This window comes from Drosophila mojavensis, unplaced genomic scaffold, assembly GCF_018153725.1.
Source record: "Drosophila mojavensis isolate 15081-1352.22 unplaced genomic scaffold, ASM1815372v1 contig_80, whole genome shotgun sequence".
In the NCBI taxonomy this organism is placed as follows: domain Eukaryota; kingdom Metazoa; phylum Arthropoda; class Insecta; order Diptera; family Drosophilidae; genus Drosophila; species Drosophila mojavensis.
Window position 1 is genome coordinate 12639711 of NW_025318906.1, and position 124277 is coordinate 12763987.

General features: G+C 39.5%; 5 protein-coding genes across 6 annotated transcripts; 3 read left to right on the plus strand and 2 right to left on the minus strand.

The window, feature by feature from the left end:
• Nucleotides 1-32098: 32098 nt before the first annotated feature.
• LOC6579664 lies at nucleotides 32099-33090 on the minus strand. Its single transcript, XM_032730806.2, has 2 exons — nucleotides 32561-33090; nucleotides 32099-32494 (listed from the first exon to the last, which is right to left on the minus strand). Exons 1-2 carry the CDS (start codon nucleotides 33080-33082, stop codon nucleotides 32366-32368), a joined length of 651 nt encoding a protein of 216 aa, XP_032586697.1. The 5' UTR covers nucleotides 33083-33090; the 3' UTR covers nucleotides 32099-32365.
• A 5708-nt stretch (nucleotides 33091-38798) lies between these two features.
• LOC6579665 (cytosol aminopeptidase) lies at nucleotides 38799-40806 on the plus strand. Its single transcript, XM_002005511.4, has one exon. It carries the CDS (start codon nucleotides 39001-39003, stop codon nucleotides 40576-40578), a length of 1578 nt encoding a protein of 525 aa, XP_002005547.1. The 5' UTR covers nucleotides 38799-39000; the 3' UTR covers nucleotides 40579-40806.
• Nucleotides 40807-46319: 5513 nt separating this feature from the next.
• LOC6579666 (neurofilament heavy polypeptide) lies at nucleotides 46320-48701 on the minus strand. The gene is made up of 2 exons (XM_002005512.4): nucleotides 48423-48701; nucleotides 46320-48351 (listed from the first exon to the last, which is right to left on the minus strand). The coding sequence occupies exons 1-2, from the start codon at nucleotides 48572-48574 to the stop codon at nucleotides 46413-46415; spliced, it is 2091 nt and encodes a 696-aa protein (XP_002005548.1). The 5' UTR covers nucleotides 48575-48701; the 3' UTR covers nucleotides 46320-46412.
• A 936-nt stretch (nucleotides 48702-49637) lies between these two features.
• LOC6579670 (semaphorin-2A) lies at nucleotides 49638-104873 on the plus strand. Of its 2 annotated transcripts, none has more exons than XM_032729807.2 (15): nucleotides 49638-50003; nucleotides 53507-53752; nucleotides 90951-91038; nucleotides 91116-91167; nucleotides 95191-95259; nucleotides 96331-96438; nucleotides 97954-98091; nucleotides 98191-98323; nucleotides 98649-99005; nucleotides 99952-100180; nucleotides 101918-102254; nucleotides 102337-102500; nucleotides 102566-102718; nucleotides 102821-102929; nucleotides 103538-104873. In XM_032729807.2, the coding sequence occupies exons 2-15, from the start codon at nucleotides 53569-53571 to the stop codon at nucleotides 103607-103609; spliced, it is 2193 nt and encodes a 730-aa protein (XP_032585698.1). In that variant the 5' UTR covers nucleotides 49638-50003; nucleotides 53507-53568; the 3' UTR covers nucleotides 103610-104873. The 2 variants fall into 2 exon arrangements, with proteins under 2 accessions (XP_032585698.1, XP_002005552.1); XM_002005516.4 differs by lacking the exons at nucleotides 49638-50003; nucleotides 53507-53752 and adding exons at nucleotides 73912-74022; nucleotides 74972-75329.
• Nucleotides 104874-109637: 4764 nt separating this feature from the next.
• LOC6579671 (cytosol aminopeptidase) lies at nucleotides 109638-111843 on the plus strand. Its single transcript, XM_002005517.4, has one exon. It carries the CDS (start codon nucleotides 109881-109883, stop codon nucleotides 111450-111452), a length of 1572 nt encoding a protein of 523 aa, XP_002005553.1. The 5' UTR covers nucleotides 109638-109880; the 3' UTR covers nucleotides 111453-111843.
• Nucleotides 111844-124277: the final 12434 nt, after the last annotated feature.

The following is a 124277-nucleotide window of genomic DNA, read 5'->3' on the forward strand; positions in this document are numbered from 1 at the left end:
GGCGGCAGACCCCGCATCACAATGATCATAATAATAATAATGATGATGATGATGACGATGATGGTAATGGTAATAATATTAATAACGCCTTTATTCCACAACAAAGAGCAGATACGGCTCCAGCGGTTTAATTTAATTAAACAACATGAATCCGTTGTATGTGGCCACCTTTTGGCCCCAAAGCTTACCTTTAATAAGCCAAGCCACGTCAAGTGTGCCGTCCACCCCCCCGCACCTGGCACCGCCCCTACACACACACACATATACACTCGTACCCTTTAGCTGGGGCCAAATGCGAGGGATTTACAACTTTTTATAATAATTTTCAATTAAAAAACGCACTTCAGACCCTCGCAGCATTACGATAGAGCAGGCGAGAGCGAGATAGCAAGAGATAAAGAGACAGAAGGAGAGTGTAGCCGAGTATTTTACATTCTACAATCCTGCTGCTCCTGCTGCTGCTGCTGCTGCTCCTGCTCCTGTTGTTCTCTGTATTTTTGTGTGTTTTTCAACTGACAAATAAGATTTGCATGTCACTCACACACACACACACACACACAGAGTCACACACACACACATGCACGGACGCACGCACGCCTGAGCTTGGTGTTTCTGTCATATTAACGGTACTCTGCACACACGTGTCTAAAAGGATTTAAGTCCTTTCTCTATAGTCCGCACGACTGCCTGCGTTTCTCTCTCTCCCTCCCCCACCGCACTCCCTTTACCTTTACCTTCATCCCGTCTCATTGCTGTAAATATTTGATTAGCCTGCAAAAAGTTTTAGCAACTTTATAATTTTTAGCATCACAGCCAAATAAAAGCCCGTCCACCTACTGCAGAATTATTACGATTATTATAATTGTTTTTATGCTCGCCACACTCACGCCGGTATATATAAACAATTTGTGATCTGCTCAAAGTTCGGGACACCTTGGCGTACCCAGACAATCTCTGGCGCACAAAGCGCAACTCGCGGCCGCTTGAAAGTTTGCCAACCGCAGTTGAAGTCGAAGAAAAAGCTTAACAGCAACAACAACAACAACAACAACAAGTGGAAACTGCAGTCAACTGAGATTTGCCATGAGTGGGAGGCGTGTGGTGGTGTGGTGGGGGCGTGGCAAGCTGTGTCGCTTGTGCAACACGCACGCCGCACGCAACATTTCATATTTTTATTTTGCAACAAAGTTGCTTCTGCTCCTGATTCTGCTCCTGCTGCAGCTGCAGCTGCAAATGCGTGTAACTTTTTAATCAAATTATGTGCAAATTTTCTTTAGCAGTAATTTTAACTAAAATTTTGCACAAAATTACTGTAAGAACCGGCAGCAGGAGCAGCAGGAGCAGTAGGAGCAGCAGGAGTAGCAGGAGCAGCAGGAGTTGCAGCAGTTGCGACAGCGCCTCATTTTCATTTTAGTCGTCATCATCAGCTTGGCGTCTGCTGCTTGGTGCTGCTTGTATTTCATTTTCATGGGCTTTTCATGTGCTTCCCTCTGAATGGAGCATGTATCTGCGCTCGTCCTCTCTCTATCTATCTCCCTGTCCCTCTCGCTCTCTCTCCCTGTCTCTGTCTATCCAGCTGTCTGTCTGCTGTCGCGCTGGCATTGCATAATTTTTAATTGAATTTTAAAGTTTCGGCAAGCCAAGAAAATTTTTGTTTTCATTCGCTTGCCAAAACTTTGGCTTGAATTTAATTAGAAAATGATTTTGACTGCGGCTTTGCCACTTGCAATGCACCACTCAGACTCAACCCAGCACCACCGGCAACCGCGCGCAGAGCAGCGATGAGTCCAGACTTTTCGCGGTCTGGCACCGAAATTAATAAAGTAAATTGCAAATTCAAATTCAGTGCCAATTTATACAATAAATAAATCTAGAGGTATGAGGCGTGGCTGCAGCCGTTAATAAGAGTCGAGGCCATATAGATTACATTACATTAGTAGCCATGTTTATTTCATTTGGACGCGCACAGCGGGCAGCCCTTTCAGAGCCGGACACAGATACGTGTCCACAGCCACAGTCCGGATTCAGTTCCAGCTCCAGTTCCAGTTCCAGTTCCAGTTGCCCCCTAGGTGCGTGTGCATTTGGTTATTGTCTGCTCTTTGTAATTTACAGCAGACACATTAATCAAAAAATTGTTACTACCCGTGGCTCGCCGAGTGGTGGTGCACTTGTTAGTCAACAGCTGCCACTGGCCATTGGGCATGCCCCTAGCCATAGCAATGGCATTGGCAATGCCAATGGCAATGGCAATGGCATTGTTTTATTTCGAGGTGGTGGAGGTAATTGAAATGTCACCGGAAGTGTTGCTGGCCGTGCACTGTCTCCGGCCGACGACGAATGGAAGCGACGCACTAAACCACGACCACGGCGACGACCACGGACATGGCCACGGCCACGTCATGGCCGTCATGGCCGGTCACTACGGACTCCTGCCAAGGACTCCTGTCCATTTGATACGCTCGATCGCTGCCAGCTATGTTTGTGGCTGCTAATGTGAACTCTAACGCTCAATTACGAGTATTTGCGCAATTTTGTAATTAAAATTGCAAACGTGCAACGTTAAAGGGAACGTGCCGTAAAAATATAACGCTGCCCTACCCACCCTCCCCTCACCATGCCTCACTATAGATCTATCTTCGTGCGGGCTAATTAACAACAATTGCATCTTTATAGTTAATTTTGCGTTTTTAAGGCGAAAAAGAGAAAGATAGATGTGAACCACATATATCTATGTATCTATGTATCTATGTATCTATGTATCTATGTATCTATGTATCTATGTATCTATGTATCTATGTATCTATGTATCTATGTATCTATGTATCTATGTATCTATGTATCTATGTATCTATGTATCTATGTATCTATGTATCTATGTATCTATGTATCTATGTATCTATGTATCTATGTATCTATGTATCTATGTATCTATGTATCTATGTATCTATGTATCTATGTATCTATGTATCTATGTATCTATGTATCTATGTATCTATGTATCTATGTATCTATGTATCTATGTATCTATGTATCTATGTATCCATGTATCTATGTATCTATGTATGTATCTTTATTAATACATGTGTATCTTATCTATCTATATCCACGCCTATATGTATCTTATGTACTTATCTATATATAGTACCTGCTTGTATTATGGACAAGTTCTCACAGCAGCAGCCAGAAGCCAGCTTGCGCTGACAGCTGCGTCAGCTTTGGTGCTTTTACCTTCAATTTTATGAACTTTTTCGTATCCGTAACTTTTTCATTACATTTCGACTTGTAGAATTTTCTGGCTGCCGTTGTTGTTATTTGGCTGCAATTGCCGTGCTGTTTACTTGTTGTTGCTGTTGCTGTTGTTGTTGTTTATGAGCTAATTACATAAGCTCGTTATTAGGCGAATTACTTGTTTCTTCATTTGCAGCTGGATACTGCTCCTGCTGCTGCTGCTGCTGCTGCTGCTGCCGCTGCTTTTGGCTCAGCGGCAGCAAATAAGAAAACTTTTTTAATTATAACCTCATTTAGATTTGACGTTAGCTCCGTCGCGTGTCTGCTTCGCCCGCTCGCCGTTTTCTTTTCCTCTTCGTCTTCCTCTGCCTCTTCCATTTCCCTGTCCTAGCAGCCAGCTTCCTTGGCTTATGCCATTTCTGCTTTCTGCTTCTTATCTTTACAATCTAATCAGTGCATATTTAATTTGATTTTCATCACTGTGACAAACAATTGTTGTACATTTGCCAGCCTCAGCTTCTGCTGGCGGCTTCTCCTCGGGCAGCGGCCAAGAGACGCAGCTGCCAATCAAATGGCTGGCCAAGTTTATTCCAATTTCCTGACACCTTTTCCAAATGCCTTTGCTTTCAATCTGCGCTTATTGAGCTACTTGGGCTGCTTATCGTTACTTTAAAAAGACTTGAAAAAATTACTTAATTCAGCTTTAACATTTAAATTGAATATTTCTAAGCTTATTTGTTAGCACAGCTAAGCTGCTTCTAATTTTGTTTATAAATAGGTATAAACTAAGTTTAGCACTGTCAAACTTTACTGTATGTAAGTCTCTCATGGTTTCAATTTAAGCTGCTTCACGTCAAAACTTTCTGCTATGTTAATATCATGTAGTTAAGGAAGTGTTTTATGTATTTATTGATTTTTTATGTAATATGTATATTATATTGCTAGATTTGCATATAAGCATAAATACCATTGAAAGTTTGGGAGTTAATTCATAGAAAGTTCTCATGAAATCTAAATCTTTTTAAATAAATAAAATAAACAATAAAATAATTAAATTTCATAGATTTTAATTATTTCATTTTCATTTCATTCAATATAAGAAAATAATTATGTTCAAATTTAAATGCTTAAGCCTGAATAATCAAGCAAAAATAAAAATAAATACATTTTAAAACAGCATTAAATTAATTTAAAAAATAATTAATTATTTAAAATTATTAAATTATCATACTAAAAAAATTTATCATAATGCATTTCTACTCTTTAAAATCTTTACTACCACAAATTAAATATTTCATATTTATGTTTGCTGAAATTGTTAATGCATGAATTCTTGCATTAATAAACAATGATTTTGCTATAGCAAGCAGTTGATAAACCATTTTATCTTAAACATTTTTTCATTGCTGCTTAAGATTGAATTCCATATTTATGCACCTCTTAGTACTAAACTTGAGCTCATAAGAACATTTCCTTCTGGCAGTTGAATAAAACATATTTATTTTCATTTTCCGCATTGCTGGCGGCAGCACATAGTTAAGTCCCTTTCATAGCTTTGGAGCCCTATATCAGGTTAGTACCGACAAAAGAGGTCGATTGAATGGAATGCTTAGACAAATGAAGAAATTGGAACAGTGTGACCAAATTCTTATAAAGAGTAAATATCTATGATAAGCAAGTCTTTGGTCAAACAAAAATGTGTATTATCATTATCAGCATTAAATCTGATTATAGGGTATACGGCCGGGCAACCTATCAGCTGTCAGATTTCTACCATTTTCTATTGCAATGAAGCGTTAAAATACGTGCATTTTTTTCCTGCTGCACAACAGAAATATACACACACCATATGTACACGTATAGAAAATTTAGTTTATGCAGCATTTGCATACATATCGTCTATATATATACATGTATGTATGTTTGTATCTTTGTACTTCGTTTCCAGCCAGACGTATGGCAAATACGTAGCAAATGCTCGCCTTGTTAGTTGTTGACTGCAATTTCCTTGGCTTGCAATCGGGATTTCTTACTAGTGTGTCTCTGTGTGTGTGTGTGTGTGAGGGTGACTGTGTGTGCTGAACAAATATTTGGTTTACGTCAAATTGACACGCATGAGTTAATCAAAAGATGATTTGTTATTTCTTGCAAATGCATCCGCATCAGCATCCACAGCTACATCCACATCCGCATCCACATCCACATCCGCATGCCCAATGATCTCTGCAGCTGAACAAGAAACAGCCGCAAATTTATATTTGAGCATCAGCTCAGATCTGAGAGCACTTTGGCGCTTATTTTACGCGCTCTCATTAATAAACGAAAGCATTGCCCATAAATTTACAAGCTCCCACAACACACACAGAAAGAGAGAGAGAGAGAGACTGATAGACAGACACCCCGTCCGGTACTTACATTTAGTTAAATATATTCGCACGTCTTGCAAGGAAGTGAGCTGAGGCCGGCCGAAGGCATCGGGCGTCCTGCCCAAGCTAAACAAGATAAATGAGAAATGTGAAAATGAAACATCACCTTTGCCTCCGAGAAGACGACGCCCACGCACAAAACCCAACAGACAGAAGTGTTGCCACATACTGTGGCTGTTAGCAGAGTCAGAGCAGAGCCGGAGCAGAGCAGGAGCAGAGCTGGGCCAGGGCCATGGCAGAGCAGAAGTTGTCTATTTTTTATATTTCGTTGTCGTCTCTTGCCGCTGTGCCAGAGCTAAGCTCTATCTGTCTCACTCTCGCCTACTCTGCCTCTCTCTCATCCGTAGAGCAGAGCAGCAGATAACATTTTAATATGGTAGGAAAAGCACTTGTTAGCCAGCCGCAAGTTGTTAGCCTGGACCGGAGTTTGTAGTTGGCCAGAGACTTGGACAGCGAGAGGGCGAGAGCGAGATAGGGAGCGAGAGAGAGAGACAGGGTCGAGCTACCTCTTCGGTCTGGCCATTAGGTTAATGTGCACTTCAAACGAAATTAAGATGAATTGATTAAAATTACAAAAGTGTTTGGGTTTTGGTGTTTCCGTTGCAAAGTTCAAGCACAAGATTAAGTGCTTTCATTTGCCTGCGTTTGAGAAATGATGCAGCAGGAGCAGCAGCAGGAGCTCCTTTTGGTATACCTTGAATAATATTGAGCCGAAAGTTTTGGCTATTAATGCAGGTGTAATGAATGTGCCTGCATTTATTAATGCTGCCAACTTTTGCTAATTAATTGCCATTTAATTTATATTACGGCCAAATACAAGCGCCATGCATAGCCAAGGCAAATTATGCAGCTAAATACTTGCGAAATGAATTAATTGGTTCAGCTGGCTAGCTGGCCGCTTGGCATCTAATTGCAAATTACCTTTGCTGCTGCACGAAATTGCAATTAAGATAATTATCTAGCAAAAACACAAAATGTAAATCCAAAATCCCAAATCGCAAATCCCAAATTTTCTGCATCGGGGTTATGTGTGGCAGTGTTTTTATGCCATTTCGCAACCTGCTTTGCATAAATTTCAAATGAATTGCAATGCCAAAAGCGCAGCCAAACAATTGCCACTGCTGATTTCCGCACCCCCCTTCCACAAGCCCAAGCCCCTGCACAGGTTGCCCAATCAATGTAGAAGGAGTGAGAGAGAGATGGAGAGAGGGAAAGGGAGAGAGAGAGTGCAGCGTCTGCCCTGCGATCGACTTGAAAGCGTAAGCGCAAAATTTTGTGTTTTTCTTTCGGATTTTCTACTTTGTTGGCAAAGCAAGCAACTGACTCCACCCAAGCCACCCCAACCACCCGAACCGCCCAAGCTAGCGGGTCGTGCTTTCATTTGCCCAGTGCAAACTTGTCGCCTTTGTTGGATTCGTGTCGCCTGCGCTGCTGACCAGGCAAACGCAGCTCTGCGCAACTTTCTTTCAGATGCTTGCAGTCTGCACTTTGCTTCAATTATGCAAAAATGTCAAATGAAATTTTATGTGCAGCTCAAGTGGCTGGAGATTGTTTTCACTTCGCTCAGCAGCTACACCCGCCTCGGCTCTCACTCTCCCTCTCTCTCTCTCTCTCTCACTCACCCTCACTCACTCTCAAATGCGAAAGAACAATAACTAAATACTGAGCGCATTTGAGAACGTGGAACAGCCCATTTAAATATTTGATACGCCAGTTAAACAAATGACAGTCTTATAGAAATTGCAGACGCTAGCAGCATTTCCGAAACTTGTCAAAGTCGAAAGAGAGAGAGAGAGAGAGAGAGAGGGAGAGAGAGAGAGAGAGAAAGAGGGAGAGAGAGAGAGACATCAACTAAATGCTGCTTGAGCAGGTTCATTTTATATGACAATTGCGCATTAGTTGAACTACTTAATATGTCCTCAGTCATATATCATTCGACTTTTTATTAACTGTAAGAATTATGTGTTAGACATATAAATGGGACTAAAATTAAAAATTAATTATTTACTAACTTAATTGTTTGTAATATTTCGCATATTTATACGAGTCACATCAAATTATGCTGAGGAGTGAGAGATATGAAAGACTAGCCTAATCTAACTTATTATAAACACTATATATTATAAATCACATAAGGCAATCCACATTTTCCATCTATATTTCAAACTTGAGGTATAAAATGAGATTTCGTTAATGAAACACCTAAGCATTGAGAGCTCTGGCCAACAGGATTTAACATTCCTTATACCTCTCCAAAGGTGTTCGATCTGCTGCAGTCTTAGCCGAAGTGAGCATAGATCTGCTATCAAAGTCCTACTCGACATATTTTATTCAAAGATGCCTTATAAATATATTGAAATTCTTTATATTTAAGATACTCTGACAATATTTATAAATAAGCCTCCGAAGCGAAAACTTTTATAAAAAATATATATATATAAATAAATATGTGACACCTTAATACATTAAAATGATGCTTCATGGCATATAGCAGCAGCTAGGAGCTAGGATTTTCCATTTAGACTTACCTTCACATCTGCTCTACATGCAGAAATCTGCTTTACAACAACAACGCTTCTCTTTTATATGACTTCAGCATTCCCACAACCTCAGGCTTGATCAACCTGATTTGTTGATTGACTTGATTGCTGCTCAGATACATTAATCCGTTGCCACAATTTCATTAGCTTAAGATTGCAACAATTTCTTTAACTTAAAATACCAAATATACCAATCTTAATATCAGCAGCTTAAGCTCAAGATTTCAGCTATTTGCGACTGGCTTTAATCACTGCATCCGTCGCTCTACACTGCAACAAAATGTCGACCAACTGTGCGCTTTCATATTTAACTGAATTTATGGCGCGTCCAATTGATGTTGTTGCTTCTGCAGAACTTTTGCAATTTGGTTTTACATTTTTGCTAATTTCAAATGCACAAAAAAAGGAAAAATAGAAATGAAAAGCGAACGAGCTGCGTGCTGGTTGGCTCGGCCTAGGCACGAACTGGGCCACGGACTCGTTGGGGCAGAAGCGAAAGGCAAATGAAGCTACAATTGCGAACGAGCAGCGAGCAGCGCAGCAAACGGACACAAACACAAAAGGAAGTAATTTGCAATTAAATTACGACGAAATGGGCAATAGAAAAGAAATTAATTGTCCACGAAATGCAATTATGCTCCGGTTGCACAGAGCCTAGAGCGAAGCAAAGCCAGCCGAGGCCAAGTGGGCCACGCCTCGCCTTGCCTCGCCTTGCCTTGCTGCTCGAGTGGGGCATATTAAGAGCTTGTCAAAAATGAGGCCTTTCCAGGCGCTAAACAGCAACTGCGGGCTTAAAGCTTAAATGGATGCCTCTTGGCAGCTGACCCCAATAAATTTCAAATACTCTTTTATTGAACTTAATTTCCTTTTTGTAAACCGCATTTTTGTGCCTGGCCAGCTAAGCCGCTGCAAAGAGATATATGGCCACAGTCAAAGATTACATTTAGTGCCACGCACACACACACACACACACACGTAGCTCTGGCTCAAAGTGAAAAGATATTCGAGTGATTTTTGCCTGGCCATGCACTGGGTTGACTGCCTCAGTGTTGCCTCTGGCTAGCCGCAAGCAAAATGCAAGCCCTTTCATGTTGTACTAATGTGCCCCCAGTGCCTGCGCCTGCTGCTGCTCCTGCTCCTGCTCCTGCTTCTGCTCCCACTCAAGTTTGTCTTAATGCAAAGCAAGCAAATGATCAGCAACTGCATTTTTCGGTTACTCCGAGCTGGCCAAGTGCTCCGTGTGGGCCGCAATGTGTTCACAAGACCCAAAGAGCTTTCTATGCAGCAAATGCGTTTGCATTACGGTCAAATGTTTGCGGCTAGCCTGCACACACACACACACCCACACACACATACACTCACACACACACATAGAGTCTCTCAATGGAACCTTGTTGTTTGCGCCTTTATGGCAGCCAAAGTTTGACCACATTTTACTAACAAAAATATTACAACAATGTTGTCGTCGGCTCGCCGCCTTCTGCCAGTTGGCAACCACAATTTCTGGCGCTCGGTTTTCGGTTTTCAGTTCTCGGCTTTCGGCCAGTAATTTTTTGTGGGGCGGGGGCCAAAGAGGATGCAATTAATTTTGTAAAAGGGACAACTTCATCTGACAGCGGCAATAATGTATTGCAGATTTCGGTCATTGCATAAATTTTAGTTGTAGTCGTTGCTAGGCCGCGCGACTCGCCAAAGTAACTGAAACGGAAATTGGTAAAGGATTACGGCCAAAGATTAAAATGTGCTAATGCTGATAGCCAGCAGCACTCTACAGCAACAACAACAACAACAACAACCACTGCTTACTTCTCGTTGTTGCTCAATGTCGTGCGGCAAACTTTTTACTTTGCATTCACATAAAATACATACCAAATAAAAAACAACAACAACAACAGCAGCAACAAAAGTGCAAAAAAAAAAATGAGAAAAGTTTTTAATTTATATTTAAACTTTTTCAAAGTGCTGAAATGGGGGTGTTATCTGCTGCTGCTGCTGCTCCTCCTCCTACTCCTCCTTCTGCTTCTCCTGCTGCTGCTGTGGCGAGTGCCTCGAATGCAAAATAGTTTGGCTATGGCTAAAGCTTCTTCTGGCCATGTCGACATGTGGCTAGTTGTTAAGGCCAACACAAAAACGGCCAACACGCAAGCACGCAATGCACTCAAGCTCAACATGGAGAGCAGCTCATTAGAGCAGCAAAAACAAGTCACAAAAAGAAAAAAAAAACTGAACTATAAAAATCTGCTTTTTATATTACAAAATATATTCAACTCACTAAAATTTAACAAATAAATTTCTATATATTTTTTGTATACAATTTTTAGCAAATTCTATTTAAAAATAAAGTTTCCATCTAAAACTAGAAATCGCAATCAAACCTAACAAACATTTAATAAATAATTGATGAGCATTTCGAAACAGTTCTATATGCATTCATAAATATATATCTATATGGTTATTGTTTTTAGTTGTAAAAAATTTGATGCGCCTTGCGGAGACTCTCAATAAATATATAATTGCTGCTCGTTATATATTTGATTGCAGCGCGAATTGTCCGCAAATATTTCAGCACTCAATTAAAATTGCATTGCAAATAATTGCAGCACATTTAAAGGCAAACACCCACGCACACACACACACACCCACACACACACTTAATGCATTTTTGTGGTAATGGCTACAAATTAAGCGTAAATTACATAGTCGATGATATTGATATACCGCATTTTTAAACGCTGCAATCGGTCGAACGGTTGCGCTTTTTAAATGCACACATCAAAGTTCTGTTGATATATTTTTCAGTAATTTCATTAAGAAAGGCTAATGAGAATTGCAAATTAAATGCGTTAAATATTGACGAATGCATCAGCATATAATGACAAATTATTAATTGCCATCGTTGGAAGCTGCTCGAGAGCTGGATAAGTTATGAGTTTTGAGCGGAGATATTCTGATGGAAGACTGAGTAAGTTGAATAGACGAAATGAAGCGAACTGTGAAGCCAAACGAATATTATAATATATTACAGTAGTTATAGGTAAGAGCATCACAGAAGAGTGAGAGAGTCGTACTCCCTGTGCTTGATTTGATTGTGCTTGATCTGTCTGAGTTTGATCTCACTGTAGTGTCTCCTGTGTTCGCTCTCCCTATGATAGTTCTCTCAGCATACCTATAGTACATCTGGACAAATTAGCAGAGCCGAACGTTAGTCGAACGATTTGTAGTCTCTTACTATGATCAAGCTCCAAACTTCGGCTTACCTTCGGCATTCTAGCCGAAGAGCCGTGAGATAGAAGACAGATATGAATTGTAGAGAAAGTGAAACTCAATGCAATTTACAAATACAGCGCTCTCCATATCCGACGAACCCATCTGGCAACCCTATAATTTTTTACAGAGACAGATATCATATTCATGAAAGTTCTGCCAACAAGTCTATACGAACTAAATAAAATTATTATTATCGTCAACATTAACAAAATTATGTCTTTGATAAAAAAAAGAAATAAAAACATGAGTCCATGGAATATGGGCAACCTTTTAGAGCTACCAGATGGGACCGTAAAATATGGACAGCCCTGTACAATTCCCTTAGAAAGAAAATCGAACTCTTAGATTAGAGTATTTACGGCAAAACCCTATGACTAGCATTCTTTAAAAGAACTCGTAATAAATAACAACAAATAAATACATTTCAAATATTCATATGCTACAAATTCAAATTCGTTGTCAAATTCACAGAGAACATGCTGTAACTTGGTTAAGAGCAGCAATCAATATTATTCCTTTGATGGACTCTAATAAATATTTAATAAACTCGTGCAGTTGTCGGGCCTTGTTGTGGATCATAGTTTATGTGGCAGCTCGTTATTGACATGAGTTGGTTGCATGCAACGCAGCCCAGTTGCATGATAAACTAGAACTGCAACTGGCTTTTTCGGCAGATGGATGCGAATGCATTCCATCATATTCAAGGGAGGGGGCGATGCATGGGGCAAGGGGCGCCACTTAAACACAAATGCGCAACGATCAGAGTGTGCATGTGCGTGCGTGTGTGTGTCTGTGTGTGTGTATTGCAACTGACCCATGCAACGGTTTTTGCCAACTGCCAAAGTTGTTGCACAAATGCATTTGTAATAATTTAGCTGGCAAGCATTTGCAACAAGCTGCATGCCCCAACAATGTCTGCAGCTGCCTCAGCCAGTGCATGTTTCCCCATGGGTGTGTGTGTGTGTGTGTGTGCGTTAATAAATTGAGTTGCCCGTCTATGGGCAAATAGTGCAACATACAGCATTAGAGCCATTCCAAATTGTGGCACAGGCGGCGCTGGGCAAGACAGGGTGGGGCAGGGCGGGGCGGGGCAGGGCAAAGCTAAGCTTTAGCGGCGTCCTCACACTGAGCCTGTCGATTTCATTTCAAATGCGCCTTTGGGCCATAAAATTTGACACAAACACGAGGCGCACACACACACACACACACACACACACGCACACATGCAGCATGTTGCATATGCTCATTTGCAGCCGTTATTAAATTGCGTTTTTAGGCACAGATTGAGGAGCTGCATATAGCTGCTGCACAGGCACGTGCTGTGGGCCACGCCCATGCCCAGGCCCAGGCAGAGGCGCAGCTCCATTTTAATGAACTGACGCATTGGGCAGGCAATGGGACTGCCCTTTGTGCATTTATTTGTTTGCATTGCCACTGATTGTATTTGCATTTGTGTGCATGTGTGTGTCTCTCTCACACACACACTCTCCCTCTCTCTCTGTGTGTGTGTGTGTGTACAATTGGCAAGCGTTCGATTTCGTGTAATGAAATTTTCTAATCAAAGCGTTTTGTTTATTTGCCTGACTCCTGCTGCAGTTGCTGCTGTTGCTGCTGGGCAGCGTTCAAGGTTTGGATTGGCTTGTTGACCAGCGACCGCACAACAAATGCACACACACACACACACACACACAGCGAATGCATGTTTTTGTTTGCATTAGGTCAAAGGTTGTCAGCTGTGCAAATAGCAATTAGTTGTAATTAGGTTTTACATATGCACTACGCACAGCGGCTTTGCCATAAACAATTTAATGCAAAACTGTTTGCTCGCAGGCGATTGGCGTCAATTTTGTCGAATTGAATATGTCAAGACGCCAAGGCGTCAAGGCATCGCCTTTGAAGTGCAATTTAATTGGCGTTTTGTGCGGCCAATTTGCCAAGATAAAAACGCACAATAAGCCATAATTTATATTTATCTATATACATATATAATTAACTCTATTCCCAGCGATGGGGCGGCCAAAGTCTTTGAAAACTCATTTGAATATGAAATTCTCGAAATTCATATTCAAATTCAAATTTTCGCAGCTTTCGACTTGGCTCTACACTCCACTTCACTCCACTCCCCTCGGCTGCTCTACTCTGCCATAGAGTTCAATGAGGTGTTAAACCATAATTTGCACAAAACCGACGCGCAACCCTCTGCAGCCCCCTCATACCCTGCTGAAGACAGAGCCCAACCCTTAACAAGACGCGCACATTTGCATTTTACGCGTTTTGGCGCTTTAATTTTGCCAGAGTTTGCACAGTTTTTTGTTATTTTTTTTCCCCCTCTCTCTCTCTCTCTATCTTAGCTGCTTATACCCTAGTGCCATTAAAAGTCGCCTCAAGAGTTGTATGCATTGCTCTCAGATTACTCAAATTGAAATTGATGCTTTTAGATTGCAATGAAATATGAGGCTGATATACTATTGAATTATATAAAAGTATATACATTTGTACATATGTGTGTGCATACAAAACTTTGAAAAATGTTATTTAAAATAAATACTTTTAAGAATAATTCCATTTATTTTACCACACAACTATTATTTATTTTAGTTTTCTTCATTTGTTGAATTTTAGCTATCTTCATTTTGGTACATACGAATTTATAATACAATTTTTTAATATATGCATGAAAATATATATATGTATATGAAATATAATATTAAAAAAATAATAAATTAAATATATCATTGCTTATTTATTTTATATTATACAATTTTACAATGAATTAATAATAAATTAATTTAGTATATATATATATATATTTTATTTATTTTATATTTCATTTCTAAATTTTTAAATTTTTTAAATATAATAATAAATAGAAATTAAATCTGTTATTGCTTGTTATTTAATTTATTTTATATTATACAATTTTACAATGAATGAACAATAATTTAATTTAATATAATATTTTTTATTTCTTTTTTTATTTCATTTCTGGATTATTTTTTTTAGTTTAAATATATTTATACATAAACACATAAATGTTCAATTGACAAATTGTATATATTTTTAATCAAAATAAAAAATATTTTGTACAAGTTATTAAAATTTATGAATACAAATTAAATTTCATAAATAAATATGTATTTTATTTTCTATTATAAGTAATTTTTGTTATTTAATAAAGATATATATATTTTTAATGTTTATGAATGTTAAATTTAAAAAAAAAAATAAAATAATTATTGCTTCACATATTGCAATCTAATTGTGTTCTCGTAGGATCCGAATTTTTGTAATGAATTAATTTTCTGCTGAAGGAAAGCCGAGTTAAATAAATATCTTAAATTTTGTGCTGTTAATATATTTATTTATTTGTGGTTTCATTCCCAATCTCAGCAAACAAATGCAAACTCTGCACAAGCAGACTTCATACAACAGAAGGCAGTCCCAGAGTAGACGAGATAAATCAAATTAATTCCATATTTTTAATTGCACTGCAGCGCAGCTCCAGCCCTTGGCTAAACTGGCAAATGATATTTAAAGGGAAACCCGACCTTGATAGCTTAGATCACATACGCAGCTCATAATTCTAGCAAATTAACCTGGAGGGTATTTGCCTTTCGAGCACTCTAGACTCTAGAATTTCAGCTTGTTTTTAGCTGTTTTTCTCAGCTTTTTTCTGTTTTTTGTTTTTGTTCCTTCGCTGTGTGCATTACATTTTGGCAAGCATAAAGGCGCTCTATTGTTTGTGCCCTCAGCCACAGCAGCGCCTCAAAGTGTTTGGCCACAATTACGCAATGGAGGAGGCGTGGACCGGGCCCGGCTTGGCATGGCCGAGCGATTGAGATGGGCGTGAGATGCATGCGCTGCCATCAAATTTAATCGCCATGAAATTTGTGGGCCATAAAATGGGTGGGGCGGCACGTTGGCTACACCAAATTTTATTAGCTTCAATTTAACAATTTGTGGCCGGAGCTCGGCCCCCCCTCGACTTTATTATTAATATTTAAACAGGAGGCGGCTGGGGCGGTGGCGGTAGGCGGTGGCAGTGGCGGTGGCGGTGGCAGCGGCATTAGAATTATGCCAGCATCGACTTCATTTCACCTGCTGCAGTTAATAAGCGAGCGACGCTGCCCAAAAGCCCGAACAACGGAAACCATTTTAATTTTTCACTTGGATGAGTGCAAAATTAAGACATTAAATGAATGCGCCGTGCCCATCCCACCGCCGCAGCGGCGGCATCTATGAGCGGGCAAATTGAGCTGGCGCTGGCCGTCGACTGGAGTCGCACAGCTGGCGCCCGAGCAAGGGACCCAAAGCGCTGTCTGGCTGCCTGGCTGCCTGGCTGCTCTGATGCTGCTGACGAACAACTGATTTTAATAACAGTCATCTGCCGCTGTGCATAACGATGCGTAACGCGAATGCGAATGCGAGCGCGATGAAGATGGAGATGGAGATGGCGAACTGTTCCCTGGCCACGTTATGACTTTGATTCATCAGCAGCTGGAACTGAAAATGTAGCAGCACGACGACGATGCCAAATGGCAACAGACACTGCCCGCGTGTGTCTCCCTTTCCGTCTGCCCGCCAGTCTGTCCATCTGTCCGTGCTGGCATTTGCATACAAATGGGCGTTGCCATAAGTTCGCTGGCTGCGCAGCCACAATTTGCGTTACAAAGCGTGCATATTCTAATTGCCAGCAATTTGAGGTGGCGCGCGCGACAAAGAGCAAAGTTTATGGCTAATACGAACATTAGGTAAAATCTAGTAATCCGCCAATCCGGTTAAGACAATAGCAGCGACTTAAAGCCAAGCGTTGCGATTCCCCAAAAGAGTTTGACGATTGCCAAAGCCAAAGAGTTGCTCAGCTCCCCAGGCAGCCTCAGTAATAAAACTTTATTGAATTGTATTGATTTTAAAATTATTACCGCTGAGGCGGAAGTAATGCCATGTGTGTGTGTGTGTGTCTGTGCCTCTGTGTGTGTGCGCGCTCAAGTGTGCTGGCAACGGCTGTTGGAATTTCACAAACAACAACATTTTCATTATTGTGTGCAACTGTGCAAAAAAAGAACAAAAGGCATTGCGTCTTATTGTCGATGTGGTGTGGCGTGGCATGGGGTGGCGCGGGGTGGCGTGCGTGCGTGCGCATAAAGGGGTGGAAAACGGTACGAAAATCGTAAGCCAAGCCAAGCCAAGGACCAGTCTCTGGAGTGGCAAGGCAACTGCCAGCACTTTAAGTCGTTTCAAGTGCTTAACTTTCCATTTCGCCGGCGCCGCAATGTAGGCAATACTTTTTTGTATATCCACCCGCTACACACACACACACACACACACGCGCACACTTGCACATATGCGAGCGGCAATTTAATGAAAATCCAATAGCCAGCCAACGTTTATTGTAATTTGCTCAGCTATTTGAGCGTTTTACTTGAAAAGTGTTTGTTACGGCACGTGCAACAGCAGCAGCAACAACAGGAGCAGCAGCAACAACAGGAGCAACAGCAGCAGCAACAGCAGCGATAATCTAAGTACCTAAACAATACTCATATGCAGACACGTGCCTCTCTCTCTCTCTCTCCCTCTCTCCCTCTCTCAGTCTCTCTTGCTGTCTCTCTGTGCACATAATCACGACTAAACACACAGTTAATCGAGTGTAAAAATGCTCTTGGCTGCGCCTGGAAACACCGGGCGAGGCTAAGCCAGGCCATGGCTTGCACTTAAAGCTGTGTGATCAATATTAAATGCACTGCCATAAATGATTATATTATTATTTTATTATTAACAGGCAATCGAATGGCATGCATGTGTGTGTCTATGTGTGTGTATGTGAGAGCAGCTTGTGCGAAATCTATATGCAAATATTTACAACCACAAAGTACATGAATGTCTCGCATTAGAAGGACAGGCCACACACTCACACACACACACACACACACACACGCACACAGAGACAGTCATACAAGGTATATGCAAATATAAAAGCAGTTAACTTTTTTGGCCCCTTTGGCCCTGGGCGCGCTAGGTAAGCCGCAGGATATGTTTGCCCATCGCCACCATGCTCGAGCTGCAGCTGCTCTGGCCAGCTAGCAGGGGCTGCCAATTCATTTCTATTCATGTTATGCAATTCAATTGTTCTGTCCCACCGCCAGCCATGGCTGCTGTTTAAACTTCCTTTAGCTCCCCCTCTCTCTCTCTCCCACTCTCTCTCTCGTAATGCCGCACATGCATATGCACAAGCTCGCATTGGGCAGAGGAAATGGGAGTGCTATAATAGTTCGTCTTGTTCTCCTCTCTTGCTCTCTCTTTTTTTATTTCTCTTGCAACCTGGCATCACATTTGCGGCCAGTTGCTGTCTCCATGCCATCAACTGACCGAAACCCAAAGCATATCCTGCTCCTGCTACTGCTCCCGCTGCTCCTGCTGCTCCTGCTGCTGCTTGCGTCGTGTAAAGACAGCACTTGCGGTTGAGTTGATCTGACCGCTTGTCCGGCAAGCCATAATTATGCAATTTCTTGTCAACATGCTGTGGATGCAGTTGCCGGAAATGCACAAAGTGCCGTGCGGCTGCGGCCAAAAGACTTGAACATTTTAACTTCTTGAAATTGCCAGACATTTATAGGCAATTATGCAGAGGTTTTGAGCTGGTTCCGTTCATGTGCTGATGCCAGCTGGCCCACTTGTTTGCCTGGACGCCAGTCAGACGACAGCCACGATGGCATAAATTATTCATAGCTCCATTTTCGAAGCGGAGCCTAATTTTGCCATGCTTAGTCGAGCACTTCACACAATACTACGGCAACATTGTAGAAAGCATCCATATAAAATGATTGCATACAAAGAGTTCATACTTTTCTTTTTTTATACTGCTAATCTACAGAGGAAGCGGCAGAGCGGGCGGCTGGGGGTCAGGAAGTACATTAAGAGGCATGTTAAGCCAGTGCGGCAAGTGTCTTATCTTCTTCCGGCTGCTGTTTACGATGCCAATGCCACTGATTACCAACTGCACAATAAGGGCAAAGGGCCAAGGCGCAAAGGCGTCGTCACCCGCCTTGCGACCAAACGAGAAGTTATTGCAATGAGCTGGCAATGAGCTGACAATGACAATGACGATGGCAATGGCAACGGCAATGGCAATGGCAATGGCAATGGCAATGGCAATGGCAATGCCAAAACTCAGCAGCCAGAAAGTTGTCACAGCGACAACAAGCAGCCAGCCAGCTCCGATTCAATCTACATATCTGGCCATATCAGCGTATCTTCCTGTCAGGGCAACAGATTATGATTGAGTTTTTGCTTGCAGCTTGGCAGCAGCCAGCGCCCTGCTGGATGGCGTCATTTGTTTGGCTTGCTGCCGACTGTCAGCCCATGGAAGACATGCAGAGTTATGGCAACCGAAACGCGTGAAGCCATAACGCGCATCATTATTAGGCGAAAATTATTATCGCATAGCCGCACTTTACAGCCAGCCATAGCAGCGATCCAGATCCCCCGCTCTGCCGTCTCCCTACGCTGCTGCTGCTCCTGCTCCTGCTGCTGCTGCTCCTGCTGCTGCTTCTGCGACTCCTGCTGCTGCTTAAGTTTGACGCGATAACGACATTTGCTTGGGCGAAGCGAATCTCATCAGCTGGATTTATGGCACGCATAATTTTTATTGTGTTTGAACTGCAGCCGGCACAAAATTGGCAACAGCGAGCAGCGCGAGGTGCCAAAGCCAATAATGTGGCATGCACTGAGAGAAAATCGAGTAAAGGCAATGGAAACTAATTAGCAAGGACAGTAAAACAAATAAACTTTCATTTAAAGTTTTTCTGAAAAAAAATTATAATATTTCGTTAATTATATATATACAAAAATTACATAAATAATATTTGTATTTATTCAATATAAAACTTATATATTAATACAATATATATAAATTCCAAACAAAATTTATATAAATTAATACAATATAAAATAAGTTTATATTTAATATATAAAATATGTGTATGCAAAAATTATATAAATAATATTTGAATTTATATAACAAATAATAAATACAAAATACATAAATAAAATATTTATTTTAAATTTCAAACAAAATTTATGTAAATTAATATAATATAAAATAAATTAATATTTAATATATAAAATATATATATATATACAAAAATTATATAAATAATATTTGAATTTATATAATATATAATACATATATAATAAATGCAAAATATTTAAAGAAAATATTTATTTTAAATTTCAAAACAAAATTTATATAAATTAATATAATATAAAGTATGTTTATATAATTAACTATGTAAATATATAATATAATAATAATATTGAAAACTACTAATTGTGCATTTGAAACATTTCTCTCAGTGTAGTTAGCCGATCTGGAGCATGCCAGCGCATTGCTTACCAAGTTAATTTCTTGCGATTTCTTATGTATGTATGTGCCCATGCATGTGTATGTGTGTGTGTGTGCCCGACTCTTTTATTAACCATAAAATACTTGTAATTTTATGTGGCAAAAAACGTTGCAAATTTGCATGTGCCACATGAAGTAGCTGTTGCTGCCGCAGTGCTCTTTTATGGCATCATAAATATGTATGCTTGAATGGATTAAAGTCGGAATGGGACATTAAATTTTTGGGCATGGTACACTGAAAGCATTTTTAGTAGCCGCCCCGCAGCTATGTTAGTCGTAGATATCAAGAGTAATTAACGGCCACCCACACAGAAGGTGAGAGAGTGGCAGAGCGAGACAGCTGCTAATGCATGCACACACTTCAATATAATCTAAATCTATACATGTGTGTGGGTGTGATTGCGTGTGTGAGTGTGAGTGACGTGCCTGGGGCAGCTGCATTTGCAATTAGGCAGCTTATTGTGACCATCTCACCAACACCTTGCCCCTCACCTCTGTCTGTGCACTTCTGCTCAACAGGCTGAGGATAATTTAAGCCCCTACGGCCAGGCGCAAGGAGCCGGCAGCTGAGCTCAACTGAGCCGAACTGAGCTCAGCTGAGGTGTGAGACAACAACAAAGCCTGCTCCTGAAGTGGACTGTGTAGCAGCTAATTAAATTTATTATTGCATAAAATTGGACACTTCCGTCACTCAAGGGGCGACAGCCAATGCCGAAGATGACGCAGCACTGATGATCATCGTCGATACCGAAATTGAGCAAACTGCAAGGCGTTAAGCACGACTTTCATGCCAACTAATAAGTTAACAGCGGCATAATGGCCTGTTTCCTGCATGAATTGCCAATTACGGGTAAGGATATACACGCACACAAACACACACACACACTCACACATACAAATATATATATATATATATACAGTTACCACGAAGCACCAAATTGCAATGTCACGACTGCCAATACAACAAGGGGCACTGTCAACGGCCCCTGCTCCTGCCACTGCCCCTGCCCCTGCCTCGCCCTCAACTGCGCGCGGCGTTGTGATTGATGATGTGTCTGATTGAAATCGTCAAACAAAACAAGTGGCAATTGCTGTATCGGCGACACAATGAACTGCCAATGCAGTTCCAGCCATAAACTGCTAATTAAACCGAGCCCAAGCTAAAAATAAACTCATGTTAAGCCAGAGCAGAGCTAAAGTTACTGTAGCTCTCCTGAGCAGCGAAGCATGTAGCCTTCTCTTATTCAGGTCAGCTAACAATATTTCTTAGGGACAGTCACTTCAATATCATCAAATACTTTTCTTGCAATATTCTTCAAATTAAGGGGCGCTTTATCTACGGCAGGGGATAATCGATAATAACTGCTTTCGATTTACTGTTTAGCCGTACTATCAGTAGCAGTTGACTGTGACTATTTATAGCATTCATAGCTCAGCTACTACTACTACTGAATTGTGGTCTATGCAGAGGATCAAACTATATCTATCCATAACAGTTAAAGGCATTTAGAAGACTTCAGAGATTATTTTTAAAACTTTGAAGCATTCAAATATTCACTTATTTTACAGACAGTGATTGGAAATATTTTGACTGAAACCCATACAGTAAATGCAAATATATATATATATCATATATATTGCAGAATGTCAATACTGTTGAGCTTACTTTAATAACTCCTTCAAGTGCAGCTCCAATTTACATCTAGCTTTACCTAAGATTCCATAGAAATCTGCATGAAATTTAATAACGCCAACTAAATCCAATCAGCAAAATTTCAAATGCTTACAACACAAATCCTACTTATATATATAATTCAGCAATGTGATAAAAGGCATCTACTTAAAAGCAAACGATTTAGTATTCAATCCGTTATCTGGCGCATGCGAAAGCCCCCGTAAAGCTCTTAAAATGGCCCAACTGGCCGCAGTGTTAATTATGCTGCTTATCTGTTGCCGCTGGTGTTGCCAAAGAACTTTGTTGTTGTTGTTGCTGTTGGTGCTGCTGTTGCTGCTTTAGTAAACCAGCCACAACACGCTGCTGTTGATTATTAATTACAAGGCTTTAAATTAATTACAGCGCTCAAAATATTAACAACGCTTCCAGCTAAATTCCACTAAAGCAACGACAAGGGGTGTGGGAGAGAGAATTCAATATAATAAATTGATTTGAAGTTTTCTGAAAGTGAGGCGAATTATACAAATTCGTTACAGTGTAATCAAGCTTTGTCTCATAAGGACAGTAATTAGTCATGTATTATTTTTAATATAAACTAAGCTATTAAGTAAGTAAAAGTAGAACTCAAATGGACTCTTGATTCAAACTGACAATACTCTTTTCCTAAATTCATAAATTTCCCTTTGGATTTTTCGCAAATATTTTAAAAACAATGCGATTCCAAATTCATATGCAAAATGATCAAAAGTTGGACAAATTGAAACAAAATAAATAAAACAAAATAAAAAGGCAAAGTTTTGTTCGCATTTAGCTCACAATTCTAAACCTCAATGCGTTCTATTCGCATGTCCGTCCGTTTTTAGGGTGGACCCATTTAAGCCACCAAAAGTAACTTTTCACAGACTGTTGGATGAATTGTTTGTTAGTTTGTGTGCGACCATTAATCAACACAGCACACAAAAAGACACACACACACGCTGGCTCAAATACCATTAAATACATACACATACACACACACACACACATAGTCGCAATAAAACTCTTAAAATTGGCAAATTGCTGTGTGATTTAGCAGCAAATAATAAACATGTTTAGCGAATAAATTCATCAAAAGTTGCTTTTCATATAGACGATGGCACTAACGAGTCGACCCTGGGACTCAACGCCGGCTTCAGCTACCCAAAAGTCCTCAACACACACACACACACACACACACACACACACACACATGCACATAGTGAACAAACAACGTATATGTTGACTGCCTGTACAGCAGAGAGCAAACAAAAATGTCAGCGCGCACAGGTGACACAGGTGAAGTTTGAGTTGCAGGCACAGCACTGCTGGCCATGGACTATAGACATAGGACATACGACATAGGACATACGACATAGGCAATGCGTACAGGCAACAACAACAACAAATAATCCTAATGACAAGTACGCAATGCAACGACTTTTCAATGGCCATGCACATTTGAAAGTGGGCAAATAAGCTGTTAGCACGCTATAACAAGCATACGCCGGGTGCGCGCAACTTTACACATAAAAGAGTTAAGCGAATAAAGAAATATAATTTATGAGAAAAAAATTATAGAAATATCAAATTAAATATTAAAAAAAAATTCATTTTACATTATGAAAAAAAAAGAAATGTATGCATTTCTTTTTATTTTTATTTTTTATCATTAAAAAATTTGAAAATAAATTAAATATAAATACAAAATAAAATAAATTAAATTTAAAATAAATTAAATTAAAAAGGAAATTAAATATAAATAAAAAATAATACAATACAAAATAAATATATTAAATGCTTAAATATTAATTTTAAAATATTTTATAAAATCATAAAATACAATTTAAAGAAAAATATAAATATAAATATATATTTATAAAATATTGATTTATAAAATATAAAATAAATATAAACATAATATTTAATATTATATAATATTTAATATTAATATTTATTATTATATAATAATATAAATAATATTATATAATAATATAATAATATAAAGTATGTGAAGAAGACTCCCATTTTTACCACAACTTAAATACAATTACTAATCATTTTTATTATTTACAATTATAAATTAGAGCTATTTGCTGAAATTTAAACAATGTAACATTTATGTTAAGCGTTTCTTTATTTGTAATTATTTATTAGATTCTTTATTCATTATACATCGTATTAGTCACATCCTCTCGCGTGAGTTTAAATCTATGCTTCTCTATTGGATATCATCAAACTGTTCTCCATGATATCTTCTAGTCCAGCACTCTCTACGAATACAAGGCTTTAGCTTTAAAGTTACATTTTGCGACAAAATATCAGAAATTGAGTTCTTTTGCTTGCATTTACCAAACGAAAATATACTTGCTAAGGCACCATACGTTATAAGCCTGCTAATCATTTGGTCAGAATTTCTTGTCATTTTCTTTTTTCTCTGCTGCACTCTCTCTCTCTCTCTCTCGCTCTCTATCTCTCTGTGTGCGTGCTGTTGTTGTTGTTGCTGTTGATTTGTGTTGGTAACCTGCCGATTGAGCGCTTAATTTGTTAAGCTGCAAAAGTAGAAACTCAAACAAATCAGAATATCTGACCAGAAGTCAAGGTGTGTTTGCTTTGGCCCTCATCTCTGTGTGTGTGTGTGTGAGTGAGGGTGTATGTGTGTGTGTGTGTGTGTGGATAACTGTGTGGATTTTGTGGCTGCTCAACGGCAGCCGCTGTCTACCAGAGGCCACAGATTTTATCAAACACACGCAGCAGAGAGAGGGACATATCCGAAATATACATATGGATGTGTGAGTGTGTATGTGTGTGTGTGTGTGACTGACAGCAGCGCACGTTGATTGTTTGGTCGTTACGTTTTACTCATTTCGATCCTTTTGGCTTTTTTCCCTTTTTTTTTTTTTGGCTATTTTGTTGCTGTTCGGTGTGATGTGCAAAATGCGACTGGTTTGTCTTTTTCGGGATGCTCTATTTTTGGCTTTTGATGTGCAGGAAGCTCATCATCAAAGGCTTCAGCCGTTGCCGATGTGATAATTGTGTACAACTGTGTGTGAGTATGACGGTGTGTGTGTGTGTGCAGTTGCACTTCCCTTTTTTTTTTCCTTTACTGTGTACATTTTTACATTCGCTTCTTTTTTGTCGGTCTCCACCTGCATGTCGCCTCTTTCTCTCCCCGTGTGTTGGCATTGATGTTGCCATTTTGTTTTTCTTGGCCTTTTGGCTGTGTGATTTTGTGCCCTTTTTTTATGCGCCACTACTTGCTTGCCGCATGCCCCATGCCGCATGCCGCTCGCTGTTTGCCCCTGACAAATATTGACCCGCATTGATTGTCGTTTTTCCGCTTGTAAATTGTTGGGGGCGCCCTGCTGTCTTTAGTTTCACGCTACCGGTTTATGCGCAAACTTTTCACTTTCGTGTACACCTAATTGGCTGCCAGCTCGTTTCTTTTTTTCTCCTGCTCAGCTTCCTCTTCATGCCCCAAAAGTTCAGCATATTAGGGGCATTTAACTGCTGCAGTTCTATATATGTGGATTATAGCCCCGGGGACAATGATTTTGGCAATTCCATAATCCAGAGCCAATTCTATATATGTATATATGTATATGTGTGTATGTATATATTTATATGTTTCGGTCGTCATCGTTAAAATGGTTTTTATTATTTCCGCTGCCAGCGTTATTAATGTTGTTGTTCTGCTGCTGACTTCACTTCCGTCGCGAACTCTCTTACACACACACACACACACACACACATGTACGCACTCAGCCACACTCATATACTCGAACATACTCGCGCACATTGCCACAATTTATATTTTTCAATTAAGCAGCAAAAGTTTTACGCTTTGTTTCGTGCAACTGTAATAAATTTCAACTACTTCTCACTCCGCTCCACCCGTTCCCTGCTCGAACCAACTGGCAATGTTTCACTTCATTTGGCCATACCGTACCGTACCGTACCGTTACGTACCGTTCACAGCATCTCGACTCTGTTGTTCTTGTTATTGTGATTGCATATTTCGCGTTATGGTTTAATTTTGGAGCATGCGTGTAATTGATAGCCACCCATGGCTTAATTGATAATTTCGTAGTTTCAACACACGCCCCCAGCCACCGCCGCTGCCGCCGATGCCGCCCTCAAAGCGAATTTCTGCACAGTTTCCCTGGCCCTAGCATAAAGCAGCCAATCCACCTTCATCGCTTAATTGCCCGTCGGGCAATATTTGTTTTTAAAATAAAATATTTAATTTAACAAGCAGCCATTGTGCTCCAATTAAAAACTTGCCCGCTTCACTGCAAACTAACTTGAAATTTTGAAAATACAGTTTCCAAATTTATTCTAAAAAAAAAAATAATAATAATAATAATAATAATAAAATAAAAAATGTTATATCAGCAGTTTCCACTTTTTTATCGACTTGCTCAAAAAGCTTTTTATAAATTTTTGTATGATTGATTTATAATATTTTTTTTAAATATTAGAGTGCTGTAGCTCTCATTGTCTGATTGGCTGTCTGAGTCCTGCGGCTGTTGAATGCATAAATAGGTGATGATGTACGTAGAGCCTTATAGAGATGATGCTTGAGAAAAAACATCAACCAGAACTTGGTAACAATTCAAAAAATTGCAACTATAACTAACTGTTCTAAAGTTAGTTAGCTTCACATTGTTTGCCAAGTTTATCTGAGCAAGTAGCTGTTGATATATTTATAAATATGATATTAATGTTTTGTTATCATATCTAAATATATCTAATTAAATTCTATCTCATTTTTACTCCACTTTACTTTTATGCATCTATTTATTTGATTTTCATTTTAATTTTTAATTAAAAAAAGACAATTCGCGTAGCATTTCGTGTTAATTAATTAAAGTCCCTTTTTATTGAAATTGCTAGAGTCAAGAGATGAGCGATAATTTGCTGTAATGTGCTGCCATTCATTAATCATACGCCCAGTAAGCAAATCAATTTAAATGGACTGTTTGTCCGCTCATTCAGCAATTTACAATTGACGAATGCTTGCGTCATCGGATGCTGCCACATGTAGAAGATAAGAATGCCACTGCTCAGCTTCGGTGCACGTCTGACACCACCCCCTGCCCCCTGCCCACTGGCCCCTTGGCCAGGATGCGACTGCCACCCACGCATTATACTACGATACGAATGATTCGGGCTAAACGAGTCGTTTATCGCAACGTTCGTCGTTGTTGTTGTTGTTGCTGTTGTTGTTGGGCAATCATCAAACGGTTTAGCTGCAAAACTAATTGCATTACATCAATTTTTCTGTTAAAAGTCAATAACCAATCAAATACACACACACACACACACACATACAGGCGCAGAGGCAGAGTTAGAGCCAGAGCTGGAGCCAGAGCCAGACGCAGCGCGGTTCAAAGTTTGCAAACGTGCAGTGCACACACACACACACACAGAGGGACATACATATATATATATACATATATATACTTGGACAAAATCAACCAGCGGTCAATTTAATGGCAGTGCGAGCGAACGAGAAGCTCACAGAGCAACAAGAGAGAGCAGGAGAGAGATAGAAAGAGAGAGAGAGAGAGAGAGAGAAGGCCACGCAATAATGACAGGAGTAATCACATTAGCCCCGCATAAACTTTTGCGTAGCTTGTCCAGATCTAAGGGTTGTCAAGTGGCCTTAATTGAATGAAATTCAATAAAAACTTGCCCTTAGCTCCAGTTGAGTCCACAAACTAAGCCTACAAATTAACTTGAAGTTTTCATTTTCCAAATACATAAGTAATTGAAATTCAATCAAAATTATTTTCACATGCAGCCAGTGAATGGCAGAGCGAAGTGAATGACTAAGCTGATCAAACTTTAATTAAGAGCAGACTAATTAAACGAGTTAAACTTGGAGCTCATGAACAGTTGAATAAATAAGCGTTTTCATATTATGGAATGCATATATAATTACTAATATATTATATACATTTATATTAATTATTTAATGCATATTTTATTTATGGAAATATAATAATGTAAAAGGATTTTTTTTATTTTTATTTTTTTTTTTTTAAATGCTTCATTATTAATACCATTATTTTATTTTAATACTTTTATCCGTAATAAATATATTTTTTTTATTTGATACTATATATGATTTATAGTATCATATATATATTAATATATTTTATTTATATCGAATTATATTTTTAACTGTTTTAATAATTTATTTAAAAAAATATTATTTAAAAATTTTAAATACATGTTTTGTTTATAATAATATAATATAATAAATATATATCTAAATAATATAAAATAAAAAATAAATAAGGAAATCTTTCCATAATGAATAACTTTCCTACATTGTCCTTATTTTTAATAAACGAATATAAATACACTTTCCGAAGCGGATCTGATGCAGCTATAGCACAAGCGACAACTCTGTCCCGGTTTTAAAGGTCGGCATGCATTTGGTGGTGCAACTCGCTCCACGAGCTAGTGCCCGACCCTTGTGACTGGATGACGTGTTCATGCAGCCGCTGTCAATGTGGTGCGTTTCAATTTTGCAGCCACATGACCCACACACCAACACCACACCCACCCACACACACCACACACATGCTGTGCTGTGCAAAGGTGAGGCTGGGGCAGGCAGAAGAAGTTAAAGCTGAAAGACTGGAGTCAGGGGTCGGAGTTGGCGCCAAATGTTGACGGGTCGCGACGACCAGTTAGCCAGAATCCGCAGCGAACGTTAAATCGTTAATTGATTACGGCCAACATTGATTGTTGTTGTTGATTTTTTGTTTGCTGTGGCCCCACCTCATGGGGTCGGGGCATTGTGTGTGTGACTGGATTACACTGCCAGCAGCCGGACTAGTCTTTTATAGCGACGACAACGACGACGACGATGACGACGAGGATGACGACGAGGAGAGTATAAAAATCCATTTCTGTTTTTACAATGCTCCGAGGTCAACTCTAATGAGCGTACAGCTCAAAATGAGACGCTCGAACTGGAGATGGAGATGGAGATGGAGCAGAACGAAGCCAAGGAGCGATGTGGAGGTAGAGAGCATGCACATCAACATGGACAGCCAACAAGGCAGCCATTTTAAAACTAATTGCTAAGCAAAGGGCATGCGAGCCCGTGTTGAACCCAGATCACGTACGCATCAACAACAAACGCACCACCGCAAATACAGACAATCTGGCTAAAATAAGTAAAGTATAACCAACAGGCATAAGAACTTTTGAGCGGGAGCAAACATGCCAAAGGCCAGCAGCAGCGGCAGCAGCAGCAGCAGCAGCAGAAGCAGAGCCAGCAGCAGCAGCAAAAAAAACCCACTCAACGCTCAGCCATTGAAATCAGAGTGGGAGCGGGAGAGAGATAGAGTGAGTGCTGCAAATAGAATACGAAGTGGATGCCCAGCCCCGGTGGCTCTGTAACTGATATTACAGTTAAGGCGGTAACAAGTCAGCAGCACCCAGAAAAACGACGCATCATGCGCGGCCACTCAAAAATGTTTACAACAAAAGCCGAAAGGGCTGCCAGCAGCTGAATTGAATTCGGCCAAAGCCAAATACGTAGATGCGCCGGCTGCGCTCAAGCATGAGTTGAAATACTATATAGTCAAGTGCACAGCCCAACGAATGCGTGTATACTCTATTAGAGCATTTCGATAATTCAATCAGAAATGTCATCAAAATAAAGAAGAATTAAAGTTTACAGATAAAATTTATATTAAATATAAATATATTATATAATATAAATAATCTTTATTTTCTCGAAGACCAGGTTGTTATAAAAAGAATAAAATATGGAAAACAAAATCAATACGTAAATATAAAAGAAATAAAAGTAGTTTTACTAATTATTTAATTATATACATTCTGTATTAAATATCAGATAGGATTATATAAAAAAAAAAAATATAATTATACAAAAATATATTAATAACATATTATTCTCTGAAATATTAAATTAAAATCTAAAAAATGTCTTCAAGTATTATAAAATATAAAATAAATAAATCAAATTTATAACAACAACAACAATTTATAACAAACTATATAAATTTCCAACTTAGTTGTGTGTGTGTTTCTTTTTTTTTTACCAAGTGATTTTTTTTTTAATATTAATTTTTCATTGTGTAAAAAATAATAATAATTATATAACCATAAATAAATATTTTAAAAAAATATATAATTATTTTGTTCACTTGGTTTTAAAAATATAAATTAATTAAATATAAATCAAAATAAAAAATTTGATATCAGCTAAAGTTTAATAAGTTTAATGACAGAAATAGTTTTGCTAACATACAAAATATACAAAATAAATAAATCTATAAATTTCAAAAGCACTTCATAAAGCAAATATAATTTTATAAATAAAATATTTAAATGTTTGCTATGCTTTGCTATTTATAACAAGCCCCGAGCGCTCTTGCTTGACAATTGTATAAAAATAAAAAATAAAAAATAAATCAGAAAAAGCAATTGAACTTTAATGATATTGTTAAAACAAAAAGTGTAAACAACCTTAAACATATTGCAATTAAATAAATAATATGCTCACATATATTTATTTATACAATTTATTATTAAACAAAAACGTATATACATACATATATACATATATGTGTATACAGTATATAAAATGCGCATATTATCAGAGGTCTCAAGAATCTTTAGCAAGTCCAAAGCAGATTTCTGGCGTAGGGCATACAAAGCAAACAGCAATTATTTACTTGATGCCAAATGACAACAACAAATAGCAACAGCAACAGCAACAGCAACTACAACAGCAACAGCAACAGCAATAGAAGCAGCAGCTGGTGCATGAGTTAAATCAACAAACTGGAGGCAAAGCAATTCGTATAGAGATAGAGATTGAGGCGCTGCCTGCGCCAGGAATTCATTCAATTTGATTATTTCGGTGAGGCCAGTTAAAAAGTTGAGAGAGTATTAGCAAAAGGAGGTGCACTTTGGCTTAATTAAAGGCACAGCAGGGCGTGGCCGCGTGGCCGCAGTGCGTGCGGCTGCACGCACTGCCGAAATTCAGTCAAAGAAGTTGCAGCAGCAACAACTCAAGGCTGGGTCATAGGCAACATTGTGTGGCAAACACTAATTGTGCAAGTGTGTGCGAGTGTGTGTGTGTGTGCTCTTTTGGAACACGTGTAGAGCAAGTTTCTAACAAATCGAATACCTAGCCCTAACCCACGGAATAAACTAGACGGCGGACTGACTGCCAGACTGCCAGTTAGCCCGCGGCGCAGCGCAGCGCTTGTTATTTTAATTTCCGCCTAAAAGTATGCAACAAATTGAAAGGATTACACAAAGTTTATGCAATGCAGCAGTCACCGAGCGTGGCGGCAACTTAAAACGACAAGACAAATGCGACAATTTAAGCGCGTTTCGCCCCGTTGGCGCAGCCTCCGGCTCCAGCTCTGCTGCTCTGGCTTCGACTCTTGCTTCGACTCCCTGGCACGCAGCAACAAACTCGCGCAAATTGTTGTGTTGCAGCCACAGCAACAGCGCCACTAACAAAAACGAGCTAGCTACTCTTACAGCCGCATAATACTCCTTGACTAAACTCCTTGAATGGGAATCTAGACTGAGCAGGGCTAAGCATGGCTGTCCACGATAATCGTGTTATGTGAGAGCAAGTAAAGCACAATGCTCTGAGCAACTATGAACATTAGAGTACAGAGCATTGGCAGCCGGGTATACCCCATTTCAGCACACACACTGCACAGCATAAAATTAATGTCAAGCAAAATGGAGAAACAGCAGTAGAGCCAGCAGCAGCCCGATTCCGTTGCAGCTGCAACTCCTGCTCCTGCTCCAGCTCCTGCTCCAGCACGATTTTATGCTCTAGCTGTGTTGGACGCCTCTGCAACGGCGTCAGCCAAAAACTGCGCCAAAATGATGTGGGTCGTCGCCGACTTGTTGTGGGCGTTAGCTGCAAGCTCGCAACTTTTGTTGCATATTCAGCAGCGGCAGCAGCAACAGCAACAGCGGCAGCAATTCGCTTCTTGAAAATAAAACTTGGCAACGGCTGGCTTTGAGGCGCTAATATGATCGCATTTTGTGGCAAGTCAGCTTGCAACTGGCAAGCCATAAAAACTGTGTCGATGCTAACAAATTGTGCGTGGCACAGCATAAAAATGTCGCCGACATGCAACACGGGCGGCGCCACGCAACTTAATTGAAATGCCATAGGCCAAAGGGTGTGATGGGAATGGGAATGGGAACGGGAATGTGGCATGCGTATGCCATTTGCTCATTTGCCCATTTGCTCATAGATAACATATGTAGATGGCACCATTGAGGGCCTCACCTGGCTCCGGCTGCTCCCCTGACGCATGCAGCGCTCTAATGAGTGCACATTGTGCACGGCCAGGTGCAAATGAGGCTTTGTTCTGGCTGCCTTTTGGGCCACTTTGCGCCGCCTACGCCAGTTGAAAACTGAGTGAGAAATCGATGCAACAACTCGACAATGTTCGCAGCACTTGTCATTTCTGGCACGTCGCACAGCAACATTAAAGTCAGTTGAAAAAGTGAATGGGTTTGGGTTTGTGAACCCTTTTTTTCTGTGTCTTGTTTGTTGCTTTTTGAATTGTTGTAGCGGAACTGACCCCGACACGGTCGCATTTTGGGTTTGAAAAGCACTTAAGCTGTATTTTGCATGTTTTTTTTTTTTTTTTTTGTATTTCGGGTAAGCATCTTAACTTGGAGCTCTTCCTCTTTGTCTGTGTGTGTGCGTGTCGATGTTTTGTCGGGTTCTGGGTTATTTAATGAGTCGTGTGCTTCAAGGTAATTCATAAATACTTAATTATAACTTGCTGCCCGGAGCAACCGACGGACCCCAACTTATCAGCTCGTAGACGATTTGTATGATTTCGTCCGCATTGATGTGCTTTTGGCTCAGCTTGTTCAGTGGCGCCTGCAGGTCCTTGGAATGCTGCAATAGGTGGCTCGTTATGAAATTTTAATGCTCAGTCGCCGCTTCAACTTGAACTGCACTCACCCGAGCCGTCTCCACCAGCTGCCGGAACTCGTTGTCGCGCAGCGCCCTGTAGAGCTTGGCAAAGTCGCCGCCCTCGCGCACCTTGCGCGTCATCAGGCTGTTGAACTGGGCACGGGGCAGAGTCTGCACGGCCTCACGGAGAAAAGTGGTCAGATCACGGCGCAGCATCAGCTCGACGGGCACGACACGCGACAGCTGGAGGGCGCGCAGGCGATTGGGCAGCTTGTCCACCACGCTGGTCACGTCGTAGCCCGAGCCGTACGACGTCACATAGTCGATCAGATCGGCAAACTCGGGCGCCATGCGCATTTGCCGCCAGGTCTGGGCGAACTCCGCGCTGCGCACAAAGTCCACGGCCTGGCGGAACCGCGGATCGAATATATAGTAGCGCGCGGCTATATAGCCAATGCGACGTCGCGGCACCAGAGCCATGAAGTCCCGCAGATCAGCGCGCAGATCGGCCAGCGCCAAGCAGCCCAAGGCGCTGAGCACCAGCCCGAAGAATAACAAATGCTTGGCCATCACGACACGATTGGCTAACGTCTGGCCAAGTCGAATTTGGCCAAGCCACTTATATGGGCCAACGCGCACTATGAGACAATATTTGGCTTTGTCAAAAAGCATTGAAGGTGCTAATTGACTAGTAAGAGAGAGAGAGAGAGAAATAGAGAGAGAGAGAGAAGGAGAGTTGTGTGCCTGCTTAAGCGATTTATTTAACTGTAAATAGTCAATTAGCTGCTGCTTTTACTTTCACTTGTCCATCGCATTGTTTACCCAATCCAAGAATAGTTCAATTTGAGCAAAGACGAACACGAAATACACTAAAAAACGAGATTGATGAGTGAATGTCTGAATACTCTTAGGTTAAGTATGGGTTGACAGCAAACTTGTGCATGTTATCGATTTCTACTTGAGAGAGATTTGAGTGTAGAAAATATATATGTACATATATATAAATATATTTTCTTATATATATGTAACTGCTGCGTCTGGCCTGAGTCGAGCCTTGAGCAGTGAACCATAGGGATTACTATAATTACACAATCATTTATATATAATCCATCATTATCCCTTATCTATATATAATATAATATGGCTTAATAAGACATTAACCATCCATAATATGGAGCATAAAGGGTTCAAGCAGTGAACTTATTCATTCGTCTTACTGTATATAATTATTTTTTCAGTTTTTCATTATTTATTTACTTATTAAAAAATAAAAATAAAATTCACAAATGCAAAAATTCAAAATACAGACTTTTGACTATTTATGCTTGGATGTGTACATAAATAATATAATTTGGCAATTTACATATGCATAAATGTTTAATTGATTCAAAAGTAAAAGTAATAGCTATCAATTAATGTTTAATATTTTGACTTTTAGTAAGTTTGACAAGTTTCTGAAATAAATAAATTTTCTTTACAAAATATTAAATATTTGTTATATATTACATATAGATATTATTATAATTTATTAACTTCTATTCCATTTTCCACTAAGAAATATTTGTTATATATTACATATATAGTTTAAATATTATAAGATTAGATTACATACATATATATTTTATTTAAGTTATTGACATTTATGCCATTTTCAACTAATAAATAATCTTTAGTAAATTAATTTGTGTATCTATTGCATTATTTAATTGACTTTAAATCTTACTTTTATTTAATTTAATTTAATTAAATGCTTATCCTCCATCAGCCAAACTGCGCTTAAGCCACGAGCTCTTGGCTTAGTCTAAATTTGTATTTTAAATTTATAAACATTTTATCTTCTTCCGTTTTCAATGAAAACTCAAAGCTGAGGGCAGCCGCCTAAGCCACGCAATCTGCTTAGCATTTCCATGGCAAAGCGCACTTGTAACTATAACAGGTTTCTAGTAAAACGATTTTGAGATGCCAGACTTGACCTTAATTTCACCCACTTGCTGGCCAGATATTTCACTTTTTGGCCTACACAGAGGCACATATATTTTCTTTGAGGTAATTATAGCAGATCCGATTAAGCTGCCACAGTTGGTAACAAAAGTATGATACCGTCCACAGCAGAGAGTATAAAATTCTAGACAATTTGTTGGCTGGCTTATTGAACTTGCAATTGTAAAATATAACAAAAGACTTAAACTGCACTTGGCTGGAAGCCTTGTGGCTCAGACTAATGCACACAAACACAGACAGAGACAGAGAAAGAGAGAGAGACAGAGAATAAACATAAACAATCAGCTTGCAGGCTAAACAACAATAAATCAAGTGTAAATTCTTTTGTCTGCCCGACTGACTGTAATTGCTCCCATTTGTGCATTAAAAATCATGATTGATTTCAGCCCAGACAGACGCACAATAAGCTCTACTCTATCTGGTCATCGGACAATGTGTATGTGTGTGGGTGTGTGTGTACTGTGTAAGCCAAAAATTAGAATTCAATTGCGTGATTTATGCAACTAGCAAATTTACGACTCGCAGGAGGATTTCATTCCACTGCCCAGATAAATGCACTCCTCGACCAGACCAGACCAGACCAGACCAGCTCCGCATTTACTTTTGTAATTTGCCACAACTCACATTAAAGTCGCCAAGCACGAAACAGGAAAAACTGCTGCAAAGACACGAAAGCCACATTCACAACTATATCCAATGTCCAGGATCAGCTCCCGGTCCTTGTCGATGTCTGCGCCTTGGGTCGGCATCAACACTAATGCCTATCTAAATTTCTGTTAATGAAATCTACTGATAGGTCAAAGCTTTTTGCTTCCATCGTTCGACTTCCGGCATTTGGGTCAAAAAGCGGCTAAACAATGAGAGAACTTGATACAAAAATTAACAGGAGCGGCTGAACGGGCCGGATGCAAAGAGGCCCAATTAGGCCAGAGGTTGATGTTAGGTTTAACTATGAAAAGTTTATGATTTTTTTTTATATAATACATATTATATACATTTTTTTTTTAACAAAATATGATATAAATAAAATCTTTGAAAATAATAAATAAGAAAAATTCTTCTAATTTAACAATATAAAATAATGCAAGAAAATTAATAAAAAAAAGAAAAATTATAAAAATTTAATTAATTAAATTTAATTTGAAATTTATTTAAAAAAAAATAAATAAAATATAATAAGAAATAAATATTTCTTACTTTCATTTGAAATTTCAGTTTTAAGGTTATTTAAAAAAAAATTATTTTGCGCACGTACCAAAAAAAAATCTAATACATTTTAAGTAGTATTTATATATATTTTTTCTTTTTTAATATTTTAATATTCTTATATTTCTATATTTTTTTTTTATATTATTTTTATTTATTTTATAAAAAGAAAAAAATGTAACTATAATATATATATAATATATAAACTATAATATATTTTAAGCATTATTAATATTTATTTTTATAAATTCTTTAACATATTTTATTCTCTATTGAAAGTTAATAAATTACTTTAAAATGTTATGCAACTAACTAATGAATATTCTCATTTACAATAATCATTATTAATAATGATAATGTCCAGCTTCATTGTTAATATATACTTTGCCCTTCGTTAAGTTGCTTTAATGTCAAGTGATTTCTCAAGTCTGCGGCGCACATTAGGCCCAAATGATTTTCTATGGCTTATAGTTATGGGCTTTTGGCTGAAACGCTCCTGTTTGGGCGAATTAGTCTGTTGAAAAGGGTTGACGTGTAGTAAGCGGCTTCTACACACGCACACACTGCAGACGCACGCACACACACGCACACACATGCAGACAGATGTGTGTAGTACAAAAGGCAAAACAAATAAGCCATAAATTTGCATGCCAACAACAATTGGCAATTTTCCGTAGGTTAAAGCATAAACCGGCAAACAAACTGACTAACAAACAAACAAACAAACGAACAAACAAACGATAGAACGAACAAGCAGCACGGCTTCGCCGCACAACAAAAAAGGTGAGGCTGATCCCACCGTCCAACCACCCAACCACCCGCAACAGTCGTAAGTTTAAAGTGGGCATTGTGCGGCGGCGTTCAGTGAAAACGGAAATAGAAATGAAAGCAGCGCGTGGGGCGCGTAGGCCGTTATCGGCGCCCAGGTAGCAGCAACAACGTTGCGTATACGTAACGCACGTGGATGTATACAGTGTGGGGCAGCCGCAGCACAAATGAAGCTGAATTGTTGTGGCTTGTGCCGTGCGGCCGAGTGGGCGAGTGCGTGACTCGTATCTGTGCGTAATAAGCTCAGCATTGGCTGAAATTCTCGTTTATTTTTTGCTGCTACTATACATGCATATGCATGTACATATACATATACATATATATTTTGTTCTTTTTGTTTGGCCAGTTGTCCGACTGTCCGCTGTAAATGTCCTTTGAAGTTTGTTTATGATTTTCGGATGTTGTGCGCGTAGCCATGGCTCTAGCCATTCTTATTGTTGTTGCTATTTCTTGTTGTTGTTGTAGTCGGGCACAAAAAAAGCGGCAATCGCATAAGCCGCGCTTAGATTTTGTTGTGCGTATTAGTGAGATTTATGCATTTAGGAAATTAAACATCCTGCATGGCGACTGACTCCAGTGTGTGCGTCTGTGTGTGTGTGTGTGTGCGCAGAGTGGGGGCAAAGGTGTGTTGTTTATACACACACACCCATTAAGTACTTGAGTGCGTATGTGTGTGTGTGTGTGTGTGTTACAGCTCTCTTGCCAGTGGCAGCAGCAACGTCGCGACGCCGCTGTCATTAATTTTAAATCATGCGTAAAATCGCGTAATGTCGCCAACACAGCCGCCAGCATCCTTTGGGGCCCAACATGCACGCCTTTTTTACACACTGTATACGCGTGAGTGTGTGTGTGTGTGTGTTTGTGTTTACATGTAAAAAATTGTTGCGCTGTGCTTTTTTTGTAGGGCTTCACCGTCGCGGCGGCTGCTTGGCGGAAATGCGTTCGACCACATCAATCACGCGACATTGACAAATGTGCATATTTTTGTTGAAATTATATGGGCACACACACACACGCACACATACCTAAATACATACATATATATATGCGCTGGCCACTCTGGCTACCAATCGACCAACCAGCCAAGTGGCTGTGCAAATTATTGGCTACAATAGTCCTTCAAATTGGGCAATTTATTGCTTTATTGCTTTTACGTGTTTCGTCTGCGGCTTCGTTGCATTTTTTTTGCACTCGGCGCGAGTTTTTTCTGGCCAGCAGTTGTTTTTGTTGTTGTTACTGCCGTCACTGATTTATATAATTGCAAATTTAATCATTGCTATAACATTTCAAGCCACTTGAAGTAGTTAATGGGCATTCATAAATGTCGCAATTATCGCTGTTGCCCTCAACGCGCTGTCAATCGGTCTGCCAGACACTTCCAGACCCTAGCTGAACAGTGTAAAGAGTGCTTACCAGGCAGAAAAAAATTGAGAAAAAATATAAGAAAATAAAATACAAATATTTTAATTTAAAAAATATATATATATTTATAATTATTATAATTATTACTCATAAACTTGTATATAAAAAATTAATCATAATTTTTAATTTCAATTTTTATAATAAAATTTTAGTATAATAAAAATTAAAAATAAAATTTACGATATATTTTTTATATACAAATTGATCACAGAATGAACAGATAATTATTGCTCATCAATTACTATAAAAATATAATTCACAACTTTTATTTTCAATATTTAATTAAAAAATGTTATATAAATTTTAAATAAGAATTATATACAAATTGATGAATAATAAAAATTTTTAAATTATTATAAACAAAAAATAACAAATTGAAAATAAAATCATAATTGCTAATAATAATAATTAATAATAAATATAAAAAAAATTATATTAAAAAATAAAAATTAAAAATATAATATAATTTTAATATAGAAATTGATGGGTAATAATTATTTATTTTTTTGTGTTTCATATACATACACATTTAAAATTTAAAAACAAGTCTTAAATAAACAAGTTGGAAATAAAAGTTTATTTATTTATGAATTTTCCGTAAATAAAGTCACATAAGTTTGTTTTTCCCACTTCTCTTGGAGTTATTTTTAACTGCCACAAGTTTAATTTTTATTTTAATACTTATTTATTTATTTATATATTATACTCCCTGCTAATATCCACTCCATTTCATCCCACCCTGCTTCAACTTCACACCAATCAAAGTTCACCAAAGCCAAATTTCAAAATGTGTTTCGAGACGGAAAACTTGTTGGGGTCAAACAATTCAGTTAATCGGTATAAGCTAAACGTAGAGCACTGATTTTTTTTTTTTTTTATATACAGAAACGTTTGTTCAGAAAAGTTTTCGTCCTTTTCGTAATAGTTGTAAATTGCAGTACTCGTAGTCGATTCTTAGTTTTCTACATTCTATATAAAAATATATATTTTTGTTTTTTTTTTGGTGTCTTCTAAATCGCATCATCATAATAATGGCCAGAGCACAAGTTTTATGCTGTAATAAATCAGTTTTGGGACTGCTGCGCTTCAATCGCGTCGTCTCGCTCATGCCGCGAGTGCACTTCATGCAGATTCGCCGCAAGTGCGAGCAGAAGGGCGTCGTCATCGGGCTCTATCTGAAGGATGGCGAGAAGGCGCCTCAGCTGACGCCGAACGGGGAAAAGTTCGACGATCGCGTTGCCGGCAAGATCAGCGAGCTGATCAAGGAGACGAACATGGATGGCGAGCTCGGCAAGGGCAGGATATTCAATAACCTGGACAAGGAGTACTCCTCGGTGGTGGTCGTCGGCCTGGGCAAGGAGGGCATCGGCTACGATGCCGAGGAGGCGATCGATGCGGGCATGGAGAATGCGCGCGTGGCGGCCGCTGTTGGCACCCGATCCCTGCAGCTGCAGGGCGCCAGCCATGTGGCCGTCGATGGCATGGAGTATCCGGAGCAGGCGGCCGAGGGCGCCGCGATGGCCGTCTGGCGCTACAACGCGAACATACGCAAGAGCCATCGCATTGAGGTGCCCAAGGTGGAGCTGTACGGCTCGGCGGACGTTGATGCATGGACACGCGGCCTCTTCAAGGCCGAGTCCCAGAATCTGGCCAGGCGGCTCTCCGAGACGCCGGCTAACCAAATGACGCCGTCGACTTTCGCCCAGGCCACCATAGACTCGCTGTGCCCGTGCGGCGTTACTGTGGAAGTGCGCTCCATGGACTGGATCGAGGAGCAGCGTCTCAACTCCTTCCTGATGGTGGCCAAGGGATCGTGTGAGCCACCCCTGGTGCTGGAGATCAACTACATCGGCAGCTCGCCCGACGACAAGCCCCTGCTCTTCATTGGCAAGGGGCTGACCTTCAACAGCGGCGGCCTCTCCCTGAAGCCCAAGAACGGGATGGATGTCTTCCGGGCTGACGTCAGTGGTGCAGCGGCCGTGGTGGCTACGATCCGGGCGGCCGCAGCGCTCTCGCTGCCCATCAACGTGACCGCCGTGCTGCCACTCTGCGAGAACATGCCGTCGGGCATGGCCGTGAAGCCCGGCGATGTGATCACCCTCATCAACGGGAAGACCATGTGCATTAAGAGCGTGTCCAGTGCTGGCGCCGTGATGCTAGCCGATCCGATGCTGTATGCCCAGAACATACACAAGCCCAAGATGATCATCGACCTGGGCACGCACGCCAAGGGCGTTGCCTACGGGCTGGGCGCCTCCGCCACTGGCCTCTGGACGAACAACACGATGCTCTGGCAGCAGTTCGAGAAGGCTGGCTCCATTACCGGCGACCGGGTGTGGCGCTTTCCCCTGTGGCAGCACTTCAAGCGCCTGGTCGAGCCGAATTTGACCTACGACATGTGCAACGTGGGCCGAGGACCCGCCTCCTCCTGCCTGACGGCGGCGCTGCTGCACAAAATGGTGCCATGCCTCGACTGGGTCCACTTGGACACCCGCGGCACCGGCCTGACGGTCGAAGACGGTGTGCCGCCCTATCTGCTGCGCGATCGAATGTCCGGACGCCCGACCCGCACTCTCATCCAGTTCCTGCATCAGATGGCGTGCAAGTAGAGTCAACAAGAACGTAGGTATCCGCAGATGTCCCATTATTTAACTATCCAGTGACTGCACTATGGCCACTGTGATGTCTCTCAGCTCGTATGGCCATTGTGCTCAGTTTTGTAAAGATTTGGTGTACAGATAATTCCCATCAGTGTGCGTAGCTTCAATACATTTGACTATATTGTGTGCAAATCATTCCAATGAAATAAAGAAATTTTATGTATTTTTATTTTCAAACATCAAGACTTTATTTACCTCTGGGATAGTTACAATGTGCAGATTATATTTATATTATATTTGTAGGAATTGAAGAGACTTGAACAGAAGTCAGGCCCTGAGAGTCCGATGAAGCCACTATTTTAACCTGATACGATTTATACTCAATTTATACTACTATAATATTTATATTACCATTTGGCGGTTTCACTTGCTTTGTTGTACAAATTTACATTTGTCATAACTTACATAAAATTATTGGATATATTATGATTAAAATTAAAAAAAAATAAATAAATAAAAAAATAAAATTAAAAAAAAAAATATATATATATATATATATATATATATATATAAATGTATATATATTGTTATTATTATTATAATTTTTATTTATTGCAGTGTATTATTATTATTATTATTTTTATTACTATAATTTAATTCGTTTCTCATTTGTGAAAAATTTTGACCGTTTGCGGCTATTAAAATTTCCAATAATATGGATTCTGTTTCATTTGGCAAACTCCACTGAAATATTCAATATATGACTTTGACTCTAATATTATCAATGAAAATACGTCAAGCTGAATATTTTATTTAAAATTGTTATAGATTTATTCACTCACTCTCTCCTGTCCTCTCTCTCCCTATCTTTCTTTCTTTCTCTCTCTCTCTCTCTCTCTCTTCCTCTTTCTCTCTCACTCTCATATAGCGCACAATATACCATAGACTAGCTGACTAATTGTCGAACCTGTCGTAAAGCTCTCTGCGTGCTGACTATAACACTATGGCAAATACACATACATACGCATACACATACATATATATCTATATCTTTAGGCATAGCTCCGACCCAGTTGCGGGTTTCCTTCGCACGGGCGTAACTGTGATCTGGGTATCCATGGCCCGGGGCCGAGACGACAGCCGCAAGTCACTTTGACTCGCACTCGTTTGACATGTATTATTTGTGCGTACAAGTTGTGCATAAGTAATGAGGCCGCTGGGACAGTGAAGGGATCGGACTCTTTCGCCCTGGCAGAGCCGCAAGTCGTGCGTATGGAAATTAACCACAAATGCGCCTAAAAGCATACAGCTGTGTCCTGCGGCCCTGCGGCTCGGCCCACATCCTTCGGTCGCCTCCAGCCGTCTCCTGTCGCCTCCTTCTACTGCTGGCATGGCAAATTATTTAGGTTCTGTTGCTTCCATGTAGACTTTAAATGAATTGTGCCAACGTGTTTTCATTACGTTTTACTTTTACGTAACTGTGAATAGATTTCATTCCGTTTCGTTTTCCTCGAATCCTGCGCATTTTTATTGCCAACGTCAGCAGTGAATGGGACGGTGGTGGTGCTGCCGGTGGTGCGGGTGGCCAGCGCGGCTTGTTTGTTGCTTAATTGGAAGGAAATTAAAAAATAAACAAGCAACGCTAAAAGTAAATACTACACGTTTGCGATTACCTGAGACTGGACCCAGGCCAGCAGCAGCAGCAGCAGCCCCGTTCCCGTTCCCGTTCCCGTTCCCTGACCCAGTCCACCAACCACTTCGCACCGCCCGAGGGCTGTTTGGAATTTAATTTTCATTTCGCTGGCCCCGCGCGTTAATCTCAACTTCATCTTTGGATCCGCATTCTGGCCCTTAACTGTGCAAATAGATTTCAGCGCGTGTTGTTCTGCTTGTTTTGTTTGTTCTGGACTTCGTTTGGCTTCGCTTTGCAGCTCAAAAAACGTAAATAAAAAACTTTCAATTGTTGTTGCGCAATATTTGCCCTGAATTAATTAAAAGCCATTGACGCCCATCAATTGGCTAATTGAAGCGCTGCCCGATGCTCAGATACTTGGCTACTCTCTCCCACTCTCTCACTCACTCTCTCTCTCTCTCTCTCTCTCTCTCTATCACTCGACACCATAACTCCAACAATCTGCAATCATATCCAGCGTCTACCCAATATTCAATTTGTCATTCAAGACGCCATCGGCCTGTGTCAATACAATGTTCCATTCAAATTCGCACTGGGCACAGGCAAATTGTGAGAGGACCTCACTGATTCCAGTGCGGCACGTGATGCCAGGCTTCACTAGCTCCAGCTGCAACAGGAATAATCGCAGTATCTGCTGCTGCTGCTGCTCCTGCTGCTGTTGCTGCTGCTGCTGCTCCTGCTGCTGCTCCTGGCATAACTAATAAGACACTTATTATGCTGCGGAGCTCTGGTTACGTTATACCAGTTTAACGATATCACGTACATACGTTAACTAACGCTAACTACGTCGTTAAGTGTGTTGCGGCCGAGCTGCCTTTGCCTTTGCCTCCACTGCTGCCTTTACCTATGCCTGAGCAAGGACAACGCCAACACAGCAGCCTGTACTAATCAAGCTGCCTCTGCCACTGCCTCTGCCACTGCCGCTGCCACTGTAACTGGCACCATGCTGCGCGGACAACGTGTAAGCAATGGGCCGCCAGTGGCGCCTGTCGAGCTACTCAGCGAAAATTTACATTTTGCTGGCAGCCAGCAGCTACAACAACAACAACAGCTACAACTAGAACTACAAGCTAAAGTGGGTTTACTGTAAAGAATGACCGACCGGCAAATACCTGTAGAAAGCTTGGGTGTTGCATGGGCAAAAGGCGCAGGAGTTGGAAATGGAATCTGAATTGGAATTGGAGTTGGAATTAGCTTGGCTTGGAAAGAATACGAGTCTCAAGGCTGAGAAAAAAAAACTGAGCTCTGCATTGAGACTAGATTAATTCATAAATCTTCTATGATTCATTTTCCTCTATTTCTTCTTTTCTTCTTTTCTTCTTCTGCTGATTTAATAAAAATAATATTAACAGAATTTCTCAATTCATATATTTACAAGCAGTCGAACATATCATAAACAAAAATTAAAACCAAACATAAAAAAAATTAAAAAAATTTATATATAATTTAGTTTTTATTCATATAAAATAGAAAATTGTTTTCCTCAAACCCGCTTAAGCACTCGAAGTGTAAGCTATTCAAAAGGTGACAAATAGGACTTGAAAACTGATTTTTATTTATTTTGAATTGCAGCATGCATGAAAATAATCAAAAATTAAGACTGTTCAGTTTTTATTCATCCAAATTATTTGTGAAATTTCTCACTTTATAACAGTGAAGCACAATTTATTGAAAGGTCAGGCTAAAAAAAAAAAATACAGTAAATGTAAAATGCAAATAATAAAAAATTCAGACTAATCAATTCCATTCACTCTGCTTTGACTTTCCATTCTACTTTTACTTTGGCCTTCAGACGATTCATAAACGACTTGGAATCCGATCGCAAGTGACTCTAATATGTTTGATCAGAGACTATAGAGTCTTGCAGCTGATGTACTTATTACTTCAGACCTTGCTCTACAAAAGAGACTCAGAGAGCAACATCCATCGTAAGCCCATCTCTAATAAATTCGAGAGCCATTATCAAATTCAAAGTGCTTCTTCGTTCACACGACTCTAGGCCTCGGTAAATTTCATTTGCAGCAGAGTCTTGGAACTCATATAATTTTTACTTCGGCTTTACCTCTGAGAGCATCATCCATCGTATTCCCATCTGTGATAAATACGAGAGCCGAGTCCAAGTAGAGCTCTCAGCGATTATTCCTCTCGACTCTCTTTTAATGACAGCTAAACTAAAAGCTCAGCTATGCATGAATGCTTAGAGAGCAGGGAGGAGCAGCATAAGTAACTCTGCTTAAATATTTAATGCTTGCTGCGGCCTAATCAACTTTTCCCAGCGTCACATACAATCGGCTCATGTGCTAATGCCCTTGGCAATGATTTCGCAATGGCAGCAGGGTATGCAACAAGGGCATATACGCAAGTGTGTGTGTGTGTGTAGCGCCCTCTCAGGTTAGCCGTATGGGCTATATGGGCTTTGTTGTTTTAATAACCACGATCACGTCGCATTAAAAGCACACACACAGCCAGGCCGTGAGGCTTAGTTAAATGCCGCTAATTAGGCCTTGCCGCGGCATAACTCTGCGCGCGTAACTAGGCCATTAAAAACTGGCTCAAATATTTGCGCAGCCATAAAAACGTTAATCAGGCACAAAGGGCCACAATGGCACACACGCAACTAGCTGGCCAAATTATGCGAGCAATGCCAGCCAACAACTTGCCACAAATGAGCCACTAAAAACGCGGTACTTACCTCAGGTAGTGGCTAATAACGGGCTGCATGTACGCGCGATAAACAATGGAGAATTCGCAAAATGCGAGAGCTTTTAATTATGCCTGGACTGTTGCCAAAAAACTGAACCAAACTCGTGGCATGCCACAACAAGTTGCCAAAAAAAAAAAAAAACTATTTCTATTGAAAATTGCCAGAGACAAGCGACAAGCGACTGGCGACTTGCAACTTGCAGCTTGCAACATGCCGCCTGTCTGCGATATAGAGAAAACAATAAACATGATGGGCATATTTTATATTTCCAAGAAACAACGGGCCATTGTCAACCGAAGCCATAAAGCCAAAGCCAAAGCCAAAGCCAGAGCCAGGGCCAAAGACAAAACCAAAAACTCGGGCCAAACAATTTTTGGCATTGGCTGCCAGTCACAATTGGCGCTGGGTGTCCAAAGTGTCTGGCTGCCAAGTGGCTTGTGGGGGAGGGGAGCGGGGGCTGGGGGCAGCCATTGAATATTGGCTGGCATTATGTTAACGATATGTTTTAAACAATTCCATGAATAATCCATGAATAAGCCACTCCCTCCCTCTCCCTCTCACCCCCTCTCTCTCTCTCTCTCTCTCTCACTCCAATATGCAAACGAGAATTGTCACAAAATCTAAATATTAACTCTCTGCCTTGGCAGCATGTTTTTGTCACCTATGAAATCGATTAGGTCTAAATGGAAATTCAGGTAACTTCAGCCTGGCTGGGCGAAGTTGGCCAAATTGAATTTATATGGCTGCTTAAAAGCCCAAAAACTTTTGTGCACAAATAAAAATACAAAATGGTAATAGAAACAATGAGGCGGATTTTGCAAGGGGTGGAAACGGGCTGGAAGGGGGTGGGCATTAGACAGCTTAAAGCTTATAGCCAACTATCTAACTTGAATTAAAAGCAAACAGAGAGAAAGAGAGGAGAGTGAGAGAGAGAGAGAGTGGTTGAGTGGGAGAGGGATAGCGAGTGTGCTTTGTATAATTATGCAAATGCGTTTGATTGTGAAAATTGTGTGCGCCAGCGCCAACAAGTAGCCAACACTTTCAAATGCGCCACTTTGAATGCCGAAAAACAACACATTTGCATAATTATGCAATCTAACGGGGCTACACCCACACACGCACACCCACTCATACACCCACACACACTCACACACACACAGTAGGGCAAGTGAAATTTTTGGCTAATTCACCGCAAAGTTTCGGCCACTCGAGCAAAAGTTTCGATATTTCGCTTAGCTTTTTGCACCAGAATTTATTGCGCAGGGCCTGAGCTTTACCTAAAATTTGCATATGTAGCACACACCACCTATCGCAGCACGCAGCACCACCCAACCACCCACCGCAAACACGCCCTTTAACCCAACAGTAAATTTAATGAAAACTCGGTTCGAACAACAAAGTTGAGTTACGAATTTGAAATGCAACGGGGAAAATTGAGGAAAATCGCTAAATGCCACGCAGATCCCCAAGCAGCTTGGCGATCTCCTTCTTCATGGTGATGGCGCGATAGGCCAGCAGCTGGGCGAGCATCGCGTGCTTCTCGATCAGGGCGATGGCCTCCTGGTCGCCCACGCTGGCCTGCTTGGCCAGCCCCTTGGCCGAGTCGAGTGCCATGTGGGCGTGATTCAAGGCGGCCGTTACCTTGGCCTCGGCCTCCTGGTAGGCAGCCTCCACATCGACGCCCTGGCCCTGCTCCTGCTGGGCCTTTTCGATAATGTTCTTGGCCTCGGACAGCAGGGAGGCGGTGCCGGTGGCCATTTCGAACACGAATTTGGCCACCCTCTCGGCATTTATTTTGACCGAGTCGTCGCCCTCGTTGCGGGCACAGACTATTTCCTGCTGCATGTCTGTCCGCGAAGCAGCCATCACTCCCTGCACGGGCTTGATTTTCATGGGGTCCACAGTTTCCACATTCGTCTTGATGCTTTTACTCTCATCCATGACCATAACGTTCGGTTTCTTTATAGCTGGTTTCTTCGGCTCCTCCAGCAGTGAGGCGTGCGCTCTGCGACGCTCCTGATCCTGATCGGCTGTATCCGGCTTAAAGTATTCCTGCTTCACATCCAGCACTTTCATCTGTTCATTGACATTGGATGCATTGCAGCTCGAAGGTCTGGGACCGCAGGGATCTTTCTTCGGCGGCTTCTTGCACTTGTCAAACTCCTCCTCCCGATCGTCGCATGACGAGGCACGCTTACGCCTTGGCTCCGAGCAGCTCGCCCTCTCCTCTTCACACTCGTCCTCGGCCTCGACGCATTTGCGTATGCATTCCTCGTGCTTTTTCATTTGCTTTTTCTTCTTTTCCTTGGCACACTTGTCCTCTTCCGCCTCCGACTCAATGTCCAGGTCAACATGATGTGGCTTGACGTCCGCCTTTGCCGTATCCTCTCCCCGAATGATGGTCTTGTTGCATATGTCGGAGCGAGTCTCCCGTTTGAAAACATCTTCGTCCACATGGCTGGCGCTTTCTGCTCTCTTGGCAGCCACAGCTGCTTGGACCTTCAAGCGCTCGGCAGCCGCCGTCTCTGTGACCTGTTGTCTCTTCTCTCCCATCTTCGACACGGCTGTCTTGAATAGAGCAATAGCTTTGCCTATCATGGTCTTGACTAGCTCGATGCCCTCGGAGGCCATTACTGCGGCGCTCTCGACCGCCTGGCTCTCGATCTGACTCTCCGCTTTGGGTTGAGTCGCCTTTACTTCGGTAGTTTTTACCACGGCTGCTTTCGCCTTCTTCTCCTCCTTCTTTGGTGGACTAGCAGCGGGCTCGGTCTTCTTCGGGGCGTCCTTTGGGGCATCCTTCTTCGGGGCATCCTTTTTAGCTGCTGCTTTAGCATCAGTTTTGCCAGCTGGTGCGGCTCCAGTGGGCGGTGTTTTTGGCGGTGTCTTTGGTGGAGTCTTTGAGGGATCCTTTGGATCTGGTTTATCACCTTTTGGTTTCGCATGCGCCTCCCCCTCCTCCTCATCGTGCGAAACTTCCTCGGATGGTCCGGGCTTCTGTTCTTCGGGCGTGTGCGGCCAAAACGTGGGCTTGTTTATAAAGTCGGGCGCCTCGTTGGGATGCGCAAGACAAAATTCCTCCATCGTCATTTCGACATAAGGCTTCAGGCCCTTCAAATGCTCCACTTTCTTCTGCAGCTCCGCGATGCGCTTATTCGATTCCTCCTTGTACTTTTTGACCTCCTCCTGCACAGCCTTAGTGATCTGCTCAGACTCTCCAAAGTACTTCGAGTGGTCGATCAGCGAATGCCGATTGGTGATCATGTTGTCCAGCTGTTCATACTTCTTTTGAAACTCATCCACCCAGCTGACCATCTCCTTGCGCACGTTCTCCTTATAATATGGCCAATCGATTTTGGGCAACTCTGCTGGATATTTATCAACGCGACTGTAAAGGAAATTGCCAAGCTTAGAGTAAAGGAGTAAAGGATACTCTCTGGATCATCTGAATGCACTCACGCTTTGTATTCGTTGGTCAGCTTGGCAAATGCCTTGAACTGCTTGCGCTGATTGGGCGGCACGCGCTTGTATAGCTCGGCGAGCTCGATTCCGCAGCCTTTATCCTTCTTGCCCTTGCCCTTGCCCAAGCACTTTACAAACTTCTCCCACATGCTGGTGGTGTGTAGAAACGGTGTTTGGAAAACTCATATAAAAATCTATAAAATATATACACATTTATTTATTTATTTATTGGAAATAATAAAATAATGCGCGTGTATGTTTGAATGTGAATAAATATTGCTGTGTGAGTAGGTGGGGGGGAAATATCAATGAACAATGTCAAGTCAGGTGGCTCAAAGGTAAGTTGACCTCTCCGAGCATACCATCAACATAATATTTTGAGTGCCTCAACGTTTCAATGAGCCGGGCAATAAAAGCTGGCTTTTACGAGCTTCGAGCTGCTAAAAATTGCATATTCATGCATTTTCAATTAAATCAAAGTCAGACGCATTGGCATCTTCGACTAAGCAGTTGACAAACTGACAATAAAATCGAAAATTAATTCCATGTCACAGGCAACGCAGCTCTGCTCCCCCTGCTCTCCCGCAGCTCCAGATGGCTGGCGCACCAAAACTTAAATGTAATTGCATAAGCAGAGTAGAAGGGTCATAAGAGAGAGACGAAGGGGGGTGGGTTGGTGGCTGAGTGTGTGTGTTCTGGTAATCGAACGAAATGAAAGTCACAGCAGCACCAGCAGACACCCTGCAGGCCAAATGTGCAGCAGCAGGAGTCGGAGTCGCACCACCGATCCCATCAGCAGCAGTCGTCGCACCACCAGCATACGGTCTGCTCCAAAGTGACAATCGCAATTTATAACGCAACGAAAATGGGCTAATGCCAATTCTCCAGGTAATTGTCGGTATCGAAGATGTTTGGCCAGGGTGTGAGGCAGGCAGGCGGCCAGGCAGGAGCAACCCTTGACAGAGGCGAACGCGTGGCAAATGGAACAAGATGCGAGAGCAGCGCCTGCGCACTCACACATGTACACAAGCCCTCAGGTCAGCTGTCAGTTTGACAGTTGGCAAATACCGCTACCCACCCCCGGCAGGACGTTGCGTCCCAGGACATTCGCCTAGGAACAGCTGCGTTGCGCTCTCGCGCTCTCTCGCCAGGCGAAACGTTGCGGAATGGCACGGAATGGAACGCCACTGAGAGCGCAATTCTCTGACTTCTCTGTCTGTCAACGAAATTAGTGCGGTTGTGAATTTTTCGTGCATATTAATTTTAGGCCAAAACCCACGAAAATCTTGGGAAATTGCAAAATTATTGAACTTCAGCTACTGCTGCATGCGTGAACTATGAAAAACCCTGGCTAAAAGTGTTTACAGTGCTCGAATCGGTCCTCCTCGCCCGGACCCAGCGCCCAGAGAGACTCTCGGCGCGCTCAACGCGTCTCTTTGTGGATTTTCTATTTGTGTATCATACAATATTGTGTTTACATTTTTTTGCTGTCACTTCCAAAACATTGCTGAAAAAATGCGTTGCCTGAGTCTTTAAGAGCTTAATATATTCAAATATAATATTAAGAATTGCATTCGAGTAAGTCTCATATTGTCTATTGAATGAATTTTCATCCAAAACTCTCTGCAAGTCATGCAAAAATATTCCCTCCATGTGTGTGAGCGCATGTGTATGTATATATATGTGTGTATGTGTGTGTGTGTGTATGTGTGTGTATGTGTGTGTATGTTTTAGCTGTCACCAATTATAAATAACATTCTTGTAGAAGAAATCTAAGGCATCTATACGAACGTCAGTTAGCAAAACTTTTTTATTAGGCGAAACATTTATTGACTTCTTACAAATCAAGAAGAAGAAAATAAATGGTTTGAACAAAAATTTTAACATATCTATATATAGGAAAAATAATAAGAAAATGTCATTGCTCAAATAAAAAATTTACTAAAAATATAAAACATGTATTAAAATGTTTATTTATTAATTATTGTTTATATATGTATGTAGTATGAATATATATATATATATATATGTTTTATTTACAATATACGTATGTATAATGCATTTAATTGTGTTGCTAATAGAAATTCTTATGATTTTAAAACACCGATGTTGATCAATAAAGAAATTTTTAGGGACAAATTAAAAAAAAAAATGTATTAGGCATGCAAGACATAAAATATTTATTATATGGCATTATAAAAAAGCCCTACTAAAAATGAATTTAATAATAATATAAACATTAACTTATCATAAAAATGGAATAAATAATTTTTTATTTTCATTTTTTAATATATTATCATTTATTTTTTTTTTTTTTAATTTTTTTTTTATATAAATGTTTTTTTTTTTTTTTTTTGGTTTATCTATATTTTACATTTTAAAATTTGATTAATTATTACTAATATTTTTATTTTAATGCCCACTGTAGATTTGGGTTGAACTTCTCTTCATAATACACATAATTTTATATTATATATTTTATAATTTTATAATAGTATTTTATTTAATACTATTCTTAAATACACTTTCATATACGCCCCGTATGCCATTCTTAATTGTCTCTGAATTTCTACAGAAAGTATTTATGTTATTCTACTTCTATGGCTATTTGCATTTTACATTAATTTGTTAGCTAAAATATTTTAACGCATTCAGTAGCGCTAACATATGGCATATTGTGTTGCCTTAAAGCCCAGAGTTGACTTATGTATGGTACATAAAAACTTTGTAATTTCCAACATGTCCAAACTTAAGTAATTGTTGTTGGTCAGCTTTTAGCAGGCAGTGTGTGTGTGAGGGCTTGTGGGCATGCCTGATTCATATATACGTATATAAAATGTAAAATTTACGGAGAAACTTAATGAAACGCATTAAAATTCCAGCAGCCTAAATGAAATGAAATGAAATTGTACAAATAAACTAATTGCCTTGAAGGATACTTTACAACTTTGGTCAGCAGACAACAACAACAACAACAGGAGCAACAACCAGAGCAATTGAGAGTGCCACTAAAACGTCAGCAGCTGTTGTTGTTATTTTTGTTTATTTTACTTTTTTCTATATTTATTTTTTCCTGCTTTATTTTTTGTTATTTTGCTGGCCGAGAGCTGCGAGCGTTGCGGAATAAATACAATTTGCGGCAAGCGGATAATGTGCAAAAATAAATTTTCCACAGCGCGCGCTGATGGCTTAGAATTTTAATGTAATTTATTTTGTGGAAACAAACAGCGCCCAGTGGGCCCAGTGCGCCCAGCAGCAAATAAAGTATGACCAACATAAAAATTTATGCGCCCAAAATTGGGAAAGTACAGCAACAGCCCGACAAGTCGAAGCATAGGCCAGCTGCCAAACAAACCTATATTCATGTATACTTATATATATGTATATGAATCTATATGTATGTGTATAATGTCTAGCGAGTCTTGGATCGCTTCGTTAAGCCTTTCACGCTCCTGCAAAAACTTTAAAGTGCGCAATTTAAATGTACATTTTGCTTAAGACCCTCCAGCGTATCGTGCCACGCCAGCAGACTAAGCAAGTAGTTATACACACACACACACACACACACATACACAGAGGGACGCCAACTATTTATGGGGCTAGGCAAGGCGGTGCCCCAGCCGGCAGCCAAGTGATTTTATGCTAATATTATGGGTCATTGGGATTTGCGCACAGCAAAGTGCTTGTTAAACATTTCATTAGACTTAGTGTAAATACCCGCGGTTAACAGGCGCTCGTAAAACTTGCCACACACACACACACGTGGCTAAGCAAAAGAGCGTTTAACATTCGATATTAGCGAAAGTTTGGAGTAGTTTGTGAAATTGAAAGTGGCTTTTATGATATAGCATATGTTGCCCCCATCTGAAGCCAAACTCTGGCCCAAGCTGAAACTCAATCAATATGCGCTCTAGAAGCCAGCTACAATACATATATGTAATTACACAGCATATGCTGTGAGACTGTGTGTGTGGGTGTGTGTGTGAAAAGTGAAATTCTAAAATAAATTTATCAAAATCCCAGCCTGACCCGTCGCCGCCTGGCCATATGCTTGACTCTCGCATAGCGTATGCAGGATAATGCCAAATCATGTCACTCGCACATGTGGCCACACATTACGTTTATTAAAATCGTGCCTGCTGCCGCTGACGCACACTCCAAATGCGTTTTTGATCAACTGCCGCGTCACTGAGTCCCGAGAGCTGGCAATGGGCAAGCAGAGCCTGGCGAGCTGCAAATTCGTTAGCTGAGCTGCACTTGGTTAGATCCCAAAGCGTTGACAAATGATTTGCGTTCTGCTCCAATTCGGCAGCCTGAATAATGCCGTAGTTTAAAGCGTTAAATTTACGTTGCGGCTGCTGCTGCTGCTGCTGCTGCTGCTGCTGCTGCTGCTGCTGCTGCTGCTGCTGCTGCTGCTGCTGCTGCTGCTGCTGCTGAGACTGAGGCGAGAGTTCAACGAGTGTCTGCAATAATTGGAAAATTTTCATTTGTCCTTTTGCCCTTGCGAGGACTCGCTCTGGCTCTGACTATGGCTCTGGCTCTGGCTGTGGCCTCTGCAGATCGGGCAACAAACGAGCTGTAGGCGCATTTGCCATCTGTCACTCTGGCACTCGTGATGAATGTGTTTGACGTGTAGCCTCGGCGCGCCCACGAGCATGGCTAACGGTGATGTTGCCAGTTGCCAGTTGCCCATTGCCCATTGCCCAGGCCCAGGCCCAGGTCGAGGCTCAGGCTGCTTTTCGCTCTCATGATGAAACGCAGCGCACCGCATGACGTTGCATACTTTGCGGCGCACGGGCCACTGTGAATGATAGCTGAGCGCATGGGCGCGTGGGCGTGGCACGACTGATTCGCTTTCTTTTTTGTTTGTGCGAGACGACGTTGCTGTCAATAGTCAGCGCTGAAAATATTAATGGTTCGACTTCATTTCGCGCGGCAAATTGCCCAACAAATGTTGAGCACCAGTTGACAATGAGGATGGAGCGAGGCGGGCTTTTGGCTAATAGCAAGGGCGTGATTGCTTCTTTAACAATGTACATTCTACACAGTCTTGTCATCTTCTGTCTGCTTTCTCTTTGCAGCTCAAGGACACGCACGCACACATCGATATACACATTAAAGAGCGCAAACAGTGACAGGAGCAATGCAAACAACTCGCACTCGACAGGCGCCACACCAGCAGCAGCAGCAGCAGCAGCAGCAGAAGCAACTGCAGCATATGCCACACAATGTGTGGCAGCAACGTCAATGGCTGCTGCTTGCCATCGTCCTCATGTTGACACTGTTCACGCGCACTATTCAAGGGATTACCGAGGAGCTGTCACCAGGTAAGTGTGGCCAAGTGTGATTACAAAAACAAACGCTACAAGTGCAAGCACCTCTACTGTTCCACCCTCTGCCACTCCCCCTCTCTCTCTCTCTCTCTCTCTGTCTGCATTGCATCTTACAACATGCTGGCCAACACAATAGGTTCGATGTTCGCCCAGGCATTGTGGCATTTCTGCCACCTGCTTCATGGCTGATTGGCCAAATGCTCCAGCTTGGGCAAAAGAAAACAAAGCTGAGCACAAAAATAAAAGAAAATAAAAATCACAGAATAAACATCACATAACGAACACTCTTGCTCTATATATGTACACTCAAAGGTCTGTCTATGGGTTCACTAAATGGGTCACAGCATAGTCCTGCAACTTGTCATTCGCATCTGTGTCAACTATTTTCTAATCAACAGCACTTGAATGTAAACACTATTTACTGAGCGAGTGGAATATGTTTTGTATGCTTAGACAGTTGATATTCTATTTGAATAACTGTTTATTTCTTACGGATACTTCAAATAGATAAAAGCAAATGACATTTAAATATACATTTTCGTGATTTAATTTTAAATTGAAATCAAATACAAATTGTTGCTCTTGAATGCAATGCAATTAATCTGACAGCATGCCCAATATTTTTTTACACTTATCTACATTACATTTAGCTAGTTAATTTCTTATTTATTTATTTTTTAAATCTTTTGTTATTTTTTTTTTTTTTTTTTTTTTTTTTTTTTTTTATTGTTTTTTTTTTTTTTTAATATTCAGCTTTAAGAGAAATAAATATGATATTTACAAAAGAAATTCAAATATATAATCCAACGCACATGAGCCCACAACTTATTATATCTATGCCTACAATTTTTAATCTATTTTTTATCTATTTTTTAATAATTTTAATTATTAAATTTATCATTTTTTTTAATATTTAGCTTTAAGATAAATTAATGTGATTCATATTAAATATGATAATTTATTTAATATTTAGTTTAAAATAATTAACCAAACAAAAAATTGTAGACTATTTAAAAACCTCACAAAATATAAAAACAATTGCCAGACTTTTGCCAAATTGGAGACGGAATAAGTTATTATAGAAATTCATATATTTTTCATTCAAAATTTATAATTTATTTTTAAATTTATACTATTTTATATTATATTTATGAATATATTTGTAGTATTATACTATATATATTCATAATATCATATAACATAATATATATTCATAATATTTATCATAATTTATTTTTAAATTGATTTCAAATCATGAAGTATTTTTAGTCTTACATATACATATAATGTATGAATATATATATTCATAAATAATTAAATTTAAATTGTCTTGCTTTCTGTGACTGTAAATGGACTCATATTAATAATTATTGTGGATATTAATAGATTCTTATAAATAAATTTACACAAATTCTCAACGATTGCCCACATCAAGCAATGCGAAATTAAGTTATCTGTTCCCATCTCTATCAGACTCTCTTTCTCTCTCTCACTCTCTCGCTCTTTTGGTATCACATATTAATTACTTTTATATCGTTTGGAATTGTTGGTATTGTTGCCGATAATTGATTGGCTGCGTATCCATGGCAAGTGTTCGAATGCTGCCAGAAATTGGCAAAATGCCTTTACAATTGAGTATGTTTGGAAATTGTGCAATTATGTTGCCAAAGGAGTGAAATGGATACTGCTATGAGGCTCGTCTCTCGGCTCGAATCTCGTCTCGTCGTATCAGCTCGGGCAATTGATTTGGATTATTCATAAATGGCTCTCAGGCAATGCTCCGGCTGCAGATACCCGATGTCTATTCATAATGCATGCCTGCGCCTTGGCCAACTTCAATCAGGTGAAAGTAGCTCAATTGGCAGTCGCCTGATAAATAAACAATGACTCCAGCACAAGTACATCAATATTAATTATGCAAATGATTACACGAGGCCCGCCTCTAGCTCAAATCGACTCGAGTCCTGGCAAGTCCTGGCGAGTCCTGGCGAGTCGAGTCCTGGGCATTTGTGTAACTTAAGCTCATTATAAGTGCATTAGCCAAAAGTGTCAGCCCACGATGCTTGTTAGCATTCGTCTCCTAACCGACTCCATTAGACGGGACGCGACACGAGCCTCGGCAGTGGCTAAAAATTTTCAATTTTCCTGCCCAGCTGGCTGGATTGGGCCAGAAAGCGAAATTATGATGAATGCGCCACGCTTTGACCCAAATAAATTTGTCAATTTATCATTGGCGTGGCCCCTTCGCAAAGAGATGCCGCCGCCCGGATTTATGCCACTCGATTCGCTCCAACAGCAACAATTGGCGAGGCTTTGCTCGAGGTTGCGGCCAGGGATTGGGTTTTGTGTTCTGGGTCTGCCATCTTATGATAATTTGAGTTACCCCCAGATTGAACAATATATATGTATGTATGTATATACACATCTTTTGTTGGCTTCGCTCTGTTTCGAAGTTTCGAGCACAACAGCAACTGTGTTCTTTGGGTCGGATAAGTGTCGGCTTATGCACTTATTAAACAATAATAATTGCAAATCATCTGACTTGACTTGCCTTGATGCCACTTGACTGCTGAGTGTGTGTGTGTGTGTGTGTGTGTGTGTGTGTGTGGCATGTTTTTGATTTGAATTAGACAACTTGTCCCGGCCAGGCTAATCAAATAAACGCTCGCATAACTTTTTTGTGCTGCCTGGTTTTACATGTGGCAAACAAGTCTCGTTCTCAAGACTTCTCATTTTTGTTGGCTGTTGAAAACATTTAACAAGCTGCCAGCTGCAAGCGAGCTGAAATGTTTCGCACTTGCTTCAGCAGCTCTTCTGCAACAATGCAAATTCCGAACAATGAAAATTCGTTAAAGTTTTACTTGTTCAAGTGTGTGCGAGTGAGTGAGTGAGTGTGGGTGTGTGTGGATGTGTGTGTGTGTGTGTGTGTGTAGATCCATAAACTGAAAGTTTAGATTTTTAGTTATAAGTTTCATGTCAGACAATGCAGATCAAACAAAGATTATTGCCCAAGTTTTATTCATGTGCAGTTGAAAATTGAAAACAGAAATGATTTATGACAAGTGTATGCAGAAACTGAAGTTATTCGGGACATTAATGTATGAATGGGGAGAAAGTTTCTGTTTTAGAAAAGCACAGATATTCGATGGAGGTTTTTGGTAGAGAGCATAAAAAAAAAAAAAAAAAAAAAAAAAAAAAAAAAATTAATAAACAAAAAATGCTTTAAAAATTGTATTATATAAAGAAAATATAAAAAAAAATAAATAAATAAATAAAAATATAAAAAAACTATATAAAACCTGCTTTCAGTTACGCTTCACAAAGAAGTCTTGTCTGTATGGGAGTTAACTCAGGGCTCTGCAGGAGCTCTTACAACTCCACTCTTTCCCTACTTTCTTTAACTTTAACTAAAGAAAAGGTACATAATTTCATATACAATTTATTATATATTTTTAGCTTGTCCCATTTGAGGTAAAATACGTTAAAAATAAATTTAAAAAATCAACTTCAAATGTCTCGAAATTCTGTTGTCATTTCTCAATCAGATGCAGCATATAAAAATAAATAATAAAAACTTAACCAACCCTGCTAAAAATAAAGAAAAATAAAACAATAAACAAGCTGTCAAGTGTGAAAAGTCCTGGTTAATTTTGCAGTTTTCATTTAACCGTTAAGTGGTTGGGAAATGGTTGGCAAATGGATTGGGAAAGACTTCACTTGGCCTGACAGCATTTTCTGTGCCGACCAATGCAGCGCATTAATATTGCTTGACGTCGCTGTGGAATTTATATTAATGATCTATGAGTGTGTATTAAAAAATGAGAATGGAACGGGACGGAACAGAGGGGAGAAAGAGGAGGAGCAGGAGGAGGATTAAGCACCGGCCACTCGGCTATGCTTGAGATGATTAACTTTAAAGATGAAACCGAAATGAGCATAAAGGGCATTAAGTGAGTTTTTGTTTAAGCAGCAGAATGCCAGAGAGAGAGAGAGAGAGAGAGAGAGAGAGGGAGGGAATGAGAGGGAGAGGGGGAGTAAGCACTTGGGGGAGGACTGGCGCTCGGAGATTGACAGTCAAATGACGGAAGGGTCGCCCTCTTATACTTATTATTATTAATGAGCAGCGCGAAACAGAAAAAAAAAAAAAAACGAAATGAAATGAAATGAAGAGCTGTAAAAGGTGTCCGTTACGCACCTTTTACAGCAGCGAGAAATTATAAATGTCGAATAATGATGGGGTGGCCCTATATATATTATATATATGTATATACATAGATTGGTGTTTGTAATGGTACAAATAATAAAAGAGAATTATTAATATGACAAAAGACAAATGACTGAAGCTGAATGAACAGAGCAATTCAAGCCAAAGGATGCTCCACACACACACACACACACACACAGTGGGGTAGAGTGGGAGTGGGAGTGAGAGAGATGGAGTGCTGGGACTAACCACTGACAGAGGCAGCGCAACAAAGACAAACGGCCAGGGCATGCCCTGTGACAGGGTTGAAGGATGGGCGTTGGTTAGCTGCGTCCTCTGACTTTACCATCCTGTGGCGAATTGAAAATGTGGTTTAGCTGTCTATGTATGTGTGTGTATGTGTGTGTGTGTGTGTGTGTGTCCCTTTTTCTGGCCACTGCCACAGCCAGCATTCGAGGAAAAGGTCAAAGACAGAAAATACATTATGTGCTAATGCAAAGTCCATGTTAATAAATGTTTATTGAAATAATGATGATTAATATTTTGGCATTGTGACATTTTGGCTCGCAGCGCTAACCGGAACTGGGCAATCTGAAAATTGAGCTTTCTCTCATCTTATCTCTCTCTCTCTCTCTCTCTCTCTCTCTCTCTCGCTGAAGATGCGCTCTTTTGTTTGCAATTTTCGCTACTCAAGTTGATTTATCGTTCATAGTGTTTGCTGCTCCTACAACATTGTGACAACAATTTATAGCTAAAAAATTCCTTTCTCACACACATACACCCATGCACATACACACGCACACTCTCAAGTCACACTCACCTGCCACGTGCCTTTGCTCACATGCCCGATTTTCAGCTATTTCATGTTTTATTTAGTGCATTTTCTTGCCTGACTGCAATTGTTGGCCCAAACCCCTCGCTCTCCTCTCCTCTCTGACCTTCCCTTTGGCCATGTTGCCTGGCTTCCAGCATTCTGGCCAATAATTCCTAAGTCGTGTGCGCTGCATTGGCATTTTTTTCGATTATTGGTTTTCTTTCATTTGATTGCACATACACACGCGCACACACACATATATGCTCACACGCACACGCTCACATTTTTTGCACCTTTTTCGGCTTTGCTTGCACCACAAATTTTTACACGTTTTTCTATTTTTCTTCTTTTTTTTTGCCGTTGCCTGGCTTTGGCTGGCTTTGTTTGCTTTTTTTCCTGTTTTTTTATTTTTTTTTCTGGCATTTTTTGGCTCGATTTTGGTGCTTTTCCTTGGGCTGCTGACGCTGTCAAGTGTTTTGTCGCTTGTCAACGATTTTTCACAACTTCCGCTGCGCAAATGCTTGCCAAATAGTTTGTGTGCGTGTGTGTGTTGGTGTATGTGTGTGTGTGTGTGTGTGTTTGCCAATTGCAATTTTGGATATTTATTGCTAAATGCACTGACTGTGAAAAATCGCAAATGGAGCTAGAGCTGAAGTTGGCTCTGACTACAGCCAGGTGGCTCTGGCTGCAACACACCACCCCGCTGCCCCCGTCACGCCCTGCCAGAGTGTTTAAATCATTTAATTGGACACTTTGTAACACTGGTCGGACAGCCCGCAACAATTTTTGACTGTCTGCTCGGCTGGGGCCAAATTGCTGCACATTATTAAATTAGCGGCACAGACACAAAGTGCTTTGCATATGAAAAGTGACAGTAAGTGCACAATTTCCCTGCTGCTGCTGCTGCTGCCCCCTCGCCCTCCCCCTCCCCCTGGCAGTCCCATCATCTGGGGGAAAAAAACAAACCAGAAAAAGATGATGCCACGCTCGCATGGGTTAGTGCACCCTTATATGCATAGGAACGACACACGCCTGGCCTGGGGAGGACACACGTCCGTTTCACGTAGCTAAATGTCCTTGTGCTCCCTCTCAGCCACTCCCCGTTCCATTCGCTTCGCCCCATCAACTTATGAGCCAAATGAGAACTGGCTGGCGCAATAAACTTAAAAGCCTTGTCATGTTTACTTATCATTCGTTTTTCACAGCGCGCCACTTAATTGCGTTAGTGAGCATTTTCCATATCCTCTAGCCAAAACCCAGAGCCAGAGCCGAAAGTGTATTCACGTTTCTCCTCTCTTCTCTTTTCATTTTCGTTGTTGTTGTTGTTGTTGTTGTTGTTGTTGTTATTTTTGCAAAAATAGGTAAACTTCAACAAAAATGTCAAGCGAACTACGTCGTAAGCGATAAAATTATGTAATATAGTTATTTTCGTTTATTTAGCAAGAGTTAAGGTTTGAGTAGATAATTGGAAAGAGTGTCAGTGGGAGATATATGTATATGAGGAAAATTTGATATTACTTCGAGGGCATCTATAAGAGAAGCTGAGTCAAACTGAGTCAAAAGCTATGTGAGTTTCCTTTTGAGTCCGTTTAACCTATTTATTCCTATATAAATATAGATTTGCATACATTTCTGGCTTCTCCTTTTATTATCCTTCTCTCTTTCTTAAATTTAATTGGCTTTAATAATCTAATTTTAGGCTCCTAGCGATGTATTTCTCCTGAGCTTAAACATAAATCAAAATATGCTGCAGGCGCTATATATTCTCTTTATATGCCTACACTTATATTTATATGCTGCTCCCATTTATGTAGACAATATGTAGACAGAATGCAGAGCAGCAAGTTCAAGCCGAAGCGCTGAGACAATCAACGAGGCAATGATCAGGTACACGAGCAGAGCCAAGGGCGGGATTGGCCTCCAGCTCCTTCCATTAACTTGAAACTTAAGTGTATTAGGTGACGGTCACTCTTAAGCTAAAGAGCTAATCGTGCTGCTAACTTCTGGAAATAATGTCTAAGTTCTACTCTGATTATTATTTTGATGACAGAATCGACTCGCAAGAGAGCTGCTTTATTTGAGACATATTAGAAGGCTAAGAGGACGTCAGTTCGATAATATTTGCTACCTTAACCAGTAATTAACGTATTTCAAAAGTTTACATTTTTTTAAAATAATATAAACCTGTGATCATTAATAAGAATCAAGGGAGCTTAAGCAGCCAAAAGAAGCTCTGCAAAAAAATACTTGAAATAAAATGACATAGCTATTAAGAATGTACAATATAACTAACTATCAATCAATCAATACATATATATTATATATGAATCTAAAGTTGTTTTTCAGTTTTCCATACTAAGAGTTGAAATCACGCCATTCAGGTTCTTCACTATTTCAGTATCAATCTATAAATAAATATTTATTCCATTTAAACCAGATTATTTGATATATTTTTAATAGAGATTTATCTCATTAAGTAGCTCAGTTATTGCGTCATAATTAGAGCTTAAAATAGTCCAAATTTGAATGTAATATAAAAAGCTGCTGCTGCTGTTGCTGCTTCTTCTTCAGCTGCTGTTATTATTGTTGTTGTTGTTGTTGCAGGAAAGGAAGTTTGTTTAGCCCGCGGTGCGAATTTCAGGTAGGAAATAAAATAACTTTTGGATGGCCGCCAGCTGTGCGGCTCGTGCCGTGCCGTGCCCAACCATACCCGGGCATGGACAGCCGTGTGCCGTGCGCTGTCCGCACTTCAAAGGGACTCACGTTTTTCGATTTCAACTTTTTAGCGCTGACGGTCAAATTGTGGCCCAAATAATTAATTTTTTAGCTGTCATATTTGCGCAGCAGCAGCCGCAGCAGCTGCCAGCGAATGCCATCAACATTTTATTCCACACTATTATGATATTATTTTAAAGCACGATCTCTACACTTGAATGGCTGAGACGAGAAATCGTATGCTAAGAGGAGTGCTGGGAGTACAAAGTTTAGACAAGCTCGTACATGCATTTTGCATAAGAGCGCCCCAAAAAGTTGCATCCGTGCCCTGGTAACAAATACGCCAAATAAACAAAGAGACAGGCAGACAGCCAACGGGAGAGGGAGAGGGAGAGAGAGAGAGAGACAGAAAGACAGAGAGACAGCTCAACACACTAGAGTTTGATGTAAAATGCTAGGCAAGAGCAATAACAATAGACAAACACACTGGGGAATCAACACCAAGCAAACAGACAACAGCAACAACAATTGGACAAAGAACGGACATATGCAAAGCGTATGTTGCAGCAGCAGGAGGCGGCAGTCGAGACAGAGGCAGCGGCTGAGGCAGGGGCAGAGGAGTAAAAGGAAAATTAGAGTAGCAATCGTAGCAATCGTAGCATTCGTTGCATACTCAATTCAAGGCAAATGAGCTAGAAGGGGCGCAGGCAGATATCATTTGAAGATACTCAAACACACACACACGCACACACTGATACACACTCGAGCACGTCAATTGCAGAGGCATGTGGATATGTGCTCCCAAGTGGCAGCTAGCATGGCGGAACGAGTCGAACCCAACCGAAGCCAAGCAACAAAAAGGCTTATTTTCCAAATATATATACATCTACATATATCTACACATATATCAAAAACTATACATGTATTCTGAGTGGGGCTTGGTAGCTGGATTTTAAGCAGGCAAAACTTCTGCTAAGTGCAATTACATGTGGCTGTGGCATGCATAGAAGCGCATAATGGACAACTAAAACAAGTGCACTGAGTAAACTCAAGTAGCCATTGGCCATACAACGGCGCCCCAAGTGGTGCTGGCATCTGCCACCAAAAGTTTCTATGGGCTATGATGCTAGTAGGGCGGGCTGTGTTCTTCGGGTCAACTTCACCTTGTCGAGCGAGTCGCCTGTAGTTAAAGCCAAATTGAAAATGCCAAATGATTTACACACTCGTCGCCCCATTGCTTATTTGCACTTGACTCGAGTGCCGTGTGTTGAGTATATAGCTAGCTCACTCACTCATTCATACACTCACCCTCTCCATCCCTCTCTTTCTTTGTCTCTCAACTGTCTCTTAACCTTTTCCACCGATTCGCGTCTGTGCCTTTGTCATAGACAACGTAAATGCCAAACGCAAACCAAGGCGCTCGAAAGTATGCTACAAAATTTGACTTAAAGCTAGCTGAATGGAGCTCATATTTCATATATTCTTTGACGGCATCGCCAAGTTCAACAGGAAAGCTTTAAATTATTGAATAGCATAGTAAAGTCTTCGCAATACGCATGTAAGGAATGTGCATCAAATATATGTGATATGTGAATGACTGCTCTTTATCGGGATAGCGCAGCCTTCAGTCAAATTTACCTCTCTAAGGGATTTGGCCTTAAATTAATTGAATTAAATTTGCTCTAAAAATCAAGAATTTATAGTACAGCTTCTCTCCTGCATAATAATAAACAAAAAATAAGCGCATTTTCGCTGTTCATATTAAATATTTGCTACCTTATTTGAGCTAAAGTTTTATTTCCATTTTTCTGCTCATTCTTTTCATAAGTGAAGTAAAAGTAGATTTTGCATCATTTGAGCAAATATTTGTTTGTAATATTTTGAAAAAAAAAAAAAAAAACAAAGCATACCAGTAACTGTGTTTTCTTGGAATAGGACAGCATCTTTTATATTATAGTCCATTTACAGGACTGTCCATATTCGACAGACCCATATGGCAACCCTACATCTTTTGACAGAGTCGGGTACATTACGCCGTACAGGCGATGAGAGAGATTCAAAAAGTAATGTCAACAAAACATCTACTTGATCAATGCAAATAAATAAATAATTAAATGATTGATCAATGCCAATAAATAAATAATTAAATGATTAAATGATTATCAACATCAAAATTAAAATAGTTCTGGTGAAAAAATGGATCCGTCGATCCGTTTAGTGTTGCCAGATGGGTCTGCTGAATATGGACAGTACTGTATATGGACTATAATAGAGAAACTGCTTTACTGTTGACCAATTTTAAGCAAAATATAGTTATTATTATGTTTTGCATTTTTCCAAAATATTACAAAACATATTTTCTCAAATGAGAATGTCTAATCCAGCTCCCATTACATTTTCGCCGTAAACTACCTCACAAAGCATTTGTGTCATATAAAAACATGATCCTCTGTGCTTTCCATGTGCTCACTGCCTTTATTTCTCATTTATTCCTTCCAGACGACGCAAAACATTTGCAAACTGAAGTGAATCATAATAAAATCATAAAATCACAATAAAAATACTTTTTTTTAAAGTATTTATTATTTATAATTATTACTTATAAAATATTACTTAAATTCTATAGGTATAATTCTCTATATATATTTTCTTGGTGCGTGTGATTAAAATTATTTTTATAATATTTTTATATATATTATACTTATTTTTATATTTATTATATTGTATTATATTTATATATTTTTATAATATTGTCTTCTAAATATTTTCATTCCCACTGTTGACAGCAATGAGCCCTGCATAGTTAAATGACTCAGCCAAAGGGTATATTCTCATAAATATATGTACATATATATATTTATATATCTGTATATAAAGCGTTTCTCCCGCTTCCAACAATTGTAATGCGCTTAAAATTGAACAATGAATCGTTGCTGCAGCTGCAACTTAGTAAGCCTACTTACTTAATGGCAACAAAGGCACAATTCATTGTTTGTGCCAGACGGATAGACAATGAGACGGTTAGACGGACGGACGGACAGACGGACGGACAGGCAATAACAACAAGCAAGTGCTACTCCATGGGCATTGGAGTCTGTGCAATTAATAATGCGCTGTCGGCGCCCACAATACCGAAAAGACACTCTCTGTATACACACACACACACACACACACACACATACAGAGTAGAAGAGTCGAAGAAGTCATTTCATAATTTCAGTCTCATCTTTTTGCTAATGATGCATTGGCTTTCGCATTGTTGCTGCTGCCTCAGCTGAAAGTGCCCAGACAATGCCAAGACTCACTGTCAAAAGGAATTTCGGAAACTTCTTTGCCAAGGCAATAACAACAACAGCAACAACAACAACAACGACAACAATGCTGCAATGCAAAACAATAATAAACTAAAAGTAAAGCTTACTTGAAGGATTTGCAAATATTCAATTGGCAGTTAAATTTTTGGCAATTCGAAAAATGTGAATTGTGAAATTGGAAATGCTAAATGCCAAATGTTTGGCTAATGCAGCACTTGAATGTGCAGCTTTAGCTCTAATCTGACATAATGAAAATGAAGTATGAAGCTGGCTGGCTCCGGCTCATCCCCTGCTGCAGCCTGCTCAATCAATTATGGGCAAATGTAATAAACTTCTGAGAGCATAAGTGTGCATATGTGTGTGCATGTGTGTGTGTGTGTGTGTGTGTGCATGTGTGTTTTTTTGCTATTTGCATAAATGCAAGTCGACATGTTTGTTTGCATTTGAGTGAGGAGAAGCGGAGGCGACAGGAACTCTTGTTGCGCAACGGAAACGGAAATGCAAATGGCTCACAAGAGCGGAAATCTATTTCAATAAGCCTGGCGACATTGATAAATTAATAATCGGACATTTTGTGGCAACTTTGTACTTTGCAGTCAGCATGCATATATCTATGTGTGTGTAGTGTGTGTGTGTGTGTATCTCTCGGCAGCTGACTTTTTACACACTACTCCACGTTGGCAACTATGAAATTCAATTATTATTCCTGGCAAAGACATGAGGCACGACAACAACAACAACATCAGCAACAACAACAACAACAACGACAATTGTTAACGTTGCAACCTGGTCGTACGTAGGCCGGCATCGTCATCAAACGAGGCAATTTGAATACCAAAATGTCAGCAGCAAAAATCGAAGACACAAAAACGGGCACGCAGAACGTGTTCTATGCGAAGCCTTTCGCCTTTGTTATGTCAGTTTGACATTCGGAATTAAAATTCTGCCAGATGATTTATGCATCAGATGTCTCTGTGCGCATAGATGGGGAGCCTCACTCCTCCTCTGTCTGCATATTGAAATCTGTTAATTGTTTTGCTGTTGCACAGCATTTGCGTATCTCTGTGTGTCTGTCTTGCTGTTGTTGTTGTTGTTGTTGCTGCTGCTGCTATGCAATGCACACGTCTGCCGAGCTCTGCTCGCTCAGCCAGGCAGCTACGCAGCTTCAGCTTCAACTTCAGCTGTTGCTGTTGCTGCTGATGTTGCAATTACCCCAGCACCTAGAGTCGGCGCCCCTGCCACGCCCACTGTCAAAACGCCAACTAATTTTGCAAGGCCAAGGAGGCAGGCGACAGGACGCAGGAGGCAGGAGTCAGGAAGCAGGAGGTCCCCGTCAAGCTCAGGCTGCCTGCCAGCTTGTTAGCGTGCGGTTGGTCTTTGGCTTTTGGCTCAGCTCGTCCCCAGAGTCCTGCTGAACGAATCCTTTGAGCAGCAACGGCTGTGGCGTCGGCTGCGGCGTCGGCTGCGGCATCTGCGCTTAAGTGACAAATGGAGTGAGCCATTTGGGGGGGTTGGGGGTGCCTGCTTTGCTGGCAAAGATGACAGCTCTTTGCTTTAGCCACTCACCGGCCTCGCTCGCCACGCCCACCGACCGCTGCAGCTTTTGATATTTGGGTTAGCCTTCGGTTGATATTTTTCACTTTTAGTTTGCCACATGTACTAAAATTCATTAAAATTTGTTTAGCTCCTTCGCACCGAGAGCAAATTGGCCTTTGTGCCAAATTGGAATATTGCCTCTGCCGCTGACAGGCCGGCAGAACCCAAAGCAAATACTGCTCCAAGCTACTGCACAGCCCCAAAGAAAGCAATACAAATAACAGATTACTCTTTGAGCAGAAAGCCGCAACAACAACAACAAGAACAACAATTGCAAAGTTCTCTTAGCAGAACTTTGTATTAAGTGTGTGCAAATATTCATTTTCCCAATTTATAATTAAAGAAAAATCATAAAAGAGCTACGAGAAGTTTCTGTTGCACTATAAATCAATAGATTCAATTAATTACTATTTTTTTTTTTTTTCTTTTATTAATGTATAGATAAACAAATAAATATTGAAGACTTTTGCTTTTTATTTTCGGCACAATATTATTTAATATTAATTTGAATTAATAATTAAAATTATATTGTTAAAATAAATCAATTAAATATTAATTTTATAATTTTTTTCTTTATTTACTCATAACATACATTTTAATATAATTTTTATTTATTTCAAATATATTTTTTTTTTCGTAATTATCTTAGAAAAAAGTCGGAGATTGCTTCGGTTCTTCTACGAGCTTGTTCGCGATCGGAGAGAAGTCCGAACATTTGGTTGAGTTTATCAAAGAAGCAGGCTTTTGTGCTTGTATTAGTATGTATGCGAGCGCTGAGTTCGTAAGTGAATTGAGCGTGTGTATGTGTTTGTGAGTGGGAAGAACTTTGGCATTGACTTCAGTGTTATTTGCTCGCGTACTTAGCTCTCATTATACGAACATCAATCGTGTCTGTCCCTAAATAATCTTCGTGAATAGAGCATCACAAAAATAGTTCAACTCAAGGCACTCAGCCGATAACCAAAATATGTGCGGATAATTAAAAAGAAAGAAAATAACATTTTTAAATATGATATTTTTATAATTTTTGTTAACAAAATATAGCCATATACATATACATATATATATATATATCTATATATTTTAATATTGAGGAGTAATATATTTAATATATTTATTATGTACAAATATATATATTATATTATCGCAATACAATTTAATATTTAGAAATTAAAATGTGTTAAATTTATTTTTGAATATTTAAAAAATATATCTTTAAATGTTGCAATAATAATATTTTAGTAATAAAGTAAAAATGTAAATTAAAAAAAAAAAATTGAATCATTGGATTTTACTATTATACAAAATACATAATAATTATTTATTTCATTTTGTATTAAATTGTCTTGCGATATTAAAAAATAATTAATTTTAAATAATAAAAAATTATTATTAATACATTTAAATAAATTCCATTTTTGCTTATAATCCCAAACATTAATCATTTAGATTTATATTAAAATGTATTATTTTAATGCATTTTAATGCATTGCAATAATTAAATGCATTGCAATAAATTTTGCTAAATATTAAATTAATTTATATTTAATATATTTAGTATTTTATATGTATATCTCATAATTCTTGTTCATTATAATTATGTAGAGTCCAAGCTCTCACACCGGCTGTTGCAGGCTGGCCTTTTCCGCAACTAAAAATTGCATCAACAGGCAGCTGTGTGGCACGAAAGTTTTGCCAGCACTTCTTCTAGTCTGTTGATTCTTTAGAATTGTGTTGGTGTGTGTGACGCTTTTCTATTTTTCTGTGTTGTGTTTCTCTCGCTTCTTCCTCTGCTCTCTCTGTCTCTCTCTCTCTCTCCCTTTTCCCTACTTGCAGCCGTTGGCAGCTGGCAGCTGGCGACGCATTTCGAATGCAACGAATTTTACACCGTCTGCTGAATTTGCATTGACTGACACAATATAAATCCGAAAGTAGTTGAACCACGTCACCCAAATGCTTTTTTAATTATGCACCACACAAATGCACACACACACACACACACACATGCATGGCAATGAAAAGTGCAGGAAACTTTTGTTAGATACCTACGGGTTAGGCTCTGTCAGTCGTAGTTCCGACTAGCTAGACTGTCTGGCTGTCGCTGTCTCTGTCTCTGTCTCTGTCTCTATCTCTGTCTGCTTCACTATGCCCTTCTCTGTCTGCTGCTTGTTTCTTTGTACACTTTGATACTCTAGACGGCAGCTAGACAAGATTTGCCTGCTGACTTTTGTTGTTATCGCCGCTGTCGCCCCGCCGTACAGAACTTGACGGTGTCTATCAGCAACCGGAGTTGGTGGCGGAGTCGGAGTTGGAGTTGGAGTTGGACTTGACATAGGCCGCCAGAGTGCGAGAGTCCTTCAGCGTTAAATGTCATGTTGTCTGACATTAATCCTTGTCGCGTGCATGCGCTGTCACTCCGTCACTCCGCATGCAACTTTAAGGCACCGCAAATCCGCATCCAATTAAACCAATATTTATGCAGAGATTCCAAAAACAAGAAAAAGTGAGGAGCTTTGGGATAAATAAATACAAATGAATGCTAAATGAATTTTTAACTTCAACCGAAACACAAAAGCAACACAAATATAAACATTTGCCGTATTGTACATAAATTTGAGCTTTTTACTTACTTCACTCTGTCAACAATTTGCAAAAAATTCTCTTGGCCTGTTTTTGTTTATTCTGCAAAGCGCATTAAGCGCAGTTGCAGGCCGATTAACGAATTACAGAGATTGCTCTTTCTTTTTTTATTCTTTTTTTTAATATTGAGTTTATAGCACATTTATATCCCTTATACACGAAATCAAATTAAATTTTATATCTGTGAGAGATGTGAAAGTGCTATATATACTAGTCTGTCTTTAGTTCGAATATTTGTATACCTATCAAAGCATTAATAGAGCTGAGCGAAATAGAAAAAGCTGCCAAGAATTGCAGGTCTTTAAGAAAAGAGACTAAGGGAATTATACAATTACAGCAGCACTGAGAACTCATTATAGGCGTGGCTATATAGATCTCTGAATATAGAAATCGCTCATCCGGAGATGACTTTATTTATTAGGCTTCAGTCAACAGTCTCTTCCCGTCTAAGTCTTTCTTAATCCGACTTCTTAATGGCCACGATGCCTTTTCCTCACTTTCAATCCCTCTCCCTCTCTTTGACAATCTGTTCCCTGTTCTATTACCACATTCCCATTAATATCTTTGAGTCTCTACCTCTCTCCATCGTTTTGTCATTCACACTCTCACGCTCTCTCTTGATCACTCTCTCTCGATCAATCGATCTCCGTCTCTACCTCTCCCTCTCTCTATTACTCCCTCTCTCTATCACTCCCTCTCTCTTTCTCCCTCTTTCTCTCTCTCTCTCTCTCACTCACTATCTCCCTGCCTTCCTCTCTCCATCACTCTGTCTGTCTCTTTCCCTCTCTCTCTCTCCACAGTCTCTCGTACAGTCTGTATCCACCTTCGGCACCTCACCCCTTCTTTCCCCCTCGCTCACCCTCTCACTCTCACTCTCCCTCTACTTCTATCTACCTGCTCCTCACAATTGTCGCCTGAATATTTAATAAAAACCTAAACACATATTATCTAATTATAGACACGAGAGCGTAATATTTAACGTTAAACAATAGTTGATAATTTGATGGTTTGCATGTGAGCACAACTACCCTAAATAGCCAGTTGGACAGGGTATATTTTCTTGAACGGGCATGAGCATATGAGTGTGTGTGTGTGTGTGTGCAGCATGCAATTAGCCAAACTTTGCGTTGCGGTTGCATAACACAAGGCCTTCGTATAACTGTACATGTATTTATATACAACCTACGCGCGTTTATTTGCTTCGATGTTATTTGGTCGACTCGAGAGTCGAGAGTTGTCATTATGCAAAATATGTTGCATTATTTATAGCATAAATACAGGCGCTGACATTGCATGTCCGCTGCCCGAAGCTGGCGAGCGCAAGTAAACAAACAAACAAACAAAGAACCAAACGGGCAGGCAGGCAACCGCAACAAGAACAACAGCAACAACAACAACAACTACAACAAACATGTGCAACACAATGGCCGCCGCACTTAAAATTAATTGAACTTGAAATAAGTGCCGCATGGAGCACGGCTTGTACTAGCTCATGAGAAACTCTGTGGTCGAGCCAAAAGGCAAAAACTTTGCCAATGCACACACACACAAACACACACACACACACACGCACACAAGGTTTTCATTAGTTTTGGAGTCCTGCCCAAGCAGTTTACGTTTTCTTCTGCCTTTTGGTCAAGTTGCAAAAGGCAAACTTAATATTTAGTGCCATTTGCTTGCTCTGACAGTTTGCAGAAGTCAAATTTGTTGTTGCTGTTGCGGCTGATGCCCGTTTGTAGAGTGCGAAACGGGTATATTGGATTCTAGTAGAATGTTCAATGGACATCAGGAAAATATTTTAGTGTGTAAAAAACTCTGAGATGAAAAGAACTGACTATATGCTTGAATAACTGAATGATTGATTGACTGACAAAAGAATTACTTGACTGATTAAGCAGCCAGATTGGTGATTGGTGGCAGCCTTGATTGATTGGTGACTGAGTGATTGATAGTAAAATTGAATGATTGACTTCCTGATGGACTGGCTAACTGATTGAGAAAATTATGAAAATAGTGTTTGATTGACTGATGGACTGCTTGGCATAGTGATTGATAGACTGACGAATTGAATGACTCTCTGACTGACGTACTATTTAATTGACTGACTGATTGACTGATTGATTAACTTACACCCTGATTGATTTACTGACGAAAAGGAATGAAAATGAAAATTATAGCAAATTTAAAAAAAATTAAATAAGCTTATAAGAGCGAGTACTACGCGGTCGGTCATACCCGATTGTGCATCTCCTAGTTGTTTTCCTGTTGCTGCTCAGGTCCTCCCTCTCCCATATTTTTTATGTTTTTCTCTCTCTTCTTTTTTTTGGTTTGGTACGCGAACAAGTTGTGGAGTAAAGTGCATTGAAATCTTTGTAAGTAACTTGAGTAAGCCAACTTGGCACAACAATAACAAACACACAAACAACAACAGCAACTGGCAACCAGCAAAGGACAACGACAACACAACAAATGGTTTTTATTGCTTCTCTGTTTGTTGTTGCTGTTTTTTATATAGTTTGTTTATTTGAGCAACTTTCTACGGTTTTTTTTTTTTTTTTTTGCTTTTATGTAATGCATAAAAGTTGCTTTCGCCGCTGACAACTTGAGTGACCACAGCGAACAACAAACATAACAGCAACAACACCAACAGCAACAGCAAAACAACATTGTTGTTGCTCAAGCATCAAGTTTTCTATGCTTTCTTTTTATTAGATATCATCAAAATGCTATTTCAGCAGCTTAGAGTATTAAACGGTCATGTAAATTAGGCAAAGAAACTAACAGAGCAGCGAGAAAGAGACAGCGACAGACACTCAAACACACAGTGCCAAGCAAACAGTGTGCGCGAGAGTGAGACGTAGAGATAGCGGGTGGAGCATGTGTCCCTGTATTGTATTGTGGTACGTGTCAAAGTGTGCCCCGAGAAGTGCGCTAAATTAAGCTGTCATTAAGGACTTAATTAAAGTCCTTTGTTGAAAGTTGACATTGTGTAAGGAAACATTTTGCTGCTGTATGCGAAAACAAATGACAATGACAACAGCAACAACAACGACAGCAACAACAACAACAGCAACAGAGAAAATTGCTGCACTTGAAAAGCTGCCAAAAAACAACAAAAAAAGTTGGGATTTTTAAGGGAAAACGGGATATGACATCAAAGCAGCTTTCAAAATGATGTGTGCGTGAGGGAATGGATGTGTGTGTGTATGTGTGTTTATCAAAATGTTCAACAGTATCATGACAAAAGAGTAAGCGAGAGGCAAGCACATTGCATACGGCATAATGAGGCGAGGCGATGCTGCAAAAACTCATTAGCAGGCAAACAGACAGACAGACGGGGCGCGAAAGAGAGACAGACAGACCCAAAAAACGACAGTAAGACAGACTGAGTGACAGAGCAGTCAGGCTAGTTCCATTGACAATTGCAGATTGTATTAAATAACACACACGCGTAGCGTAAAAGAGGCACTTGGCGAAAATGAAAACATAAACGACTTGGCTTTTAATTAAATATATATGTATATATAAATATATATATATATTTGTATTTTCCTCTTCTGCTGCTTATTTAACAAGCGGCACTCGCTTACTTTGAAGCTCAAGCAGAAATTCAATTGCAGCAACTGTGACTGCCAAACTGTTTTTAATTGCCGCCCAAAGGTATGCAACGGAAAGCAGAGCAGCAACGATAGCTGCTACAAATGTCTGGCAACCTCAGCAGCAGACCAGACAACAACCCAACTCATATTCCTTTGAGTGTGTGTATACGTATGTGTGCGTGTAGGTAAGTGCAGGTGAAGCAGGTTTCGCTTTGAGTGCGTTTGTCTGCTTAACAAAATGACTTTTATTTTGAGCTGCACTCAAAATTGTTATGTCGCCGGCGTCGTCGGCAGCATTTAAAATAATCACATTTTGAGCGCCAAGCATTAAGCACACACAGACACAGACTGAGCAAGAGAGATGACAATAGAGGTGCTTTAAAATTGCCCAGCCTCACACGTACACACACACACGCACACAAACAAACTACTTCCGCACGAGTTTGCATTCCAAAATTGAAACTGCAAATGCAATGGGAAAATCAGCCAGACGACGACGCGTGCTGCAATTTTTGCATACTTCTCTACGTTTTGAAACAATTTTGTCGTCTAGCGAACGTGTTAGAACGTGTTGCCGGACGCCCATTCTCCCTTTCCTTAATAGCTACAGAGTAGCCCTTTGTTCTCCCCTGCAGTTGTCTCACCCCACCCCACTGCTCTAAAGCTGAGATTCTGTGAAAGGTGTCCCGCAACATTCCGATGGGCCACCCCGTCTGGGAATTATGCGCTGGCCGGCTCGGCCGCATTCTATTGCCGTTGGGCTTTTCAAATGTGGCCAGATGCCGCAAATCGAGCAAAGGAAACCCAACAAATACCAAGCGAAAAAGCTCTGCGGCAAATTCCGAGAATCAATGCGTTTAGCAAATGAATAATAAATTCACATTCAAAGCATACAAGCTAAATTCAAAATTGTTTCAAATGAAAATACTACATATATCCAAAACAACAATAAAACATTTTCAGTCAAAACCATTTGAATGTGGAATTTTAAAAATGTATAATTAATTGACAAGTGCCATCCCATAGCAGAGTAGCATACTGCAAATATAAATAAAAATTTGCAATTGCTAAAATAAAACTATTTCGAAATAAATTCCAATATTGAAAAATGTTGAATAAAAGTAATTCGATTCGAAGCAGTTTGATGAATCAATTAGGTTTTGTCCGCTACAAAATTGAAATAGTCTAGTATATTTTTTATACAGTACGAGCTCTCATTAAAATACACATTATTCTCTTTTGTGCGCTCGGTCACACTGGTCAGCGACGCAACCAGTGATCTTGTTGTTGTCTGTTTGTGAAGTTTGCGCGTTCTTCTTTGTTTGGTTTTCTTTATTGTGAATTTGTGTTATAAAAAAATCGCAGTCGGCCGCTGAACCATTGTAATACAATCACGCAAACAATGAAAATTTAAAGTGATATACATACATAAAACAAATTGAAAATAATATTTTTATACATTGCATTCGTTTTTTCGTTAAGCCGTTCCAGCAGCAGTGTGTATGCATCTTGACCTATGTGTGCGAGTGTGTCTGTTTGCACTTATACACACACATATGTTAATGTGTATATATATCTTGCATTAAGTGCAAGTAAATCTGAGGCTGGCAAAGCCATAAATTGTGTGGCACACACGACACAGATGTTTTTAAATGAAATGGATCCGTTGATAAAATATTAATTAATTGTTTAATTGCCGAGTGCGTTCGATATACGATATAAGATTAATACTTTTTTGTTTCCATAATCTACGAAAAAAAAAAAGAATAACAAATATATTAAACGCCGTGCGCCGACGCTCTGGCAACCTTGTTGCTGAGCAGCTTGTTTGTATGTTACACCGCTCTCACACATGTTGCGCTCTCTCGCTCGCACTGGTCCGATCGCTTGGCGGAAATGTTGAAGAATTTGTCGGCCTGCTCTTTGTAGTCGCAGTTGTTGTTGCTGCAGATGCGTGGGTACCAGAGCTGAAACCAGTTTGTCGCCTGTTAAATATTTTATTTTGTGTACCTTCTTTTATTCCTTTTATTATCAATTGCTGAGTGCTAAATGCCTCGAAAATTGAATGCACACCAACGCGCCAAACTGTAAAAATGCAAACTATATAGATATATATGTGTGTGTGTGTGTATATATATTGGGTATGCCTGCATTTATAATTAATCAAAACGAAATTGTTGCTGGGCACAGCGAAAAGAAATTTATTTAAAATCCATTTGCTACTGCTGCTGCTGCAGTTGTTGCTGCAAAATCAATTTCATCGAAATTGCAATGCATGTGTAAAAATATTTCGCGAACATTCAAAATAATACAACTTAAATGTGTTAACAGTTATTTAAAAGGACTTTTTTCTCTGTGCGGCTTGGCGAGTAAATTGCCAGCGGTCGCCAGTTGGATCAACAAACTCTCCCCCTCTCTTTTCCGCCCGTGTATCTGTGTGTGTCTGTCGGCAGGCAATAAAAAAAAGAGTAATAATCCAATTGAGGTTTGGGCAGCCCAGTGTGCCCACACCCAAAAAAAAAAAAGTAAACCAGAATGCAAGCGCAATTGATTCCTTTGCTGGCGCTGCTGCTGTTGGCATGCGTAGCCCAACAAATTGCTGGCGACTATGAGAACACATGGAACTTCTACTACGAGCAGCCCTGTTGCGCCTCCAACGAGCCGTCGAGCTATGGGCGGCACAAGCGAGGTAAACTAATTTCGATTATACAGTTATGCAATTAACGCTTAAGTTATTAACTGGCGATGGCATTTAAATGGCATTTGCCTGATTTGTGCTGCAGATTAATCGTAATTGTCTGTCCGAAGTTTTACTAATTCTTAATTGTTTATTTATGAGCAATGCGCTTGAGAGCATTTTTAAAATAGCATAAATAATATTTAATCTGCACTCTGTGCATTGATATTATTTTTCAATTTACACGCAAACAGAAAAAAATCGAATGAAAAAAAACTATATTCAATAAAAAGTAATTGTAATTTATTTGCCACAATATTGCTTTTGTTATTTATCTTACGTTTTTGTCATTATTGAGCATGAGCTCTTTTTAAACATTTATTTTTTACCACATCTATATAAAGAGAGCTCTGCCATTGTTCATTTTTATTTATTAAATATATTTTTTTAATATCATTTCTGCAGCATCAACAACATTTGCATATTAATATCGCTTCCAATTGTTATTCATACAAAATGAAAAAAAAAAAAAAAAAAAAAAAAATGCATTTTTGCAGCTTTGTGCAAATGCCCAAGTAAATACATAAAATAAATTTTAACTAGCTGCAATTATTAATAGTTTATACACATTTTTTGTTTATTTAAAATAATAAAACCGCTGCGTAAAGTTCAAAAGCCCCAGATCAAGTTTCGCCACGAGTTGATTTCATATTTCTCTTGGCTCGTTCCATAATTTCATTCAGACAAAGAAAGAAAAAAACTAAAAACTTAACCACCTGATTGAAAAACCGGTTAAATTATGTATGATTCGCTTCCAGGTGCTTTATTGAGTCATTTGCATTAACCAAAACTCAAAACTTTGTCTATGCGGCACGAGAAACCAAAAGTCCACAAATCGATTCATTAATCAAATTTTAGACGAAATTGAATTTTACCATAAATTTTACAATATTTCTACACATCTGTAAATATGGGAAACCAAAAGTTAATTTAAAAGGCAATTTGCCATAAAAACATGAAAATTATAAAAAATGGATGATTTTTATTAAAGAACTGCCTCTGGTTTGGCTTTTATTTTATGGTAAATTATGGATTGTATTTTGAATGTGTTTCTGTTGATTATCTTTTATTTTAGCTTATACTTTTATTTTATGACACTTATGGATCTTACGATTTTGTGTTGCTTAGCTCATCATTTAAACATATTGAGTTTTATTTTTATTATCATTATGACTAAATGATCATCTCAATTATCCATTATTATGAGCTTAAGAATTTAAGAATAGTTCTTTCTCTCTTCAATATCTATAAGCATTTTCCTCTTGTATCTCACTCTCTCTCTTTCTCTTTCTCCTGTAGCCATAGCTAAGAATATTAAATGCATAATTCAGCAATTCCAATCGATTCTCATAGTTTTCATATTGGATATTTCCACTGTACTTGCCACATATTTAAATGGCTCGAAACTGTTTTCTATGAACAGTTGATTGGCACCTTTTTTTTTCGTTTTTTTTTATGCTGTTGTTGGCAGAGTCTTTTTAAATTTCTTGCCTCATGCTTGGCAACAAATTTGTTGTTGTTGCCGCATGCCACGAGGACAAGAAAACATGGCCAGTGCCGGTGGCAGGTTCATGTTGCATGTACATGTCCAGTAAACATTTTCTAATAGTTCACGTTCAAAGATGCTGCCCAATGGGGGCCAATGGGCGGCTATTGTATCTGTATTAACGTTCATGTGTGTGTGTGTGTGTGTGTGTGTGTGTGAGACATGCAACACACGGCTGCTGGCAGCGTTAGCAACAACCGCAGCATAAAAGTTCACGTGCCGTCTAAAACGAGAGCAACGAGCAAACACCACAAACAACAACAACAACAACAATGAAGTGATGTAGTTGTCGCCGTTGTTGTTTTTGTTGTTGTTGTTGACGCATATTGTAGTAAACTCGCCGGCTAAGCACTTGTAGCCGAAACGTGAGGCGATTAAGGAAACGCTCAAGTTGTTTGCGCATACTTTTAAATATAGAATGCATAGGTGTCCGTACACCGTGCACCAAGCACCATGCCCCAGAGTGTCCTGCATCACACCACACACTCACACTCACACTCAGTCCATTGAATGGGCCATATGCCACGACTTTGCCAGCTTCCTTAAAAACTACAACAACAACAAAATAACAACAACATTGCAGCAGCTGCTTTAGATACTCAGATACACAGGCAAAAACAAAAACATAAAAAAATATGACTTGGTCATATTAAGTGTTAGCTACTTAACTTTATGTAAGCCAGGTTTACAAGCAGATTGCGTTGAAATAAAGTCTATTATAGTTGGCTACAGATAAGACACATAAGTGGTATCTAGATTAATCAAAGAGACATTTGGAGATATAGGGATAAGGAGAATAACAGAAATCAATATTGGATGGAGTAGATTAAAAGTCTCTGGCTTTGAATTAAGATGTATATGGACTTATGAATTTATATGGGCAATTTTTAATTTTTAGTACACCATTAGGAGCAGTACGAGTTTATTATATCGCATACAGAGAGAGAGAGAGAGAGAGAGAGAGAGAAGGAGATAGAAGAGCAAATTCTGGTCAAGCTGGAGAACTCTTATCAAATTTCTCTTTTAATAAAATTCTTATATACATTAGAATATATTAGTCATACGATGCTGCAAACCTAATTGTCTATCAATGTGAATTTTTTAGGTAGGGCATAGAAGGGCACTTGGAAACCTGTTTGAAAATTCAGTTTTATTCAATTAATATCAAAATACTCAAGTCAAATTGCTTGCTACAAGAGAAAATTTATCCAATTTTACGCTCAGTGTATGCATCAGTGCATGTGTGTGTTAGTGTGGCTAAATATTTAGTTTGTTGGTCGTGTTTTAAGCCATAAATTAGAAGCAAAGCCACAAAAAGCTAAAACTATACAACATAAAATGTCAACTATAAATTTTCATGGCCAAATAAAGTTTCTGTCTCGCTTTTTGGTTCGCTCTTTTTTTTCTGTGCATTCACATGCAATGAAAAATTGTTATTTTTATTGATTTAACGAAATTAATTGCATTCGAGCTAGATCAGAATTTATGCCTGACTATGGGCCAATCCCAATGTCCCATTGTCCCTTTGTCCCAATCTCCCAGTGTCCCAAACTGATGCACAATTCCACCTATTTTCCACGTCACGCGCCGTTGCATCTCGGCTGCCTCGCTTCCATGTAAAATGCCACATTTCATTTCGTCAGTTCATTTGTGTTGACTCAGCGCTGTGGCAGATGCTTCGCATCTTTATTTTTAAACTCTTCGCCTCTGTCTCGCCATCTGCCTGAGAGCTAAGGAGTAAGGGAGAGGGAGCGAGGGAGTGCGAATGAGAGAGTTGCCTCGGCCTGTCAACTGTCTGTTGCCCTTTTGTTTCTGTACATCGCCTTTTCAGCACTGCCACGCCCACAAGTTGTTCATTATTATTAGAATGACTTCATTAGGTAGCCGACAAATAGGGGCAGAAAGGTGTTTCCCAGGTAGCTAGCTGACAATGGCACCTGAGCTCGGTTTTCATCTCCTGGATATACACAAATATATATATTATCTCTAAAACTATCCGCTTTTCAAATCAAAGAGTGTTGGTCAACGCGATAAATATCGAAAGCTAAGTCAGCAATGAAATCGAAATATTATTGAAGGAATATTTCATATTAAATAATATAAATATTTAAAAAAATACAATATAAAGCATATATATTAAATATGTATATTAAATAATATATTTTTATATAATTAATTTATATATTTAAAATATTCATTTCAAGTCAAAATATAGTAATTTATATATTATATTATATATACACATAATAATTAATAAATTATAATATAAACACAACTGCAATAGAAATCAAATACCATATCGTATATGCAAAGCCAAGCCGTTTGACATGCACTGAACTGTATGAGAGCATTTCAAACTGTGTCTCGAACGCTTGACCCATAAAATGAATGTGATGATAAGCTGAACAACGTAGGCGTTATCCAAACACTGACCACGCACAAAACTTACATAAAACCAACAACAACAATAACAACAACAACAAGAATGTTCTATATATGTTCCTTTTGATATGTGTGTATGTGTTTAGTGTACGTGCAGCTGTATTTGTATTTGTGTTTGTGTTTGTGTTGATGCTCGCGCAATTAAAACTCAGTGACACGTTTTCATTTAAGTGCTGAAGCATGTGTGTGAGTGTATGCAGTGTAGTGTGTGTGTGTGTGTGTGTGTGTGTGTGTGTGTGTGTTGGGCTGTGTGTGTCGTATGTTTGACTGGGGGTCGACTTTTATGAGAATCACATGTTAGGCAGGGCACATAATGAAAGTTTCTTGCCGCAAATTGAGTAACGAACTGTGCAGGCGTCGCTCCTCATACCGCGTCCTGACACCGATTGTTGTTGCCGGGCTGCTGCTGCTGCTGTTGGTGTTGCTGTTGCTGTTGCTGTTGTTGCGGCTGACAAGCTGGCAGAGCAGCGACGCGTTCCCAACTGGCGTTAATGCAATGTCAAAAGCTGTTAGCTCAAAAGCTGAGAACGCACAGCAGAAAATCTGTTGGCAGTGGCCGAGGTAGTCAGAGGTAACACCAACTCTGTGTGTGTGTGTGTGTGTGTGTGTGTGTGTGTGCCTCCCTCTCTCTTTGTCTCTTACCTCGCCCTCTGTGTGTGTCCCAGTTTCACTTTGATCAGCCTCTTTGCTGTATTCAGGCCGGCCCAAAGTGTGTTAACGCCAAGTTTGCAATAAAGCTCACCAAATTGAGTTCCAATCTGAACACCTGAGCGCAAGAATTAATAATGTTAGGTGCTCGCGACGCTGCCACACACAAAAGCAACACAGAAGTCATCATTAAAAGTGCGCTTTAAAGTTTCTATGTCCAAGTTTTAAGCGACAGCAAAATCACGTTCCCTCCAACAGCAACAACTTTGCTACAGAATTTATGAGCGAAATAAGTAGTTGCAACTACTACTTCAACTACTTGCCACTTGCCACTTGCCGCTTGCTGCTTGCTGCTTGCCTCTTGCTGCTTGCCTCTTGCTGCATACTTACCAGCAAACTCCTTGCTCAACAGTTCATTGTCATCGCGCATCGTGAATTACTCTGAGTGTGGTCATGACAACTATGGCAACAATATAAAAGACAAAACTCTAAAATATTGATCTTAAAGTAGTAAAATAAAAGAGCCAAAATAATTGTATAAACTGCATAAAAATATACATAAATTTATCTAAATATAAATATGTGATTCATAAAGTTTAGTCTTACTTTTTATACTTATATATAAAATATATTTCTACATCAAATTGCATTGAATTTTTGTTTCATTCAAAAGAGTATTACGAATTCGACTTCAGGCTGTTAAGGCCTCTCCTCGCCTGTTCTTGCTTCATATTTACAAATCATTAAGCTGCAAAGTTTTTAGAATGAATGCGCTTGCCAAAGTTTTATAACATTTGATTGATAAACTCTCCGAGCTCGAGCGTTGGCGCGTTCCGCTTGCGGCTGATTAAAGTAAATGGAAGAGGAAATGAATGGGTTTATCAGCAGAGCAGCCAAGAGGAGACGGAGGAGGAGGAGGCGGAGGCGTAGGCAGAGATGAAATGGAAAACTATTAAACATATTACAGTTCATTAGAATTGCAACAAATTGAAGTGGCATGCAGCATGTCGCCAGCAAAAGGAATTATGTAATGCAAAATGCAATCAATGTCGTATTATTAATATAGAGAGAGCAGAGCATGTTGTCAATGTGCGTGTGTGTGTGTTTGTGTGTGTCGTTAGCATAACTCAATTATTTAAACTAAATGCCTAAATGAAATTTGTGCAAGTAATTACACAATGAGAACTGAGGCAGGCCAAACAAGTCACTTAATGTTAATTTGCATTTGTAATTTTGACAGAGAGCCGAAGCGCATTGAATCGCTATAAATACATGTATATGCATACATATATGGGGCTGCATTAGTTTTGGCCACTTTAATTGAATTGCATTACGACATAATTGATTCGGGCAACGGCAACGGCAACGGCAACGTGAGTCGAAGAGTTGCAGCCGAGTTGCCGTAGTCCGTTTGCATTGTTAATCAAATTGAGGCTCGTTTGTTGTCGATTTGTTGCCGTCTCGAGAGTGCTCACTGTAGTTGCGCTTAATTATGCAAGAGTCGCATTTAGGCAGCATTATACACCAAGTAAGTACGCAGCACACACACACACACACACACTCGCACACACGTCAGCCGCATTCGGTTTCTGTTTACCTCTTAAGTGCTCATTTGGCTGCCTCATTTTGCCACTCGGCGAATGCATGCGAAATTAAGCGCACCGTATACCCTTGACTGAAGGTAGTTGCTCCTGATGAGGAGGAGCAGGAGGAGGAAGAGGCAGCTCTAGAGTTGTCCTCGGGCAGCTTAGCTCCTGCAACAAAAAACTTTAAATGGCTTGTCCTCGTTTATGGCGCTCCAAATGGACACACATTCAGGGAAGCCAGGCCAGGCCAGGCCAGGCTTGGCAGCCAGGCAACCTCTCTAGCCATTGCCACAAAAACCTGCACACATGTGCTCTATGACTCTAGCACATCGGGCTTCAGGGTCTGGGATCCATGCTGCAGGCTCATCAAATGAAGTTGCCATTGCCAAAGCTCGCAAAACACCAAAAATGAAACGGTTGCCGCATTTGTTGCGTTTTTGTTGCCTGCTTTTCGGCAAGTGGCAGAGGCAGGGATGGCGAGGGTGCGAGGGTGCGAGGGGAGCAGACCTGTTCCACTCAGTGTCCTGCCAGCAGCAAAGCGCATAAATGCCAGGCGCTTTCAGCTCCTTTTTGTTGCTGTTGATGCTGCTGCTTTTTATGAGTACTGTTTTTGCATTTGCTATTTGGCAACAAAATGAACTCAACTACTGCTGCAACTGCCCGCAACTGTCGCTACTCCACTGCCCAACCCCCTCCTTCACATAAAATGAACTAAATAAAGTTGAAAATGTTTCGCACTCTGCCAACAAAAATGACTCGACTGCAGCTTTAATGCACTGCATTTGCAATATTTATGCGAAATTTGATGCTCACTCAAGAGCGAAGAGCGCGCAGCAGACGAGAGCAGCAGATCTTAAAGATCAGCTATTTTACTATTCAAGCTATTCCACAGGGCCATAGATAGAGAGCTAAAAGAGAAGTTAAATGAGGTGAAGATTATTGAATAGAGTTGAATGTTTACAAGTAAATACTTTTGTTTATATATGGGAAGGAGATAATAATGATTACGTTTTCTGCGATACTGGGCAACTAGGAGATACCCTGTAAATTTTACTATTTTTAATATATTTTTTTAAGTTAAGTGCGATGAAGATTATTGAACAGAGATTTTTTTTAAAACTAAATACGTCTAGCGGATAGTAAATATTTCTTTTTCTAAGTATATGATCAACTAGGATCTCCTAGTCTCTCTTCCTCCTTCTCCTCCTCCTCATACCTTACTCTGCTTAACAATTCATTTTTATTTAATATCGGAGAGCCCTTTATTTTAATGGCATGATACGAATGAAATATCGGGGAGATATGACGACGATTTAGAGCTTTTGCCTTAGTTTTCATGGTATTTTCTATTCAGAACTCATTCAAATTGGTTCGAGGCAGAATATATGTTCTTGCCTCTTAGAGAATTCTTTTGTTAAAGATTTCAGTAAATTTTCTAGTCGTGCCTGGCTCTGGGTATTTACTAGTCGAATACTCTCGCTCAGAGAACTCTTTCAATTTTAACTCCGCATTCAGAGTATTTTCTAGAGGAACTGCTTTGCTTGGAGAATTTAATTTTCATTTTCGCCCTCGAATAAGAGTAATTTGGAGTCGTTTACTTATTTTTGGAGCACTCTTACTTACTTTAACTACTTCATTTTCTTATTTGCCAATATTTAATTTAATATATTCATTTATTGTCTTACATTCATCTTGTTAGCATAGATCAGTATTTAAGCATTTTCATAAAAGAAAGAAATTCCTAATTAGAGGGCAGCTGAGTTCAATTTGAAGCTCTACTTTGCAAGCCCAAATAAATGTAGGTGTGATGGAAGAGATAAAGCCAAGTCGCTGCCGAGTTTTAATTATGGTTATATGCAATTTCTCGGCAAATGAAATGGCAACCACTTGAATGCGGTCGCTCCGTTCGGTGTCTGGCAGCCGGCAACTGGCAACTTGCAGCTGGTAAATTTGTGACTGGCAACTGGCAACTGGCAAGTTGATCCACTGGGGCCGCAGGCCACGAATCAGCGCACAAGTGTGGATAACAACACGCCTAGACATCAGACGTCTAGACAGTTTTCGAGTGCTTTATGCTGACGTAGTGTACACACACACAACACACACAGGACACACACACACACACACAAGCGAGAAAGAGTTGCCGACAAGCAACGCAGAAAAGAGGAAGCCATTGCTCATAATTAGCCAGCAAAATAATGGGAAATTTACATACGCATCGCATGCATGTCGTCAACGGAGATTAGAGACTCGAAATATGCTTTATAAAATCTCTGCAGAGCGAAGAGTGCACAGAATGACAAATGACAAACAGTTCTTAGAGAACTTTAATTAGTTGAGCAGATGCAGAACTTCACATGTTTGAAACTGATTTAAATTATGTTTGAGCAAATTTGTCACAATCTAAGCGATGCATAAAACTTATAACTCACAAATGTCCCATAAATCTGATGGCTTCGTAATGTTTTTTGGGCAGCGTAAAATATTTAGAGCATAGATTAATTTAACAGCTTTGGGAAGTATTTTTAAATTTTATTATCATATTTTATGACTTTTCTTTTTACATCAAATGGGATTTTCTTTTACATGAAACTTAAGTCAAGGCTTTTGGTTAACGATTTGATATAAAGTGAGTTTTGGAGATGTGGTTCAGAATACTAAATATATTTTTTAAATATTTATTTTCAAGTCAAACTTTATTTAAATGTCAAATAATATTTGCTTGCTGTTTTGAATACTAAATATTTCACTTAAGATATTAAATAAATATCTATATTTATTTTCAAGTCAAACTTAATTTGAATGTCAAATAATATTTGCCTATCTAATTACACACACACACACATTGAGAGAAATATAAGAAATAAATTTCATAAGATCCTCTTTGATAACCGTCATCAAGTTTGCTTTGGCAAACGTTTTGGCTAGCGGCTGCTTGTGGCATCTATGAAACCCCTTTGGAAGCGAACCCTATGCAAGAGTAACATTTCAAAGGAAACTGTCCTGTCACCAAAGGCTGCCTCGGCTAGTCTCCCTCCCTCTCTGTGTCCTTGGCAGGTGCCCTGTGACATGTCTGTGGCATGTTGGCCTGCGGTGCAGAAGACAAATTCGCAATATGTTTACTGCATTTGAGTCTCATTATTCTTTTTGTATTTGATTCGATAATAACGTTTTTCAAAATGACATTTCACTCGACTCTCGAGGGTAGCTATAGAAATTGATTTGACTGCCAGGCGAGGCCAGGCCGGGGCCCTGGTCGTAAAGACGTACGCATATTTATGAAGCGCATAAAAATTATTGACATATATGGAGTCATAAATACCCACGCATATGTACGTCGGTAAGCACTGTATGTCCATAATAAAAAATAAAAGAAGAAGAAAAGAAGGAAGAACAAGCGAAGAAAACGAAAGAAAAGCCACCCGAAAATCTCAAAAGCATTTTCATTTCGTTTAGAGAGTAGAGCGGAAAAGCGAAGCAGCGAGTCAAAATGTTTGGCTCCCATAAAAATTGTGCGCTTTGAAAGGCAGCTCGTAAATGCAATTTGATTTTGATTGGACTTGGATTAAAAGCAAATAAAGGCGACGTCTCGCCCTCAAATGCGAAGCCTCGACGGTTTGCTGAGTAAAACACATTTACGACTGCTTTTTGGCTTAATGTGTGCGTCCCGCTCTCGCATTTGATATCCCCCCTCCAAGTCAACTACACTCGATTGACAGTTGCACCTGCAGCTGCCACAGCCACAATTCATATGTGTCTAAACGCATTCACTGAGAGTTGGCAGCTGATAATTTTAGTAGAAAGTTTTGGCGACCTTCCGACGTCCTCAACAATATGCCTGCGATTAGCTTCCGTTCAATTTGCAATTTATTAGCATTCATAGCGAGTGGTAGGAGCAGGAGTCGGCTTCGAAGCAGGAGACAGTCAGACAGCCAGACAGCCAGACAGCCCATGGCAGCTCCGGAACACTCATAACAATTTATGCTGTCGCCGCTCTGCATGTTTCTCTTTTCTGGAGGGGCGGAGCTGCCTATCCGGCGATGCCTTTTACGGCCGTATGCGTAATATTTTTATAGACTTCGCTCACAGTCGTGAATGCTGTGCGAGACAATTGTAGACTAGCAAATGGAACTAGCGAATATGTTTTGCAGCAATTGCCATCGTAAATGTGCCGCAGATCGTTTGAGCAGAAGCTGTTTTTCGCCCTAATCGGCGTGGCACATAAAGTATTACGGCATAAATTTGACTACAAATCTGAACAATATTGAGACAGCCAATTAACATGTATGTGCATATTTATGTTAACTGATTTTGTGGCTTTTATGGCATTGTTGTTGTCATGGGGAGTTATTGGCAGCTTCAGGCGCCACAAAGTAGCCAAACATTTTGGCAACAAAAACTAAAGTAGAGAAATAGCTAATTTAATTCAATTAGCACAGCCGCATGTCAGGTGTCAAATCCAATTTAATTATAGAGAAACAAATCTGTGCTGAAATGAAAGCAATCAAAGTCAATCAATCAATTAATTAATTCATTTGTATATCAAACTGAAGCTGAGATAAAATTGCCAATGCAATGAAAGTTGACTACAGTTACAATAAAAACTTATAAACTGCAATTTGAGTCAATCCTTGGGTAAATTTCTGATAAATCTACAATTTTATTGTCTCTTATTTCATTTCACTTAAGCTGCGCAATTTAAAGACTCTGGCCAAAAGATTTAAAACCCATAGACTTAAAGACACTCAAAAAAATATAAATATATGTGTATATATACGTAAAAGTGGCCAGCAACTAAGGAAAAAAAAAAGAAAAAAAAAAAATATATATATATATAAGGTATTCAAAAAAGAAAAGCGAAAAAAAATTTGCAGAATGCGGAAAAAGTTCGACAGCGAGCGGCAAACAAAATGCGAGTACACAGCGTGTGAGAGGTATGGGCACAATAACAATTCAAGCGTATACAAGTCGACTTCCGGTTTGGCAAGGACATTTACCCGAATTCAGCGCAATATATGCAAAAGCACACACACACAGAGTGAGAGAGGTGTGAGAGTAAGAGAGAGAGAGAGAGAGCGAACCTAACATGCATGCATATGTATTGTCGCCAGTGCTTGTAGTTCCTGTTGTTGTAGCTGTTTTTCCCGTTGGCAAACAAAAGACGCAGATGCCTTTTTCCTTTCCTTCGCTTTTTTTTTTTTTTTTTTTTTTTTTTGCCTTTATTGACGCTGCTGGAAAAGCTTCAGTGTTTGCTTTTGTCCAAAATGTTCTTTAAATCGGAAATCAAAAATAGCTGCACTTGTGGGCAGCAGGAAGCGGAGGGCGGTTGGGACAATGTCATTGGAACGAGCCATTTGCATTTGCCATTGTTGCGTGAGAGTTAGCCACACACACACACACACACACACATGCATGTATGTATGTAAAATTGATATGATTGACTAACTGACAGATCAATGCATAGCCTGAAACTTAATAATAGGAAAATGCATGGGAAAACTCTTTTTGGCAATTCACTTGAAATTCTGTTGATTTACTAATTTTACAATCGAACAAACGAAGAGACCTTCAAATCAGATATATACCTATCTATATATGCTGTTATCATTTGTAAATATAGCAGAGTTTATTTCTTATTAAATAAATGTTTTGTTTTGGCACTTTGAAGATTTTAAAGCGCTTTTTGTTCACATTGTTTAATGGGCTGCGGTTGACAGTTTAATGGAAAATACAATTTATTCAAATACACATGCAATACGTGCGACAGCTGACAATTTGCTCGCATCGAACATACAGATATGAGCATCAGCAACAATAATAATAACAACAACAACAACAACACCAACAAGAGGTGCAGCTGAAAGCGCATAATTGTAAGAAGTGTCGGCAAATTAATTGGACATGATATTGAAGTTGAGAGTTTACTGGCTGACAGGCACATTAAAGTACATTGTAGCTGTATGTGTGTGTGTGTGTGTGTGTGTGTGCGAGTGTGTGTCTGTGTGACCAGCACATCAGGCAGTCTAAGCAAATATTAATTAGTTTAATTAAGTAAATGCGTGCTCAGCGCTTTGCGCCTCGCTTTCAATCTCTCTCCCTCTTCCTCTCTTTTCTCACTCTCTCTCACGCATACACACACACACATATATACTCACTCATCCAAAGTACAAACAACGCGCAGACAGCGCGTCGTCGATGAAATTAACATAATAAGTATGTGTATATACACACACAAACACAATTAAACAAACACATACACGCACATATACATGTTTGCTTACATGAAAACATGATTACATACAAATAATCGTAGTCGTTCGAAATATCAAATTGTGGCCAACAATTTATAAACAGTTATTGATTAGCATTTTTCCAAATTGTTAATTAAAGTCATGGAAATGATAAGAAATAACTTGAAATAATATAATACAATATTTAATTTAACAATTTGTTATTTGGCAATCAAAAAATGAGAAAAAAGCTACAAAACTAATTTTTATTTATTATATATAATATTCATAAATTATAAAAATTAATATTGTGTATATTGTATATACACTGCGCGTCATCAGGTTAGCGCCCCCCTTTACGCTCAACCTCAAAGGTAAATAAAATCTAAACCAGCAGAGCTCCATCTTTGAAATTTTTTTACATTATACTCCATTTATTTCTCTTTAAAATACAAAAAGAATGGCTACTGTAACAATAAGGATTATTTTTTAATAATTTTTTTTGTAAAATGTACAAAAAACATGTAACAAAAATTTGGTCATCAGATTAGCGCCCCCTGCGCTAAATTCAATTTATTTAAGTTAATGACCAAAAATAACACCTGTATTTTAAGCTATTATTATTTTTAGGTAATATTAGTAGTGCGTAGTGCCGTTTTTTGTTTGAAATTACTTCAAAAATTCGATTAGGAGTGGAATTATAAAGTTGTTCAATATTATTCAAGGATATGGTTGACCAAGCGTGTTCAGTACCTTCGATCAACTCTATCTTTGCACAATAATGCTTTTCGGACTCATATACTTTCCTGATCAACCATCCCCAGACGTTTTCAATGATATTAAGGTCGAGTGAATATGGTGGCCACTCCATGAGATCAATTTTTTGGCCCTGAATCCAGGACTTCAGGGATTAGGATTTGGATTTGGAGCATTATCATGCTGGGAAATCTAATGCCGGTTTTCAGACAGGTTACAGAAATGCGGAACAGCAGTTTTAAACACGATGTTATAGTCCTATGCGTTCATGCGCGATGTCAAAAATTGAAGCTTACAAGCGCTGTAGTAAGATATTGCACCCTACATCAATGCCACACCACCCCCCGCCGCAACGGCTTGGAAACCGTTCCACATAATGTTCTTCTATGCGTAGGTCATGGATATAATAAATTTTGCCATCAGCTCCTTCCAAATTCAATTTTTCTCATCAGAAAAGACAACATGCTGCCATTGGGTAGACCACGTCATGTTCGCCCGGCCAAAATTAATGCGTATTTCTTTTCTCAGCATATCGACTGGTGTCTTTTTTTTTACATTCTGTTTCTTTAAGTAATTAACTTTCTTAATTGCTCTTTAGACCGTTGATAAGCTCGTCTTAACACTGATTTTAACCCTAATCTTGGTGGTCGATTCGTGGGAATTCGAAGCTTCTCGAACTAATGCTCTTCTATTTCCTTCTGAAATCACTTGATTATTGCCGCTTATATAGTTTTTTCCATAGTTTTCCCTATTTGTAAGAAAATTGCCACTTAGTTTTCTGTTTTTTCCTGATTTTTCAGCAATTTTATGGTTGCATAGTCTAGATTCAAAGTATGCCTCAATCTTTGATTTTCAACCAAAGATAAAACTGTTTCTTTACCCATACTATAAATATATTGAATACTTTAAGCTTCACAAAAAATTTGGTGAGTGTAATTGCCAAAATAAGCAAGATAATTACAATTGCATTTGGGGGCGCTAATCTGATGACGCAAAATAAGTGCACACATTTTTGCGAAAATACAGAAGAATATAAAATAAAACATAACGGGTTTTCACTCGCGGTTTTTTTTGGTATGAGAGACATCTCATATGATGATAATGAAATAAAAAAAAACCAAGAAGTTGCGTGCAATAGGCAAAGAGAAAAACGTAAAAGAAAATGAGTGTAAGGGGGGGCGCTAACCTGATGACGCGAAGTGTATGTAGATATATGTATATATATATATATATATATATATATATATATATATATATATATATATATATATATATATATAATACAATATTTAATAGAATACAAGAATACAATATTAATATTTATAAATAATATATAAATATCTAACATTATTATAAAAGAAGCTTTAATTTATTATATATAATATGATAAAAATACTAATTAAATTTATTTATTTTTAGTAAATACAAAGTAAAATTAAAAATTAAATTTTTTAATGTATAATATAGTCTAATTCATATATTATAATAATTTGAATTTTTGCTTTTTTTTTTAATTTTCATAGCATATTTTTGCGGGCTGCCAAGTTGACTAATATTTTAGTTGACTTGCTTCACATATGAGCAACTTTCACAGATTTAACACGTTAAACTTAATGTTTAATGGTAACGTGCACCGTTAGAAGTTGATCAAACTTTTGTAAATTGAAATACAAAATATTAAGTTACTTTCGCAGCGAGAGAGAGAGAGAGAGAGAGAGAGAGATAGAGAGCAAGAGTGCAGTGCTTTGCCTTTTACGCACTGCTTACAACATTTTGCTATCTAAGCAAGTCTCTCTCTCTGTGTGTATTGGTGTTTGCAAGTGTGAGTGCAGCGTATTTGTGTTGGCCAAAGTTAAAAGTAAATAAACAACATTTAAAGCTTGCACTTTGGCTACATTTGCCGACGCCGGCGATAGTGTCCAGCACTGAGAGAAATGTCAAAATGTCATTTGATTGAAATGGGATATCTCACTCACAGGCGCCCGCCAGCCAGTCAGCCAGCCAGCCAGCCAGCTCCTTTGCCATATATTTGTCTCTGTCCGTGTGTGTGTGTGTGCGCCTGTCCTTTGTGCTATAGAGCAGACACCCTGCGTACTCCTGCCCCCTCGCATTTTCGGACTGGACTGTGTTTGCGTTTTGTCAATGTCTCTGCATAAACTTTGTTGACAGGCGCTCATTTGTGCCGGACTCTGAGTTCAACTCTGACTCCGACTTCGACTCGAATTGCAATTCTAGTTGGAGCAGAGCAGGGGGCGTGGCCCACCCACTTAAGAAAATTTGTTGTCTAAATATTGAACGAAGAATGAACTATGCTAACTATTTACAATAATATGTATATGCGAATGTTTTTTCTTTCCCTTTGCAGATCATGTGCGCGAATTCACATGCGGCAAGCTCTACTACCGCACGTTCCACTTGAGCGAGGAGCGCGACTCACTGTATGTGGGCGCCATGTAAGTATCCTAACCGGGTGTAATCCCAAATCCTTAAATGCTGGCCAAGCTAAAATCCAAATCTATTCTGTTCGCAGGGATCGTGTATTCCGTTTGAATTTGCAAAATATTTCCTCTTCGTATTGTGATGTAAGTATGAATGCATTTATTGCTACCTATTAATTTATAATAAACTGACAACAGCAACAGCAACAACAACAACAATAAGAACAACAACAGCGAGAGCAACTATAGCAACTATGCAGAGCAATAACAATAAGCATATATAATCCTGGCATTTGCTTTTAGGCTAAGCTCCCACGAGCTCCGTTTGTTTTGCTCGCTTGTCGAGTGGACCATTGGATGTTGCTATTGTTGTTATGTTCTTGTTGCTGTTGTTCGCAATTCCCCTGGCCACAAATCTAACAACCAGCGAGCGCACATAAAACGTGTAGCACGCTTTTAGGCAAACAAGCTATGCCACGCTGCGGCACATTTTTAAAAATTCATTACGCGCCTTCCGCACAAACTTTTCCATGCACACACAAGCGCGCACACAGACAGGCATTTATGGGTGTGTGCGTGTGCGTGTACACTAGTGTGTAGTTGCCAAACAGCCGCTGCTGGCTTAAGCCGCCTTTCCTTTTAGCCTAATACTTTTTATCGTCGGACGTTGTCAACACACTCGGCTCACAGGGTCAAAGGATGTGGAGGATATGGGGGACGTCGGGGACGTGAGGCGCGCATCAAATGCGAGCCAGAAATCTTCGATTCCCCGATGTAAGCGAGTGAAAAATATCTGTTTTAGTTACTCAGCTACCAAAATCCAACTGCCAACTGCCAACTGGCAACGGGCAACGGGCAACGTGTCCCTGTCCACCTACCGCAGCTGGAAAACAAAAAGAGGCCGAACAGAAACAGAAACAGAAGAGAGAAGCATATTTAATATGCGCTCTGGGGGCTGCATTATGGGCATTCCGCTTTGCCATGCACGAGCCCAGATTCCACGTTTCGTGTGGTAATGGCTCAGTGCCGCATAATTTATGTACACTGCGCGAAAAACAACATACATATTATAAATGTATTCCGCAATATTGAAGAGAGGCATTCATATGAAAAAGTTTTAAAGGGGATGAAATAATTCAATGAGTACAATATTATATTAATTTAAAATTTAAAAATTATTTAAATTTCCAGATTTGTTAAATTAAATAAATAATAATAAAATATTTAAATAAATATAAAAGTTAAATAACAACAAAAAGCTAAAAAAAAAAAAAATAATTAAAAAAAACCTTTTAAGTCTAATAAAATATATGAAATAATATAAAATTTAAACAGTCATCAAAAACTAAAAATTAAAAAACAAATAATAATAATAATATAATATATATAATATTTTTTTTAAATATATCATTGCAAATAATTATAATATAAATAGTTATATATAATTAATAACAATAACAATAATAAAAAAAATACTTTTTTTAATGCTTTAAAAATCAAAGCTTCTAGCAAAATTATCTAAAAAAAATGTTATAAAAGAGGTTAAAAAGCTCATCAAGCTTTTATGATTTTTTAAGTTTACAAAATGTAAAAAAAAAAAAATATTTAAAAAATGTTCGTTTTTTATTTAAATATGTATATATAAAATTTAAAATTTTTAACAATTTTATGTATATTTTTAATTTTTCTCAAATATTTCTAAAGGTCAACTTGTTGCCAGTTAACGGTTCACCTTAGCCAGTGTGTACACACATTAATATATTTTGGCAATCTTATAAATAAGTTCTGTTTTCTTTCTGCTCACGAGTTGAATTTACGTTTATTTCACTGTAATTGGCTTTTAGAAAAATTAAAAAACTGATTTATATGCAATGGGAAAGTAATCATAAATCATTATAATTATGCATATCTAAGATAAAGTTAAAATATTGATTTCTGATAGGTGAGAAGAAAAACTTAGAACTATAATATAATTATGTTGGGAGAGACGAAAATGCAATTTAATGTATATTATGCAATTTTATATTTTCTGCAATGCCAGTGTCTAGCTGTAGGCTCAATTGGTGTAAATGTGTGTGTGTGCGCTTGTGAATAATTTGGCCATAAATGCCAAAACTTGCGAATTATCGAAACTCGTGAAAGCCGATACACACACACACACGCACACACACACACCGACATACTCATATAGTGAAGGTGTGCGCACCTGTGGGAGGCTGTTTATGAATTTATGTCATACAAAAGCTTGTTTTATGAGTGAAACGTTGTGCGCGGCTGTGGCTGCCTGCAGCTGGCTGCCTGAAACCTGGTCGCAAACGTATCATAAAACCGAAAGACGCTACGTTTTGCAGCCATTTCGAGACATACGCCCATCGGCCCACCTGCCCACCTGTCCACCTGCACATTTGCCCACCTGCTTTCAAACCATATCCATCGCAGCCGAGCAGTCAGCCAGGCATTGCCAACCGGCATCTGTCAATATATTTTATGTGCTATTTTGCACACTCACACATACACATACAGTGCGAGTAACTGCGTTCGCCCTGGGCATCATTTGGTAGTGGCCTACAGCAGTGGCAAGGTGCTCACTGCTGGCTGCGACTGCGACAGCGACTGCGACAGCGACTGCGGCTGCGGCTGCTTTATGCGGCAAATGCAAATTTTACTAAATAATACATGATTTTGGTTTTATGTGGACGCACAGCGCTGCGCCGCTCAGCTCTGCTCCACTCCCACCCTCGATAGGTGGTGCGATGTGGTTTGGTGTGGTGCGGTGCGTGCGCGCATTTCGCTTGAAAATATTTCGTATGTGCTCGTTACATTACGTGATTTATAAATCAATTTGCTTGAAAGCATGCCACAAGCAGCGCTTGGCCTTCTGGCGGTTCCTTATATCGCCCACAGCCACCGCCTCTAGTTGTAGTTTATGGCCGCACCACCGGCAAATGTAGCCAAAAACGAAAAAAAAAATATATATATATATATACACATATGGAGGAAATCGGGAAACCATTTTTGCTTAAGAAACTACTCCTAGACGCCTCCAGCGGCGACTGCATATAAATGCTTGAATATTAAAATTTCAGCTTCAGGAGTTGTTCCAGTGCAAACGCCATTAGTATGGAGCATATGACGTTGAATTGCAATTCACAGTTTATATTCAATTGAGTTTGTAATTGATTAACACCTGCAGAGAGAAGCTGTTAAGAATTGAAAAGAATTTGACTTGATGTTAGCTAATTTGTAGTGCTAAAAGTTTCTTTTTTTTTTTTGTTTAAATAGTATTTTTTATAAAATTATATAAAATTACAAAAAATAGTAAACCTTTTTCATTTGCCAAAATTATATTAAAATAATATTAGTACATTTTTATTGATTGACTTTATAAGTGATTGGATCGAGATAAAATTTTTTATTCCTCTTTTCTCTCTTCTTGTGAAATCAACCGAAATATATGCAAAACCTCTCGCTCAGAGCAGCAGTTTTCGGTTCTTTTCGTTTTAGACTTCGGCTGAGTGCCTTACGTTGATCTATTCGTGTGACGCTCTTTTCACGAAGATCATTTAGGGAGACATACGATTGATGTTCGTGTAATGAGAAAGAGGAAGGGAGAGTCTATGCATACGATCTTCACACTGACACACACATGCACATACTAAACTAACCTCGCATAAATACTATTACATAGACAGTAGATTCCAGTAGCTCCATTGAACTCAGTCAAATGGGCGGGGCAAAAGTAGAGCAGAGAGAAAACTAGAAAATAAAGATTTCTGTTCGATCGTTAACGATGTTATTCATTGCTCTCTGACTTTGTTCTCGTCGTGTCAGCAGAGATCAGGAAGTAGCCAACAGTTAATTCCTAACAATGCTATTATTGAACTAGCAATTGAACCTTCAATATCATCTATTTAGAATTCCTAGATGTCTGTTAAAATAATTTCAAATCATATGGAAAATTCGCCAAAGTAAATATAAGATTCACATAACAATTTTCTTTGAGAGTAATCAATATATATTTAAAAAGAAAAAAATTCTAGAATAATGTATAAAATTTTTATTTGAACTAGATATATATATATTTCTGTGTAGATCCTTTTTAATAGTCTCTCTTATTAAATATTTGCAAAACTAATTAATATCTTTTTGTTTTTTATTTTTTTCTAGCGCGATGTCATAAACTTGGAGCCAACTCGCGATGATGTGGTCAGCTGTGTGTCCAAAGGCAAAAGTCAGGTAAGTGCTGAACGATTTACAGTTATATATACGTATATGTCTATATACATATATAGTATATATTTATATAGTATGTCTATGGTAAATGAATTCAATCAGCATTTTGCATTGGCATCGACTCTATTTATGGCAATGCTGCATAAGTCGCTAATGGCAGCTGCGATGTGACATGCTCAATGGTTGATTGATTTTTTATCATATGCTGGCATCGCGGCAGCAGCTACTGATTACACACACACACACACACACACACACATGTATATATGTACTACAATATGAAGTAGCGTCTGGGCTGAATCAATTTCTTGTGGAGCGCGCACGCGAGTTGCTCCAATTTCCCAAACCGAATCCGATTCCTATTTCTATATAGCGCCGACTCCTACTCCGGAATCCACTGACGCATCCAGCAATTTCAAGTGCTGCGCTTTGCAAATGCAGCGGCGCTCCGGTTGAGGCTGACGCTTCTGTTATTCTGGCTGTTATTGTAACTCGTTTATAATGTGACAGCAAATCCTTTCATTTGAAATCTCTTTCAATTTATTTGTGGCTTTTCAATTTGTAGCGAGTTTTTCGTGCGCTTCAGTTTCAGTTGCATGCCACACAGACATACACTGAGTCAGCCATATGCTACATGTACATGTGTATTAGTGTGTGTGTGTGTGTGTGTGTCTGATTGTGGCTTGTATCTAGATGTCAATTGAACTGTTTTTGGTGTACACTTGCGCTCTATCTGCCCGTGCCTGTGTCTGTGTGTGTGTGCGTGCGTGTGTGTGTTGCTTAAGTCATCATAATGCTGCTGCTGCTGCTGCTGCTGCTGCTGTGCGTCTGTGGCAGGGATTTACCAGCATTGCATTGTTGCCAATTGATTTAGCGGCAGTGGCTGCAGCGACGCGTGCTATTACAAATTGTACTATTTCTGCAACACACACACACACACACACGCAAGTTTTGATTTATTTTTATGTGCGTGTGTGTAAGCTTGTTGTGGCAGAACTTTTATGGCAAGCCACACACACACACACACAGCGATATCATCTCCTTTTACAATTATTTTTCAATGCTTCTTTCCAGGTCTTTGATTGCAAGAACCATGTGCGCGTCATACAATCAATGCAGCAAGGCGATAGGCTCTATGTTTGCGGCACCAATGCACACAATCCCAAGGATTATGTCATCTATGTAAGTACATAACATGCTTTCATTCTCTATATACATATATGTATATGTTGCTCTCGCTGTCGCTGTCGCTGCTCAAGGACAAGTTTCTTTTTTTGTAGCAATGATAATGCAGCTACGCAACTTTTCAAAAGACTTGCCACAAATATCAAGCGAGCTCTTGTGCTGCAAGTCTATGTGTCTGTGTGTGTTTGCCTGTTGACTTTAGATCGCTATCCAGGAACAGTCACACAGAGAGAAAGAGACAGAGACAGCGACAGCGACAGAGAACACAAAGCAACGCATATGGCCTTTTGTATATATGAACTGAATAGAGCTTGTTCTTTTATGTCGTCCTTAGTCGTTCAGCTATATATAGATACATATACATATATATATATATATAGAAGTTATATAACTTTTGTGTTGACTACTTGTTGTGAAAATAGTCATTAGTGTGCAGCAGGTGCAGTCAGAGAGCATACAAAACACACACACACACACACACGCAAACAGACACGGAATCATGTCAGGTGCACTGGCTGTGCAATAAACCTTGCATTTTGATTTGGCAAAAACTTCAACCAGAAACTAAAAACAATATTTGGCAAGTTTTTTGCACTTTGTATTCAGCCTTTCGGTGAGCTGGCATCAGCTCAACAATTAGCACAAACTTATTCGGGCTTTCCTTGAACGTGCTCGGACAAGCATTAAGTCGGGTCTGCACTCCATTGCAATGAAACCAGAAGATAATAGCAAAGCACAAAGCTATCAAAACGCTATATAATTAAATGATTAAGGGTGCTGCAGAAGTGAGTAAACAGCAACTGAAATATGTATAGAAATTTAATATCATAATATGACATGATGAAATTATGATAGGGAAAGAGTTGGGATCTTCACTTAAATAAAAATATTAAAAATAAATAAAATAAAATAGGCAAATGAAAATATAAATAAAATACGAAATATAAAAAATAAATCAAATATAGACAATAAAAAATTAATTATAATAAAATAAAAATTTTTAAATAAAAAAAAACAATATAAACAAAAAATAAAAAAAGATTCATATTCTGTAACGCGAATATTTCTTTAAATTTAATATTTTTATTATCTTATCAAAATTGTGAAAATTAAAATTTTAAAAATATTTAAAAAGTATTACTGAAAATTATTAAGTTCAATAAATTAACGAAGTAGAGAAATTAATAAATATTAAATGGGTTACTTTTCTCCTTTATAAGGTTTTGTAAACGCATTTATTATTCAAAATGAAATATTAACATCAAATGATCAAATGCAATTATAATGATATATTAGGGTTTTTATGATATATACTATAAATAAATGAAGAAAACTTTTATGGTCAAAAGAAATGCCACCTAAAAAACTATATACATATATTTACCATAATATGTTTCATTAATATCAAATACTATTATATTTACTATATATACTATAAATTTACTATATCTTACATATATTATTTATATGTATATACTATATCATCTATCTTCCCTTACTTTACGCATTCAGTCCAATTTGACTCACTTGCCACGCTCGGAGTATGTGATCGGAGTTGGGCTTGGTATAGCCAAGTGTCCCTACGATCCCCTGGACAACTCAACGGCCATTTACGTGGAGGAAGGTAATCCGGGCGGACTGCCTGGCCTGGTAAGTAACCCATTCATATGCAGAGCTTCCACGCATTGCACGCAGCACTGCGAATCTGTTTTTGTCTCACTTCTTGTGTGTTTTGCATTCTTTGCACAGTACTCGGGCACAAATGCGGAATTCACTAAGGCTGATACTGTGATCTTTCGAACGGATTTGTATAATACGTCGGCAAAGCGCCTGGAATACAAATTCAAGCGTACGCTCAAATATGATTCCAAGTGGTTGGACAGTAAGTAACGAGAAGAGAAAGCCACGAGCTGATGCGGCGGCTTTGGTTCAGCTGCTGCTACTGTAGATAAAATTGAAGAAAAAAAAAACAAAAAAAAATAGAAACAGAAAGGATTCTGTGACGCGTTGAAAATGATTTCGCGCATGGGATTCACTGTTTGTATTGGCACGCACACTGGGGCGTTATTTCAGCTACTGATGCGATACAGAAGTGGCAGAGGACCAAGGCTAAGCGGCTTAGGCCATCCAATTATGTAGATCGTTACTCACAGAGGCTTGGTCATCCAACTCTCTCTCCCTCTCCCACTCTTTCTGTCTATTTGCAGAACCCAATTTCGTGGGCTCCTTTGACATTGGCGACTACGTGTACTTCTTTTTCCGAGAGACGGCCGTCGAGTACATTAACTGCGGCAAGGCGGTCTATTCGCGTATCGCGCGCGTCTGCAAGAAGGATGTGGGCGGCAAGAATCTGTTGGCCCACAACTGGGCCACGTATCTGAAGGCGCGGCTAAACTGCAGCATTTCTGGCGAATTTCCGTTCTACTTCAATGAGATACAATCGGTTTATCAGCTGCCCAACGACAAGACGCGCTTCTATGCCACGTTCACGACCAGCACGAATGGCCTGATTGGATCAGCCGTATGCAGTTTCCACATCAACGAGGTGCAGGCCGCTTTCAATGGTGAGTGCAAGACTTAAATATATATATATATATAAATATAGAAAGAGAGTGTGGTGCGGGAGGGGCGGGGCTAGTCTATATGTGTGCATGTTAAGTGCTGTGTGCAAAATGGATGTGATGAACGAACGTTATCCTGGCCACAATGTTGCCAACTGTCAACGTCAAGTGATGTGCAATTTTCTCTTTTGTTTTCCCGCCCACGCCCCAAGTGCTTTGAGTGGAAATAGAAGCTGAAACTGAAACAGGAATAGGAATACAAAATCGAAATAGAAATAGAAATAGAAATGGCAATAGCAAATGGCAAATGCAACTTATCGGCAAATTTTATTTGCAAACGCCAGCACCTTGGGTTACAGCTGGCCCCCATGCGATTCACAGCGCACACACCGGACGGGGACAGTTCGAGTTTAACAATAAATCCAATAGCTTCCACAGATCCAATAGTAACTGAGCAGAGCGGAGCAGAGCATGGAGCACAGAGCACAGAGCACACATAGCACTCAGCGTGTTGAGTGTTTTGTAATTTCGCTTGCCGTGGAGCAACATAAATCGTATTAGAAAATCCATTTGAATGGATTATAGCCCCAACACACACACACACTCGCACACACACTCACTCGTTTGCTCGTTTGCTCGCTTAACGCTTAGCTGCACAACAGCTGACACTTTGGGGTCGCAGATTTAAAACTTCATTGCAAACACTTGCCACACACACACACACACACATACACACACAGCAGAACAGAGCGCTGCGTGCACCTGAAGTATCCAACTATGCCAGTTGCTAGTGCATAAGTCTTAACCATAATCCTTTACATATATATACAGAAACACAATTACATACACACACACATATATATACACATCTACATATTCATTTTTCTTATCTTATATCTGTTTGTTTTGCTCTTCTTTCATTCGTTGTTTTTTTGTTTTTGTTTTGCAGGCAAATTTAAGGAGCAATCCTCTTCAAACTCCGCCTGGCTGCCGGTGCTGAACTCTCGCGTGCCAGATCCGCGACCCGGCACATGTGTCAACGATACCTCAAATCTGCCAGATACCGTACTCAATTTCATACGCTCGCATCCACTTATGGACAAAGCCGTAAATCACGAGCACAACAATCCGGTCTATTATAAAAGGGATTTGGTGTTCACAAAGCTCGTTGTTGACAAGTAAGTTTTATTTCTACTTGTTATCTCTCTCTCTGTCTCTTGTACACATACATACATACATACATGTACTCACATTCATTTAAAGTACTCAACACACACACACACACACACACACATATGCCTTCTGTCCAGCCGAGACAGTTGTACTCAGTTTCACTTTGTACTTTTTAATTCATTTTTGTATTCCCCATTTCGATTCGTTCCTTTTTGTGGCTTTGGCCTGTTAAAGTGAAAATCAATGTACGAATATTTATTTTGTTGTTTATTCGTTTGCTTTAAATAAACCAAGTGTTGCTCGCATCTCGAATTTCCCACATTTACTACTACACCTTTCATGGAGCAGAAACAAAAAAAAAAAAAAAAAAAAAAAAATTAAAATAAAAATAAATAACATATATTTTCTGTTGAGTGAATTTCGTAGTTTTGTCTATTGAAAATCCTTTTAGCACAGCATAGATTAATGCCGGCATGAAGGAGTAAAAATAGTTTCGATAGGATAGGATTTTATATCGAACGACAATGAGAAATTCAAATTTAATTAATCAATTTACATTTTCATCTGGAAATATATCAAGCCCAAGCAATTAGCTAATGCGCCAGCTGCTGTGAGATAATGGAGATAATTTGGAAAGTAAGCCGAGTCGAGAGTAAAGCAATTCTTTGGCTAAGAAAGTTATGAGCGGTTAGCAAAAGTATTTGGGTAAATAAAAGTCTTTAGGTAAATTTCAAATGCGTAAATAAAAAGTTATTAATATGCATAATTAGAATTGTGTCATATTATGTACTTAGTCAAATATTTGTTTATTTATTAAATTAAAATAATTTAATGAGAATGTGAAGCATATTCTTAATAAATTTAAAAAGAATACTTTAAATTTCTTTTGAAGTCAGTCATAGTGAATGAATCTGTTGCATTGAGAGAAAAATATAACATATATCTATTTATTTATTTTTTATTATTCATAAATATTTTTTAATTTCCCTTTAAAGATTCAATAAGAATATAAAAGTAAAATAATTTATTAAATATATACCTTTATGCTATAAAAAATAAGTTAAAAAGGCTTCATAAAATTCCTTTAACTTTTTCATTATTACAAAATATTATTTAACTATCATTCATTGTGTCTTCTGCTCATTTCATTAAATGTAAAAATAAATCGGTTTTAATATGGCAAAATTTATTGATATTGACAACATTATCATAAATATCATATCATAAATAAAATATATATTAAAAATTATTTATCTATTTTTAATATGTGAAAATTAAAATTAAAAAAATTAAATGAATTATTTGAACATTAATATATTTAACAAAAAAATGTAATTCGCATTAAACAAGAAGTGAGTTTCTATGTGCATTAATTGCTCTGCAATATTTTACCTGAAATCATGCAATGCATTTTAATAACTGCATTTACAACAGTTGCAACAGCAACAGCAACACGTTCAGGTGTTGCAAGCACGTTATTAATGAAAGAGTGAGTGAGGTAGAGAGAGGGGAAGTAGAAGAAGAATGCACACAGATGCGGCTATTTAATTCGTTAATATGCGGGCCATTTATCATATTAAATAAGCATTTAATTTCCATAACTGAAATCAAACTGAATCCAGCAGAAAGCCATTGATACACACGCACAATCACACACACACACTCACACACACATGCACTCACATACTCACATACACATAATGCATATTTAAATCTCGAATTTACGACTTTCCCTTTGTCAGAATCAAAATCGACATACTGAACCAGGAGTACACCGTTTACTACGTGGGCACCAATCTGGGGCGCATCTATAAAATCGTGCAGTATTACCGGAACGGCGAGTCGCTGTCCAAGCTGCTGGACATCTTCGAGGTGGCGCCGAACGAGGCCATCCAGGTGATGGAAATCAGCCAGACACGTAAGTCACTCTATGTGGGCACCGATCATCGCATCAAGCAAATCGATTTGGCCATGTGCAATCGCCGTTACGACAATTGCTTCCGTTGTGTGCGTGATCCGTACTGCGGCTGGGACAAGGAGGCCAACACGTGCCGGCCATACGAATTGGATCTGCTGCAGGTAAGTGGACACACTACAGCCACAACATCGAGCATCGAGCAACGAGCACTGCGTTAATACTCCCAACTATCTATCGTTGCAGGATGTGGCCAACGAGACGAGCGACATTTGCGACTCGAGTGTGCTGAAGAAGAAAATCGTCGTCACCTATGGCCAGAGCGTGCATCTGGGCTGCTTTGTCAAGATACCGGAGGTGCTGAAGAACGAGCAGGTCACCTGGTACCATCACTCCAAGGACAGGGGACGGTAAGTGGATATGACGTTAGCCCTCACACATAAACTACATATAATAATTATGCATTTCTGGCCAGCTATGAAATCAAATACAGCCCCACCAAGTACATTGAGACAACGGAGCGCGGCCTGGTCGTGGTGTCGGTGAACGAGGCCGATGGCGGACGCTACGATTGCCACTTGGGTGGCTCGCTGCTATGCAGCTACAACATAACTGTCGACGCACACAGGTGAGTGTAGTACCACTACAAAGCCAGGCCAACCCACCTGGATAACCCTAAATTGACTGCTAATTACAAAACCATTTCTGTCGCTTCGTTTGCCCCGCTTAGATGCACGCCACCGAACAAAAGCAACGACTATCAGAAAATCTATTCAGATTGGTGTCACGAATTCGAGAAGTATAAAACAGCCATGAAGTCCTGGGAAAAGAAGCAAGCGGTAAGTTATTATCCAGATTGAAATTATCACCGCAGGCAGCGCTAATGAGCGCCACACACAGAGACACAGACAGAGAGAGAGAGAGAGAGAGAGACGGAGAGGTAGCGCCCGGGGCAGGCACATGCCATAATAAATGATTTGGCCGGCAATTATTTTAATAGCCTGCTGGCTAACTGACACCACAACGTCAAATCACAAACAGTGTAAAGTAGTTAAGCTGTCATTATCTAAACACCAACGTCCAGCAGCGGCTGGCTGGCTGGCAGGCGCAGCGGTTGCAACCAGGTCGCGTCTCAATATGGTTCGATTGACCAATGCCACTATTTTACATGTGTATATTATATCTCTCTCTCTCGCTGTCTCTGTGTGTGTGTGTGTGTTCAGGTGCGACCTCAATGGTTGGTAATTGCCTACGTGGTGGTGGCGGCGTCGGTGGTATTGGCGCCACATGGCCGGAACAAGCAATTAAAATGCAATCATTTGCCGTACGTCATATCGGGCCACATACGTACATATATAGTAATATGCTTATAATAGTTAACACAGCTGTTTACGGCACGCATTTAATACAACATTTGTCTATTTTCGACTCGTCTCGTTTCTTGCAGCAATGCTCCACGCGCCAGAACTTCAGCAGCAATCAGCATCCCAATGATATCTTCCGCAAGAACAACGTTTGATACCACGACAATAGCCTCACGGTCACCATGCCACACATCCATGTCCATTAAGCGTTTCTACTAATCCGTCAAGACTTCCCAAAAACAACAACAAACTGCATCAAATCAAATCAAATCGTATCGAATCGTATTGGAGTTAATAAAATAGTAATTATTTTTATTATTGAGCGCCTACTTTGACTTAAGTTGCCGCATAGTCCATCGTCATCAATCATCAATCATCAATCATCAATCATCATAGTTAAGCATGAACTCCTACAAACTGCATTTATACGAATATCAATTTACATATGTGTATAGAGCAACCACTTCCAGTACAGTGCATTTATTCAACATACGATGAGAGCTGATGGGATATTAATAAATAATTCAAGAGACACTTGTCTATGGCATTTAGAGATGCACATACAGTTACAGTTACAATTACAATAACAATTACAGTTGATAAAACAAAATAGCTAGCTACAAAAAAAGAAATAAATAAAATACAATTTACAACTGCCGCTCGCAAACGCAAACAATATTTAAGTGGAAATCAAATCACTTCATATCGTTATTATAAACATTGAAATCGAATTAAAGTAAATACAATTAATTAAGCATACTTATTGCAACTAAAAGTAACGCAACGTTTCAAAATGTTAATATATGTAATTCTATCTTAAATCTAACAACTAACAAAGGCAAATGAAGAGCGAACGAACAAGTATTACAAGTACATAAACCCTAACACATACATATACATATATAAATCACATTTCAAGCATTCGAACTCATAAACAAATCAACAAGAATATATATATATTTAATATTATATCGAACTATAAAACTATATGTAATCGGAGAAGCAATGTGATGTTAAGTTTTGATAAATTTATTAATTGCCCTCTTAAACGATATCCACACACACACGCACACACACACTCATACACAATAACTGGATTCGCATTCATAAACATGCCACATATATATACATATATACACCAATATATATATATATATATATATATTAATGAAAATCTGCTTTTCAACTAACTGAACTTAAAGAACAACATCAATAAGCAATATAATCGTATAAAACAAAACAAAGCAAAGCAAAACGACACAAAACAAAACAAAACATTGAAGCTGAATTATATAAAAGTACACATAAACATAATATATATATATATAGCAAACAATTTACATCAAATCGGTCCATAGTTTATATACGACATAATAATAATAATTATATATTATATAAAATAGCAAAAGCATTTCGTCATTTATGCAGTTTCCATTTTAAAACTAATTTCAATCCTCGATCAACCAAATTATTATCAACATTTGTATGTAAAACTGTTGCATGAACGAATTTTTACTCGATTTTATTTTACACTATTTTTACAGACTTGCCCAGCGCAAAGTATGAAATTATGAAATTATGAGATCATGAATTTTTAGCATACTTTTCTATCTGTACTTAAGTTAAATCGACGACATTTTAGTTTCTAAGCGTTTAGTTGTAAAAAAAAATATTAAATTTTAATAAAAAATTATCTATAAAGTAAGCAAAAATATGTTTTTTTACTTGACTTTTGTGGGCAATCAGAAATATAATCAACTTTATATTCTAGATTAACTTTAAATGAGGAATATGATGGAATTTGTGTAAGAAACGGGCATATTAGCTTGACAGTACAAGGGAATGTAGTTGAAGATATATGTAAAATATACATATTTATAAAATGAGGAAATGTTTTTATTGAATTGAAATTTTAGATTTTAGTGGGTAAAGGAAATAATTTGTTGAAAAGTTTAAAATTAATTTTAAAAAAGTTATTGAAAAGTTTAAAATTAATTAAAATTGAAAATATTGTGGCTGAAGCTGTTCTTCTATGATCCATGAAAATCTTGGTGTATTCCCCTAAAAACTTTTGTTCCCTTATTGATTGTTAATTAAGACTCGCTCAATTAACTTAAGATTTAAATTCAAATTGAATGAAATCCACATTTAAAATATTTAATACCCAACAGCTTTAGCAATCAGGCAAAAACAGGGTATGCCACAGTCGGGCATTCAGCCTGCGGCTTGTCTACAAATTCTTATCAGAATCGCACAGCCCGAGGCACATTTTCATGCACAACTACCCCAAATTGTTGGCTTTGCAGCAACAAAACGCCAAACACATTGAAATGGCAATAAGGAATTAAAGACAAGAAGAGAGAAGAAAAAAAAACGCTAAGGCGCAAATAACAATCACAAAAGAATTAGAAAAGTTGCCGAAAGAGAAATTAAATCAGTGCGTAAAAAAAAACCGAGAGAAGAAAATAAAAATAAAAATGAAAATGAAAAGAAAATAAAAATGAAAATGAAAAGCAACAACAACAAAAAGTACTTGAAATAATTTGCCACAGCTAATTTGACAGCAAGCCAAATGAATTATTACAACAATATATATGTATGAATATATATATAGCGTATATCTGATATTTCTGGTTCATGCTGACGACTTCAGTTTCTGACTTCATTTCAGCACAATTTTGCGCATTTAAAATTTGATTTGAAATTTGTGAGTTTGATTAGAAATTTTCGAGCTTTGGCGGAAATTTGTGCCTTTCATTTGGCCGTTTGGCTAATTAAAGCGCTTTGGCTTATGTATACAAAGGTCGACTTCGCTGCCCCAATAAAATAGAGGCAGAGGGCAGCGCTCGCACCCTCGCACTCTCTCGAGTTGTTGCCCACTTTGCTGAAGCTCTAGGAAAATGTTCGTCTTTGTTCTTAAAAATTATCGCACAGCAAATAAATTTTGCTGGAATCTGCGCCTGTCATTGTCGTTGTCTTTGTTGTTGTTGCTGTTGTTGCTTTGCTGGCAGTCCTTGTAATTGTTTTAGCATCCTTTTGCTCGCAGCAGGGTGCCACAGCTCGGCCTGGCTGCCTGCTCGGCCTGCCTGCTTGGCCTGGCCTGCTTGAGCATATTACCAAAAATGGTTGTCAACACTTTGGCGCAAAAGCTTTTAGAATTCATTTCGCCGCCTTCCACTCTGGGGGCCCGGTTAATGGTGCTCGCGGCCATTTTTCCACGCTTTGTGTAATTTCGGTGCTCATTATTTTATTGTGTCCAGCGCACGTTGAATATCCAAATTGCAAATTTTAGCTGAAACCCCTCGAGCAGTTAATCTCTTTTTGTGTTCTGCTCAGTTTTCGTTTTTTTTTTCTTCTTCTTTTTTTTAACGGCAAATAGTATTAAAAAACAATTTCAACTTTATCGCACGCGGAGTGAAAATAAAAGAAAAATAATCGTCTATGCCATCTAATTGAATTTGGCGCCTGCAATTGCATTGAAATTTGATCAGTTAATATGGCCAAGAGGCCTCGCTGGCTCCCATCAGGTACAATTAATTCGGGTCTCTGCTGCATTGTTCGCTGGCTTGGTTGGCTGCTAAACCATGACAGGCAGCTGATGCGCAACAGACCGTAAGTGTTTGCCAGGCCCATGTACTACACTGAAATTTACTTAAGAGAGACACACACACACACACACACACGCACACACATGCCAAATAAGCCCGCAGCAGTCTATGTCACATTGCGCATACGCAACGTGGCCCTCATGTGTGTGCTACGTGCTTTTCCACTGTTGTTGTTGTTGTTGCTGCTGCTGTTGTTGCTCACACTATTCGACTTCTTCCGTGCAGACAATTAAAATCTGGCAGCATTTTACTTGTAAGCCGCTTAATAGGACTGCGAGAAGTCCTTTAGCACAGCTGCAGCATCGAATGCGACCCGAAAATGTGTTCATGCGTGAGCATCATACACACACACACGAGCACTCGCACACACACACACACACGCCCACATGGGGGTCACAGGGCAGAGCTCAGCTGGGGGAGGTTACACTCGTTGCGAGCGTGTTAACTGAAGCTAGACAAAGTGCATGGCCAAAAGTTGAGAGCGAACCAGCTAAATTATGGCTTAAACTTTGCTTTATGCCATTTCGCATGCTACCTGGCCCCAAACGGCCTGCAGCCATACATTAAAGCCGCACTTAAAGCACACTTAGCCACATTAATTCAATTCCAATTTTAATTTGGCCAAACTGAGAACGCAAAAGGCAAAGATTGCGAGCTGAATTGGGCTTATCGGCGAGCACATTGCATAATTCCAGCTGAGTGCGCAAAGACAAATGTTAATTTAAAATGAAATACTTTGAACTATTCAACTTGAGCAAATATTTTATCATCCAGCAAGGCGACATTTATGATTGTGCGACCTGGCCAAGCAGCTGGACCAAAAAGCTAAGCCACAAGCCTCTGTCTCTCTGTTGTCCCTTTGTCTCTGTTTGCATTGCTCTGTATATCTATGTGTGTGTGTGTGTGTGTGTGTGTGTGTGTGTTTAGCTGCAGGGCATCCATTTGCTGGTCTATCTGTCTTGGTCGTGCGTCTGTGTTATCAAGCGAACAGGTCAAGCGCAAAGGTGAGAAATAACAAAATTTCAAATTTGGTTTCGGGCATTTCAGCTGCTGCTGCTGCTGCTGCTGCATCAGGATTATTGGGTTAATTTGCACACCCTCAACGAAGCCCTGCTTCAGATATGTCCACACACACACACACACACACGCACACACATTTGCTTGGGCCATGCAAGACAAATACCAAGCTACAAATTCGTATTTCCATTTGAACACTTTTATGCTTCTGGCATTTGCCAGTTCTCAGTTCTCAGTTCTCAGTTGGCAGTTCTCAGTTGGCAGTTGGCAGTTGGCCGACGTTTGTATTCGTGTTCAAACATTTTGCCAAAGATAAGTCCACACTTTGCTGAACTAAAATTGAATTCCATTTGCTGCTTGACAAATACAAATCGTAATTATTTGTGCATGCCCAGGACGATAAGCATTATTAAAACTACACAAATTATATATATGTATATGTATATATGTATGTGGTTGCAGGACGATGCTCAATTTTAATTGCAAAATTCTAGCAATTCATTACAGGCAGTTGGCAGTTTTGATATTGAGGCTTCTAGATAACTTATAGAAGAATTAGCTAAAGTAAATTTTATTATATAATCAAATTGAAATCATTTGAAAACTCTTTGGGCAGCACAGATTACTTCTTTGAGTAAGATAAGTAATTATTAAATCAGGGCGACGAGCTGAGTCGATTTAGCCCTGTCCGTCTGTCGGTCTAGATATAAGATATAAGAGCCAGAGACTTTTCCTAGGTCCGTGTAGATCACGCGTTTTTATAGAATCTCGAGTTTTTTATAGAATCTCGATTTTTGATGTAATTTACCCCCCACACATAATAAAGAAATTATTATACTAGTCTCTGGGTATAATATTTGTGTGAAAATGTATATAACCGGCAGCAGAAGGCGTGGCAGACCCATAAAATATATACATATGAATAATTATTTTCAAATTGTATTTTTTTTTACTCATTTGAGCTAATTTTATTGCTATAAATGGACAGATTGAATTATTGGAAATATTTCCAAATGCCTTTCAAGCATATAGCTTTAATAACGGTTAAAGTCTTGCCCGATTAGCCCTATTTGCACTCTCGTTGGCAACACAAGCTTAAATGTTCTTTTAGCCTGCTAACGAGTCCTGTGGCTCCTGGCATCTGGTTCGCTGTTTGGCGCATTTTTCGCACCAAAAAAAAAAAAAAACGAAAAAATATTAAGCCAAATTATGCCCGATTCACTGGCTTGGAAAATTAATTATGTGCACCTATTATAATTATACTTATTGTCGTCGTTATTGTTGTTGTTGTTGTTGTTGTATTTGCTGTGGGTTGTGCACTTGGCCAGCAGCATCCGGCGACAAATTAAAATTCATACGATATTCAACAAGGACATGATGCAGTTTGCATAATGAGTCCACTCTAAGCTGAGCCGCTTTGACTGGCTATAGACTTCAACTTTACAGTTATTTGAGCCGAAACAAAAAAGTTCGAGCACAAAGTAGCTGTGGCTTTAAAATTCCTGGGCTCGAGCTGGGCCACAGCACAGCTGAGACGAAATGCCTCAGTTTAGTGCTGCTTGCCTTATTGAGCACAGATATAGCTCGTTAAAAAAAATATTTATCATTTATAAATTGGGACAGTAAATTTAGCATTTCTTTATTTATTTTTTTTTTCGTAAATTTTCCGTGAAGTAAAATTGAAGTGTAAATAATATATAGTATAGATATATTTATAAATATATATATATATATATTTAAATATAAACACGCCCTGTGAGCCGTCGAAGAACTAGAAAAAGAAGAAGAAGAACAGATTAAAATGCCTGCCTGTCGTGAGTTGCGTATATTCAATTCGGCCCGTCGGCTGCTCGGCTGCGAGTCGGCTGCGATGCGCTGTCGCGCCTTCTCCAGCAAGTGCGACAAGCCCAAGGGAGTTGTCATCGGCATCTATCAGAAGGACGGGGACAAGCCCATCAAGTCCTCGGAGAACGGTGTGCTGCTCGACGACGCCGTTGGCGGCAAAATCATGAGCCTGGTGCGCGAGCGCGGCATGGATGGGCGGCCCGGCAAGGGGCTGCTGTTCAATGGCCTGGAGGGTGAATTCCAAACGGTGGCCGTCGTGGGCATGGGCCCATCGGGCGCCGGCTACAACGAGGCCGAGGAACTGGACGAGGGTATGGAGAACACGCGCATCGCCGCCGGAACTGGCGCACGAGCGTTGCAGCTACAACGCATGAGCGAGGTGCATGTCGACGGTATGGACTTCTCAGAGCAGGCTGCTGAGGGCGCGGCGCTCGCGGTGTGGCGCTACAACGCCAATAAGCGCAAGAAGAACCGCTTGCCCACACCGAAGCTGCACATGTATGGCAAGGGCGACCACGATGGCTGGGTGCGCGGCCTCTTCAAGGCCGAGTCGCAGAATCTGGCTCGTCGTCTCTCCGATACCCCCGCGAACCAAATGACGCCCTCCATTTTCGCGCAGGCCACCGTGGATGCGCTCTGTCCGTGCGGCGTCTCCGTGGAGGTGCGCTCGATGGACTGGATCGAGGACATGAGCCTCAACTCGTTCCTGATGATTGCCAAGGGCTCCTGCGAGCCGCCGCTGCTGCTCGAGTGCACCTACTGCGGCACATCGCCCGAGGACAAGGCGGTGCTGCTCCTGGGCCAGGGCCTGACCTTCCACAGCGGCGGCCTCTGCCTCAAGAAGAAGACCGGCATGGACGAGTACCGCGGCTCCATGTCCGGTGCGGCCGTCTGCGTGGGCGTCCTCCGAGCCGCCGCCGCCCTCTCGCTGCCCATGAACATCTCGGCCGTGCTGCCGCTCTGCGAGCACATGCCCTCCGGCATGGCCGTCAAGTGCGGCGACGTGGTGACACTGCTGAACGGCGTCACGCTCGGCATCAAGAACGTCGACAAGGCGCCTGTCGTAATGCTGGCGGATCCGCTGCTCTACGCCCAGGCCAATTTCAAGCCGAAAATGATTGTCAGCGTGGGCGCGATTGGCGATGGCGTCAACTGCGGGCTGGGCGGCAGCGCCACCGGACTGTGGAGCAACTCGGCGTACGTGGCCAAGCAGTTCCGCAAGGCGGGCAGCATTACGGGGGATCGCGTGTGGCGCATGCCCCTCTTCCGCTACTTCAAACAGATCGTCACCACGAACACCACCTACGACATGAGCAACTGCGGCCGGGGTCCGGCCTCCTCCTGCCTGGCCGCGGCCATACTGCACACACTGGTGCCCTGCCTCGACTGGGCCCATCTGGATATCCGCGGCACCGGCATGCTGACCAAGATCAACACCCTACCCTATCTGCTCAAGGACAGTATGACTGGTCGGCCCACGCGCACGATCATTCAGTTTATGTATCAGCTAGCCTGCGCCCAGACTTAAGACAGACATCCCTCGATTGTTGGTGTTTATTTTTCTATTCTCATGTATTCCTCCCGATATGTACGTTTGGCTCTCGTGTATAAAATGGACAAGTTAGCGCTAGATAGAGTGACAATTAAAAGTCGAAATGTACCAAAAAAAAAACAAGTGAAAAATTCTCATCTCTCTTGGTCTGTAATGGGATCTGAATGAATTGACTTTTAGATTAGACTTGGACTCGTTCTGGCAGCCATTAAATATGTCGAAATTCTATTTATAGACAAATTCTATGTATTATCGTATATTCTATTGTATTTATATTTGGCACTGTAATCAGATTTCGATATTTACCCCTGTCCTCAAGCAGCATTTTCTTTAAATGATAAGTCAAATAAAACCAAATGTAGACAAACGGTGAAGAGTTTTCATTGGAGTTTAGATTCATATTTGAGAATCGTCAGATGGGAATTATATAGCATCAAGTGTGAAGAGGTGTGAGTGATTAAAAGAAATCGAGAAGAGAGATAAAACATATTGAATGAATTGTTTGTCTTATGCATAGAGGAATGAATAATAAATGTTATCATATATCAGCTCTTTACAGGGCATCTCCTAGTCAGCACTTGAACTTTTCGTAGATTGTCAAATTTCGAGACATTTGTAAATCAAAATTGACTTGTTTTCTTTTGCCCACGATTTATGCTATATTGAAGTATTTTCGTCTAGCTTACTTAAGCTTATTTACTTATTTACAATTTGTTGTTGCTGTTGTTGCTGTTGTTGCTGTTGCTGATTTTTTCAGCTCTCTGTGGCGTTTGTCAACCGCGCTGCAGCTGTCAGACAGTCTGCGCTGTCATTTTCAATTACGCAACAGACAATTTGCCTAGTCGAAGCTGAGAGATGAAGCTGAAAGATGAAGATGAAGCTGAAAGATGAAGCTGAAGCTGAGGATGTGAATGTAGATGTGAAGATGTGGCTGAAGATGTGAAGATGTGTGCAGGTGTTGATTGAAGCGCAAATCGAATTTACGGCCATAAACGCAGCTAAGGCGCTGTCAGCGACGCGCAAAAGTATGCAAAGCATATATGAATGTGTGTGTGTGTGAGTGTGTGTGTATGACTTGACAGCTCGATTTCTATTTTTTATTTGTCGTCTTTCGCCTTTCGCCCTTTTTCCTTTTTGATTTGACGTGCAGCCATATAAATGTTGTCTGATTAGCGTGTGTGGCAGCAATTGATTTTCACATTTGATTGAGTGTCTTAAGCTGTGCCTGATCCCCACGCAGCTGTGTGTGTCTTAGTGTATGTGTGTGTGTGTAGCTTACCCCAGCTGGGGCTGCAACATCAAGCTGAAGCAAAGCTGCCAAAGCCAGCCCGTCAGTCACTCAGCTTGAACCATCTGCGTTTGGCCTTTGATGTTGCCTGCTGTTTATTATTGAGCATAAATTGTTTGAGTTTTTTGTCAATGAAATTAGCTTAAAGTCCTTTAGTGTTGTCGACTATCGACTGTTGACTCTTGGCTGTTGGCTGTCTGCACACCTGCCGGCTTTAGCCTTTGCTGCGCTATTTGCGCATCCACACAACATTTTGGGCTAATCAGAGTCGAGGCGCACAGGCAGCAGCAGCAGCAGCAGCATCGAAATGCCACATGCTCTGGCTCAATATTTAATTTGCCCAAAAGCATATGCGTATATATGTGCGTGTGTGTGTGTGTGTGGGTGTGTTTGTTAGCTGTATTTGCTAATGCAGATGCGGATGCATAGTATTTGACTGCAAGCAGCTGGCAACTGGCAAAGGTTTACAGAGTCAACGAAGCAGCTGCAATTGGAGCCCAACATTGTCCTTGCCACCAAAATTCCAAGCAGCTCAAGCATCAATGTGTGTGTGTATGTGTGTGTGTGCCTGTGTACAATCAAATTTAATCTCGCTTTCAAATGTCAAATCAGAAACTGCTTGATTACACTTTGAATGGGGAAGGGCTAGGCTGCCTGGGTGCCTGCCTGGGTGCCTGCCTGGCTGACTGCCTGGCTGGCTGGCTGGCTAAACAAACTGAGGCTTTTATTTATTTAATGACTTGGCTGCTGCTCACCTTGGACAAATCTGACTTACAAATTCATTTGCTACATTGATTAATTAATGCTAATTTACGAAAATTCCATTTGCCCATTGGCCGCAACCAGAGCCACAACACAAACTCGCAGACAGCAGCGACTTGGCTCTGTCTTGGCATGCGTATCCTGCTCAACTGTGTGTGTTTAATTTACACGCACACGCACACACACAGATAGATACATGCTTCTGGCTGTGCAACAGCCGCCCGCAAATTTATGCCCAACTCAGATGCGACTATTGTTGCCGAATAACTCAATTTGCTAGTTGTGTGACCTCTAAACTAATCAGGATTTGTCTCGCAGCAAAAACATAAACAATTCTCATTTGAATCTGCTCAATGTCAGTTACTTTATTTCGATTGCCATTGCCAAAGGGATAATCACCAATATGACACAAGCAACAGGATGTGGTTTAGGGATTGATTTGACTAGTAGATTAGCTATAAATATGTAAATTTATGTAAATATATGGATTGATCTCGTTGGACGGCAAATCATCCGATTATTTATAGTTATAATTTAAAGATTTGCTGATTGCAAATAAAAAACGAAAAGAAAAAAAAATTACTTATATATTTGGATTTATATTTAATTTAAATTTTAATTATAATAATAATAATAATATTAATAATAATAATTTAATATTCCTTATTATGATTATTCAGGAATTATTTTAGGTACTTTTCACGAATATTTAATGAACATTATTTTTTTTTATATTAAATTTTTATTTATTTTTTTTTTCTATCTTTCTTTTTTAGTACATTTTTAAATATTACAAATTTATTATTATTTTTTATATATATATATAGTTTTTGTAGTACTTTTTATTGATCGTAGTATTGAAAATTTTACCTATGTATATACAAAAAATTTTATATCGACTCAGAAATTCCATTTACTCGAGAATATATGTATTGTGGCATTCATATTTCGGCGTATTAAATTAGAACAAAGAACAAAGATCATATATATTAAATAAACTCTCAACTCATTATGTTGCTCAGCCGCAGAAATTGCAGTATTTACCTCTCTGATGTTTTTGATGAGACTCAGACTCGGACTTATATACAAAATTCTCTAATTGAAAGTGTCCCACACAAGAAGCTCAGGCAGCAATTCACCTAATCGATTTATAGCTGTGAGAGATTTATATATTATCAAGAGATTACGGTCAGTCGTGAAGCATTCACGAGCTCTGAACTACGATCGTTGGCTCAGTATGAACAAACCGAAGCTAAGTGAGAGCGCAAGAAGCGTATACGGAATAGAGAATTCTATACCTGACTCTTTCACTCTCACAAAGCAGCGTGATTAAATATAATAGAGCCTAAAATGCCTAACAGAGATGTATCAAAATCAACCCGACAGATGCACACATACATATACATACATATACAAATATTAAAAAATAAAAATGACTATAAGATTTAATCCATTGTTGCGCTCAATTTAAATGTAAAAAGTTTATAAAAAAGCAATTTCATTAAGTGCTCGTTGTTTATGTTGTTATTGTTGCTAACATTTCCTAATGTCTCGCCCTCAATTTTAAGGAACTGCGAGTCCCTCAAGAAGAGGCGACTATATGCGCCGTAATATTTAATATAATTTATATAGATACTTATTTGGAATGGCTGAAACTGAAGGATTTTATTGGCCATTTGGTGTGCATAAGGACATCAATGGGGGCAAATTAAAAAACATACTCGCAGCCAGCTCGCAATTGGCTAAAATCGTAACAGGCAATTGGCTGTTTGGCTCTGGCGGGGCTCAGGCCGTAGCGAGAATCATACGGATTTTATTGCTTATTTGTTAAATGACTTGAAAAAGTTAATCAAGCGTGATTTTGATACGCCCCAGAGATAACGAATTATTGTTGGTATGAGTTGGTGCTGTGAGCCTTGCTCCCGGTTCCTGGTTCCTGGTTCTTGGTATCTTGTTCCCTGTTCCCTGTTCCCCTTTTCCTCATTCCTGTTCTTCATTTCTTGTTGCTGGTTTTGTTTGCTTGGTGTGTCGCCTTTGTTTCACGTGATCCTTGGGCCGCACACCCCACGCCCTACCCCTTCCTTGCTACGTGCATTCGCTATAGCAGAAATTTTCAATTTTCTTTGGTTTTTATTTTTTATTTATTTATTTTTTTTTTTTCGTTGGCTGTAGAAAGTGGCTGGACCATAAACGCAACAGGAAAACAGCCAACATATAGCAAATCGTCGGCGACACCTGTCGACGCCGTTTTATGAATTAATAAAGACGCCCCCAAATCTTGCAGATGTATGTGTGCTACGCCAGCGGCTGGAATGGGTTTTTGGTAATTCGGGGAGCAACAGCTAAGGCAGCAGCAGGAGCAGCAGCAGCAGGGGCAAGGCGTCTGATTGTGCGTTCAGCTTATTAAACGCATTTTTACAGCACGCTTAACAAGAATTTTCACTTTATATGCAAACATGTGAAACACTATAAACAAAGGACACCAATTTGCAAGCAAATACGCACACACTCACACACACACACATACACATGTTGCCATATATGAAGTCACATGCGCCAGTTGTGCGAAAAATTTCCTTTCTATTAAATTTTACAGTAAACTGAATTTACACCCAACAGCAACAAGAAGAAGAACAAGAAGAAGAAGCAGAAGAAGAAGCAGCAGAAGCAGGAATACAGCGCGTTATTAAACAGCATGAAAATTGCCAGAGTGTGTAGGGTGTGGTGGGGGGCGTGGCGGGGCGAGCTCTTTTGGCCTCTCATATTGCCAATGCCAGAGACCGTGTTATAAACAAAATGGCACAAAATGGCGACACCTGCTGTTGCAAATTAGAAAAATAAGATGTTTCATAAAAAATGAAATGTCAGAGGCAAATGCGGAAGGCGAACAACAACAACAACAAGAGCAGCAACAACAACTGGCACAACAGGTGAGCCTGGCAGGGTGACTGCCAGCAGCAGCAGCCGCGGGGGCTCCGCCCCATTAGCAAACAGATCCGTAGCCAGAAATATTTCAAATAAAGTAAAAACAAGCTGGCGACACGGATTTTTAGGTTTAATGTTGCGCGCGCTTAAATTGCTAGTTGGCCTAAAACTGAACAGCATTAACCAACAGCCAAAAGCAATTGAGAAATTGAGAATTGGGAGAGGCAAAAAATATATAAATACATGATAAAATGACATTAGCTGTAATGTACGATTAAAAGCATTTTGGCATAAAATTACATTTCGTTTAATGTACCAAAATTAAAGTCTTTTACGAAGAATATACTAACTTTTTATTGAAATATTAATAAGAGTGAGAGAGGGAGATATAAATATAGAAAGAAAGAGCTCTGTCCCATCTTTTTTTCTATAGAAATAGAGAGGGAGAGAGATATATATAGAGAGTGAAAGAGAAAGATAGAGAGAAACGTATTTAAAATAATAATATTTATTTAATTCAATATAAAGTATGATCCAAATATTTATTTATTTATGATATTTTATGTATTATTTGTCTTCATTAATCATTACAGAAATTCAGACTTGGCTATATATTTAAAATACTTTTTGTTATATTAATTTATTTATCTCTAATATATATATATATATATATTATATAATATATAGATAAAGACAATTTTTAAATAAAATTTTGGATATCGATTTTTTTATTTTTTTAGTTTATGTTATTTTTATATATTTCTTATATAATTCTGTCATTTATTTATTTTTTTTTTTTTAATAGTCAAAAATTTTTATAATAATAAACATCCAAATTCAACTTGTGTCATTCAGTCTGCTCCATCTTAATGGAAATTATGCTAAACGTCGTCAACAACTGTGCTTGACCCTTGAACCGAGGGGCGCCAAATCAGATGGAGGGGGCAGGAGGTTGCCTTATCAACCATTTGCTTACAGCGATTGGGCACAAAAGTCATTTAAAGTTGGCCAGGTTTACGTTACCGTTCACGTTCGCTCATTGCAGCCACAGACAGTCGCTGGCTCAAGAACTCGGCAGTTGCAACAGCAGAAGCAGCAGCAGCAACAGCCAACAGCAGAAGCAGCAGCAGCAGAAAACAAACAGAGCAAAGGAAACAAATCTAATAAAATCAGCAGATGATGGTCATTAGACCGAAAAGTAATTTCATTTATTCGCAAACTCGATTTGTTGCTTTGTAGACCGAAGAGCGCACGAGTGCGCCTTGCGTTCTCAGCTCTGCCGTCCCCCCATTCTCTCTCTCTCTCTCTCTCTCTCTCTCTCTCTCTCACACACACACTCAGTTTTTGTCTCTCTTACTCTATCTTTGACTCTGTCCAAGTAATCGGGAATTGGAAACGGAGTCCGTTGATGGCCCAGGTCCCGGGTCAGGGCAAAGGCAAAGACACTGCTGGGCAGGGGGCAGAGGGCAGAGGCTCTGGAGTTGGCAAATCAAAGCAGCGAAGCGTTCAACCAATGGTCGCGCATAAAAACAAACAACGGCTGCAACAAAAGAAACCGGAGCCAGACAAAGTGAAAAATCGCTGAAGGAAAAACACACACAAATACACCCACACACACACACACCCATACACACACTCGACGCTCGCTTATAGATTCCTTAAACAAATTCCAAAGACGCGTCGTTAAAATTTTCGGCACTAAAAACCCAGACGGATTAGTGGGCTGAGCGGCAACAGGATCAGGAGCTGAGCTGAGCTGAGCTGAGCTGTTGGGCACGCGAAGTTCGGGTCATAAAAATCGCTGGCGCACACAAACACACACCTGGCATAATGGTAAAACAATAAAACGGCCAACAGTGGGCAACGTGCTGGCCAAAAAGTTGTTAGCTCGAATTTCCAATGGCAACAGAAATGGCCAAAATGTAAATGAAATGCTTTTTAAATGAAATTTACTGCTCAACTCAATACTCGAATGGCAGCAACTGCTCCATTGTTGTGCCTTTTGAGCAAAGATGACCGACGGTACGGTGGGTGGTTGGGTGGTTGGGTGGTTGCGTGGCCATTTGTAACGGCACTTAAACGGAAATGAAATTAAGCGCAAAATGTGCCAGCTGCCAGTTGGCATTTGGTTTTTGGTACAGCTGGCGTGTAATTGAAATATGCGCTTGTCGCATCATCAAATACCAACACCCACACACACCGGCACACCAATACCTACACACATTGAGTCTGTGGTTATTCGTCAACTTTCACTTGGCTCATTCAAAATGCAACATGCACTCAGCAGTTGCAGAAAGTTCTGCTGTTGGTTTTTCATTTGCCGAAAGTCAAGCACAACCAATTTACTCACATGTTAACCACAAACACACACACAAACACACACACACACAGAGAGAGAGGCACTCGCACACTCGCACACTTGCAAATATTATTTATGGTCGTAGACACGTTAAGTGAATTTGTCAAATATGCTTGACTGACTCTCGAAAAAGTTGTCATGCGAAAATTTGTCTTCAGTTTTGTTTTTCTCCCTTCCGTTTGTTACCTGTGCAACTTGTGGCTTGCACCTGATTTGATTACCAAGTTCGTATTTGATTCAAGTGCAACAAATTGCAGATCATTTCGAGCAAAGGACTAGGCTGTCCCCTCCCCCTTTGCCCAGCACTTGCATATTTCTTTAATAATTATGTGTAAATGGGAAAAGTAATTGCATTACCCACACGAAAGAGTATCATTAATGACACGGCCACTCCACGCGCCCTCAGTTCGTGCCGAAGGACTCTCAGAAATATCGTCCATTTTATGAACAATTCACGCTTCACAGCTAGCAAAAGCGCAACGCAAAGGAAAAGTTTAGCACGCAGCTGAAAGCGAACAGCGGACAGCGGACAGCGGACGGTGGACGACGAACGACGGACGACGGACGGCGGACAGCGGGAAATGAAGCTGAACAAAGCTGAAGAAAAAACTAACAATATCTTTTCTTCGCTGAACAGTTAAGAGTGCAGCCTGCTTGCACGTATTTTTTTCTGGTCATGATACCCATTAAATAGAAAGGAGTAGGCTATGCTTATGTATGTGGTAAGGCAAAATGATTTCTGGTATAAATTATACTGTTTGCAGACCAATTACTAACAAACCAATTAGTAAATTTTAATAATAATTTGCAAGATCAACCGATAAAGTAATATTCACTCGCTCTGAGCAAAGCCTTCGTATTTTTTGTTTTCGGCTGAGCGCTTTGCTGTTCGTGTCACGCTCTTTGAACGAAGATCGCTGAGAGAGAGATACGAATGGCGTTCGGCTCAGTAAGTGAGCAAATAAGTAGCTCACACACATGCACCCACTTAATACTCTCACAAATATATAAAGGTCTCTGTGATCCATTGAACTCAACTAAAAGGTTTGAGAGCAGAGAACGGAAAAAACAAAGCCAATTAAAAACTTCTGTCGGATCACGAACGAATTCGTTGGAGAGCCGACACAATATATAGCTCTCTAAATGCGAGTGAAAGACACTTATTGGTGAACATTGAGAAGCGGTGGATGGATATTAGCGAGCTATGCAAAGTCTACCCATCTATTATACTCATATATATATTCATTATCTCATCGTTCATTCAACATCATACATCCATCCATTATCATTCATACCTCTTCTATACGGATGAGCATCCATCATCAGTTAAACATCATAGTCCATCCATCATTAATTAGAATATATTCTAATACCCAATTTTCCAATTACACGGTATTTACTAAATCGATCACATTGGTAGTTTATAACAGCTTTAGCTTGGTTTTTCCCATTCTCTCCATTCGCTATTCGCGATGCGCTGTAGTTGTTGCTGTTGTGCCTCGTCGCCCGCACTTCTATTAGCGGCATCCTTTTTGGTTGAGCTGCACTTCTTTTGCTTTCTATTTGCTTCATTTTCATTTTTTTTTTTTTTCTCTCTTCCATCTTTTGCGGCCGCTCATTCATTCATTCGTTATGGCCGCGCAGCAACAAAGCGTGAATTACCGCCATTTTGTGCACTTTGAACGCCATGTTGCCGTTTTTATCGTTCGCGTCGCTTGCAGGGCTTTCAGCAAAGTAATTGCCCGGTGCCAAAGCTAGCGCCAGCCTGTATCCTGCTGCTGCCTCTATGCTGCCTGCCTGTGTGCTGCCCGCAGCGGCAGCAGCGCTGCAGCATCTTATTGAATCTGATAATTGATTTATGTACTTATTTATGCTCATTTTTAATTAATTAATACGCTTAGCAGCAAAGGCCGGCAGCTGCGCAATTTTGCGCATGGATTAAAAATGCGAGTGCATAAATCAAAGAGCTCTGAATGCGAATTTTATTTGATTTTCAGCAGAGTCCATAAATCTGGCATAGAGGCGCACTGATAGCCATTTCCATGCCCGAATAAATCAAATAAAATAACACTCTGAGTGCAGCCACTCAAATATGCATGCATTTTAAATATTAACTAAATCTGCGGTCCGACAAACGCTCATAAAATGGACAATAAAGGACATTCGCCGTTGGCCAAAAGGAACAGCCACACACACACACTCACACACACAGGAGCAGCAGCAGCAGCAGCACAAAAATATACTCAACAAATTTTCATTATTCATAATTAACAAACCGCAGTCGCAGCCAATACGAAACGTAAGCGAAATGAAACCTAACGTAACGCAACGTAACGTAACAAAATGAAATGTGCAATGTGAAATGGGAAATGGAAAATGAAACAAAACCGCCAAAATGCAATTATGGCGTTTGCTGTGCGGATGTGATTAAAATGCAGCCAGTGTGACCAGACGCACAATCAAATGAATTGCTAAATTTAATGCTAGATTTATACTAATAGCTGCAATTAAAATTCATTCAACATATAATACCTGTTCAAGACTTTTTTTTCCTTATTTAATCTATTTTTAATGTATGCATGGCTTTTGTTTATAAATTATTTAACAATTGGTCGATTGAGCTGCACAATGAAATTAACTGCATTTTTGCATAATAATGATGAATTTATATTAATAGAGCTAATTGAAAATCAATGAGACTTTGCCAGATAGAACTCAAAAAGCTATTTAAAAATTCATTTGATAATTTAATTTCTTTTTAATATGAGAAATTATGCAATTATTTTTATAGAGGCGTTCTTTATAGATTTTAATAAATTATTCATTTATTTTACATTTAAAATAATATAAACAAAAATAAATTAATTAATTAAAATAAATAAATTAAAAAATAAATGAAATGGATGGAAAAAAATGTGAAATAGTAAACTTTATTATATATAATGGAAATATATAATGAAAATCTATATTTCAATTATTCCACCAGATTAAAGTTTTTAGTATAGAGTACAGCGAGCTAAGTCCTGATCTAATGTTAAGGCGAAATTTAATTAAAATCAATGATTAGACACAGCTAGTTATTTCCCTCACAACTGTGGATTGACAGTTTTCCATCTCCGCTGAAAACGTCGAGCCTTTTTCCACACCGATAATGAATGCAGTTGAAATGCAGCGCAGAAATCAGTTGCAAAATTATTTACCCGCAGTCAGCTGCAAAATGCGGTCAGCTGGACCGGACATGGCAAACGACAGGCGAAGAGGGAGTGGTCAAGAGGGCGAGGGAGAGGGAGAGGGGGGAGAGAGAGAGAGAGTGGGTAGACAACAGCGTTACAGTTACAGGCCGTATTGTTCGATTTGGACCAACGTGAGCTCATAAACTTCCATTACCAAGGCTCTGGCTGGTATCCATTTGTATATTGCATATGTATGCGCATGCACATATACATATGTCTATATATATGTGTGTGTGTGTGTAGCGCGTGCTAAGGCCGGCGACCATTGTTATAACGCGAATGTTATCCTTGTTGTTGCTGCTGTTGTTTTTTCCCCATGGCGTGTATATGAAAATTAAAATTGTTGACAATTGTCATTTTTTGCTGCTGTTGCCGTAGCTCCTATTGTTGTTGTTGTTGCTGTTGTTGTTGCTGTTGTGTGTTGTCAGTGTTGTTACCGCGGTTGTTGTTTCTGCTTCTCATGCGTCTGTTGTCGCTCTTGTTGCTCCTGCTGTTGTTGTTGTTGTTGTTGTTGTTGTTGTTGTTGTTGTTGTTGTTGTTGTCGGCAATGCCACACGCAACTAACCGCATTTTGATTGCTATGCATTCGCCCGAATCGTGCTCCGCGCCAAATTGAATGCATTTTCCGTGCCGTAGATTCGGATAAAAAGCCGTCACCAGCTTTGCATGTGTGCCACAGGCGCTGCTGCTGCTGCTGCTATTGCTGCCACATGCATGGCCGCTCTCGGTTGCAGCTTCAACTTGGACTTGGACTACATAGAGGAGCCATTGCTTGGGTTGTTTGTTCTGCTTGTCGCTCGTTTGATTTGTTGCCGTGTTTTGCACTTTTCTCATATCTCACAAATGCTCAGCATGTTTCAGTTTATGCCACACTTAATTCTCTACAGGTGTGCACAGGTGTGCGAGTGCTCCATTTCACTTTGCAGATTATATTCAATTTGCAAAGACACCACATCGAATTAACAAAAACATTTTGCAAAATCTATGTGGCTTTCATACACAAATGCATAGAGCATATACATATATATGTATATATGTTTATGTTTATCAACAATATATGTATATTTAGTATATTTGTGGCTGTACGTGATTTATGTTGTCTGGTCGAACAACACCTCCCACACCATTTAGTCGAGGCTGATGCGTCGGCCGCTCATTACACATTTTTCACCATTGGCAAATGCCCCATGATTGCTGCATATGTATTATCAAATATTTAGATAGGACTGGACTGGACAGGACAGGACTGAACGGGACGTGCCGGCTCTGAATTGCGGTCGTACAATCAAAATATGTGCATGCATTCGTGGTTTTGCGGTGCCACTTGCTTTGGCCTCAAAACATCGAGTCGAATCGTTTATATAATTTCGGGTCGAATTTATTTAGTGCTTAACACAAAACCAATGCCAATCACACTCGATTGAAAATCACAATTATTCGCTCTAGTCTCTCAACTAATTCAATTTTCATGGCGAGCCATTGAGGCGTGCTGCAAAAACTGAATCGGGCTTAATTAAATTCTTATCCAGTTACTTCAAGCATATTTTCTCTAAAGGGTCGTGCTTCCAAATTAGTAGTAGAAAATGCCAAAAAGCCGCGGGCAGGACATCGCTTACACAGTGTGTGTGTGTGTGTGTGTGTGGGCATGTGCACAATGTCTGCACTGGACACCCTACAGGAGACTTCCACATGTGGTCAGCCATAATAAAAAGAAAAATATTTGCGTTGGAGCAGAGAACATGAACTTTGGCCAGTCGAAGAGACTGAGCGGAATACTTAACAAAATATTTCAACGAATTAGCAAGCAGAGAGAGAGAGAGAGAGAGAGAGAGAGAGAGATAGAGAAACTGAGAGAAAGTTGAGTTGAGTAAATGAATTTAGATGTTTAACACGTCTAGAAATATTCACTTTACTTTAATAGACAAACATCAAGGAGAATAAAAAGAAATTCATAGCGAAAATTCAGTTTGTTTCGCTGGCTTTTTTCATGCTCGCCGTTCTTGCTGGGTCGCTGGGCCATGGATATAGAGGGACAGGACACGATATGTCTAGGCTGCCAGCTAGCGCTCTTAAGTTCATTAGGGCCACAGAATATAACATAATTATTCACTTACAATTTGCGCCACGACGCCTTAGTTTCAGCTTGTTTATGTGTGTGGCGTATACGTAATTTTATTTAGATGCCTGAGAGTTACCGCTGAAAAGATTGTAGCACCGTCTCTGGGCAGAGTGCA

Coding starts and splice junctions, on each gene's coding strand:
- LOC6579664 (XM_032730806.2), bottom strand. CDS start 33,082: ATGGCCAAGCATTTGTTATTCTTCGGGCTGGTGCTCAGCGCCTTGGGC. Junction 32,495..32,560: donor AGCTGGTGGAGACGGCTCGG/GTGAGTGCAGTT, acceptor CACCTATTGCAG/CATTCCAAGGACCTGCAGGC.
- LOC6579665 (XM_002005511.4), top strand. CDS start 39,001: ATGGCCAGAGCACAAGTTTTATGCTGTAATAAATCAGTTTTGGGACTG.
- LOC6579666 (XM_002005512.4), bottom strand. CDS start 48,574: ATGTGGGAGAAGTTTGTAAAGTGCTTGGGCAAGGGCAAGGGCAAGAAG. Junction 48,352..48,422: donor CTGACCAACGAATACAAAGC/GTGAGTGCATTC, acceptor TTTCCTTTACAG/TCGCGTTGATAAATATCCAG.
- LOC6579670 (XM_032729807.2), top strand. CDS start 53,569: ATGCAAACAACTCGCACTCGACAGGCGCCACACCAGCAGCAGCAGCAG. Junction 100,181..101,917: donor ACAAAGCTCGTTGTTGACAA/GTAAGTTTTATT, acceptor TCCCTTTGTCAG/AATCAAAATCGACATACTGA. Junction 102,501..102,565: donor CACTCCAAGGACAGGGGACG/GTAAGTGGATAT, acceptor ATTTCTGGCCAG/CTATGAAATCAAATACAGCC.
- LOC6579671 (XM_002005517.4), top strand. CDS start 109,881: ATGCCTGCCTGTCGTGAGTTGCGTATATTCAATTCGGCCCGTCGGCTG.